Source organism: Thalassophryne amazonica, chromosome 2 (assembly GCF_902500255.1).
Source record: "Thalassophryne amazonica chromosome 2, fThaAma1.1, whole genome shotgun sequence".
NCBI lineage: Eukaryota > Metazoa > Chordata > Actinopteri > Batrachoidiformes > Batrachoididae > Thalassophryne > Thalassophryne amazonica.
This window is the reverse complement of record NC_047104.1, coordinates 50,249,705-50,393,883: the sequence shown is the minus strand read 5'-3', so window position 1 is coordinate 50,393,883 and position 144,179 is coordinate 50,249,705. Positions and strand designations below refer to the sequence as shown.

Sequence of the window (144,179 nt, the reverse complement as noted above, 5' to 3'; positions counted from 1 at the left end):
CTAGACTCAACTTGCTCTCTACTCTCACTACAGATCACAATGTCATCTGCAAACATCATGGTCCATGGGGACTCCTGTCTGATCTCATCCGTCAACCTGTCCATCACCACTGCAAACAAGAAAGGACTCAGAGCTGATCCTTGGTGTAATCCCACCTCCACCTTGAATGAGTCTGTCATTCCGACTGCGCATCTCACCGCTGTCACACTATTCTTGTACATGTCCTGCACTACCCTAACATACTTTTCTGCCACTCCAGACTTCCTCATACAATACGACAACTCTTCTCTTGGCACCCTATCATAAGCTTTTTCTAAGTAAACAAACACACAATGTAACTCTTTCTGTCCTTCTCTGTACTTCTTCAGCAGTATTCTCAGAGCATACATTGCATCTGTAGTGCTCTTTCTCAGCATGAAACCATATTGCTGTTCACAGATCTTCACCTGGTTTCTAAGCCTAGCTTCTACTACTTTCCCATAACTTCATGCTGTGGCTGATCAGCTTTATGGCTCTGTAGTTACTGCAACTCTGCACATCACCCTTGTTCTTGAAAATAGGAACCAGCACACTTCGTCTCCACTCCTCAGGCGTCCTCTCACTTTCCAAGATTTTATTAAACAACCTGGTTAGAAACTCTACTGCCATCTCTCCTAGACATGTCCATGCCTCCACTGGAATGTCATCTGGACCAGCTGCCTTTCCACTCTTCATCCTCTTATAGCAGCCCTCACTTCTTCCTTGCTAATCTCTTGTACTTCCTGATTTACTCTCACCACATCATCCAGCCTTTTCTCTCGCTCATTTTCTTTATTCATCAGTTCTTCAAAATATTCCCTCCACCTTCTCAGCACACACTCTTCACTTGTCAGCACATTACCATGTGCATCTTTTACCACCCTAACCTGCTGCACATCCTTTCCAGCTCTGACCCTTTGGCTGGCCAATCGGTACAAGTCCTTTTCTCCTTCCTTACTATTCAACTTCTTGTACAGCACGCAATATGCCTTTTCCTTTGCTTTTGCTACTTCTCTTTTCGCCTTACGTCGTATCTCCTTGTACTCCTGTCTACTTTCTTCATCTCTCCGACTATCCAAAACTTTTTCGCCAGCCTCTTTCTCCTTATGCTTTCCTGGACCTCTTCATTCCACCACCAAGTCTCCTTGTCTTCCTTCCACTGTCCAGATGTCATACCCAGTACTGTCCTAGCTGTCTCCCTCACCACATCTGCAGTACTTTTCCAGTTGTCCAAAACTGCTTCCCCTCCAACCAGTGCTTCTCTCACCTGCTCGCTAAATTTCACACAACAGTCTTCCTCCTTCAGCTTCCACCATCTGATCCTTTGTTGAGCTCGCACTCTCTTCTTCTTCTTTACCTCTAAAGTCATCCGTCAAACAACCATCCTATGCTGTCTAGTGACACTCTCTCCTGCCACCACCTTACAGTCTCTGATTTCTTTTAGCTTGCATCTCCTATAAAGAATGTAGTCCACCTGGGTGCACCTTCCTCCACTCTTATATGTTACCCTGTGCTCCTCCCTTTTCTTAAAGTAGGTATTTACCACAGCCATTTCCATCCTTTTTGCAAAATCAACTACCATCTGTCCTTCCCCATTCCTATCCTTGATACCATATCTACCCATTACTTTCTCATCACCTCTGTTCCCTTCACCAACATGCCCATTGAAGTCCGCTCCTATCACCACTCTTTCATGCTTGGGCACCCTCTCCACCACCTCATCTAATACACTCCAGAAATAATCTTTCTCCTTCATCTCACAACCTACCTGTGGGGCATATGCACTGATGATATTCATCATCACCCCTTCAATTTCCAACTTCACACTCATCACCCTGTCAGACACTCGCTTAACCTCCAACACACTTTTAACATTCTCTTCCTTTAAAATGATCCCAACACCATTTCTCTTCCTGTCCTCACCATGGTACAACAACTTGTACCCACTGCCGATACTCCTGCTCTTACTTCCCTTCCACTTGGTCTCTTGCAAACACAATATGTCTACCTTTCTCCTCTCCATCATATCAGCCAGCTCTCTCCCTTTACCAGTCATACTACCAACATTCAAAGTCCCCACTCTCATTTCCACCCTTCTAATTTTCTTCTTCTCCCACTGTTTGTGGCAACATTTTCCTCCTCTTCTTCGTCGTCTTTGCCCAGCAGTAGCCCAATTTCCACCGGCACCCTGTTGGGCAACAGCTGTGTGTGCGATTCCCCTACTTAAATGCAACTAAACAAAATTATGGTTGTGCCACTGAAAATTCTTTTTATGCCTTAAATCTTAAAAAGGTCAGTAGCCCTATACTTTTAACATTTTAAAACACTCCTTTTTCTTCATAGTATGATTAGAATAAGAGTTGATTTTGAGACACTGGACTAACCTCACTGTTCATGAGAACAAAGTTGTAGAGGTTATAAATATTTAAGTTTTGGGGCTCAACAAGAACACATGAAGACAGCTGCGTTATCTCTATTGAGAATCTCAATAATTACCAAGCACAGAAGAGGGAGAACAGGATTACAGGACAATACATGCCACAGCACAGTTTAAAAAAAATGTCCCAGGTGTCCACGACTCACAGATGGCAGACTCAATGTTTCATCAATTAACTGACCTGGGGTGCCAAGTGTTGGCCAGTGAGAAAGAAGCCTCCAATTACACAGACGCTCAAATGTTGCTAGATGCTGGTGATACCCTTGTTCACACCTGAGTTAAATTCTGTGCCTCAAAGCTCTGTTTAACACTGCAGTACATATGCCAGGCCCGTGTGTGGCACTGTAACATCCCTAGAAAAAAACAGAAGGCGACGAAACCATGCGCATAAGTCGTGTAAGAGCTAATCAATGTAGCACCAGAAGCTGCAGCTTTCCAATGCGACACAAAGAGTAAAATAAAGTATTTTAAGAGAAAGAGGTTCCACGCTGATCATAAGAAACAGACTTACTGCGCATTTAAAGCGAAGCCGTGTGTTTGTGTATTTTGAAAAAACACACCGTTTCGTCCAATGGCTGCTCTCCGCTCTATGTGCACTTTAAGTCAATCAAGTTTATTCAACAACCACCTTTATTCGGATTTGATCAGAGTTTGCATTGAGAGGGTGCAGAGCGGTTTTATCAATGTGGCTTTTCTGGAAAAGCTGCACTCCAGAGCCCAGTTTTTCACAGGCTGCGCTCATGTTAACGTGCAGCCTGACTGAGGATTACACCGACCCCCTGCGCTTACAGTCTGGGAAAGACCCAAAACTTGTAAAGACGTGAAAAACTAAATAATTACCCAGGAAAATAGAAAGGTATACCATAAATATGACAATCTGCGCAATGGCGCAGCGACATTGTGCCAATGCTTAGGGAGAGCCCTGGTCTATTGATGTTGTTTAAAACGCAAAAGTATTTTTATTCAATTACTCAATTAATCGATTAAATAATTGTTAGAATACTCAGTTTCAAAAATATTCTACAGCTTCAGCCCTAACTGGAAGCGTTTCTTGGCAATGGCATTTGCAAGGTCACTATGGCCTTGAAAATTGTTGACTAATGTAAGACGGCTAAGCTACAGGTTTAGCCGTCTATGTGAAATGTCTGCCACAGTTACAGGTGCAGCAAGTGGTGAAGTTTCTCTGCCTCGTTCGGACTTACTTTTGGACTTGGACATTTTGCAGGTGGTCAAAAAACGGTAAATACGAAAAATAAAAATAAAACTGGGATTCCAAACAAAACAATGCGAGGTGTGCAAGGTAACAAAAATTAAGTAGTGCAGGGGAGCAGAGACAATTTCGTGTTTACTGTCTAAATGCCTTATTGGAAGCCCTCAAGCCCTGGCACTACTGATGTGGTTGTTTAAAAGCACAAAAATACTTTTCATCCGATTGGGGTTCATCTTGAATGTACCCAATAATGTGTACAAGTAGGAAAACCAGAGGAAAGACTCCCTCCTTGTTTGATTGTGGAGACAATGAAGGAACTCTCGTTTCAGAAGGCTGGCTTCATTTTATGGGAGTAGCGCCTTGTGGAAAGAGGAAACACTTTGCTGTCATGAGGTAAGTTGCTTGCATAGACAAATAAAGTTGGTCTCGGGCTGAGGGAAAGGGGAAATCACTTTTGGTTTTACACCCATCCAAACAATTCAAGGACAAGCTATCGTTTCACCGGCAAGAGAACACTACATCACATTATATATTCAATATATGTCAGTTTCACAGAATTCTGTGTCTTCAATTTTACCTTAACATTGTTATGTCAACACTTTTTATTATACCAATACATAAAGCACTACTGGTACAGTGTGAGCAATCATAACTGAGACAATGACATAATACAGACAAGACAACAAGCAGCTCTTATCTCACAATGTGTGATAGCTGTGGTTGAATTACCCAGCATCAGTAGCCGTTACAGCAAAGCACCATTTCTTTTGACACACTGAGGGCCATTTTATAAAGTAATATAGCTGTAAAATAATGGCAAAACCAACAAAACCACAACACAATACATACGTTTGTGTACTTAATAGAACTGCATGATGAACCAAATTCTCATCATGACGATACTTATGAGCATGCATGAAGACATCGCAAATGACTGTCTAAACCTCTAAGAATTTAAAAAATAATAATAATTATTATTTTTATTTTCACACACCGTGAAGGAAGGTCTTTCGAGATGTACAATTTGACCCATAATTGCTTGACCTGAATGTCTTTACAATGAGTGGAGTGTGAAGCCAGTTGAAGGAGTTGAAGCATAAAGGTGCCCTGACACTTGCATGACTTTGATCTCGAGCCCGACCGATATATCGGCCGGCCAATATAAGCCCTTTTCAAAGTACTCACTATCGGCCGAAATTTTGCCGATAGAACGCCGATAATTTCTCATAAACAGAACAGTTACTGAAATAATGTTTGTGTCTGCAATGTAAAATGTCCTTGCACCGTTTGTCCAGTAGATGGAGCTCTGACTCCATTCAACTGAGAGCTGCTTACACTTACTGCTTAATGTGTTCATCACTGGCCCCCGTAGTTCCCCGTCACACAGCACTGATCGGCTGACAAAAGCATACAAGTAAGTTTATAAGGATGTTGTTTGTAATAACTTTGCAATTACATTCACCCCACATTTCTCCCGTTTCAGTTCAACTCTGTTTCATTAACTCAGTTTATGTAGTAATGTGTCAAATGTGCTTCATTGCGTCGGTCACGCTTCTTATTAAGCCCGCGTTATGTAGACCTTATTTCTAGCATGAAAAACTTTCATTTACTGCTAAGAGGTTGAACCATTCAGCTGATCGGCTGATTTATCGGCTATCGACAAATCAGCCGATTTATCGATTATCGGCATTTTTTCCATCCAAATATTGTTATCGGCATCAGCCTCAAAAAATCCATATCGGTCGGGCTCTACTTTGATCTGTGCACTTGCACGCACTCTGCTGCGCAGGAGAGTAAATTCTTCTCAAACTTATTGTAAACCATTGTAAACTGTGCACGGTTTCGTGCAAGTGCACAAAGAAAATTTTGAAATGTTCAAAATTAACTGCGTGAACTTCACGTGAACATTACACAAACAATTAAAAAACATTTGCGTCAGCGCACCACAACACAGCATAGCTCATTTGACGATAACGAGATGTTAAATCTATCATAAACATACTTTAACAGATACTTATAAGAAGGAATGAACATGCAACTGTTTTACTAAGTCATTACAATATAAACATTACATTACCTTTTAGATGGTTCCATTGTGTTCTCCACCTCATTAAGTGCATGAGAGCGAGAAGGACAAAAAAGCAGCAGATGAAACGGTCCTCTGCGATTCCGGAAGCAATTATAGGCATTTTCAACAGCCAACTGTGAGAGAAAATGATAAATCTCCGCTACAAAATAATTATTTTATATACACAGCATCCAGCGCACAAAACGCAGCATCTGGTTGAACAAAGCACGGCATCCAGCTGGGAATACAGCAGGTGGGATCATCACAACAAAGTGTGTGCAAGTGCGTGGATCAAAGTCGTGCAAGTGTCAGGGCGCCCCCAGAAAAAAAAGAAAAAAAAAAAATCACAGTCTTAAGCTGTGCTGTCACTTGCATGACTTTGATGCACACACGTCGTCTTGACGATCCCACCCGCTGTGTTCCCAGCTGGATGCCGTGCTTTGTTCCACCGCCTGCCACGTACTCTTGCTGGATGCCACGTATATAAAATAATTATTTTGTAGCGGATTAATCATTTTCTCTGCAATATGTCTGTTGAAAATGGCTCTAATTGCTTCCTGAATCACAGAGGACTGCTCCAGCAGCGCCGCTCGCACGTGCTGAATGAGCTGAAGAAAGCATTTGGAGTCCTCTAAAAAAGTAAAAGTATGTTCTTTCCTTCTTGTCTGTAGCTGTTAAAGTATGTTTATGATAGATTATCATCTTGTTATAATCGTTCAGACAAGCTGCGCTCTGTTCACTTCTTTATTCCACTCATCTTGTTATAATCATTGAGACAAGCTGCGCTCTGTTCACTTCTTTATTCCACTTGACAAGCCACATGTCGTGTTGGTGAGCAGATTTTTTCAGATTTCCGAGGTTTCTCCCACAATAACCGTTTACCACAGATATGCCAAATTTACATGTTTCATAGCCAGTATAGCTGGTATTAAGGAGTCAAGAAATAGAAAGGCTTCTTTGAGTGTAATGGTATGCTTCAGTGTCTCAAACATGGATGCTCGCAATAGTCAATCTAATATCTTCCATAGTTTGAGCATACATAAACTTCACAGTTTAGTGTCAATGTCTGTTGTTTGACTATAGTCCAAGTCTGGGTGTCCATGACAACTGCCACAGAAAATTTCAGGCCTTTAAGTCCATTATTTGCTGAGATATTCTACCTTGAACATGGCTCCAGAAATGACGGCCATAATTTTTGCCTAAAAAAACGGCAGACCCCATGCACACTAAATTGGCCATATCTCAGAAACTACTTGGCCTACAGGCCTCAAACTTCAGATTTGTTGTTCTGAATAGTCTGGGAACATGTGATTAAAATTTAAAGAAAATCTGAGACAAAGTGCGTGAGGCCCCTCAAATATTCTTTGAATTAACATGGAATGACCCTACTGTGCATTTAAAGTGAAGCAGTGTGTTTGTCTGTTTAAAAAAAAAAAAAAAAAAAAAAAACATTGTTTCGTCCACTGCCTGCTCTCTGCTCTGCGAGGGGAGTGGCTATTCATGTGGGGGCCGGTGGCTGCCTCTCTCTGCCCGATGTGAGGGGCTCAGCACTGGCCTTACACATCTCCGTCCCCGGCCACACTGACAGTCTCGAAGAAGTCCACTCTTCCTTCTGTGTTTTGCTCAGACTCGAACTGAGTGTTTTACTTTTTAATTTTCGCTTTTTTGGGCAACACACAATGCTTCACAAACACGGTAACTCAAATAAAATAATAATAATAATAATAAAACAAACTGACTGCGAGGCTTGCATGTTCAACCTCCAGCTGAAATGCATTAGCTGAATCATAGAGAAAGAGTGATAAAAAAAAAAAGAAAATCATGCAGGGACCCAGTTCACCAACCTTAAAATAAAAAAAAAAAAATAATAATAATAATAATAATAATAATTAAAATGGTTACATTTTACAAGTTGGGGAAAACAAAAAGAAAAAGCCACATCCCATCGCCATTTCAGCAAAATGGCCTGACTTTGGCTGAGCTCCTGAAACCAGGAAAGATCCAAAACTTGCAAAGATGTGAAAAAATAAATGATTACCCAGGAAAACAGAATGGGATACACAAAAGTTGACAATCTCCATGATGATGCAGTGACACTGTGCCATTGCTTAGGGACAGCCCTAGACTGTTGATGTTGTTAAAAACGGAAAAATACTTTTTATCCAATTACTCGCCAGAATAATTGATAAGAATACTCCATTACTAAAATAATGGATAGCTGCAACCCTAAAGGAGAGCATGTAAAAGACCAATTTTGAAGACATAACACAAAGTTAAAAGTTGTATCACGGTGACTTGTAAGTTGCGGAAGAAATTTTTTTTTTTTAAGTTATCCACATGAGTTGCAGCAGCAGGTGTATATAATTAAAGCGGCCACCACACTCTGTATGCAGAATAGTAGCTTGTGCGCAAAAGAGTGATTTTGCAGAAATAAACGGACGAACACAAAGTTAAAAGTGGGATCACGGTGTGAAAATGACTGTTTAAAGCCAGGGAAACAATAAAACCAGCAAGCCACGGATGGAAAGGAAGCCAGTGAGCAGAAGCACAGAGGCAGCTCTCCAGGAATGTAGAACACCAGCGTGCGCAAAAGGCGATTTTGCAGAAATAAACGGACGAACAAAAAGTTAAAAGTGGGATCATGATGTGTGTGTTTAAAGCCGCAGAAGAAATAAAGCCAGCGAGGAGCACAGAGGCGGCTGTCCAGGAATCCTTTGTTCGGTTCGAGCTGGTCTGGTGCATTACAGGTGGACAGCAGCCTGGCGCACAGCGCAAAACCGCGGGACTGCACTGGAGTGTCTATTTTTGGACTGCATTTAAAAAATGTGACATCTTTAAAGGGGAACATTACACAGTGAGAAATGCAATATTTTCCTATAAGAAACTTACCAAAAAGCTGATATTTCACACTTTTTACACTAGTCCCGCAAGTACATACCTTTATCGGACATTTGAACTTCGTACTCTCCCAAGCCACACCGGGCCGCCATCTTTGTAGAATATCCGGGTACTTCCAATTCGGCACTGACATCATTGACGAAAGACTGTACATACGCGCCAACGTTTACTGTTGGAATCACAATTTTGTACATGGCCCATGTCAAACAAGAGTTACTTCAGTACATTAATTGAAGTCTCCGTTGTGCTGCGCCTGACGCTGGGCGTGTGAAGGCCAATTAACGAGTGAAGCTTGAATTCAAGGTCTGTTTTCGCGCGTGCCAAAAGCAGCATCAGCCTGCAGTTTCCGCATCTCCACCAAAGAATGTTGTTCAGGCGCCAAGTTTCTGTCTCAACATCTTTGCCATCCCAGACTTCAATCCAGTCGTCCATGCTCCTGGCTGGAAAAGATTCCAGATCTACCGGAGGAGACTCGTTTATAGCGGCTGCAGTGGTGCCCCCCTCCCACTTCGGTAAAGTTAGAAAGATATTCACAGATTCGAAGTTCTCAGCTCAATAGATCTTAAGAGAAACGTTGTAGAAAAACAAACAACACTAGAAGGTAGACAATGAGCTATAACCTTATTTTTATCCATATGAGCCGTCCTCTGAACTGAAAAACTAACACTGATATGAACAAGCAGGCGGCAGAAAAACGGAAGCTTAGGGACCGTCTACAAAATGCAAACACAAAAAAAATGACACCAGGAAATTATTGAATAAATCAGTGTAATAAGGAGTGACATCACCAAATTCACTGCACACATCAGTGGTGTTCTGCTTATTATACTACAGAGCTCAGTTTGGGAAAATGTCATTGTGAAAACTTTGGAGATTTTTTTTTTTTAATTTATAGATCAATGTTATAAGGTAAGATGTAATCAAAGTCACTGCACACAACAGTGGGGTCCTGCTGGTTGTACAGCACTCGGTTTGGAAAAAGGTAATTAAAAAAAATTTATGTACTTTATTTATAAATTTTCATTTTACAAGAAACAGAACACAACACACACACATATCCTTCTGCTCCCCCACCCACAAAGCCCTCCCACCCCAAAACAAGACAAATAAACTGAATTAATTTTTTATACTATCAATGTTATAAGGTGTGGTGACACCAAATTCACTGTACACATCAGTGGTCCTCTGCTGGTCATACTACAGCACTAAGTTTGGAAAAAGTAATTTTCTGCAGCCGTTTCATCCTGCAGAAACCAGAGAGAAGCTCCAGTACCAATGGGCCTCATGGCCTACAGAGGAAAAAACCAAACAGTATAAAAAATAATGAATGTTTATGAGTTCAATGGTACATTCCAGCTAAGGCTCTGCAGTCTGACCTAAAATTCATATCGCCGTATAAATTGAATGCCTTCATGGTGGGTGTGTGTGTGTGTAATATATATATATCACGATTTAAACTTAAGTGTAAAAATTATAATGCAAGTGTTTCTGAATGAGTCCCTTAGCAAAGGTAAATTGATCAAAATAAATAATAAAAATGACAAACAGATGTCATTTTGAAGATATTTATTGTGCAGATCTCAAAACTAGAGGTACAATTTGCCAGAAAGCACATCTAATACGAGCCTAGATTTGATGATTTGGTGAAAGAATTAAATTTATTTATTGTTGGGTCAGTGGCTGAAGTTTCACCTCTTGAACACTAGATGACACACCCACTCTGAATACATGAAGCGCTTTCAGGACGATCAGTGGTGCTTTTTTATAGCCTTATTTTTATAGACTTAAGGAGAAAAGACAGCACTCTCTCCCTGCCTGTCTCTCTCTCTCTCTCTCACTGTCTACTTCTCTCCCTCTCTGTCCATCTCTCTCCCTCTCTCCCGCCGTCTCTCTCACTTTCTCTCTCCCTCCGTCACTCTCTCAATTTCTCTCTCGCTGATTTTGTGCTGCACAAACTTTGAACTTTTGGGAAATACGAAGTCTTTCAACTGTAAAATAAATGTATCATCGACACTCACGCGCAGGATGTTAATGGAGACTTTTTCCCTTCCAGCGGACGGAATCTCTGTTCGCTGTCCTCCTCGGCTTTCCCAACAGAGCTGGCTTTTCATAGCGTTTTACAGCCTTGGGACAGTGAACCGGCTAACTTCTTAGCACACATATTCAGCAACAATTCAGTTAATTTTTTGGAAAATCCGTGCTCGACGAACAGACCATTTGAATCCGAGAGCTGGGCAGAAATTTGCCGCTAACCGCAGCTAGAACACTGCGGAAGAGAGCTGTCTCAAACAGCCCGGCGTCAGAAAACCTCCCCTCCTCCCACTCGGTAGCAAACAACAGTAGTTGAACAAATTCACAGAGGCTCTTCTCCAGCATCGGAAAATGTCGCGGGCTGGATTGGTATTTTCCGATACGTGAATTACGTCGGTATCAGAACCTGATACAGACCCGGGATCGGATCGGTCTCAGCCCTACCTCCCCCCGCAGCAAACTGGTTCACACACACACACACACACAGCCGCTTCACAGAGGAGTTTTCCTGGATCGAAAAACTCCACAGGCGTTATTGCAATGAGTCCAAATCTCTACCGCTGGCCAAAATTATACTGTGTAATGGTTAAACCGGCTTCATTCATTATTTGTTTTATATAACGGCTAAAATGGATTCTTGTCATTTGATATTTTATTAATTTCTAAACAACAGAAAAGGGACTTACATTTTGGTGTTCGTCACTGGTGCTTAACAGTCCAACACTAACTATAAATAGGAGTCCAAACATAATTCTGATGATGTTGTCCGTGATGTCGTGCACTGACTTTGTGTACTTCCAAAAAAAAAAAAAAAAAAAGTGTGTCGGCCTACTTCCTCACTGCAGGGAAAATTCACGTCAGAAATTTGTCTACCTTTTCATCCTAACTTCATCCTCTTAACAGGTCTTCATACCTCTAGACAGCTTATGGCATAATGGATTTGTTTTTGTGTGTGTGTTAGAATTAGTACAGTCAAATAGCTCCTTCAAATCACCATCCGTCAGCAAAACAAACTCTGCCATGTTTAGCTAAACCCCACCCCACTAGTGCGTGCATGGGCGAGGTTTGCAGTGTGCAATGGTACAAAACATATGGAACTAAATTGCATGGTAAATGGAGCAAATAACCCACGTCATGTGACATACAAAGCAAAAATCAAATGACAAGGATCAACTCAGCCGCTATATAATAAAGGATATGAATAACTGTCTCCTTACATTTTACGAGGTCTGTCCATAAAGTAATGGTCCTTTTTATTTTTTTCAAAAACTATATGGATTTCATTCATATGTTTTTACGTCAGACATGCTTGAACCCTCGTGCACATGCGTGAGTTTTTCCACACCTGTCGGTGACGTCATTCGCCTGTGAGCACGCCTTAGGAAGGAGTGGTCCCGCCCCGTCGTCGGATTTTCATTGTCTGGAAATGGCGTAATGAAAAGGACTTTTTTTCCATCAGAATTTTTTCAGAAGCTGTTAGAGACTGGCACCTGGAAACCATTCGAAAAATTTATCTGGCTTTTGGTGAAAATTTTACGGGCTTCACAGAGAATAAGGTCTGTTAGTACACCTTTAAGGACCCCTTTAAGGACGCTCGGTGCGCCGCGCTCCGAGCTGCGACGACGCGGCACAAGCCACCGGACCATTTCTAAACAGATGGCTCGGCACAATTTCACTGATACCTACTGGACTGGTAAGCATTGAAAGCCGAGATAGTCATGTCCAAACTTGTCCTCTGACACGCCGAAACGGAGGTGTTCCTTTGTCTCGCTTCCAAAGCGAATCGTTTGTGAAGCGAAGCCTCCGCGCGGCTTTCCATGACAAAATCTCTTGTTAAAAGTGAAATCTGCCGGAAAATGGCTGATGTCCAGCTCTTGTGATAACCAGAGAAAGAGCACACAACAGTCTCGTATCCACAGAGCCATCAACTTAGAAATGGTCCGGTGGCTTGTGCCGCGTCGTCGCAGCTCGGAGCACCGAGCGTCCTTAAAGGGGTCCTTAAAGGTGTACTAACAGACCTTATTCTCTGTGAAGCCCGTAGAATTGTCACCAAAAGCCAGATAAATTTTTCGAATGGTTTCCAGGTGCCAGTCTCTAACAGCTTCTGAAAAAATTCTGATGGAAAAAAAGTCCTTTTCATTACGCCATTTCCAGACAATGAAAATCCGACAAGGGGGCGGGACCACTCCTTCCCAAGGCGTGCTCACAGGCGAATGACGTCACCGACAGACGTGGAAAAACTCATGCATGCGCACGAGGGTTCAAGCATGTCTGACGTAAAAACATATGAATGAAATCCATATAGTTTTTGAAAAAAATAAAAAGGACCGTTACTTTATGGACAGACCTCGTATGTTTGCATTCATTTGTGGTGATATTCTGAACAAGAAATTGAGGAGTGTCAATAATTCTGACCATAACTGCATGTACTTACTGTCATGCTATACATGTGTTGGCATTGTGAACTACTACAGTAGACACCCAGAGTCATGTGCAATTAAGACTCAGAGGTTCAGGTTCTGGTATTAACAGAAGTAATCACTAAGGAATGTCCTTGTGCAAACAGAAAGCTTCCACATTACTATAAATGAGGATCTACTAAACACTGAGCTCCACACTCCAGGGTGTTGCCTGTCTACACATGTCAAATAGAGAGTGTGGAGGGGGGGGGGGGGGGGGGGGGGGGGGCAGGCTCTGTCTGAAAAGGTCTTGAAAACAGAGCCCCACCCACTGAAATACTTATCTACACTTATCATGAGTCTGAAATTACCATGAGAGTTGAATGAATATGAAGTAATCAAAAGTTAATAAGTGTCCTGTGCATTTATGGTACCTTGAGGCATAACACTGCTGCTTTATGTTAAAGTAATGAGTCCAGCATGAATAACAAATGCAGGTGCTGCCTGTCTCACGACCACCACAGAACACGCCATGTCAGGTCAGGGAACATGCACTGGTGCCACATGTCACTGCACCACACTATGAAACTGCCCTGGAACTGAACTGCAACCACCCAGGCAGACCACCATTCCATACTCAGCCAAGTAATATGTGGGTATTCCCTTAACCTGGCTACCAGTCAGCTGGTGTTTTGGACCTGCCCCAAACTTTGTGGATATTGGCATTCCATTTTTGAGGCCTTTACCAGTATCTGCGGAAAAACTGTGTAACCCTGTCCTCGGATTGCTTTGTTTGGGGTAGTATCCCTGAAAACTATTTTGAACAGAAACCATGAAAAAATTATTGCTTTTTGTTCTTTATTGGCTCATAGATTAATTTCGTTCAAATGGAAGGATGCGTGCCCTCCAACATTCGCTCATTGGATGAAAGATGTAATGGCACTTACTTATACAAATACATTTGGAAAAGATAAGCTATACACTTAAAGGTTCCCCTGGGAAATTCCATGATCAATGGCTGCCTGTTATTTTTTAATTTGACAGCATGTCAAAATCTGAACTAAACTGCTCAATTCTGTATTTTGTATGCAAATCCTTATATTACGATTTTGTACCAGACGGAAATATGGTATGTTTCTTGAACCGGTATAGCACAGGGCGGGATTTCTTTTTTCTTTGTACAGTTTTGTTTGTGTTTGTTATTTTCAAAATTTGCAAAAAACAATAAAAAGGCATTGATAAAAAAAATTAATTTCATTTCATTAATTTACTTAAGCTTAATTTAACAGTTATACCTGACAGAGAAAATGATAAGTCAGTTTAATGAACAACCAATTCAACTCCTCTTAAAATAATTTTTTTTTTTTTTTTTTTGGCAGACTTTGGTGGCATAACTTAACTGGTAGCTGCTTCTTAAAGAAAGAAAAGGAGTCCATTTAACTGGCATTGGCATATTTGGATTAATTTTAAAGATGACAAAAAAGATGATCAAAAAACTTAAAACATATTGCCATATTAGGCCTGAAAGAACTTTCTGTTGGAAGTATTTTAGACATAGGATGAGCAGGTTAGGGGAATTGGAAACTTTATCATTGTCCAGGTCTCCTTTGTAAAAGAGATCTTGAACTCAATGGGACAAACCTGGTTAAATAAAGATTAAAGTGTAGGTGACGTAATGCCATGTTTTCAAGAATATTTAAGACTAAAATTAAACAACAGTTTGAAGTTTATCATTTCCTGGTGCACAGTTCTTGAAAAGATAAATATTCAAATTTTGTGCGCCACTAAAAACCAGGTGTGCAACATTGGACAAGAAGGAGGAGGAAGTGGCGTCAGCTCCGGAACCATTATCTTAATTATCCCATTACTTTATACTGCCTTCAGACTGGACTAAAAAAAAAAAAGCTCCACACTAGAAAAAAAAAAAATCGTCTGAAAACAGCTCGACCTGTGGTGGACCTGAGAGGATTTAGTACTGCTATAATGGACTGATGCAGAAGGTGGCAGCAATGCAACAATAAGGATGCCGACTGCCATTAAACGCGACAGAAGAAAAGAGTGTATGTTTGGCTTATGTCACAAGAGCGTGTTTTGAGGTCAGAGCACATTACTGCATTCACAAAATGCCTCAAGAAACCCCATAAAGTGCATAAAAGTACTTACTTTACTCATTTGTTGTCACTCTGGGTAAATAGCCGGACTAATCTCGTTTCCTCATCGGAGCGTTCGCGAGACAAAAACAATTTTTTTTGGTCATGGCAAGCAGTCAGAGCTATCTCTGACCACCAGCTACCTCTGGCACAATGTGAACTGAATAACAAATAATTTATAGATTCTTAACAATACCCATCCCTACTAGCAATCATTGATCTAAATTAAATACTTTTGCGAACGTGACATTAACATTACCTGTTGGGTCCGCTTGGCAGGCTCGATGTAAACAGTGGATGTTTTCAGCTCAGGTGCTGTAGCATGGAAGACGTGCTGTTATGGAAAGCTAATTCCGTTTTGCAGTACACGCACTGTCCTGTGTTTTGCTTTCGGTTTAATTGATAATGGTCCCAGACTTTTGACAGTTTGATGTTTTCTCCGTGGGTTATTTTGTGTTCCCTGCCGCTCACCGTTTTCATCTCCATCCGTCTCCATTTTGCATTCCACGCTTCACATACTCTTTACGGGGCACTGTGCATGTATCGTGCACATAGTCATGAGTTAAACGAAGCCTCAAGGCAGAGAATTTTGTCACAAAGCATTTTAATAATCTATCGTTTCAGACCTTTATATCTATCTATCTATCTATATCTATATATATCTCTATATATATATATATATATATATATATATATATATACACACACACACACACACACTAGCTGAGTTACTCGTTTTACGCGCGGGTAATAGAGATTAATTTTAGCCATGTCATTATATATTTCATGTCACTTTAGTTAAGGTGTAGGAAGTTGCATGTCAATGTTGGCATCATTAATTTTCATTGAGCAATTTGTGACATTCATGAGACTCAAATAAATGATGTTAAAAGGTGATAGCATGTGATATCACAGCCATGCTCTGGCATGCCATACACAGTAGGTACATTTTCAATTGAAAAAACGCATGCGGCGCACGCCAGCCCGTTTCGGTTGTAATAAAAGTGCACCCTAGCTAGCTGCTACTACGTAGTGAGTAAAATGAAATGCTTGCTACCTGAACTAGGTACTACGCAAACTGCAAAAATAAGTGCTCCAGTGAGTGGGTTGTGATTTAATATATAAAGCTGACTGTGTGTGAGTGTGTGTTCGCTATGCAAAGATACAATAATTAAGCAACTGACACCAAACTTGATATGGTGGCTGGGGGCACCAACTGGGAGGTCACTGGGACTGTTAGGTTGAAAGCATACGTCCACACACACACGGTCAGCCTTATATATTAGATCACGAGCCTTATACATTAGATCACTGGAGCCCTTATTTTCAATGGCCACCGGGTACTCAGGTCAAGTAGCAAGCATCACACTTTACTTACTACGCAGTAGCGGCTGGCAAGGGTGCACTTTAATTACTATCCAAACGGGCCAGACCACGCTGTGTGTCAGTTAAAGTGTGCATTTTTTCAATTAAAATGTACCTGCTGTGTACAACATGCCAGAGCATTGCAGTGATATGACATGCTGACATCTTTTATCATCATTCACTTGAGTCTCATGAATTCATGAATGTCACAAATTTCTCAATGAAAATTAATGATTATAACATAAACATAATGCAACTTACACCTTAACTAAAGTGACATGAAATATACAATGACATGGCTAAAATTCTTCTCTATTACCCATGCATAGAACAGGTAACGCAGCTAGTGTAATATATAAGGCTGATCGTGTGTGTGTGTGTGTGTGTGTGTGCATGTGTGTTCGTGCATGTACACTTTCAATTCAACCTAAGGGCCCCAGTAAACCCCCCCTTGGTGCCCCCAGTCACCATAGCAAGTTTGGTGTGGCCCAGTCACATGGCACACGACGATTCCTGAACGAAGGGAAAAAGTAAAAAATGTTACAATTCGTTGAGAAAAGATGGACGAAAGAGCTTTTATCACCGAACAGTCTGCGAAGCAAGAGCGCAAAAGGGACGAAAGAGGAACTTAACAAAACCGAAGCTCACGATCTCAATGAAACGCACCTGGAGCCATTGCTGGAGCAGAGTGTGTCTGCTCCAGCACTCAGCGCTGGAACGGAGCTCATAGCACCTGAGTCCTGGAGAAACTGCAAACAGAATCTGTGGAGATGTCGATGGACCACCTGCTGTGGTTCCTTGTCCAGAACAAAAGAGGGATCATCTCCATCATCATCAGAATCCACACTGCCTGTCGACACGATGCGTGCTCCGCCGTGCTCCAATTAAAAAAAAAAAAAATGTTCCATGGTCACTGCTGTATCACAGTATTATGTTCTAAGACATACGAGGTCTGTTAGAAAAGTATCGGACCTTTTTATTTTTTGCAAAAACCATATGGATTTGAATCACGTGTGATTGCATCAGCCAAGCTTGAACCTTCGTGCGCATGCGTGAGTTTTTTCACGCCCGTCGGTTGCGTCATTTGCCTGTGAGCAGGCTTTGAGTGAGCACTGGTCCACCCCTCTCGTCTGATTTTTATTGCGAATAAATGTCTGAACGATTTGGAGCTTTGCTGCATCAATTTTTTCCAGAAACTGTGAGAGACCTCCAGGTGGACACCATTCGGAAAATTCAGATGGCTTTCAGGGACCATTTTATGGGGATTACACAGATTAAGGAGTGCTCCAGCCGGTTTAAAGACCGCCCACAGCATCTGAGAGCACGGCGCACTCTGAGCGCCGATCGACAGGCTGACACCCCGCTGAAACAACCAGATCATTTCCAACGTGAAAGCTTTGCTGATCCGGGATGTCGTCTGACTTCCACAAAAAAGGCATAAGGCGTGGACATCAGCACTTTTTCAGCACATTTCACTGTTACAGGAGTTTTTTTCATGGAAAAAGAAGCAGACGGATGCGCCACCGTGCCGCTCGTGGCGCGGGACAAAACCACCTCCGTGTTGGTCTCACAGGACGGCTTTGAGATGGATTTCAGACGGCTGTCGGTGACTTTTTAGTCATGTGACTATCCGAGAAATTGTGCATGAGCTGGTCATGCCCCAACATGTCCTGTGAGGCTTCATCACGGCGTTGCTTTGCACCATGCGGCTCCGCCGCGACGCGCGGAATTCCTCCACTCCTCTTTCCATGACAAAAACTCCAGTAACAGTGGAATGTGCCATTCATTTCTAAACCGGACGCTGTGTTTTATCCGGGACGTCCTCTGACTAGCACAGAAATTTCGGAAGATGTGGACATCAGCACTTTTTCGGCACATTGAGACAGACATGCGGAGGAATTCCGCGCGTCGCGGCGGAGCCGCATGGCGCAAAGAATAAATATAAATATAAGTGTAAAGATGACTGAATATATCAGAGCAGTAAATGAATCAGTGCGTGTGAATGCGCGCATTGACTCGTGCGGTTATTTCCACCAGCTGATCACTGATCCACAACGTGAATTCTTCTTTCCAGAACAGCTCTTTATATCATCATTTTGATTCATCTGCCTGTTGCCACATGTACAGAAGGACTGGATTATCATTCCTACACTCATATTGTTATATTTAATACAAAATAAGCGCACGCAGGAGCTCCTGCTGCCGCTGCATTCAAGTACCGTCGGAAATTACACAACTTTTTTGTTGTTTCAAATTCAACAGTTGCTTGTGGCAAAATAATTAATTATATCCACACAAAAGATTAATTGTGGCCTATGTAATGTGCCTGAGCCCATTGAAGCTGCCGCCCCCCACACAGATAAAAAAATGCAAGCAAGCAGGCTGAGTTTGCCCTGTAATTTCCGACGGTACATGAACGCAGCAGCAGCCTCAGCGCTCACAAACCGGCTTCTGCGCTGTGTGAAAACATTCAGCTGCTCCAACGAAGTCAAATTAAACAATAATGTTACAAAAACTACACAAATGATTAAAAAACGTCAAGAACGACAGCAAAACGAAACACAGACGAACTGAGGTTTTCGTTGCCCTTCATTCAAATTTTTCAACAGTTTAAAAATCCTGACAAAGCGCCCGCTGCAGGAACGAAGCTGCGCAAAGGTTAAACGATGTCAACGACAGTCCAGATTTCTTGTTTCGTCAGGGCTTCGTCACCCTTCGTTAAGAGTCGTGTGACTGGGCCATTAGATAAATATGTACCTTTGAGCCAACATTACAAATGTAATCTCCACCGCACGGCGAGCACGGGACAACCAGCATCTGTAGCTAATTTCTCTGATTCTGGAAGTGATGAGACAATGGTTTCATCAGTCAAGTTCTGACAGGAAATGCATCATCGGCTACAAAATGATTATTTTATATGACGTGGCATCAAGCAGGGTGCGTTGGCACAACGAATTGTGCAGCAGTGCGAGGATTAAGTATGTGCAAGTGTCAAAATGTCTTTCGAAATGAAGGTACGGATTTGAAAATAGCGAAACAGGTGTCAGTGTCACAGGACATCCGTAGGTGATGGACAAGTTGGCAAAGGAATCAAAAACCCTCTCAGCAAATAAATCAAACATTTCAAAGCTTTATTGTACCAGAGGGGAAAAAGTTGTGTCAAAAAGTGAAGGGGAAAATAAATGATTGTTCTTAATTGGCACTAAAAGAGAGACAGCCACAAATCTCAAATGACATCTAAACTGATACAAAATCTTAGTGTTCAACATTACAGAACTGCCAGGGACTGAGAGATTTTGATGAGCAAAGATGAAGCAATGCCAAAATTGCAGATGCCTACGAAAAAATATTGATGTATTAACTGTTTCCTCTGTGTACGTTTTATAAATCATTTATTATTCTTCTGCAAGAGGTTATTTCTTTTGTGTAGTCATTTACTGTTCATCATATCACAAAACTCTTTTTTTTCTCTTTGAAAATAAAATTTGATATAAACTTCACAATATGATTATCACAGTTGACATGTGGATACTGTAATTTGTGGAGCAATAGACAAAGTTGCCATATGCCCGTTTTTTTTTGTTTGTTTGTTTGTTTTTTTGCCAATCACATCACAAACACAAGAACCTTGTGACACCTTCAGAGTTGTCAGAGGTGTCTTGGTGGTTTTCCTCAATAACCTGCTTTGTTTACTATCACTCTGTTTTTAAGCAAGCCTGCTGTAAACAAAAGTGTCATACATTACCACACTGCTTGTATTTATTACAAACTGATTTCATGAACTCCAAAAAAATTCAGCGACTTGAAATATTCTTGTATGCATCCCCTCGACTTATCCTTAAAAAAAAAAGTTATGATTTGTATGTCCTCTACTCTAGCAGAGGCGGGAAATGATGTGCCACAAGGGAAGAGACAGTTTAGGTTTTCCTTGCTGTCGAGCCTCTGAAAGTAAGTTTTTTGGCTCCACAGTACATGGAGAATGGGAACGGGTGGTCTCGAAATGGGATCCTTCTGTTTCGGAAGCAAGCCCAGATCACATGGCCACTATGCAAGCTCTTGCTGCCCATCACCTAAGAAGATGATTTTGCAGATTGTCAGGACTTTTAGTGGAGAGGAGGAGCTCTTCAGTGAAACCACATGCTGTGGTGAACAGTAAGGAAAACCTGCATTGCCCTGGCCCTTCATGGCATACTGTTGCTCATGCTGCTGTACTCAAAGGTATGCATACTTGTACTGACTTTTGCTGCACTGAGTTTGGGGCAAAGCTCCAGACTACGACCAAATGATTATGTGTTGCAACCATTTTTTGAGACAGAGCAAGTACTTTTTACAACCACTCGCACAGGAGTGACCTGTAAATTTGCTTACTTTTTCCAACTTTTTCAACTCAAGGTTCGATTTCAATGACACCCCCTTCACAAATGCAATGAAAAGAAAACGGAAGTGCAGTTTACAAATTCACGCGGGATGCATGGCATTTTGAGTGCAACGTGTCATGATGAGCAGCATGCGGAGGTTAAGCATCAGTCACATTAACTACAAGCAACAGCAAGTGACAGAGGCAAAAGTTATGTAAAGAGAATGCCCAACACCTCACTACTAGCTTATTTTAAAAACAAAAGTTATTTTAACACATGTAAATGTAATATTGAATATTAATTGTGATCACTCTCACTCACTCATCTTCAACCACTTATCCAGGATCGGGTGGCGGAGATAATAATAACTTTGGTGGTTCAGTTAAATCTCACTTCTCACTTCAATAATAACTGTAAATAAGGAATAACTATGTAAATACAATGCCCAACGCTTCACTACTAGCTTATTTCAAAAAGTTGTTTTTTTTCCCCCCACACATGCAGGGGTGGTGGCCAAGTGGTTAGCGCACTTGGTTTCAGTGTGGTAGGTTCCCGGTTCAAATGCCACCCCTAAAACATTTCTCCATATAATGTGGAGTTGCCCCAGGAAGGGCATCTGGTGTAAAACCTGTGCCAATTCAACATGCAGACCCACCTTGGATTGGCTGTGGCGACCCCGAGTGTAAAGAAGGGAGCAGGTGAAGGGACTTACAATTTTTTTTCACATGTAAATGTAATATCTGAATATTAATTGTGATCACAAGAAAAAATTTTTCCCACAAATGGCTGAAGAAGCTTATTTATTATCAAAACATTTATCAGTAATCCAGTTAAAGCTAGAGAAAATGTGAATACCAATTACGCTGCAAGATGATTTCAGGTATGCGTCTCGAATTTTTCTACTTGTGCTCCTAAAATTTTCAGCAAGGGGCTTCTTAAGAGAAAACACTGCCCTTGTCAGCTTGGACACAATACAATTTCAAATTGTTTGACATGCAAGTGATACTGTGAAAGGGGGAGGGGCACGCCCTGCATGTCTTCCATGTGTACTTGCTGCAAAGACAGCTGACTGGTCGTGTCTGTCATTTCCTAGCTCCTCACTGGCTGACCACACCTGCCCTAGTAAGCAGTGGGTGGAGCAGGCAGAGCCTGAAAACATGCAGACCAGGTAATATTCAGCAGCAGGGTTTGTGACTCTACAGTGCACAGCTCATGGAAGTGATTTGTGTCCAGGTTGACAGTAACACCACCACAGCAGGAGTGCTTTGGGGATTAAAGACCTTGCTCAAGAAAAACAATGATTTTTTTTTTTTTTTTTTTTTTTAAATGTGTCTCTCCAGGCTACTGGCCAACATCTCTGGAGTGAAAATCGGCAGACTGTTCTCCACCACAACTATCCATTTCCTGGTTAACCAACTCTGGAAGCCATTGTGCACCAGCTCAAGCAAAATGTAGTTTTTCAGAGTTTGTCCTGTGGTACAACACGAATCAAATTAACTTAATGCGCTTTCTTACCCCACAATTCCTTCTGAGTAGTTCCTGGTTTTCCACGGTGTTCCCGTGTAAGCTGCAAAACCTTCTGTGTGCGATCCAGCGCCAGTAAGCAGGAGGCTAGAATTGAATCCGAAAGTGCTGGCCTTGTTCTCCCTTTTCCTTTTGTTTGGGTGTCCGGCTCCATCCGACTGCCCTCTCCAAACCACAGCGACCCCGCTCCCCTGCACCCCTCCGCCGATACCGCCCCTGCTGGCGGAACGATTGTTTTGGTTGCTATCACTTTCCAGTGGTAGAAAGTCTCGTTGTTCGCTTATTTCTCCGTCCCCCATTGAGGTCGACATCCCCTGAGTCCTGGCTTCACCGACACCGGCGTTAGAGTCCAGAGACCCTTTGCCGCCGGCCAGTACGGCTCCGGACGCCCCGTTGACGATCGCTCTCGGGCTCGACACGCTTTGAGAACCGCTGGTGGTGTAACTGCTGTTAACGTGCAAGTAGCCGAGCCCTTGTGTCGTCTCCCAAATCTGTATCCACAGGTTGTTTGCGGGTCCACGTTGTTCTGGTTGAAACCAGGCGATTCTCGGATCCATCAAACGGCACAGCAGGCAAACCTGCTCCCCACCCCCCCACCCCCCGTGCAGCTAACCGGATCGCTAGCTAACGTTAGCCCGTTTACTTGTGGAGTCCAGTGAAATAACACGCTCCTTACAGGCTAATGTACTTACAGATGCCAACCGAAATCATTCGCAAGAGATACGACGTCTGCGAGCAAAGTGTTAAAAGTGTTAAGTGAAGGCAAACTTGAGGTCGAAGACTGGAGAAACGTGAAGCCGCCGCCGCCTCTCTGACCCTTTCCTCCTCCTAATCGTGGGTCCGTCAATGGCGGAGTACCCGGTGCCACTGCGCAGGCGCGGGGCGAGTGAAAGGGGCGGAGACAACTTATTACGTAACAGACGCCTGTTAACAGTTACATAATAGCGTCGGACTGATTCTTCGACAATGAAGAAGTGGACAAGAAACTGAACTTTTTTTAAGCGCAAGAACCCAGAGCTGCAATGATAAAACGATGATTAATAAACTACAATTTTGCTAATCTATTAAATATTAAAGTATTATTTAAATACAAATTCCGTGACTTCAGCTTCTTAAATGTGAATATTTTCTGGTTTATTTTGAGGTTCTTGACTATCTGGCAGTAAACTGAATTTCTTTGGGCTGACAAAACAAGATATGTGAAGGCATCATCTTGGGTTCTGGATAACAATGATCGTGATTTTTCAGCATTTATTGACATTTTATGGACCCAACAACCAACTGAGGTATTAATCAATAGATTAATAAATAATCGTTAATTGTACCTTAGTGTCTGCTTAATACACTGTGAAGGGTTAACAGGTTTTAATTCCAAGAAATCTCAGGAATTCCACTTATTGCAGTGAGATGTATTATATACAGATGCATCTAAAAAAAATTTGTTTAAATCATGAAAAAAAAATTCTGATTGTTCCAGCAAATGGAATTTATATTTAAAATTTAGTTTCTGTAATGAGTTTATAGATCTATAATCTAGACTCATTACAGAAACTAAATTAGTTATCATTTAAATTTTACAGCCTACATTCTTTCTTTCTTTATTGTTTATTTGATGAGGACAATGCACATTAATGAAGACTTTGTACATTTTCATGTCTTAGTGCAAATATGCCAGATTTAGCTAAAAGCTACTTTCCATCTGTAAGTCCTCAGACACAGAACAACAAACAATAATTACAATAAATAAAACAAAACATGAAATTATGTACAATACATCTCACCTGTATTGACAGGTTTGATTGTTTTTGAGCCATTTTTTAAGCTCATTTTTAAAAGCACTCAGGGTTGGACTGTCTCGTATCCTTGTTGGAAGGCTGTTCCAGTTTGTACAACCCTTCAAAGAGATGATGTTTTCTCCTGTGGCAGTTCATCTGAGGGGCACCTCACAGTCCCCTCTAGAAGCAGACGGAGTCCTGAGGTTAGGATCTCTATGTCTAATAAATTCCTCCAGAGGAGGTGGGGCTAGGCCATGGAGAGTTTTATAGATGAGACAAGCATGCTTAAACATTATAAAGTTGTTAAAACTTAAAAGATGGTATTTCTCCAAAATTTCACAGTAATGAGTGGAATATGGCTTTTTGGCAAACACTCTGATGGCTTTTTTATAAAGTTGCTCTAAAGGTTTTAGTACTGTCATACCAGCAAATGACTATACTGTGCAGCAATATTCAATATGAGACAGGATCATACAATGAAGGTACGATCTAGCAGCATCAGTCAGAATACAAAGCCTGATTTGTTTAAAGTTTTGAAGGTTAAATTTTACAGTGTTGACAACTTTTTCCACATGTTTTTTGAAGGAAAGATTAGAGTCCAAGATGATTCCAAGGTTCTTGAAAAGGGATACCGTTTCAAGTACCTCTCCACCTATTGACACTTTGAAACTGTTCTCTACTGGTCTTTTTGAAAATGTCATACAAACTGTTTTAGTTGTGTTAAGCATCAGGGAATTGTCATCAAGCCAGTCTTGTACCTTGTTTAAGATATTGGTAAGTTTGTAAGATATATCAGTTGTAGGACCATAGGTGTAAATGACTGCATCGTTTGCATAAATTTGAGTATTGAGATCACAGCATACCTCTGGAAGGTCATTTATGTATAATGAAAATAATAAGGGCCCCAGGACTGACCCCTGTGGGACACCTACAGGAGAGCTACGAAAGGAGGATTTGACTCCGTCAACTGTAACACATTGCATTCTATTTAAAAGATATGACTCAAACCTGTTATGTGCCGACGCGGGTTGAGGAGCGGACCTGCGTCTGACTGAACCCAGCGCTAAATAACCAGAAAGCGGTTCCAAAAACAAAACATTTATTTCCCTTTCGTGCAATAATTGTGTACAACATAAAAGTGCGTTTGTCTGGCGGAGTGAAGGATGGCACGCTCTCCAGCGCCCCAAAGGGATCGAAGCCCAGCGCTTCTGGACTCAAGTTCACCGCCAAACACCCCCCAGGTGGACACGACAAACTGACTCTGTGAAGGATAGAAGAGGTGAGGTAAGTCAACAGCTACAACTAATATCCTTCAAAGGCACACGCTATCAGCAACACATTCAGGTCTGACTTTAAGCTTTATGTAAATGAGCAGCTTCTCACAACAGGTGGAGGATCATCAGTCCGCACGCCACGGCCGTGAGAAGCGAGCTGCACAATTCTCATCAAAGTTCAAATATACTGCGTAACAAAATACCAAATTACTATTAACACTTATTCAGACAATCAATCACCTCTGATGTGTGCTGACAGCATGTGTCCCTCACCCGTCCTCCTTCACAGGCACGATGTGTCAAACCCAGGCGCGGTCCTCAGCGTCTCACAAATGAACGTCACAAGGTCGGGTTCCCGGCAATTCTGCTTGAACCACTCATGGCTTAAATGCAGAACACCATCTAATTATCTGCTTCAGCTGAAAGTCCTTAAGTCTGCACGTGAGCATCATCCACAGGTGCTGCGAGTCATTAGGCCTGCACGTGGACATCCTCCACAAGTGCAGCCAATAATGTTGATGAGGGTGAAGGATTCTTCTGCCAGCACCTTCTCCACAGACAAAAACTAGTTTGCATACCACCTGGAGAGCAAAGAAAAGAAAACAACACAAAAACATCCAGCCAAACCCCCCAACACATAACAGTACCCCCCCCCCCCCCCCCCCCATCAACGGGAAGCCTCCCGGCGACCGAACAAACCAGACCCGAGAACAGCACCTCCCTCCGGGGTCCATGACAGCAAGCAGACGGCGTAACGCTCCCAAGGTCCACAGCAGACAGCAGGACAGGGCACCGTGGCTGGAAGGCCGGCTGGCATCAACAAAACCCCAAAAAAGTCCCACATACAACCCAACATACAAAAAAAAACACAAAACCCACCCAAAACTTCCCCAGGGGACCGTCCCATCCAACCCCGGGAAGAAAAGAAAAACTCCCAAATGCAAAAACCCAACACAGCCCCAACAACACAATACAAACACAAATTCACAAAGAAAAACAACAACCAACTCCCCCCCAAGAACGATATGCAGCCCAACCCCCCCCCCCCCCAGAAGACCTTTACCGCCAGTTCTAGGAGAGACAACCAAAACCGGAATCCCACAGAGGTCCCCAGGTTTACATGGAGGAGCAACGCCCCCCAGAGGACCGTACCATCAACCCCAGGAGGTCCCCCTCCCCACAACCCAGGAACCCCAGACCCGCCTCTAAACACCCAAACAATTTATAACCCCTTACAAAAAAACAAAAACAGCCTAAATAACTAAATATGTTTTTTTTTTTGTTTTTTTTTTGTTTTTTTGTGTCCATTATTGTGCCTGTCCAAGAACACCTGGAGATATCCTTAAGGATCCTAACAATGGAGAGTCATTACTCCACAACGCAGTGACCCAAGCTAAGGCGTCACCTCGGAGCAAATTTGTCACATATGAGACACGGCTACCATCAGAAGAGAAGGAAGCCGAATCTCTGGGTGACGGAGTTATCTGCACCGGTATCGATAGTGCCGCAGCCGGAGTGTTGTGTGGGCCGCTGAAGAGGAGGTACTGCTGGCCCACCACCACCAGAGGGCACCCTGCCTGGAGTGCGGGCTCCAGGCACCAGAGGGCGCTGCCGCCTAACAGAAGTAGCCGGGGTGACAGCTGACACTCATCACCTATGACAGCTGTCACCACTCATCTGATCAGCATCAGTATATCAGCAAGACGTCATCTCCACCTCTTTGCCGAGATATCGCTTTACCAGGAAGGTAACGTTCTCAGCTGGCTGTGAGATTTATTCGACAGTAACCTTTTGTGACTTTTTGTGTATCGTATAACAGACTCTTTTTCCAACAAGAGGTGGAGTTGGTTTTCCTGCCGTGTGAATTGCTGGGTGCATACGCGCCCACATTTAATTGTCTTTTGTTCCTCGCCAGCAGTACCAGGTCCGACACGCGGAGGCAGTGGCCACCTGGGAGTTCGGGACTTGGCGGCTCCAGTATTCCCGGGGTCTGGTGGCGGAGGAAATCGTGTGGTTCCGGTTCTACTTTAGACAGACGTCTTCTATCTTCGAGCCTGCCCACACGACACCTTTTGTAATTTGACCTTTTGTCTATTATTGCAATCTGTTGTGTTTGTTGTGCCCTTTCACAACAGTAAAGTGTTGTATTTGACTTCCTCCATTGTCCGTTCATTTGCGCCCCCTGTTGTGGGTCCGTGTACCTACACTTTCCCAACACGGAGGAGCAGAAAGCAGAACGGCGTGCGCTGCAAGCTCCGTAATGCAGGCATCTATTTGTTTATGTTATGTGTCGGACGCAGCCCGGAGAACCGACCAGCGTTTGAAGGACCCAGTATAAAATAAGCAGAGCACGGTACAAAGGATAACAGAGTTTAATGAACATAACAGTGCTGTGAAAAAATACAAACAAATAAGTGCGCGGTCTGGCGTGGCGGATTTGCGGTGTGCTCCCAGCAGCACAAAACGGTCCGGAGCCAGAACCAGTTCGGACCCAAGGACCCCGCCGACACCCTCCAGGTGGCCGCGACAAACCGAGTCTGTGAAAGAAGGAATCCTTATGTGAGTCCACACCCAACACACAGAGAGACCACTCAAAGGTGTACAAACAGCAAACACTTCCTGGCTTAATTGCAAATCAGCTTCCCACCCTGCAGGCATAGAACACCCTGTTCACAAAACTCCACTGCAGTGGAAGCTGATTTAAATGACCAACATACAGCTCAATATAATAAAGGTGTGAGGGACACCACATTTACTGACTGTATAAATGTTAGTCACAAAATCTAACGTACCTCAGGAAGTGTGCTGACGAGCGTGAGACCTCACCCCCTCCTCTTTCACAGACCATGCATCAAACCTGGACGTTCTCTGCATCCACTGATGATGAGATGGCTCTTGAGACGACGATCTCACCCATCTGGTCACAAGGTCGAGTCTCTGGCAAATACACACTGTGTACTCCAGTCTTAAATGCCACCATGTTCCAATCCATGTAGATGCACCACAGCTGTGAGTCCTGACGAGCCGCAGGTGATCAGCCTCAGGTGATCAGGGTGAGGTCCTGATAAACTCAGCTACACAGCCACTCAGTCCCAAATGCAAGCCACCTGGAAGGAAAAACAAAAGACAGAAACAAAAAGGCAGCCAGGCCCCCCCAGCCATACAACAGTTTAATTAGGTTTGCGAGATACTGTAATTGCTCCCATTTTCTCCAAGTATTCTTAAACTCTTTCGGCAAATGGAACCGCTTCTGACGCTGGGTCCATTTTAGAATGGCCGGGAACTACTGTTATGTGCCGACGCGGGTTGAGGAGCGGACCTGCGTCTGACTGAACCCAGCGCTAAATAACCAGAAAGCGGTTCCAAAAACAAAACATTTATTTCCCTTTCGTGCAATAATTGTGTACAACATAAAAATGTGTTTGTCTGGCGGAGTGAAGGACGGCGCGCTCTCCAGCGCCCCAAAGGGATCGAAGCCCGGCGCTTCTGGACTCAAGTTCACCGTCAAACACCCCTCAGGTGGACACGACAAACTGACTCTGTGAAGGATAGAAGAGGTGAGGTAAGTCAACAGCTACAACTAATATCCTTCAAAGGCACATGCTATCAGCAACACATTCAGGTCTGACTTTAAGCTTTATGTAAATGAGCAGCTTCTCACAACAGGTGGAGGATCATCAGTCCGCACGCCACGGCCATGAGAAGCGAGCTGCACAATTCTCATCAAAGTTCAAATATACTGCGTAACAAAATACCAAATTACTATTAACACTTATTCAGACAATCAATCACCTCTGATGTGTGCTGACAGCATGTGTCCCTCACCCGTCCTCCACTGCAGCAGAAGCTGATTAGACAATTAGCATAACGTGACAGCTCACTAACACAAGGTGTGAGGGACACCAAATCCACTGTCATTACTTCATAAAAGTCACCAAAACCAAATTACCTCAGGAAGTGTGCTGAAGAGCGTGAGACCTCACCCAATCCTCCTTCACAGACTGTGGCGTCAAACCTGGAGCGGTCTCACCGGAGAGGACAAACTGCGTTCACATTACTAACTGAAGTGACTTGAATCTGATCTTTTTTGTGCCTGCAAGTGTGTGTTAGCCAGATTTTTACAACAATTTTCCAGCAGCTGGAAACTCTTTTTTCAATGTCATGTACACTGACAAAATAATAATAATAATGAAATCTAAAATGAGGCCTATCTTCATAATTAACTGGTTTATTTAATGGAGAAAAATGGTACTGATGAGGCATTTAGTAGGCTGACATTGTTAAATAGGTGGCTGGTGCAATTTTGTCGACAGCAAGGCTTGAGCTTTATTGATAACTGGCCTTTGTTTTGGGGCCGCCATGGCTTGCTGATGCCAGATGGCCTCCACCCTACTGGGGAAGGTGCCGCCATCTTGTCTGCGAACATAGATAGAGCTCTACAGGGAGGGTAACATTAGGAATTTACAGCAGGCCACGGAGCAGGTGATTAGAGACCCTGCAAGGCTTATGACAAATGTGGGTGTGGAATCCATTAGTTTAGCGGGGAAATTAGTGCAGAAAATCCACTATGGTGATAGTGCAGTTTATCTGCCAGAGAGCAAAATTCAACAAGTTGAGACTGTGGCCTGCCTCCGTAGACGTGTCCATAAAAATCATAGAGGGATATGCTTTGCAAACTTAATACCCATTACTACATATGATGATGTTGAAATTGAGGATGGCGCAGTGGTTGTTCCAGCAATAGCAAAGATTTCGTGTCTGCTACTTACAACACGTGTGGAGTGGCTCAAACCTAAACCTACTTCTAGTCATCTTATGGAACCACCCCTATATCCAAACAGTTCAACTGTCAACCCCACTGAGATCCTGAGTCTGGGTCTCATTAACATAAGATCACTGTCCTCAAAATCATTGTTGATTAATTATTGATCATCACTTAGATATAATTGGGTTACGTCCGGGGTCCAGGGTCCTTTGCTAAGGGCTATCCGGTCCCTGTACGACTGCAGCAGGAGCTTGGTTCACATTGCCGGTATTAAGTCAAACCTGTTTCCAGTGCACGTTGGCCTCCGCCAGGGCTGCCCTTTGTCACCGGTTCTGTTCATTATTTTTATGGACAGAATTTCTAGGCACAGCCAGGGTGTAGAGGGGGTCTGGTTTGGGAACCACATAATCTCGTCTCTGCTGTTTGCGGACGATGTGGTTCTGTTGGCTTCATCAAATCAGGACCTTCAGCATGCACTGGGGCGGTTTGCAGCCGAGTGTGAAGCATCCGGGATGAAAATCAACACCTCCAAATCCGAGGCCATGGTTCTCGACCGGAAAAAGGTGCTTTGCCCTCTTCAGGTCGGTGGAGTGTCCTTGCCTCAAGTGGAGGAGTTTAAGTATCTCGGGGTCTTGTTCACAAGTGAGGGACGGATGGAGCGTGAGATCGATAGACGGATCGGTGCAGCATCTGCAGTGATATGGTCGCTGTATCGGACCGTCGTGGTGAAGAGAGAGCTGAGTAGGGGGGCAAAGCTCTCGATTTACCGATTGATCTACGTTCCGATCTTCACCTATGGTCATGAGATTTGGCTCATGACCGAAAGAACGAGATCGCGAGTACAAGCGGCCGAGATGAGTTTCCTCCACAGGGTGGCTGGGCGCTCCCTTAGAGATAGGGTGAGGAGCTCGGTCACTTTTGAGGAGTTCAGAGTCGAGCCACTGCGCCTCCATGTCGAAAGGGGTCAGTTGAGGTGGCTCGGGCATCTTTTCCGGATGCCCCATGGACGCCTCGCTGGAGAGGTGTTCCGGGCACGTCCCATTGGGAGGAGGCCCCGGGGAAGACCCAGGACACGCTGGAGGGACTACATCTCTCAGCTGGCTTGGGAACGCCTTGGGGTTCCCCCAGAGGAGCTGTGGGAGGTGTGTGTGGATCGGGAGGTCTGGGCTGCTTTGCTTGAGCTGCTGCCCCCGCGACTCGACTCCGGATAAAGTGAAAGAAAATGGATGGATGGGTTATGTGAAACCTGGCTTAAACCTACAGCTGTCCTCCCCTTAAATGAGGCTTGCCCACCAGCATATACATTTAGTCACGTCCCTCATGATGCAAAGCAAGGCGGGGGTGTTGCTCTTATTTATAAATCTAGGTTTAGCTTATTAGCTGTTGGGGGTCACAAATATAACTCGTTTGAGCATCTCAATCTCATCTGATATTACGCATTGCCAAGGTCAGAAGAATAAAAATCAGTCGTATTACTTTGTCACTGTATATAGGCCTCCTGGCCCATATTCTGAATTCTTAGATAAATTTGGTGCATTCATCTCTAACTTGTCAACTAGTGCAGATAACATTGTTGTGTGGGCCGCTGAAGAGGAGGTACTGCTGGCCCACCACCACAAGATGGCGCCCTGCTTGAAGTGCGGGCTTCAAGCACGAGAGGGCGTCGGCTTTGCTGGAGGTGACAGCTGTCATCAATCAACACAAGCTGTCACCCATCACCACCACTACAAAGACCGGACTGCAACTCCACCTCCTCGCCGAGAAATCAACTACCATTCAGGTAATTTCTCTGCTGACAGACACTTTGTGTGTTTAACCTGAACTTCTATTTGCAGCCGTTTTCCTGGAGTGTTTCCTTATCTGGAGGATTGGCGTTTGGTGTGACAGCGACGGCTTCGCCTCACACCCCAACTCAGATAAGTGGTTGATCAGGAGCTGCACGAGTGTGTGTGATTGGAGGTGGAGGTTTTCCCTCCTTTACTTAATACAGACTGTGGGATTACTGAGTGTGCGAACTCACACTCATCTGGACTGTCTCTGTTTTCTGCCAGCAGTACCGGGTCTGACTGCTGAAGACAGCGGCCACCTGGGGCGCAGGGCTTGGCGGCTCCGGTGTTCTTCAGCTCCGTTGGTGTTGGAAGCTGTGTGGGGATCCAGCTCTTCTCTCTCCAGGCGTCTTCTATCGTCGAGCCTGCCCACACGTCACCTGGTGTATGATTGACAGTCCACCATATTGTTATTGTCTGTACGTTGTTGTGCGATTCACAACATTAAATTGTTACTTTTTGGCTTATCCATTGTCCGTTCATTAACGCCCCCTGTTGTGGGTCCGTGTCACGACACTTTCACAACAAACATTCTGATCATTGGTGACTTTAACATTCATATAAATAAGCCTTCTGATCAAATCATTTCTGGAAATTGTGGATGCATTAGGATTTCGGCAATGCATTCGGGACTCTACGCACATTAGTGGAAATACACTGGATCTGGTTCTTGCACATGGTATTGCTGTCATGAATATTGACATCATGCCTCTTACATCAGTGGTCTCTGATCACTCACTTATTAAGTTTAGAGTTTCGCTGCCGTGTTTAATGGAACAACAACCTTATATATCACTACGCGATGCATCAACTTCTCAACTAAGACTGAACTCAAAGCTAGACTGCCTGATGTCTTAGCTTCACATTTGGCAAATACCCAATCAGTAGACAGACTTATGGATAGTTTAAACTCAGTGCTCAAAACTGCACTCGACATGATTGCGCCACCTGTGTTAAAACCGCCCTCCCCCACATCACAGTCACCTTGGTTCAGTGATTACCTGCGTGATCTCAAGCATAAGGCTAGAGGTCTAGAATGGAAATGGCGTCGTTCAAAATTAGAAGTATTCCACCTTGGTGGCATGATGCTATCTTAGACTATAAGCATGCATAACACTATGTAAAACAATTTTTGTTCCTGGCTTCTAAGTGTTATATTTCAACTGATTATGTCTAAAGTCTATGGAAAAATGACTACATTCAGCACAAACTTTGATTTTATTTTTTTTTAACGTTCTAGAAAGTTCTAAAAGTTTCTTGAAATTTCTAGATAATTCTGGAAACTTCTAGAAAATTCTGGACCGTTCTAGCAGTTCAAGAATATTCTATAAGACTACTCAGTAGAAGTAAAGGCGAATCGAGAATATTCTTGAAAACAGGCAAATTTCGAAATATCATTGTTCTGATCACAGAAGCAAAGTTTCTGTGGAATAACAGCTATTTTCTATTTATTTAAGGGATAACAGGTTAGGAAAACACACTGTGCACCCAGGAACAAAACAAAAATAAAAATTTGTTACATAGTGTAACTGGCTACCAAGCGGACCTATTACTCTGATTTGATCAACAAAAACAAGCATAACTCAAAGTTCTTGTTCGACAAGGTGGCAACACTTATTCACGGACAACCACCTGTAATTCGGTCTCCTTTTACAGCACAAGAGTTCCTGGATTACTTTCAGAAGAAACTAGAAGACATTAGGTTAAACATATCCCAGCATGCCTTAACCCAGCCACTACACCCTGCTATTGAGGTGGACGCTATTACTGAGGTATTATCTAGATTTACAGAATTTGATAGTATCTCACTAGGCATACTGACAAAACTCGTAACGTCAACAAAAAGCGCAACCTGTTTATTTGATCCTATACCAACAAAAATTTAAGGACCTGTGGTCCACTCTTGGGCCGACTGTGCTGGAAATGATTAATCTTTCTTTAACTTCTGGATCTGTTGCTAAATGTTTCAAATCTGCAGTGATTAAACCATTACTTAAGAAACCTAATCTTGACCCTAGTGTATTGAAAAACTATCTGTTGTGGTAGTCTCTTGTCTCCTCTGTCTCTTTTTCTCACATCTGTCCCCAGCTCCTATCTACTGTTATTTCTGCACTCATCTCCTTATGTCCTCACAGTTGATCCCAAAGTATCTACTCATATCTTCTTTCAGCTCTTGTCTCCTTGTTAGGTCATCACATCTTGTCTTTTCACCTTTATCTTGTCAAGTAGTAGTCTCTGCCTTTGTCTATTTCCTTCAGTTTCTAGCAATGTCTGGCTATCTGCTGCCATCTAGTGCTCCCTTTTATTATCTTCAGTTTCAGGTAATATCTGTTTACTGCCATCTGGTGTTCTCTTAAATTCTTTACACATCAGTCTCTAAGTGCACCTGCCTGAGTGTCCACCTGCAACAATTAAGGCTGGCTATATATTGTGACTCCTGTTTGGCCTTAGTTGTGGGTCCATTGCATGTATGCATTTTTTAATGTTGCTGGTGTTACTGCTGGGTCACTGGAATCCATTTCCTCTTGTGAGTACTCTGAATTCACCCTGCATTTTTTGGAAGTTCTGCTATTTCCTAAGTGCTCTCCCCCTTCAAGGAGGAGGCTGTTTTTCCCTCAGTTTTCCAGCCTCCTTGCTATTTTTGTATTTTGCATTTATCTTTTACATAAGGAGGAAGTTGATGTTGCTTTGGGACATTCTGCGTAGTATGTTAAGTTTCCCTTTTTTGATTGTGGACTTTATGCTCTCCTTTGGTGAAGAAGATATTCCTCAGAACTGTCACTGTTTTTGAATACTCCTGTGTTGAACTCACCCTTTGATGACAATTACTCCTGTGTTGAACTCACCCTTTGATACTTACTCCTGTGTTGAACTCACCTTGCACCAAAAGACTATTCTTCAGTTTTTATCTTCTGTGAATTAATAAAATGCTGTTCTTGATCTTCTGTCTTCTTGTTTGGCTGACCTGCTATTGGGGTTCAATTTAGTCTGTCCCTACGCCCAACCGTAACACTATCGGCCGATAGCAAATCTATCATTTTGCTCTAAAATTCTGGAAAAAGTGGTGTCACGGCAGCTCGTGGACTATCTTACTGAGAATAATCTCTTTGAGCCACTGCAGTCTGCTTTTAGAAAATATCATTCCACAGAGACGGCTCTCACTAAAGTGGTGAATGATCTTCTGCTTACAATGGATTCGGACACCACTACAGTTCTCGTGCTTTTAGATCTCAGTGCTGCATTTGATACCATGGATCATCATATTCTACTTGATAGGCTGGAAAATCATTTTGGGATTACTGGGAGGGCTGACGTCATACTTGACCTGTCGTTCTCACTGTGTTTTGTACAGTAACACTACCTCTAACCTTAGTGACATGAAATTTGGGGTTCCACAGGGGTCCGTCTTAGCCCCCTGCTTTTCTCCCTTTAAATAGTACCCCTTGTGCACATATTACAGCGTTTTGGGATTACCTTTCACTGCTATGCTGTTGATACTCAGTTATACATGCTGATAACTGCTGGTAATCTCGTTCACATAAAATCCTTAGAAGATTGCCTTGCATCAGTGAGAAGATGGATGTCTAAAAACATCCTACTTTTAAATTCTGAGAACACTGAAATGATGGTTCTTGGTCCAGTGAGACATTGGCATCAATTTGACCAGTTAACGCTCAGCCTAGGCTTGTGTATCATACATCACACTGACAAAGTGAGGAACCTTGGGGTAATTTTTGATCCTACATTGTCCTTTGACCTCCACATTACAAATATTATGAAGACTGCTTTCTTCCACCTCCGAAATATAGCAAAGATTTGTCCCATCCTGTCTATGGCTGATGCTGAGAACCTGATCCATGCGTTGATCTCTTCTAGATTGGACTACTGCAATGTTCTATTTTCTGGTTTACCGCAGTCTAGCATTAGGGCTCTCCAATTGGTTCAAAATGTTGCAGCCAGACTTTTGAAACAAAGCAGAAATTTCGACCACATTACACCCATTCTGACATCCCTTCACTGGCTTCCTGTCCCAGTAAGATCAGATTTTAAGGTTCTGCTACTAGTCTATAAAACTGTTCACGGACTGGCACCTCCCTACTTAGCTGATCTAATTAAACCTTATGTATCGGCTTTGCGTTCTCAGGGTGCAGGACTACTTTGTGTCCCTAGGGTGAGTAAGAAGTCTGCAGGTCATAGAGCTTTCTCTTATCGTGCCCCTGTTCTGTGGAATGATCTCCCTGCGTCAATAAAACAGTCAGTCTGTGGAGACTTTCAAGTCCAGACTTAAGACGCACTTATTTTCCCTTTCGTATGGCTAGCATACTGGTATAGTTTTGTTTTACTCTTTTAATTCATTTTATTAGTAAACGGAGCATGCTGTGGCCTCACCTTTACCTAAATTCTAGGTCTTTCAGTGACGTTTAGGGCTAGTAGCCGGCGATCACCTTAGTACAACCCCAACCAACAGCATTTCCTGTATATTCGTTTTGTGAATAGTTCTGTAAATGGTAAATGGACTGCATTTATATAGCGCTTTTCCATTATAAAGCGCTTTACAATTATGCCTCACATTCACCCCGATGTCAGGGTGCTGCCATACAAGGCGCTCACTACACACCGGGAGCAATAGGGGATTAAAGGCCTTAGTGATTTTCCAGTCAGGCGGGGATTTGAACCCATGATCTTCTGGACTCAAGCCCAACGCCTTAACCACTAGACCATCACCTCCCCTGCAGTTTCAATTCTGTGAATTGTTCTGTAATTTATGTCTGTAGCATAGCCCAAGCAGAGGGTCACCCCTTTGACTCTGGTCTGCTTGAGGTTTCTTCCTCAGAGGGAGTTTTTCCTTACCACTGTTGCTCTGGGGGTTAGTAAGGTTTGACCTTACTTGTGTGAAGCGCCTTGAGGCAACTGTGATTTGGCGCTATATAAATGAAAATAAATTGAAATAGAAAAAGAATTTTATTTGAAATCACATTTGATTTCATCGGCATGGCAATGCTAGTAACATTTCATTTTAGATTTTCTTTTGACACACAGATGAACACCAAAAATTAGAGAGAGAAAAAAAGGCAAACACTACATTATCAAATTTCTGTCAAACCTAAAGCTTTTCCAGATTAGTTAATGCTAAACATTTACACATTTATCCCAATATTTACAAACATCAAGCTAAATATTTAGCTAAAATGTTCAAATATGCACTAATAAAAGAGTTCATTGTTCCTCCCTGAAAGACAGATTATTACAGTATCTAGTGACAGACATTTAACATGCAATTCATGGCCTGTGGTCTTTTGATGTCAATTGCAATTTCAGGGGCACTTCTAAAATATTAATAATAATAAATTAATTAAAAAATGGTTGTTTGTGCTTTTTTTGGTGGAGGGGGTGCTCAGAGGGGGTCTCACCCGGGGAGTAATTCAGTGCAGAACCGCCACTGAACAGGGATGACCACAGTCTTGCGACGACTGTCACAAAGTTGGTGGAGGTTCACAGTGACTGAGGCTGGAGTCAGTGCATCAAGAGGACTACCACACATAGACATGACCAGAAATGGGCAGCAAGTGTTGCATTCCTCGTGTCAAGCCACTTCTGAACCACAGACATCACAAGTTTCTTACCTGAGCTAAGGAGAAAAAGAACTGGACCATTGCTTAGTGGTCCAAAGTTCCGTTTTCAGATGAAAGTAAATTTTGCCTTTCATTTGGAAATCAAGGCCCCAGAGTCTGGAGGAAGAGTGGAGAGGCATAGAATCCAAGTTGCTTGAAGTCTAGTGTTACGTTTTCACAGTCAGTGATTTGTGATGCCATGTCATCTGTTGGTGTTGGTCCACTGTGTTTTATCAAGTCCAAGGTTAACTCAGCAGTCTCCCAGATTTTAAGAGCACTTCATGCTTCCATCTGCTGAACTTGTGTACAGTGCTAAAACTACTAACAATAACTTGTTTGTTGACCATGAAATTACTGTACAAACAAGCTGAAGGCCGCTATCAAAGCAACCTGGGCTTCACAGGCTTATCACCTCCATGCCACAAAGCACTGATGCAGTAATTCATGCAAAAAGAGCCCCATTAGCACAGCAGATGACTGAAACAATTCTTCAAATGGTGACACAAGCACCAAATTCGGCACAAACACTCCTTAAACATTACCCATTTGAAAAACCAAGTGGTTATTTTAATTTTCAATGGGCAGCCAGGTAGGCGGCAATTGAAGAATTATACAGGGGTCACAATTTAGAAATACTTGTAAAGATTCCTCAAAAAATTATAGTTTGGACTATCTATGACTGAATTTTATGGAGTTATGGGGTAAAAACAGCAAGAATAGTGATAAAGATGAATTTCAGTTTGTACAGGAGTCAAAAGTTAAAGTTGCTCCAATTTTGCTTAAACGTGGTGTAAATTATTAGTTAAGTGAATAGGATTAATAAATGAAATAGTTTTGAGTGCATTGAATGTTTGGTCTCCAAAGTAAAGGCCAAACAATGTCGACTACCACTGGATTCTGATGTGATGACATTGTGATCTGTAGTGAGAGAGCAGGTTGAGTTTAGTCTAGAGAGGTGGAGATATGCTGTGGAGAGAAGGGGAATGAAAGTCAATAGGTGCAAGACTGAGTACATGTGTGTGAAGGAGAGAGAGTCCAGTGGAATAGTGCAGGTACAAGGAGTAGACGTGGTGAATGTACGTAGATGAGTTTAAATGCTTGGGGTCAACTGTCCAAAGTAATAGAGAGTGTGGTAGAGAGGTGAAGGAGAGAGTTCAAGGAGGGTGGAGTGGGTGGAGAAAGGTGGCAGGAGTAATTTGTGACTGAAGAATATCTGCAAGAGTAAAGAGGAAAGTTTACAAGACAGTAGTGAGACCAGATATGTTGTATGGCTTAGAGACTGTGGCACTAACAAAAAGACAGGAGGCAGAGCTGAAGATGTTGCGATTCTCTTTGAAAGTGATGAGAATGGACAGGATTAGGAATGAACATAGATGGACAGCTCAGGTGGGACGGTTTGGAGACAAAGTCAGAGGTGCGAGATTGAGATGGTTTGGACATGTGCAGAGGAGGGACCAAGGATTCTTCCAGCTCAGTCATCCAGGAACGCCCCCTTTCCATCTGGATTCGTTCCTGGATGACTGAGCAGGAAGAATTGATAACATCTATTTACGGAAAATGTGCGACCAGATTGGCAGGTAGGAAAGTTTTATCAGCATTTTTTACGTCATGTCGTCCTGAATAAGAGACTTTAGTTGCATTTTGGTGGAAAAAAACAAAACGTATGTGTTAATGTGTGCAGATCAGTTGTTTTTAGCTAGCACAGAGCAGCATTTTAAGAGGAAAAAAGCAGTAAAATGTCTTTATAAAGCTCAGTGTGTTGTGAAAGTGTAGTGACACGGACCCACAACAGGGGGCGTAAATGAACGGACAATGAAAGAGTCAAATATGAAGACTACTGTTGTGAAAAGCACAACCAAACGCAGCAGATTACAGAATGTGTACAATAGTCAATTAACAAAGGTGACGTGTGGGCAGGCTCCAGGATAGAGGACGTCTGTCCTGAGAAGAACCGGAACCACACGATTTCCTCCGCCACCGAACCTGGAGAATACTGGAGCCGCCAAGTCCCGAAAACCCCAGGTGGCCACCATCTCCGCGTGTCGGATCTGGTACTGCTGGCGAGGAGCAGAGACAATCAGATGTGGGTGTGTGAACACCCAGCAACAACAATGGTGGAACTCCACCTCCACCTCTCATTCAGAAAGCTGGCACGTGCAGTAGTATGTGTACTTATCAAAGGTTTGGAGTGAAGAAGTCAGTCCAAACCCAGCCTCCAGCTGCAAGCACTCACAAAACCTACTGCAAAAATAACACAAGCAAACACTGTCTGTGGTAGACAAAACAATGGCTGAGAACAAATTACCTCCTAAGGTAGACGATATCTCGGCAGCGAGGTGGAGATGAAGTCCGGTCTTTATGGAGTGGCAAGATGAAGTGCAGATGAGTGACAGCTGTTGTGAGATAATGAGTGACAGCTGTCACTCCCGGCTGTGTCCATGGTGACTGCGCCCTCTCGTGCCTGAAGCCCGCACTCCAGGCAGGGTGCCATCTGGTGGTGGTGGGCCAGCAGTACCTCCTCTTCAGGCGGCCCACACAACACAGTGTAGATGTGCAGCTGTCACCATGTTTCGAGAGATGACAATTGTTTTTTTCAACTTGGAGCTACTGCAGAAAAGCTTGCAGCGCTAAGTGGGCAGTTCTGCGATCCACGACCTCCGGCTTCACCATGGGCTGTTGGGATCGACCCACAATGCAAAAATAATAGTAATGCACAGTGACTTGGAGAAGTAATTTGAATCTGATTACTGATTTCAAAAGATTAATGAGTTAGATTACTCATTACTGAAAAAAGCAGCCAGATTAGAGTAACGTGTTATCAAGTTACCAGCATCACTGCCCAGGATATATAGGGAGAAGGATGAGATGAGATTTATTGTCATTGTCATTACACGAGTGCAACAACAAAATAACATTTACACTCCAATTACCTCAGACAAGATACAGCAATTTATCCACAATTATTGTTTACCGTAATAATGGCACACATCAGAATTAAAGATGAGACAGATACATTTGACATTGTTTATGTGCACTAAACTTGAAGCAGTCCGTCATCCGAATTGAGGTAAAGTGGGTGAAGGCTGCAGCAGGAGGGGCCCGTGCCGCCCATCTTGGAGAGTTGAAGGGTGCAGCAGTAAAAACCGCACTGCCTTCGAGGTGGCAGGGAGGAAGTCAGGGTGAGGGGATTGGAGAGACACAGGCGGATGGAGGGAGGGAGACATGCATCGTGTGCAGATGAGTTAAGTTTGTCAGTTTCTGTCCGTGTGTGTGTAAAGTCTGATGTTGCTAGGCAACAGCAGGCTGGAGGGGGGAGTAGATAGATAAGAAGGAGGAGACGAATTCCTTTACCAAGGCCATAGATCCTTCTGGGGGAAGAGCAGGATGCTGAGGATGGTGCCACCAGGCAGGAGGAGAAGAGGGAGGCCAAAGAGAAGCTTTATGGATGTGGTGAGGGAGGACATGGTTGGTGTGACAGAGGAAGATACAGAGGACAGGGTGAAATGGAAACGATTGATCTGATGTGCCCCGCGACCTGAACCCGGAAAAGCGGTTGAGGGTGAGTGAGTGAGTGATCTGCTGTGGCGACCCCTAACGGGAGTAGCCAAAGGAAAAAGATGATCCATTACTTATAATTACTGAATTATGCATAAAATAAATATAACTGACTGCATGCTTTTCTTATATGCATAAACCCATCCTGGATCATCATCATCAGATTCACTGCCAAAAATTCTGCAATGTACACACATATTTATATATCTACTTTGTAGATGAAATACTGCATACATGGTACATTTCTCTGGTACTAGCCTACGTTAGAAGCCTGAGTGCTACTGCAGTGTCGTCAGCACAGGTGTAGGCAATGAATGAAGAAAAACAAAACATGACATACATTAAATAATGTTAATTAAAATGATTTCATCAATCATGCAAATGTGGCTGGGCAGGGGGTGCAGAGTTGTGGCTTTGATGCTTCAACGTGATCCAAGGTCAGTCATGTGTCCAGTGGAAAGGTAACAGATGTCTTCCTGTTAGAAATCACAATGTGATTTTTTAAAAATAATTTATTTGTATGTTTCTGCTGCAAATAAGTATTTGAACACCTGCCAACCAGCAAGAATTCTGGCTCACAGACGTGTTAATTTTTCTTTAAGAAGCCCTCTTATTCTGCACTCTTTACCTGTATTAATTGCACCTGTTTGAACTTGTTACCTGTATAAAAGACACCTGTTCACACAATCGCACTCCAACCTGTCCACCATAACCAAGACCAAAGCGCTGTCTAAGGACACCAGGGACAAAACTGTAGACCTGCACAAGGCTGGGATGGACTACAGGACAACAGGCAAGCAGCTTGGTAGAAGACAACTAGTATGATTATTTATTACAAAGTGGAAGAAACAAAAGACTGTCAAGCTCCCTTGGTCTGGGATTCCATGCAAGATCTCACTTTGTGGGGTAAGGATGATTCTGAGAAAGCTCAGAACTACACAGGAGGACCTGGGCAATGAGCTGAAGAGAGCTGGGACCACAGTCACAAAGATTACATTAGTAACACATGATGCTGTCATGGTTTAAAATCCTGCAGGGCAACAAGGTCCCTCTGCTCAAGCCAGCACATGTCCAGGCCTGTTTGAAGTTCACCAGTGACCATCTGGATGATTCAGAGGACACATGGGAGATCATGTGGTCAGATGAGACCAGAATAGAGCTTTTTAGAATCAACTCCACTTACCATGTTTAGAGGATGAGAACAACCCCAAGAAAACCATCCCAACCGTGAAGCATGGGGGTGGAAACATCATACTCTGGAGGTGCTCTTCTGCAAAGGGGACAGGACGACTGCACCGTATTGAAGGGAGGATGGATGGGGTCATGCATTGTGAGATTTTGGCAAACAACCTCCTTCCCTCAGTAAGAGCATTGAAGATGGGTCATGGCTGGGTCTTCCAGCATGACAATGACCCCAAACACACAGCCAGGACAACTAAGGAGGGGCTCCGTAAGAAGCATTTCAAGGTCCTGGAGTTGCCTGGCCAGTCTCCAGACCTGAACTCAATAGAAAATCTTTGGAGGGAGCTGAAACTCCAAACCTGAACGATTTGGAGATCTGTATGGAGGAGTGGACCAAAATCACCGCTGCAGTGTGTGAAAACCTGGTGAAAAACTACAGGAAACATTTGACCTCTGTAATTGCAAACAAAGGCTACTGTACCAAATATTAACATTGATTTTCACAGGTGTTCAAATACTTATTTGCAGCAGTAACATACAAATAAATTATTAAAAAAATCATACATTTTGATTTTCGGAATTTTTTTTTTAGATTGTCTCTCACAGCGGACAGGCACCTAAGATGAAAATTTCAGACCTCCATGATTTCTAAGTGGCAGAACTTGCAAAATCGCAGGGTGTTCAAATACTTATTTTCCTCACTGTATATACGTATATATATATATATGTGTGTGTGTGCGTGCACACGCAATTTTTTTTCAAAACCAAATTATTTTGTCCTTTACATGCACCTCTTTGTACGGTGCACTACAATTGTGTCAAGTTTCACTGAATTCCAGAAACCAGTTCAGGGGAACGTCTCCTCAAACTCAGCATTGTAAGATACATCAACTACATATAAAAACAATCTCCTCCTGAAGACATTAAAGCAAAATTATTTCCTTTATGCACAAGTTCATATGGTGTGGTACCACTGTATGAAGTTTCACTGAAATCCATAAACCAGTTTAGGAATTGCACTTACAAGACTCATGGACAGACAGTGCTATTCTACTGAGACATCTCCTCCCCTCAGTAGCACATTTGTTTGCAGGGGTACACCAAGGAAAGTAACACTTGACTTTCATAAGGAAAAACAAAAAAACAACCGTATTTATCCTGATATTTGGCATTTCTAGATATAAACAATTCAAAGCAGAGACCCAAAAGCATCATCACCTATGAATCAGGCTCATAGCAGGGGACAGTATCTTGATTTATTTTTAAAATTGTTCAACTGTACAAAGCAGAATGATTGTAGAACTGGTGATTGGGGTGGCCACCAAAGATCCTATCAACAGCTACACAAGACTGCTGACTTGCAGAAAAAACAAAACAAAAAAAAAACAACAACAACTAAAACCACTATCTTATAACACAAAAATCACAGCCCCAAGTTTGTGTGGAATAACAGCTGCAAGAAAAGTAGTAGAAATGGGCAAAGGTGAGAGTTACATACTTCTAAACAGATTGTACTTTTAATACAATGTTGGCAGTGATTCCTTTAAACAGGCAAACAAAAAGAGGATTCAGTGACTAAAAATGTCACTGTATTAGACTGTAAACTTTTGCATGATATCTGCAGCATTGCAGTGTAGTAAAACAACAAATCTACAGATGTCACAACTTGGTAGATTATCACGTGTACACATTTAATCTCTTGAATGTTACAGGGCCAACAAAAGGTGAAATTATGCAAATTCAACTCATTTTTTTGTGTTAAAAAAAATGAGGGGATAAAAAACGCTCTGCAATATACTTCACATCACAAAATAAAAGTGAATCAATATTCAGAGAATGAACAACAAAAAAACCTAAGCCAAGCAAATTATATATGGTTTTATACCAACACAATAAATACTTCATGGTTTTACAACCACAATCAAGCTACTCGCATTTTCTGTGCGAATGAAGTAAACCAAAGTTTTATCTGATCACAGTGTGAAGTGCAGATAGTGCTCATTTTTTCACCACCTTCTCCAGATAACCAATAAATCTTCTCAAGTTGACTTTGATGTTGTCTAGCACACACAGCTGCTGAGGGCTGTACTTGCCCCTTCCTTCTTTACGAATCTGTGAGGAAAAAGATGCAGTCATTTAAAATGTGAAAGCACATAAAAAAAAACAGAGAAGACAAGCCTTTATTGTCATTGTAGATACATACAACAAAATTTGTCCTCTGCATTTAACCCATCCTAATTATAGTTTGACACAATCCAACCACTATGAGCAGTGTCCAGCACCCGGGGACCAACTCCAGATGTAGAGACGCTGCCTTGGTCAGTGACACAGAAAGGAGCAGAACCTAAATAAATAAGCATGTGTTCGATTGTGATACCTGCCCAGTGCTGTAGTGTAAGTACTTACTATAAATGCCATAGTATTGGACAGATATCACTGAATTTGCCAAAACTATTCTTTAAGTGTCTTTTCTTAACCTGCAATGAGCTCTGAAATACACTGGAACTTCATGCAAGTAAGTGTAAATCATGTAAAGAGATCAAAACAATATTTGTGGTATAAAACAGTGACTTTATTAATATTTACATGTGAAATGTATGCTAACAAATGGGCAGCATGGTGGCTTAGTGGTTAGCACTGTTGCCTCACAGTGAGAAGGTCATGGGTTCAATTCCCGTGGCCTTTCTGTGTGGACTTTGCATGTTCTCCCCGTGTTTGCGTCGGTTTCCTCCGGGTGGTCTGGTTTCCTCCAACATCTACAGACATGCAGGTTAGGTGGATTGGGATCTTTAAATTGTCTGTAGGTGTGTGTGTGTGTTTGTTTGTGGCCCTGCGACAGACTGGCGTCCTATCCTGGGTGTGCCCCGCCTCTATGGCTGCTGGGATAGGCTCCAGCCCCCCGCGACCCTTAAATGGACTAAGCGGTAGAAGATGAATGAATGAATGAATGTATGCTAACAAATTATTGCCCCATAATAAATTCTCAAATCACACCATGTGACTTGTGTATGGTGCACCATGTGCACCCCAATGACTACGTAATGTCAGTCAGCAGGAAAACCCTACAGGCACATACTGCATAGTATCATTAAAAAGCACACATCCTGTACACCAGCTGTACCAGAGTCTATGAAATTCACCAAAATAAAAAATACAAGTAAAATTGATGGAGACCTATTTCAGCATGCAGGCAAAATATATCTCATCATTTTTGAATGGTTTATCTATTAAAGAGCAAAAATGGAAGGAAATCAACTGTAAGGCCTGAAAGAAGTTTCTGTAAGTATTTTAGCCATAAGGTCAAGTAAAAGAGGCAAGTGTTGGCTTTTAAAATACTTGAAAGACACTGGAATCGAGAGTATTTAGCACTGCTATAACGGGATGATGCAGAAGGGGGCAGTAATGCAATAATAAGGATGCCAGCTGCCGTTATACGCCACAAAAGAAGAAGGGTCCGTTTGTTTTGTTGTTCTCCACGTGCTCATGTTTTGAGAAAAAGCAAGTTTCGTGTCAAAATGAAGCCATAAAATACACACACACATATACATATATATATATATATATATATACACACACACATACACGTCCCATTGGGAGGAGGCCCCGGGGAAGACCCAGGACACGCTGGAGGGACTACTTCTCTCGACTGGCTGGAGGGACTACTTCTCTCGACTGGCTTGGGAACGCCTTGGGGTTCCCCCGGAGGAGCTGGGGGAGGTGTGTGTGGATCGGGAGGTCTGGGTGGCTTTGCTTGAGCTGCTGCCCCCGCGACCCGACTCCGGATAAAGCGGAAGAAAATGGATGGATGGAGATTATATATATATATATATATATATATATATAAAGTTAACGGTTTTATATGACAAAATAAATGGAACATGGAAACTAATTTTGATGAAAATCTGTCTACAAATGCTGGTTTTACAGCCCTGAATTTCACTTCAGTACGTGTACAGTATAAATAACCACCACATTTAAAAATTTAAATGACTGTAAACACATTTTAATTGCATGAACAAAATTATTGGACACACACCTGATCACTGGGTGTGTGGTCGCTGACCAGTGTCAGTAGCTCAGCACTCCCCCTTACTGGTACAAGTGCCGTGGGCTTTGGGGCTCACTGTGCCTCTTACGTGCTCTTCTGGAGCCGGGCAGATTAGTCCATTTAATATTAATTTGATGACATGTTTTTTCGTCTTGCACTGTTCTTACAAGGTTTTGTTGATGAAATATGAACATAACGTGCCGAGAGCTTTACCGGGGAGCTCAACCTTGCAGACAAATTCACAGAGTCTTGCTTTTGACCAGTAAATGTCCACTTCATGCTCCAAACATGTCCATTTAAACCTTTTTTTTTTTAACACCACTATCGATGTCTAATGGCCCAGTCACACGGCACACGACGATTCCTGAACGAAGGGAAAAAGTAAAAAAACATCACAATTCGTTGAGAAAAGGTGGACGAAGGAGCTTTTATCACTGAACAGTCTGCGAAGCAAGAGCGCAAAAGGGACGAAAGAGGAACTTAACAAAACCGAAGCTCACTATCTCGACGAAACACGTCTGGAGCCACAGCTGGAGCAGTGTGTGTCTGCATCTCTGCGTTCCAGGACTCAGCGCTCATAGCGCCCGAGTCCTGGAGAAACTGCAAACAGAATCTGTGAAGATCTGTGCGCATGGTGGACCACCTGCTCTGGTTCCTCGTCCAGAACAAAAGAGGGATCATCTCCATCATTATCAGAATCCACACTGTCTGTCGACACGCTGCGCATTCCGTCTTCCTCCAATTAAAAAAAAAAGAAGAAAAAGTGTGCTGTGGTCACTGTATTATGTTCTAAGCCATATATATTTATTTATTGATTTATAACAGAAAACTGTCAAAAGGGAGAATAAATATAAATATAAGTGTAAAGATGATTGAATATATCAGAGCAGTAATTAATCAGTGCGTGTGAAGCGCGCATTGACTCATGTGCGGTTATTTCCACCAACTGATCACTGATCCACAACGTGAATTCTGTCTTCCAGAGCAGCTCTTTATATCATCATTTTGATTCATCTACCCATTGCCGCATGTACAGAAGGACTGGATTATCATTCCTACACTTATATTGTTATATTTAATACAAAATAATAAGCGCACGCAGCAGCTGCTGCTAATGCTGCATTCAAGTACCGTCGGAAATTACACAACTTTTTTGTTGTTTCAAATTCAACAGTTGCTTGTGGCAAAATAATTAATTATATCCACACAAAAGATTAATTCTGGCCTATGTAAGGTGCCTAAGCCCATTGAAGCTGCCCCCCCCACACAGATAAAAAAAAAATCCAAGCAAGCAGGCTGAGTTTACACTGTAATTCCCAATGGTACATGAAGCAGCAGCAGCCTCCGCGCTCACAAACCGGCTTCTGAGCTGTGTGAAAATGTTCAGCTGGTCCAACGAAGTCAAATTAAACAATGACGTTACAAAAACTAAACAAACGATTAAAAAATGTCAAAAACAACAGCAAAACAAGACACAGATGAACTGAGGTTTTCGTTGCCCTTCGTTCAAATTTTTCAACAGTAAAAATCCCGACGAAGCGCCAGCTGCAGGAACGAAGCTGTGGGAAGGTTAAACGATGTCAACGACAGTCAACGAAAGTCCAGATTTCTTGTTTTGTCAGGGCCTCGTCATCCTTCGTTAAGTGCCGTGTAACTGGGCCTTAACGCGGTCTTCATCCTCTCTTTCGGTTGGCCATGTTACAGATGCAGCTCGACAGCACAAACTTGCAAAAAATCAAAATGTCCACGTCCGGGTACTTTCAGTGACTTTAGATACAACCCCAATTCCAATAAAGTTGGGACATTGTGTAAAATGTAAATAAAAACAGAATACGATTTGCAAATCCTCTTCAACTTATATTCAACTGAATACACCACAAAGACAAGATATTTAATGTTCAAACTGCTAAACTTTGTTTTTGTGCAAATATTTGTTCATTTTGAAATGGATGCCTGCAACACGTTTCAAAAAAGCTGGGACAGTGGTATGTTTACCACTGTGTTACATCACCTTTCCTTCTAACGACACTCAATAAGTGTTTGGGAACTGAGGACACTAATTGTTGAAGCTTTGTAGGTGGAATTCTTGCTTGATGTACAACTTCAGTTGTTCAACAGTCTGGGGTCTCTGTTGTCGTATTTTGCGCTTCATAAAGCGCCACACATTTTCAATGGGCGACAGGTCTGGACTGCAGGCAGGCCAGTCTAGTTCCCGCACTCTTTTACTACAAAGCCACGCTGTTGTAACACATGCAGAATGTGGCTTGGCATTGTCCTGCTGAAATAAGCAGGGACGTCCCTGAAAAAGACGTTGCTTGGATGGCAGCATGTGTTGCTCCAAAACCTGGATGTACCTTTCAGCATTGATGGTGCCATCATAGATGTGTAAGTTGCCCATGCCATGGGCACTAACACACCCCCATACCATAACAGATGCTGGCTTTTGAACTTCGCGCTAGTAACAATCTGGATGGTCTTTTTCCTCTTTAGTCTGGATGACACAACGTCCATGATTTACAAAAACAATTTGAAATGTGGACTCATCAGACCACAGCACACTTTTCCACTTTGTGTCTGTCCATTTCAAATGAGCTCCGGCCCAGAGAAGGCAGCGGCGTTTCTGGATGTTGTTGATGTATGGCTTTCGCGTTGCACGGTAGAGTTTTAACTTGCACTTGTAGATGTAGTGACGAACTGTGTTAACTGACAATGGTTTTCTGAAGTGTTCCTGAGCCCACGCGGTAACATCCTTTACATAGTGATGTCGGTTTTTAATGCATCGATCGAAGGTCACGGGCATCCAATGTTGGTTTTTGGCCTTGCCGCTTACGTGTATAAAGTTCTCCAGATTCTCTGAATCTTCTGATTATATCATGGACTGTAGATGATGGAATCCCTAAATTCCTTGCAATTGAACGTTGAGAAACATTGTTCTTAAACTGTTGGACTATTTTTTCACACAGTTGTTCACAAAGTGGTGATCCTCGCCCCATCTTTGCTTGTGAATGGCTGAGCCTTTTGGGGATGCTCCTTTTATACCCAATTATGACACTCACCTGTTTCCAATTAGGTGTTCTTTGAGCATTCATCAACTTTCCCAGTCTTTTGTTGCCCCATCCCTGTTGTGGTTTGCCCCTGGTCTGCTGGCCTCTGTCTTTTTATATTTTCAGGTGAAGCTGAGGTGGAGCTGCTGGTGATTTGGCTGGGTGCTTTTCGCTGTGTGTACGTCAGAGCTCTGCTGCCAGAGGGCACGTGGGCCCCGCCCCATCTGTCAAGACGGCACATGGAATTGACAGAGCGGCATCTCACAGCTGAACTGGATCATCACTGAGTGGGTGTTCACAGCTGACACTCATCACCACTCCAGATTTAACCCCAAACCTGTCATGGATTCGGAGGCAGAATCTTTCCTCACACCACCTGAAGAACCTCCGCATTTCTCCTGGTCGGAACCGGGTTGCCATAGGTTCCCAGCTGTGCCAAGCCATCGCACCCAGCCGGTAACTCAAGCTTCTGTTTTTCTCATGGTGTATTTTATTAGGCTTTCTGTTGCCACGTTGGAGCGAATGTCACTTTTCTGTTTTCCTGATGCGAGCCTCTGAGCTCCTTGACTTTTTTCCCTGCTGAGTTTTTTGGACTTAAGTCTCCGCTCTTGTTGCAACTCCACGTCTGTGGGCTCCCATGTCCACAACAGTAACTGTGTTTTTTTTTTTTTCCGCTGGCGCTTTCAGGCGCAGTCTGTAACCCACTGTGTTTTATCCCTCTCCAGTTTCCAGACTCTATGTTACATGTCGTGTTTTTCCTGCCGTGTCACTCCAAGTTCCTAATTATCAACCGTTTCTTTTTCTGCAGTGTGAGCTTCGGCTCTTAATTCATACTTAAGTCATGTAAAACGATTCATACGGTTTTTCCACGTCACGCTTTTGTTTCTGGCTTTAACATGGACATATTCTGTCGTGTGCGTAATCACACGCAGCTGTTAATTATCAGTCCATTCATCTCCGCGATGCGTAGTGTTCAGCAGATATGCTGCTCTGAGTTCATTCCTCTTTATGGAGTTCTGTGAACATCAATGTGTAATCAGTAGTTTGGGTTGGCGCTGTTTCGGTACAGTGTGCAGTAATTTTGTGATTCCACGGGTTGAACCGTTCAGTTACAGTATGATGTAATCTGCTGACAGGCGGGAGTGATCAACACGCAGCCGCTAAGTTCTGAGTTAATGTAACTGTGGTTCTTTGAGTGCAGTTTCCCAGAGAATGTGAGCTGCCAAATTGCTGCATGCATTTAAGCCTGGAACTTGGAGCTGTGATCTGTCTCTGTCAGTCTGCTACATGTGCCCACCTTTAGGGTGTGTCATGTCAAACTAAGATCATGAATGAACAAAGACTGTGATATGAACTGGACTCCTGAATAAACTGCATTTTTTGTCTAAACTCCAACCTGGAATGAACTGAGACTCGCTTCTGAACTAACCACATGAATGAAGTGAACCTCTGAACTACGGTCCATCCTCCTTTGTTTCTCCACTGCGCAGTCCCTTGTTTGGTTCAATAAACTTTTGGTTAACTCCTCCTGTGTCTGCCTAACTGCTCCTGCTCTTGGGTCTAACTCACAACCAGGTCCCAGACCGTAACAGTCCTAACTTTTTGAAATGTGTTGCAGGCATCCATTTCAAAATGAGCAAATATTTGCACAAAAACAATAAAGTTTATCAGTTTGAACACTAAATATCTTGTCTTTGTGGTGTATTCAACTGAATATAGGTTGGAGATGATTTTCACATCATTGTATTCTGTTTTATTTCAATTTTACACAACGTCCCAACTTGATTGGAATTGGGGTTGTATTACAGAGATTCTGATTTGCTGAAAGTTCGCTGTTGTAGAAAAGTAACCAATGACATCTGACATTTCAGCAATGCGGCTCCGTGCACGAGGAAAGGTTTAACCTCCTCTCACCCCCCCACCACACACACAATTTTTCTCAGATTTACATTAATCTCAGAAATCCAGAAAAAGTCAGAAATCCACGGATCCACGGACAATTCTCATCCCTGAAAACATTGTCAGTTTTCCCCAGTATCATGCATAAGAGTTCTTCAAAACCAGAGGTGTCAAATCCAGCTTCAGAAAGTAAAAACCCTCCCATGTGTTGCTTCTACCTGAACACCTAAAACAGGTGATAATAATTAGCTCATCCACCTGCCTGAAGAGCTGAACTAATTACAATCATCTGGTTTATTGGGAAGATGGAACAAATATGTGGCTGGACTTTTACTTTCTGAAGCTGGATTCGACACCTCTGTTTAAAACCAAAAGTACATTCAAAACTGGATTTATGTGATTGGGAAGGCAGATTATTTTTGGCCATCAACAAACTAAAATGCAAATAAAATACCATTTCAGTTGTGGGAATGAGGAGTCTGTATCAAATGTAAACATTTAGAGCAGTGGTCTCCAAACTATTCCAGAAAGGGCCGAGAGGGTGCAGGTTTTGTTTGCAGCCACTGACTTCAGCAGGTAATTTCACTGATTAACATCCCTTTCAACAGGTGGGATGAGTTCATCAGTGAAATCACCTGCTGAAGTCAGCGGCTGCAAACAAAACCTGCACCCTCTCGGCCCTTTCTGGAATAGTTTGGAGACCACTGCTTTAGAGCATTGGCAGATTTCGTAAGGCTTCATTAAATTATTTTCCAGTACCTTGGCTTTAAAGACGGGTTGAAGTGCCTTCAGTGCAGGTAGCAACTGGATAGTTTTAGCAGCAATCTCTGCCTCATATCCATCCGCAAAAACGTCAAACAATGCATCAAGGGCTTCACCATTTACAACTAAATTAGCATCTTGTGTAGCGACTTGAAGTAAGGCATTTCCAATCATCTGTGAAAGCAGAAACATTTTTTTTTAGAGGCATTACAAATGTTGTAGAAGAAGAGAAGAATGACACACGACACCTGAAGAATTTCCGCAGTCTGTTTTTCTTTGGCTAAAGTGCTGCCAGTGATGCCCAGAATGGCTACAGCGTTGACCCTCACGCTGGTGATGTCACAACGGGTTGCGGTCTCACTCAGGCTCATCAGTTGCTGGGGGCTCATACACTAACAAAACAACCAAGCACAAAAACAAAGAGTTGTCTCAAGGAAACACTGGAGACCAGTTTTAATGTGAAGTGGCAGAGGGTTTTAAAGTCTGATTACAATGTCAAGTCTGTGTGCTGCTTCTATTTGTTCAGCAGTGAAAATAAAATCAAACAACATAAATGTTAGTCCCATTCTACAACAAATACCTTAGTCTTTCAGCTGCTCCCGTTAGGGGTCGTCACAGCAGATCAATCATTTCTATCTCATCCTGTCCTCTGTAACTTCTTCTGTCACACCAACCACCTGCATGTCCTCCCTCAGCACATCCATAAACCTCCTCTTTGACCTCCCTCTTCTCCTGCCTGGTGGCTTCATTCTCAGCATCCTTCTCCCTATATACCCTGGGTCCCTCCTCTGCACATGTCCAAACCATCTCAATCTCGCCTCTCTGACTTTGTCTCCAAACTGTCTCACCTGAGCTGTCTTTCTGATATGTTCATTCCTAATCCTGTCCATTCTTGTCACCCCAAAAGAGAATCGCAACATCTTCAACTCCGCCTCCTGTCTTTTTGTTAGTGCCACCGTCTCTAAGCCGTACAACATTAGCTGGTTTCACTACTGTCTTGTAAACTTTCCTCTTCATTCTTGCTGATATTCTTCGGTCACAAATCACTCCTGCCACCTTTCTCTACCCACTCCACCCTGCCCGCACTCTCTTCTTCACCTCTCTACCACAATCTCCATTACTTTGAACAGTTGACCCCAAGTATTTAAACTCATCTACTTTCACCACTTCTGCTCCTTGTAACCACACTATTCCACTGCGCTCCCTCTCATTCACACATGTACTCAGTCTTGCTCCTAATGACTTTCATTCCCCTTCTCTCCAGAACATATCTCCACCTCTCCAGGCTAGACTCAACCAGCTCTCCTCTCAGTACAGATGGACACTCCTGTCAGATCTCCTCTGTCAACCTGTCCATCACCACTGCAAACAAGAAATTACTCAGACCTGATCCTTGGTGTAATCCCACCTGCACCTTATATGAGTCTGTCATTCCAACTGTGCATCTCACCTCTGTCACACTGTCCTTGTACATGTCCTGCACTACTCTCACATACTTCTCTGCCACTCCAGACTTCCTGACACAATATCACAACTCTTCTCAAAAGCTTTCTCTGAATCCACAAATGCACAATGTAACTCCTTCTGAACTTCTGTATACTTCTCCATCAGTTGTCTCAGAGAAAACATTGCATCTGTAGTGACCTTCTCGATACTTTTCTATCAATATTAACAAGAGTAAACATTACTTATGTAGTGCTCTTTCTTGGCATAAAACCATATTGCTGCTCACAGATCTTCACCTGTTTTCTAAACTTAGCTTCTACTACCCTTTCCAATAACTTCATGCTGTGGCTGATCAACCTTATGCCGCTGTAGTTACTGCAGTTCTGCACATCATCCTTGTTCTTAAAAATAGGAACTGACACAAATCATCTCCACTCCTCAGGCTTCCTCTCACTTCCAAGATTTTATAAATCTATTATCTGGAACAATCTAGAAACTCCACTACCATCTCACCTTGACGTTTCCATGTCTCCACTGGAATGTCATCTGGGCCAACTGCCTTTCTACACTTCATCCTTACTAATCCCTTGCACTTCCTGATTTACTCTCTCTACATCATCCAGCCTTTTCTCACATTTTGTTCATTCATCAGCTCCTCCTTTTCAACACACTCTCCTCACTTGTCAGTATATTACCATCCACAGCTTTTATCACACTAACCTGGTGCACATCCTTTCCAGCTTTGTCCCTTTGTCTGGCCATAGCTTTTGCCACTTTTAGCTTTTGTACATGTGATTTCTTTGTTTTTTTTTTTTATATAAATTTGCAAAAAAAAAAAAAAAAAAAAATTAATTTGCAAAAACCCTTAAAAAACTTTTTTCACATTGTCATTATGGGGTACTGTGTGTAGAATTTTGAGCAGCAAAGACATCCAGTCAGAGACTTAGCTCAACAGTTATCATCCAAGTTCCACAACCACAAGCAAAGGGCCGTGGGGTACGATGTACCTGTGGGATATTATTTGATGCAATCATCTGTAAGAGAGAACGGATGGCGCTGATGACAGCTTCTAAGAATTCCTCATCTTTGGGCATCTCTGAAAACAAAAAGAACCAAACTGTATTACATCCTGCCATTATGAACAATGATTTAATATGGTTGTTTGGTCGCAACACTTCTGATTATGCATGTTGTGTCAATGTTGTGTTGTGCTTTTAGTTCATCTTGTTAGCAAATGGTCACCTCACTGAGCACAGAGTCTGGCCTGCTTGATGGTTCTTTGGGGAATTATGCCTTAATATCACTGTTGCCAGTGTGCTTGCTCATGGGGTGGGTCATGTCTTTACGTTACTTATGTATTGTTCCTTGATGTAACTTATGAGTTGGCACTGTATAAATAAACTGAGTTGACTCTTGAAGGTGTATACAATGGTTCCTTGTTGTTGCTTCTTAAGGTCATGTGAACTACAATGACCAGCCAAATCTGTTCAATTGCTTGTTAACACAAACAGCTAATCAGCCAATCACATGGCAGCAACTCGATGCATTTAGGCATCCAGATGTGGTAAAGATGACTTACTGAAGTTTGATCCGAGCATCAGAATGGGGAAGAAAGGAGATTTAAGTGCCTTTGAACATAGGATGTTATTAGTGCCAAACAGGCTGGTCTAACTATTTCAGAAACTGCTGATCTTCACACACATCCATCTCTAGGGGTTACAGAGAATGGGCCGAAAAAGAGAAGACATCCAGTGAGCGACTGTTGTGTGGACGAAAATGCCTTGATGTTTAGAGCATGGGTTAAAGCAATAAATTTTCATCTGACTGAAATTTTTTCCTGGCAAATATCAATGCCAGCAATTCCTCAATAAATACAATAAACACATTATACAGTATACAAATATATTCTAAATAGCCTCTAAGGAGAGCCAGACAAAGCATAAGAAGAATGCAAAACTTGAACATAAAGGTACATAAAAGGGTGGTGAGGGGCGGGGTGTAGTCTTGATTCCGTGGGTTCTGGGGGTGACCCCCGCCAGAAGATTTTTTAAAGACCAAGTCAAATTTTGTGTATTGTGGTGAATTTTAACAGGTATGAAGCCCTCTGAAACAAATAAAACTCACTTCAGTCTGTGAAGTAAAAACACAGTATTGATTATGGGGGGTCTAAGGGATCTCCCCCAGAAATGTTTTAAAAAAGCAAGTCAAATTTTGTATATTCTGGTGAATTTTAATGGGTATGAAGCCCTCTGAAACAAAGAAAACTCACTTCAAACTATGGGGGTCTGGGGTATCTCCCACAGAAATTTTTTAAAAGAGCAAGTCAAATTTTGTACATTCTGGTGAATTTTAATGAGTATGAAGCCCTCTGAAAGAAATAAAAGTCACTTCAAAATGTGAAGTAAAAACACACTATTGATTACACGATGTAACAAATTTTTATTTTTGTTTTGTTCCTGGGTATGCAGTGTGTTTTCCTAACCTGTTATGCCTTAAATAAACAGAAAATAGCTGTTATTCCACAGAAACTGTGGAAACTGTGATCAGGACAATGATATTTTGAAATTTGTCTGTTTTCAAGAATATTCTCGATTCGCCTTCACTACTACCGAGTAGTCTTCTAGAATATTCTTTAACTGCTAGAACTGTCCAGAATTATCTAAAAATTTCAAGAAACTTTTAGAACTTTCTAGAACGTAAAAAAAAAAAAAAAAAAAAAAATCAAAGTTTGTGCTGAATGTAGTCATTTTTCCATAGACTTTAGACATAAGCAGTTGAAATATAACTGTTGTGTGTTGGGGGGCGTGGCTGGATGTTTTGGTGTTCTTTTCTTTTCTTTGCTCTCCAGGTGGCATGAGGGCTGATTTGTCTGTGAAGAAGGTGCTGGCTGAAGAGTCTTCACCCTCATCAACATCATGGAAAGCACCTGTGCTTGGTGCTCACGTGCAACCTGGACGACTTGCAGCTGAAGCAGATAATTGGATGGCGTTCTGCATTTAAGTCATGTGTGATTCAAGCAGAACTGCTGGGAACTCGACCTTGTGACGTTCGTTTGTGAGACGCTGAGGACCGCGCCTGGGTTTTGACACATCGAGCCCGTGAAGCAGGGAGGGGTGAGGACACATGCTGTCAGCACACACGAAAGGTAATTAAGTGTTTAAGTACTTGTTGATAGTAACTTGGTGTTTTGTTACACAGTGTACTGGAATTGTAAAGAGAATTGCGTAGTTTGCTTCTCACTGCTGTGGCGTGAAGGATAAGTGATCCTCCACTTGTTGTGAGAGGCTGCTCATTTGCATAAAGTAAAAGAAAGGACACTGACCTGAGTGTGTTGCTGGCAGCGTGTGTTTATTGGAAGATATAGTTGTATCTGTTGATTTACCTCACCGTCTCTTTGCTTCACAGAGAATCAGTTTGTCGTGTCCACCTGGGGGGTGTTTGGCGGTGGTAGGAAGTCCAGGAGCGCCGGCTTTAATCCTTGCGGGCGCTGGAGAGCGAGCCACGAATCACTCCACCAGAGGACGTTGTTTTTTTATGTTTTACACTTTTAAACACAGGTGTATAATAAATAGTTTTTGTTTGGAACCGTTTTCTGGTTATTTTTAGCGCTGGGTCCTGTCTGACGCAGGTTCGCTCCTCAATCCGCGTCGACACATAACAATAACACTTAGAAGCCAGGAACAAAAACTGTGTTACATAGTGTTATGGGAGGTCTGGGAGTGCTCCCCCAGAAATTTTTAAAAGAGCAAGTCAAATTTTGTATATTCTAGTGAATTTTAATGGGTATGAAGTCCTCTGAAACAAAGAACACTCACTTCAAACTGTCAAGTAAGAATTCTTCGTCTTCTGTAGTATTTTGATCTGTTCTAATCCGGTGAATGCACCAATGCTGTGTTGTTTGCTGTACAGTCAATAAAATACAAAATTAGGGCCTAAAGCAACTGACACCGTTGTTCTGCTGTGCACAAAGTAACACTGTCACCAGTTTTGAAAACGCATGCGCACTGAGAAACTCAAAACTGGCTTATTCACATTTAATCAGTAAAATGCTCTCACTCCGAAAACAAACTAGGGCTGCAACTAATGATTATTTTAGTACTCAATTAATCTTTTTTGTTGTTGTTTGTTTGTTTTTTACTTACATGTGAGTTTTGACATTATTTCTTGAAGTGAGTTATTAAAAGGACTTTGCCACGCAACATCAACGTTTGAGCTTGTAATAAAGTTATGATGTTATATCCTCATCAAAAACATACCTGGAGTAATGTTTTTATTTTGCACATACATACATCACCGACACCACAGAGATTTCCATCAGGTTTCACCCAATTATGAGCATTTTTAGATGCCTACAGCAACTACTGTATCTCAACCACTGACAACATATTACAGAAAGTGTCCACAAAAGTATTTTAAAGGCCTGACTAAAGTGTAATATGTTATCTTTAATAAGTTATTTTCATGAAAAAAGACACAAATGTGCAGTTTACTGCATTTTATTTTTTTCTTGTGTAAAAACACAGCTTAGATGTGGTTTGACCGAAACAAATTGTCATTAAACTTAAATAAAACTGGGATGAAGTGGAGGTGTAAGAGTCACTAGGTGTTCACAGGAAAGTTATTTATTTCTGTATTTATTTATGTTCATTGTTAGTTGGTTTTACCTTTTCTGTTGTGTTTTGTTTTATCAGGTTCTTTTAGTCTGTTTCTCTAAAAGTGTATTTCAGCAGTATTAGTTATTACTTTTGTTGTTGTTGCTATTATTATTATTAATAACGAAATAAAAAAAATTACAATTCGTAATACATTTGACTCTTTTACGACAACAAACGCTAAGCCATTAATTATTTATTATACAGAAAACAAATGAGATGCGAACAGCTTAATGCTAACTTTAACACTGAAAACGCCATAGACACGCTAACACGTTAGCATCGGTCCTGTTTTTAAGTTAGAAAATACATCTATCAACTGTTTCAGAAGACCATAACAGGTCGGTTTAATATTAAAAAGGTAAATATTACTCACAGACATATGCTCTTTAGGGTTTTAGCGGGGGAAGATAAAGCTAAATAATACAACAAACCATTGAAGCAGTGAGACGGATCAATGCTTCATTGGTTCAAAGCAAAGCCACGCCCCGCTCTACTTGGGGAATATCTGCCAATGTTCTAACGAAGACACGGACGAGAAGGACCGTGGCTCATGACAAGCAGTAAACAGAGCGGAGAGGAAGGAAAATTCACACAGTCCCTTCCTCCGCAGTCCACGCAGACATTGCTGCTGCTTTGATTAGTGCAGAATGGAATGTTGCTTTGACAGTGAGACTATCATATTTCGGCCCCAAAACACGCATGACACCACTTGCGCACGCGTATGTGTGGTTAAATTTTCCAAATGACAGAAATCTGTTGTGGTGATGGAGAACTTTAACCCATGGTTTAGAGGTCAGAGGACAGACTGCTTGTGCTGCTGCAGCGCTCTGATCGCTTCCTCTGTCTTTTATGATGGAATAACGCTGAATTTATGTGGAAATGATTGTTGTACAAAAGCTTCAGATATCTGTTGCTGAGATCGATGATGATTGGAGTGCAGTTTTAAGCAGAAACAAGGTGATAATCAGCGAAACGCTGGTGATGCTCAGAAATGATGCATGTGCAGTGAAGGCAGGGCAGACCGATTTTTAGCGGGGACCGTTCAGTTGGCAACAGTGGTTTGGTCAAAAATAATATACTTGCGTGTCACTCCATCACCATGAAAACTCCAAGAGGGCACAAGGAGACTTTAGTGCAGCAAGTAACTGAAACAATCCTGCAAATGGTGATAGAAGTAACAAATGTAGGACAAATACTCCTTAGGCATTACTCTTTTGGGAAAAAAAATGACTGGCCATTTGAATTTTCAATAGACAGCCAGGTAGGTGTCAATTGAAGACTTACACAGGGGTCACAATTAAAAGCTGTTCCAATCATACTGAAAACTACACCACATTATTTGTCTGAGCATAAAGATTCCAAAAAGGTATAGTTTGGACTGTCTGTGACTGAATGTTATAGAGTTATGGGGTAAAAACAGCAAAAATGGTGACAAAGGTCAATTTCTAGTCAAAATGAGCAAAAAGCAGAATATGTGTGTATGCACTTCTCTCAGTAGTTTTGATAACATAGGATAAGTAGTTGCAGCACATAACAGAATATTTAGAGGAATCGTGCAAATAGTGATAGAAGCACCAAATTCAGCACAAATACACCAACATTACTCTTGAAAAAATGATTGGCCATTTGATACAAGAATCTCTCAATAAATAGAGAAATGTTGATTGATTGCATCATTACTACCAGCGACTTTGTTTTCTGGCACTTCAGATGTCATGATTGCTCTGGAAACACAAGATCCTTTGTTGTACTTTAGTTCTGCGAAGTCCTCCCTAAACTGGCTGCCATTACTTTGATGGTAAACTGCTGCTTTAACCAGCTGAAATGTGCATATGTAAAATTATGAATACAGTGCATGTATAGTTGAAAAGACAATACGAGCGTGTGACCTATAGGCTACAGGACAGTATAGGAACAAACGTGGAACCTTCTGTGCTGAAAACGAGCGTGGACAGGTGCTGTGCTGCACCCTGAAGAGCTTCTGCTCCTCCCAGAGACTCAGAGTCCATAGTGGAGAGGATACTGTGGAGACACGTCAGTGCTCGGGACTGCACCCGCTGCATCCTAAAGGAAACACAGATTCTGTCAGGTGCAGTAGGATGTTTACATCTCTAAGTATTATTAATCAATTTAAGTCAGGTCTGGGAACATGCACTTTTGCTGTGCATCCCCTTATCAGCCATACAAACCGCCCTGGGTCCTGGATGGCAAACGCACAGGCAGACAACTGATGCATCCCCAATTTTTGAAAATAACCATCTATCTGCTGCAGCCTGATGAAGTGTGAGCATCCCCTTGGCCTTGTCAAGCCACTGGGGTCCTCAACACTCAGGGACTTATACACTGGGTCACTCGCAGCAAAACACTTCAATTTGACAAAATGTCACTGTTCATTTCCCCTCAAAATGTAAGCGATGTTTCTAATCCAAGTTTTTTCATGTCACTCATCTGACACAAATTCCTACCAGGGGTCACCAAGGATCCACTGAAGAGATCTGGTACCTGGTATCTGGTAAATCACTTATGTCAGCTGCAAAACAAGGTATTTCTATTTTCAATAAACATCACAGGTGTAAACATACACCCAAAGCTGGCAATGTGGAACAATGCCAATGAGAGTTAAGAGGATTACTTTTTTATGAGGCTCTTCCAGGAAGGATTCTGAAGGCACAGATCCATAGCTTCCTTTCCCGGTAGCCGAGTCTTTTTGAGAACCTTGAATAAGAAAGAAAAAAAAAATCCATTACAGCCATCTTCATACTTTTTAGGAATACTTCAAATCAAAGTGTACATGTATGTATTTTGAATTACTTAGTGTGGGCAACCAGCTGGGTTACAGCGCTTTAACACAATACCAATAAGTCTGCCTTTACAGACAAGCATTCCAAAGTAAGTCAAGTTTCTGAAAATCCATAGAATGAAAATCGATCATACTCATACTGAGGATTACTTGTAAATATTATGTGACAGAGTTCAGTAAATCCAGAAATTATTTACGGCACTTCACCATTTCCACATTTAGTTATATTACAGCTTTATTCCAAAATGGATGAAATTCATATTTTCCTCAAAATTCTACTCACAACACCCCATAATGACAACATGAAATAAGATTTTTGAAATTTTTGTAAATTTATTAAAATAAAAAACTAAGAAATCACGTGTCCATAAGTATTCACAGCTTTTGCCATGAAGCTCAAAATTGAGCTCAGGTGCATCCTGTTCCCACTGATCATCCTTGAGATGTTTCTACAGTTTAACTGGAGTCCACCTGGGGTAAATTCAGTTGATTCGACATGATTTGGAAAGGCACACACCCGTCTACATATAAGGTCCCACAGTTGAAAGTGCATGTCAGAGCACAAACCAAGCATGAAGTCAAAGGAATTGTCTGTAGCCATCCAAGACAGGGTTGTCTCGAGGTACAATTCTGGGGAAGGGTACAGGAACATTCTTGCTGCTTTGAAGGTCCCAATGAGCACAGTTGCCTCCATCATCTGTAAATGAAAGAAGTTTGAATCCACCAAGACTCTTCCCAGAGCTGGCCAACCATCTAAACTGAGCGATCACGAGAGAAGGGCCTTAATCAGGGAGGTGACCAAGAATCCAATGGCCACTCTGTCAGAGCTTCAGCATTCCTCTTTGGAGAGACAAGAACCTTCCAGAAGGTCAACCATCTCTGCTGCAATCCACCAATCAGGCCTGTATGGTAGAGTGGGCCAGACGAAGCCACTCCTTCATAAACGCACATGGCAGTCAGCAATTGTACAGAGACATCCTTGATGAAAACCTGCTCCAGAGCGCTCTTGACCTCAGACTGGGGCGATGGTTCATCTTTCAGCAGGACAATGACTTTAAGCACATGGCCAAGTTATCAAAGAAGTGACTTCAGGACAACTCTGTGAATGTCCTTGAGTGGCCCAGCCAGAGCCCAGACCTGAATCCAATTGAGCATGTCTGGAGAGATCAGAAAATGGCTGTGCACCGACGCTTCCCATCCAACCTGATGGAGCTTGACAGATGTGGAGAATGTTGGACCAAGTTTGTGGCATCATATTCAAGAAGACTTGAGGCAGTAATTGTAAAGTATTGAGCAAAGGGCTATAAATACCTATGTACATGTGATTTCTTAAGTTTTTCTTTTTTATATCTAAAATTACAAAAATAAAATAAAACTTTTTTCATGTTGTCATTATGGGGTGCTGTGAGTAGAATTTTAAGAAGAAAATGAATTTATGCCATTTTGGAATAAGGCTGTAACATAAAATGTGGAAAAAGGGAAGTGCTGTGAATACTTTCTTGATGCACCATAAGGGTAGTAACCATCTGTCATTTGCCTTTTCTGGGATGCTGTGGTTGATTAAGGCACTGTGAATCTCAGCTGATAAACACAATGGACTCATAAGACTGGACACTCCATCACAAAGGCCATCAGGACTCATTTCGCTTTCATCACTGCTGGACGTCGCCTCCCACTCGTCATCAGATGGGTCTTAATAAGCACAGAAACAGAACTAATCAGGACAGTGAGCTCCAAAAAGAGTTTGCTAAATAAATCACAACAAGAAAACACACATCTCTATGGACTCCACTGAATGCTTTATGTATATGATTTTTTTTAATAGACCACAACAGACCAGGGCTCTCCCCGAACAATGAAGGTGCACAATCATACCAGAATATTAGTGCCAACATACTCACAGTAAAAATTTGGGTGTTTCTTTCCAGTTTTCTCCTTCATCAAAATTCACCAGTTTCAAAGCTTCATGGTGACAATTTTCCTCGATGGTACAGTTTGGTGAAATCTGACAGATTGTCTACATCTCCTGATATCTACAAAATGTGAGACTTACACTGCATTGATCAATTTTCCTCTGATGCAATTTTCCTCTATATCCCCCTGGAATAGCCAGAGTACTGCCAAGAAAATAATGGTTAATTTATTATTTTTGTTTAATTTCATCTGATGTGTGGAGTGCCTTGTCCACGTGGAACTGAACTTTCCCGATACAATCTTTTTCTTTGTCATTTTCAAAAAGTGTTCCATTCAAGAAATATCTCCGTTCTCACAGATCCAGTGAAACCACTTGAAAATGGTGTAGTACATATGCCAGGCCTATACGTGGCGCTGTAATGCATCCTCAAAAAATGGACAAAGACAAAACTATTCATTGTAGTAACAGAAGCTAGAACTTTACAAAGCGACACAGAGTAACTAAAGACTTATTCTGACCTATTGCGTGGATTCATTATCACAGCTGTAAACTGTTATCCACATGACGCCCTTGTTCTGGAAGATGGCATCATGACATCATCCAATCAGAATAGTTCTCCACAGTAAGATGCAAATCTGGCATTTTTAGATTTACAGTGCACCTGGAAAGTATTCACAGTGCTTCACATTTTCCACATTTCGTTGTATTACAGTCTTATTCTAAAATGAAGTAAATTCATTTTTTCCCCTCAAAATTCAACAAACAACATCCCCAAATTTTGCAAATTTATTAAAACAAACAAACAAACAAAAAACAAAACCCTTAAGAAATCATGTACGTAAATATTCACACCTTTTGCTCAATACTTTGTTGATGCATCTTTGGCAGCAATTACAGCCTCAAGTCTTCTTGAATATGATGCCACAAGCTTGGTGCACCTATCTTTGGGCAGTTTTGCCCATTCCTCTTTGCAGCACATCTCAAGCTCCACCTCTCAAAAAAAACCAAAAAAAAACAACAGCTGTATTTGAAGTAGCACTTGGGACGAAAAAGGGCATGGTCATTTTTTTTTAAAAGGGTGTGGTCATTTTCAGGCTCTTCGTCCTGGGTAGAGATTTTGACACATATCCCAAGTTGTTCATTGGGGTCATATGGGTCTAAAGGTTGAGTTATCCTCTTCTAAATGATGTACATACATGTCTCACATAGGTCCTTGACTAACTCCTTTCATTTCTTGGCTGTGGGCTTAGGGTCATTGTCCTGCTGAAAGATGAACCGTCGCCCCAGTCTGAGATCAAGAGTGCTTTGGAGCAGGTTTTCATCCAGGATGTCTCTGTACATTGCTGCATTCATCTTTCCCTCAATCCTGACTAGTCTCCCAGTTCCTGCTGCTGAAAAACATCCCCACAGCATGATGCTGCCACCACCATGCTTCACTGTAGGGATGGTGCCTGGTTTCCTCCAAACATGAAGCCTGGCATTCACACCAAATAGTTATATTGTTCTTTCATCAGACCAGAGAACTTTGTTTCTCATGCTCTGAGAGTCCTTCTGGTGGTGCCTTCTGGGAAACACCAGTTGGGCTGCCATGTGCCTTTTACTAAGGCGTGGCCTCCTTCTGGCCACTCTACCATACAGGCCTGATCGGTGGATTGCTGAAGAGATGGTTGTCCTTCTGGAAGGTTCTCCTCTCTCCACAGACGAATGCTGGAGCCCTGACAGAATGACCACTGGATTCTTGGTTACCTCCCTGACTAAGGCCCTCCTCTCCTGATTGCTCAGTTTAGATGGACGGCCAGCTCTAGGACGAGTCCTGGTGGATCTGAACTGCTTCCATTTACAGATGATGCAGATCACTGTGCTCATTGGGACCTTCAAAGCAACAGAATCGTTTCTGTACCCTTCACCTTGTTTTGGGCATCGAGACAATCCTGTCTCGGAGGTCTGCAGATAATTCCTTTGGCTTCATGCTTGATTTGTGTACTGACATGCACTGTCAATTGCATGTAGACAGGTGTGTGCCTTTCCAAATCATGTCCAATGTGATTAGATGTGATTTCTTTGTAATTGATTTTTAATAAATTTGAAAAAAAAAATTTTTTCCATGTCATTATGGGGTGTTGTGAGAAACGTGGAAAAAGTGATGCGCTGGGAGTACTTTCCGGATGTACGGTATGTAATTGAATAAATATTTCACTTGCAAAAGAAAATAAACATTCATAAACAGAACTGATTGTTTTACACAAAATGAGTGTAATCATATTTGACCTGTGACCTGTTTTTTCACATGTGAACGTGATGTTCAATGATGTCACATTCAACAACTTCACGATGACGTTGTTGTACTGTAGAGAGTTTATTCTGTTTCAAGTTGCGAAACTGGATTGGTTTTTGCAGCCCAAATATCCTCAAGTGAAATTGCAAAGAAGTGAAATCTGAGTCCTACTTGAGGAATAGCAGTGAGGACGCCCAAACTGGTGACCTGTCACTCCTGGTAATTAACCCTCGAAGAACACAGGCCCTGGACAGCGACTGAATCATTGATGCTTTTGCTCTCAACCACAATAATAGGCGCAATGTTCTGTTATGAATACATCAATGGTAAGTGAAAGATTTTCTCCTCTGCCTGGCGTTGGCATTTTTCCCTTACATCCCTGTCACACCATGATGATGTAGCCAGTGTATGATGACTTATGAAAAATTTGCCGAATACACTGTATACATTGAATAACTTATGCAGCTGTGATGAGATTTAGCCAGGATATGCCAACAGCCCCATTTGCACCAAGCGCTCCGTGTTGGTACTGCACGGTTCGGTCCGGGTTGGAACAGTTAAGTCTGGCTTGGTTTGCATTTCCACTATTAGCAGAACCATTTTGTGTAGTAGGTGGAGTATGTAGATATTGACAAGCACGTCATAGAGAGGCTGTACACTTTTGCACGGTCTTTCTCCTCTACACGGAGGCCAATGAGAGCAATTGTAATTTTATTTTTGTCTTGGTGGATCATGGAATTTATTTTCATTGCATGCAGACTGCTGAAGAATCAACTGATGTCTGTGATAAATGCTGACATGAATGAATTCAGCTGTGACTCTTTCAACTTTTAAAATAAGTTAATTGTCTTGATGTGGAACAAAGAGCCGGAGGTCTCTGGTTCAGGATGAGAAACGCACCTGGAGCAGACAAACACGGAGGGACTTATTGAAATTTTATGTGGATGTGATTTTGTCAGGCTGTGATGAAGATGACTGAAATGAACAGGTAAGATTAAAACTTTATATTTACTCCGTGTGTGAATGGTTTTAATATTTGAAACAGTCTGACCTGTTCATTATCCTTGGGGGAGGGGGGCAGCACAGAGGAAAGTGGGCTAAACCTATGCTTACCACCAAGGAATTGAGCAGATTGAAGCACAATGTGAGAATGCTTCAGCTACTGTGACCATCAAGAAAATGCCAAAACCGACATCAAACTTTGTAAGGTACTGTGACTGTAGTAAGCTCTTACTTTTAAAAGATCATTAGCATGCTGGTACAGGATTAGTGTGTATAATTTACATTCTTCCACATTTTTACACTGAAGCCTATTCTACATATACGTATTTCTGTTTATTCTCACCATGATCATGAGAAAAGAGGAATGGCTCAGTACTTGCTGATAAGTTTCAGCAGGTTGGTGCAATTTATTTGAATTATTGCACGACTGATACATTCTTGTAGGGATCTCGCACCCTCCCTAGAGGTACAGCCCCTTCATACTCTAAATTTGTGGGGGAGAGCCCTTTAGAGTAATGTGTCACAGAAAATAATGTTGATGAAGATGCTTGGGGTCAGCACTGCTGTCTACGCCAGCAACCCTTACCGTCGGAGCAGCACATGTTAACGAGGATCTCTAGTGACGTCTGCTGGGCTGTCAGCAAAGCTGTTGCCTCCTTCAGCTCCTGCTTGCCCCCCTGGACAAAAAGAACCAGCCATGTGATTCAACACCCAACCAAAACAATGAGCGCTTTCACTTATCACTGAGACATCAGCTGCAAGCCACAAAAAAGATCAAGTCTTTTTATAAATTAACACACGCTCATTTGAAACTTTAAGACAGTGGTGTAAGTTAAAACTGCTTTCACAATGTCTGCAATCTGAGGAAGCTTCAGGTTTAAACAGCAGGGGAAGTGGAAAACTAAAGGAGAAAAGCAGGCTTGGGTTCAGAATTGGCATAGAGTCAACTCCTTAAATAGACAAATATTATTCATGACCAATGTTCTTGAGCAAGGAACATAATCCCAAAATTGCACCTCCAAGATGTGCAGTTGAGATTTTTGCATGGCAACACCCTAAAGTCAGTGTGCGTGAGAATGAGTGAATGTGAGGTATCATTTTAAAGCATCAGCATCACATCATGAGCTATATAAACAAGTCTATTTGCCATAAAAAAGGTGTGTGTGTGTAAGACAGGCACGCATGCACAGTAATTACAACATAAAAACAAAGGCTACATAAAGACAATTCCACTGTCTGTGCACAATGAGGCATTTTGCAGCATCACCACAAATGCCTCCCACTATCATGAGACTCTGAGTGAGCCTCTGTGTCACTCTGAGGTCTGTCAGCTGGTGGAATTCAGCGCCTGTTAACGGTCTCATCCTTGCTGACTGCCTCTAATCTGTTCCCCTGACAGCTCCTCTCCTCAATCAGTTTGCCTTGTCCTCAGATGACGTCTTAATTATTACCTGGCACCTCCAAAATAAAACGCATGCTGCCCCCCTTGCTAAAACACCAATAACTGTTGAACATGCAATATTTTTATAGCGCTAAGCAGAACCACATTTTTTTTTGCTCACACTGCTGATCAACAAGAAAATTTTTTTCAGCTATTTTTCTGTCATAGGTACTTTCCCCCCATTTAAACACTTACGTAGACTGGAGATGAGTAGCACTGGAATGTAATGCATTACAATCCAATAACAAGAAGGATTTCACTTTACAGATACTTTACAGATTGTAATTAGTACAATATATCCAGGTGTGTCATCATACCTGTGGAGTGAACATTGCCAGTATTGTGCAAAATGTTTTGGTTCATTTACAATAAGACACCCCGAAGAAAACCATCTTTCACCAGACAAAGCAGTGCAAATGTCCTTCCCGGGTGTACAAGGTACACAGCTGTAATTTTCACACCCAGCACCTAGGACATGTAAACAGTGAGTAGAACTGCGTGTACTTATGCTGTGCATTGCAGACCTTCGTCTATAGATCTCCAAGCTAGGGCCCAGGGCTGGTAACTGATGTCCAGATGGAGCACAGTTTAAAACTGACAGATAATCAGTTTGAAGGTTTTAAAGGTTTCAAATGAGGCAAGCAAGACATCTGATTATATGTCTCCTGGGTGCCACGTTAGGGATGTTTAGACAGATGAGAAAGTGCAGACCCAGAACATGCAATCATGACCCCAAGACCTGACAGAGGTAGCTGGACTCTTTGTACTGCTGTCACCTCAACCCTTTCCCACATAACTAGAGTAAAATGAGTGAAGGGGCTATTATTATGCCAGTAATTATCTGTTAAATATTCATAGACACCGTAAAGTCATCCATTTGTACAAGGTACACCTTGTACATTTTTAAGCATTCTCTGCTTGTTTTATGCATTATTTACATATTTTACAGGAACATGTGAAAGATAAAGCCTCAGCACCACCTGCAACAACTTCAACAATTAGAAGTGCTTGATGTATGAAACAACTTACAGGCAAGAGGTCAGAGACGTCCTTATCAACCTTCAAAACTTTACTGTTTTTGTTCTTAACAGACTTCTCTTCATCCATTTCCTCTGCAGGTAAATCTCCAATAGCCTGGTCTTCCATGTCTGTCACTGTTGGTGGATTACTCAGACGAATGTCTTCAGCTTGCTTGAGTTCGGGGATTAGCACATCTGCATCTATATCCAAGCACTTTGCTAAGGTCACCACCACAGCATTCATTGTCTGTGCCTGGCGAGCAGCAGGAAGACTAGGCTTTGTGTTCCACAGTGTCCCTGGATGACATGGTAGGCAGACATAAAAGATATACAGCTTTAATCCCTGAATTACTTTTAACAGGAATTTTGAGATGCAAGCGTCATGAGAAAATAACAGGTTTCTCTGCTGCAATAGTTCAACAAGATACATCTGAATGGTGGTGTATCTGTAAAGCTTAACGTTTGGGTTCATAGGTTTACTGCAGAGCGGGTTTGACCTTAAAAAAGGGAGGCTCTGTATTTTAACATCTTGGCAATGCCTGACTCTGCTCAACTCTCAGCCAACCCATAAATGGGTAGAGGTGGAGAGTAGGTAAGACCGGGAGTGGAGTTAGCCTATTTTTAGGGGTGCTCAAGCACCCCTAAATATATTTTAAGCACCCCTAAAAAAAAATATATATATATATATATATATATATATATATATATTTTAAGCACCCCTAAAAAAAAAAAAAAAAAATAATATATATATATATATATATGCTTCTATACTACTATTTTTTTTAAACAACCTATTTCCAGCATTATGCCAAAATATGTATTAGAAGAACAGAGTAATTTGATCATCTCCCCTTCTTGGGCAAATGGTTCAATCCACGAAGTGCGCCTACATTCATCTCTCTCTCCGTCCGCAACTGCGTCTGCTCTGGCATGTGTTTGTGTTGCGTGGTGCTGCTGCGGGTGGCGCTCATTTAGCAGAGGCGCTGTCCTGTGAGCGCTGGTGGTAACCTCGCCCAGCTGCGCTGTCAAGTGATTGCCAGGTGACTGTCACATTTGCGAGGTATTTATTCACAGTTTATGTCTCTGGATGTGAAGAGCAAGTGCAACTTTCTGAAAAGTGCTTATTTTACTCACCTGGCTACCTAACGTTAAACACAGTATATTGCTCTACAAATTAGTGCCCGCTGTGCGTGGTCAAATTAAGATTGATTCAGTGTTGTCTTTTTTTTTTTCAACTAAATCCTCGTCAGCTACTAAATGGTGCTCGCCCTTCAATCTGTGTAGCTTCCATTAACAAATCACTCTCCTACATCAAATACCATGTACACAGATCTGACCTTAAATGCTTAGTTAAGGTCCTTAACTAAGCATTTCATAATTAAGACAGTAAACTTTACCACAAAGTTTAATGCACAGCATGATAAAGTGAATAATTTAATTCCTGCTAAAAGGCATAATCATAAACTCATTTGTATTTTATTTGTTGGCAGTAAGTGGCAAACCACGCCGCAGTGCAGTGATGGATATCAGAGCATTTTTTTCAAAAGCAAAAAAAGCTCAGGTGAGGTTTTGTGCACTCTATAGACCTTATGTGATAGTACAACCCCTGGCAATAATTATGAATCACCGGCCTCGGCAGGATGTTCATATCAGTTTTTAATTTGTTAGAAAAAAAGCGATCACAGACAGGACAACAAAACTAAAGTAATTTCAAATGGCAACTTTCTGGCTTTAAGGAAACACTATAAGAAATCAAGAAAAAAAAAATTGTGGCAGTCAGTAACGTTTACTTTTTTAGACCAAGCAGAGGGAAAAAAAGTAGGACCTCACTCAATTCTGAGGAATAAATTTTGGAATCATCCTGGAAAATTTTCATCCCAGATCTGCTGCGTTAGTCTGCATCTAAAAGGTAGTGATCACACCTTGGAGAGCTGTTGCAACCAGTGGACTGACATGATCATGGCTCCAACATGAGATAGGTCATTGAAACAAAGGAGAGGATTATCAAACTCTTAAAAAAGAGGGTAAATCATCACGCAATGTTGCAAGAGATGTTGGTTGTTCACAGTCGCTGTGTCTAAAACTCTGTGACCAAATACAAACAACATGGGAAGGTTGTTAAAGGCAAACATACTGGTAGACCAAGGAAGACATCAAAGCGTCAAGAGACAGAAACTTAAAGCAATATGTCTCAAAATCGAAATGCACAACAAAAACAATGAGGATCGAATGGGAGGAAACTGGAGTCAACGTCTGTGACCGAACTGTAAGAACCGCCTAAGAATGGGATTTACATACAGAAAAGCTAAACAAAAGCCACCATTAACACCTAAACAGAAAAAACAAGGTTACAATGGGCCTAAGGAAAAGCAATCGTGGACTGTGGATGACTGGATGAAAGTCATATTCAGTGATGAATCTCAAATCTGCATTGGGCAAGGTGATGATGCTGGAAATTTTGTTTGGTGCTGTTCCATGAGATTTATAAAGATGACTGCCTGAATAGAACATGTAAATTTCCACAGTCATTGATGATATGGGGGCTGCATTGTCAGGTAAGGCACTGGGAGATGGCTGTCATTACATCATCATAAATGCCACAAGTTTACGTTGATATTTTGGACACTTTTCTTATCCCATCAACTGAAAGGATGTTTGGGGATGATGAAATCATTTTTCAAGGTGATAATGCATCTTGCCATAGAGCAAAAACTGTGAAAACATTCCTTGCAAAAAGACACATAGGGTCAATGTCATGGCCTGCAAACAGTCAGGATCTTAATCCAATTGAAAATCTTTGGTGGAAGTTGAAGAAAATGGTCCTTGACAAGGCTCCAACCTGCAAAGCTGATCTGGCAACAGCAATCAGAGAAAGGTGGAGCCAGATTGATGAAGAGTACTGTTTGTCAATCATTAAGTCCATGCCTCAGAGACTGCAAGCTGTTATAAAAGCCAGAGGTGGTGCAACAAAATACTAGTGATGTGTTGTAGCGTTCTTTTGTTTTTCATGATTCCATAATTTATTCCTCAGAATTGAGTGAGTCCATATTTTTTCCCTCTGCTTGGTCTAAAAAAGTAACCGTTACTGACTGCCACAATTTTTTTTTTCCTGATTTCTTATAGTGTGTCTTAAAGCCTGAAGGTTGCCATTTGAAATGACTTTAGTTTTGTGTCATGTCTGTGATCTGCTTTTTTCTACAAAAATTAAACAACATGAATGAACTCCTCCAGGGCCATGATTCCATAATTTCGGCCAGGGTTGTAGATATAGACATTGAGAATAGCAAAGATGAAAGTGCAGCTAAGGGTAAATTGAATATGTGTATCAGACTGTGGGAGGTGTCGTACTGTGTTACTGGTGTTTTGGTATGAATTCTGACTTTTAAGTCACACATTTTTATTTTCTTACTTTTAAGGACTTCTATGATCTTGTGTCCTTTCTATGCTTTGCTGTTAATTCAATAAATAATTCATATTCATATATTTCTTATCCTGAACCCATTTATGTGCAGTGTACCATCTGTGTTCGCCATCCAGCCTTTATAGTGTAGTGCTGCTGTAGCTGTGTGCTAAACCAGGTCCTCGTGCATATGGCACTAACCTCACTGATCATAACATTGCAACTACTGTATTTTATGACTTACAACGTGGATGTGTGTGCTGCCAGAAAACCGAGACAATCAATCAGTTTGTAGGAATAAATAAATAGCCAAAACTAAACACAATCGAAGTAATTGCCTAAAACTGTCTAAATGTAAGTGAAAAGTGATACCAGGGTGAGTGTTCTGTACTAAGTACTATGACATAATAATCTGTTAAGAGTAATAAAAAAAATCTTCAATAACTATAGGCTCATAAGACAATATAAAACAAGGATATAGATCTTTACTCAGCCTCTGATATTTCAGACCTCTCCAAAGTTGCAATTACTATTGCCCTCACCACATTATGAGATTAATTATTTGTTATATAAACTGTACCAGAATGCAGGAATTTTATGTATGGGCCGTATCCATTGCTAATATATGTTTTTTTTTTTTTTTTTTAATCATTCTGACAATGAATGCAGCTTTTACAAGCAAACGTTTTCACTCTGAAATCATGGGAAATTGTATTTCTGACATCTAGATTTAAAAATTTAAAGAATGGTGCTAAGCACACCCTAAAACTGGAAGTCTAAAATCGCCTCTGGGGTAAGACTGGGCATCACCTTGGTGGGATGAATGAAGCCAAACACACCCCCTATCTCAAAGTTACCACTACCCAAGGCTAACAAGAGAGGTCAACCTGAATTTGACGGACGAATTAAGTGCATTCTTTTTTTTTGCAGACGGATTAATGGTCCTTATAGTGGGTGGCTTGGGTGTGGGTATTAAAATCTGTGACCTCCATATTGCCTTTATAACCATGGTAGAGTCACTGTAGCTAATGTCACCAAGCTATCAATTCTTACTAATTAGTGCTAAAGGTCACAAACATACTAATTAAATAATATTAATGTTTCACTCATGTAAATTCTGGAGCAAAGATTCATAATGCTCTGTCAGTGCACTTAAACTGCATACACACTGTATAACTCTCAGATATTAACTTTATGGCTAAAAATAGGTTAGTTATACTCACTGTACAGCTGTCACACACCAAGGAAACTTGCTACAGAGACCAAATTCTGTTTGTTTGGGGTTTTTTTTGGGGGGGGGGGGGGGGGGGGGCACTATACCAGCCTGTATGCACATTTATTTCTGCAATAAAGTTGGTAAAGTTGGAGATATTAACAAAGGGTTCTATGGGGATTGATTCTTTTTTGGAGCCAGCTTCAAGTGGCCAGTCAAGGAACCGCAGGGTTTGGCACCTTTGCTTAATTTTTCAGCACCTGAGGTTGCCGCTTGGGTGCTACATATTTGATCAAGAGCAATCCGGGATTTCTTACGTCCGCCAATCCGAATCACCTCCAAAATTCAGTGGAGTCTTCCATGCCCTAATATCTATCTGTGGCGAAGTTTTGGTGACTCTGTGAAGTAGCTTTGATGTAATCTTTAAAAGTCTATATAAAGTGAAATCTTGACCCAGAAACCGGATCTGGATCACCTCCAATATTCAGTGGAGTCTTTCATGCCGTAATTTCTATCTGTGGTGAAAATGGTCAAAATCTGTGAAGTACTTCTGACATAATCCTGCTACCAGACAAATAAATAAATAAATAAATACAGATGATTTTATTATGTCTTTCGGGGATGAAACAAGGAGAATGAGGAAAACATGACAAGTGAGAGATTTCACCTGCAGCCAGTATCCTAAGGAGAGTTGGATCCATGCCTGGCTTAGATGACACCAGCACATTCTCCAGGGCTCCAAGTACAGCAGTGTTCATGCTACACATCAGCTCCGGATTGTCTTCAGTCACGGTGTGCAAACAGTGGGCTGCGTAAAACATGACAGCTTAAATGTTCCTTCACCTCCTTGGAAAACCAAACTAGAAGTTAGACCTGAATGATGTCTTTGTCCTTTTGAAATAACGTGACAAATATTTAGATCTTTGAAAGGACTTTTGTAGAACTGTCTCAGGCCATACACTAGCACAAAGTCCTAAAACAGCTTGTACTTGGCCTTTTAAATTTAACCTTTGAATTCAGTGTAAACAGTAATCCAGTTTCATCATTTAAAATTGTTTAAACTCTGTTTAACCCTCTGAAACCAAAGCAGTGGCTGGGTGTTTTTTTTTTTTTTTTAATTTAACACCGAACACATTTTTACTCACTGTGGGCTCATATTTCACTCCACCTACAAATTCTACACCTCTATGTAAAATGCATATTCATGGCTAGAAGTAGAAAGAACTCAAAAATGTAATTTGTGCAGTTCATCACAGTTAAAACATCATAAATCAAAGAAATTATTTTTGAAATTTCTAACTAAGAATGGTCATATCTGGTGCAAGTTTACACACAAAATTCATTGAAATGCAAATTAAAATATGGTCAATTTTCACTGTAATACAAACACAAATTATACAGTGAAAACAAAGAAAAATCTACACTAGTTGTTGAAACTAAGTGTTAGTTGATCTGGAGTTGTTCTATATACCGAGTCAATAATGACTGTTGTATTACTTGAAGCCCAAAGAAAAATAAGGGAATGTGGTAAAAATGAGCTAAGCAAATAAATACACTTTAAAGTGTAGATGACACGATATGTAAAAATTTTTTTTTTTTTTTGAGTATTTAAGACAAAAATTAAATAACAGTATGAAATTCATCCTTTCCTGGTGCACAGTTACTGAAGACATAAATATTCGGATTTTGAACTGCATGCCACAAAAAACAAACGAAAAACAAAACAAACAAACAAACAAAAAAAAAAAACAGGAACTTCCAGGTAAGTCCCGACATTGGAGAAGAAGGAGGAAGTGACATCAGCACAAGAACTATTATCTTAATATCCCATTAGTTTCTGGATTTTTACAGGCTACTGACAGCCTCGTTTCACCGAGTGGTTCGGGGCGATGCTGCACGGTGTTATAGGTGTCACAACGGTTCATTGTGGCTGGCAAGACCCTTTTGATTGGCAGGTGGAACACTTATATTGACCAGCGCACGTGCACGGTGTCTGCGGCTTCTCCAATCCACACAGAGGCAAAACAGTATTTTCACATTATTGTATTGTGTGGATCATGTGATAATTTCATCGCATGGCAGGCTGAGACGTTATGAGCAGATGAGGGGCTGTGGAATCTTTCATCTTGCGTACAAAAGCAGCCCATGGTGCAAGGAGAGGAGGATCCGTTCACAGCAGAGACACGATCCATCAGCTGCAGATGCAATCAACGGATTACACCTGTATCTGACCATGCCAGTCCCGGATCCGTGCAGCAGAGATTCAAACCAGCAGCCGCAGATGCAATTAATGGTTTACACCTGTGCCGGTGCTGTAACCTAGCACCAAACTGCTGGTGTGACAAAGGGACTTTTCTTCAGCTAGGACAAGAAATTAAATTATTTTCAGACGTCGTTTTCCAAATGTGGATATATTTTCATCTCTCTGAAATGGACAGGTAAGACTTTATATTTACCCTTGTGTGAATGGTTTTAATATTTAATAAGTTATGCTACTAACATACAGTACACTACCTATATTCAAGAAGGAAACAATTATTTATTTTAAAATTATCTTATATTCTCAGTCCCTCGTGTCATTTTTCAGATTTGAAATGTATGTACCTGTTTCGAAGAAAAAAAAAAAACACTTCCTCATCACTTTTTTCTGATGTTGCAGATAATAAAACAATTTTTTTAAATCAGTTGATTACAACCAAAGAACTGGCCAAAAAACAAACAAAACAAAATCATCTCCACCCACTTTATTTATTTTAAAATCACCATTTTGTGTTCTGAACTCTGCCAATATCATCACTGTTGTCAGACTGAAGGTTTTCCTCCAAGGTTTAGCCTCTCTCACTGTCATCTAATAAGGTTCAAAAACACAAGGCTGTGTCCCCCACAGCTTCTTCAGAATCGCCTTCAGACTTAAAAAAAAAAAGCTCCACACTAGAAAAAAAGCGTCTGAAAACAGCTTGACTTCCGCCGTGTTTGCAACTGATTTGGGCTTGAATCAGCAGGTCCTGTTCTCCCGATGACATAGCAACAATATGGCTGTGGCTGAGGGCTGAAATACAGCGGAGGCTTCAGACAGCTGCACACTTAGACTTTTACTGCTCAGGACTTTTTAAAATATCAACATTTCACCATTTTTAGTGATTATTGTGCATTTTTGGTGTCACCTACACCTTAAACCCCTTCATACAAGTTCACCTCAAAACTGTAATAAAAGCAAATAATTCTTACATCTGAAAGGTCAGAACCAGTTAAATAGTTGTCAATTTTATTGCTATGGTTGACTAGTCAATTAATTAATTTAGTCTTGATAGCTTTCTCTTTCTGTCCACCAGTAGGAGTATTTACCATGTACACATCCTAACAAAAAGACAATACTGCTCAGTTTATGCAAAGCTTGCACGTTTGGGAACATGTACCTGTGGGAAATTTTTCGGACTTCTGTATTTTGATTTATTTTATGATGTTTTTAGTCAAAGACTTTACAAACAAGAAGGTTTAGGTAACAGGACGCATAACAGTGATAATGAAATGTAATTTGTTTTAAGCATACATATTGGAAATATATGATTAATAACGCATAAACGTGTTTGATGGACTTCACTTATCCCTACCAGCGGATATGGCCAGATCCATGTTGTGTGTGTATCTCTCCAGACACTGGACAACCAAATCCAGAAGCCCAGCTTTGTTGAAGATGGATAATGCCTGGCTGCTGCATTCACTGGCATGACAACACGGAGAGGAACATTCAGCAGATGTGGACAGAGCGAACTAAAGGACTACAAAATAAGGTAAATTCTCAATCAAATTTTTGAAATATGAAAACATTTCTAAATATCAAATAATGTGCAAGAGCTTGAGTAGAAAGTGCCTAATAGATAGATAGATAGATACTTTATTGATCCCAGAGGGAAATTCAAGGCATCCAGCAGCTTACACATTAGACAAGAATAGGAGACCAATAGGAGACCTGCAACCGTGAGAATAACTTGGACAACCAGTAAATGCAAAATATGCGATTACAGTGCATCCAGAAAGTATTCACAGCACTTCACTTATTCGACATGTTATGTTACAGCCTCATTCCAAAATGGAGTGAATTAATTTCCCCCCCGCACAATTCCACTCACAACACCCCATAATGACAACATGAAAAAAAGGGTTTTTTGTGTGCGTGAAATTTTCGCAAATTAAAAAAAACCAAAACTAAACAAAACAACAACAACAAAAAAAACAAAACTACGGAATCACATGCACATAAGAGTTCGCACCCTTTGCTCAATACTTTGTTGATGCACCTTTGGCAGTCTCAAGACTTTTGAATATGAAGAAGCTTGGCCACAAGCTTGGTGCACCTATCTTTGGGCAATTTTGCCCATTCCTCTTTGCAGGACCTCTTAACCTCCATCAGGTCAGATGGGGAGCGTTGGTGCACAGCCATTTTCAGATCTCTCCAGAGATGTTCAATCGGATGAAGGTCTGGGCTCTGGCTGGACCACACAAGGACATTCACAGGGTTGTCCTGAAGCCACTCCTTTGATATCTTGGCTGTGTGATTACGAACAGACTGTATGAAAATGAACAGATGTCCCAGTTTGAGGTCAAGAGCGCTCTGGAGCAGGTTTTCATCCAGGATGTCTCTGTACATTGTTGCATTCATCTTTCCCTCAATCATGACTAGTCTCCCAGTTCCTGCTGCTGAAAAACATCCCCACAGCATGATGGTGCTACAACCATGCTTCATTATAGAGATGGTGCCTGGTTTCCTCCAAACATGACACCTGGCATTCACACCAAAAAGTTCAATCTTTGTCTCATCAGACCAGAGAATTTTGTTTCTCATGGTCTGAGAGTATTTCAGGTGCTTTTTACTAAGGACTGGCTTCCTTCTGGCCACTCTATCATATAGGCCTGATTAGTGGATTGCAGCAGAGATGGTTGACCTTCTGGAAGGTTCTCGTCTCTCCAAAGAGGAATGCTGAAGCTCTGACAGAGTGGCCATTGGATTCTAGGTCACCTCCCTGACTAAGGCCCTTCTCTCTATATCTCTCAGTTTAGACGGTTGGCCAGCTCTGGGAAGAGTCTTGGTGGATTCGAACTTCTTTCATTTATAGATGATGGAGGCAACTGTGCTCATTGGGACCTTCAAAGCAGCAAGAATGTTCCTGTACCCTTCCCCAGAATTGTACCTCGAGACAACCCTGTCTTGGAGGACTACAGACAATTCCGTTGACTTCATGCTTGGTTTGTGCTCTGACGTACGTGCACTGTCAATTGTGGGACTTTATATGAAGACAGGTGTGTGTCTTTCCAAATCATGTCCAATCAACTGAATTTACCCCAGGTGGACTCCAATTAAGCTGTAGAATGGCAAAGGTTGTGAATACTTATGTACAAGGTGATTTCTTAGTTTATTTTTAATAAATTTGTAAAAATCTCAAGAAACAAAACAAAACAAAACAAAAAACCTTTTTTTCACATCATCATCATGGAGTATTATGTATAGAACTTTGAGGAAAAAAAAAAGAATTTCATCCATTTTGGAATAAGGCTGTAACATAATAAAATGTGGAAAAGTTAAGTACTGAATACCTTTATTGATGCACTGTATACAAGATCTGTTCTTACCACAGATTCCACAGCAAGTTCAGAGCCTCATTTGCGACGTTCTCGACTCCACTTTTCTGTTCGCTGCTCTCAAATCCAGCACAGCACTTTTTTTTTGTTGGGGGGGGAGAGATAAAATAACGATTATATTCTAAGTAACAACAAAAAAACAAAAACAAAGGGTGTAAGCTGTTAAGGTTTAAGCAAAGTCTGATGGAACCCAAAATGCAAGGCAGAAACCAGAGGAGGATGGTAACTGAAAAACACAAGTGATTTATTTCTCCCAACCCATAGTGAAAACACAGTCCAAAACAACAGTAAAAATCCACAAACAAAATACAAACAAAACTCCTGGGGATGCACAAACAAGAGACTAACAGCAGAGTGCAGGTGGCAGCACACAAGAAGATAACTAACATAAAAGAAAATACTAACTCACTGAGAAATAATTTAACACAGGGTAACAATGGAGCATGGATAAGGGCAAAAACCAAACACCAAATACTCAAAGCCAGGCAACACTAAAAAATGAGAGTGAATGAATCCGCAAGAAGTGGGGAAGAAGTGAGGGCTTAAACAGCAAACTGTTAACTCAGCACAGTTGTGTAACTAAGGAGGCAGGAACAACAGGTGCATGTGGAAATCAGCGGAATGAGGAAGTGCACGAGGAACTGACTGAGCAAAATGGAGGACTGGTGTGTGACAGGGTCAAAGGTCATGTTGCAAACAGGAAGTTGGTAAAAAATTCAAAGTGTATGGAAGGTGAGGAAAGGAAAAAACAAGTGAATTACAAGAAAAGATGTCAAACCCTAAAGATGCAAAACAGAAATCCAAGTACCCAAAACCCATGGACTTAGAAAGGAGTAGACAAACAAATACATAAAAGAGGTGATCAAAAAATACAAAAACTAAATGACCACAAGGACGTACATTCACCAAAAACCAGAGAAAAACTCAAACCAGTGAGGGAGTGCAAAAGAAAAATACAACAGGACAGAGAGATCAGCACACAAAACCATTTTGCAAAAACTAACCATAACACTTAAAGGGGCACTAATGGGGGCAAACCACAACAGTAAACAGCTATAAATGGGAATTTTTTTGGAAGGGGGCATTTGTTGCTGGAGAAAATAAACAGATTGCTCAAGGCCACAACCATTCATAATGCATTTCAATTTATTTATCTTAATTTATAGTACTGGCTACAGTTCAACACTAATCATACATTTAGGTCGTATGGCACACAGAGCTGGTTGCATTTGCAGAGGAGAATCAACCTGGCAATGGCAGATAGCTAACATTCACATTTGAGTATTTCTTAAGCAGAATTTCTGAAAGCTGTCTGTTCACACATACCACAGGTCTAGTCCTTAAAATGGATGTAATCGCTGCTCCTCTGCAGCCTACATTGTGCACCGTGCACTGTGCAACCATTTTTGTTGTGAAAATAAATAAAGAAACAATTCAATGTCTCATGGGACTATTTGGGATGCGAAGGCTATATTTGTTGTAGACTTTGTTTTCAATGGAAAGACGGCCGCATTAAAAGAAGCCTTAGACATGAGACAGCCTATTAATGCGATGTGACCAAGCTGGCCATGATGTATGTAGCCAAGGAATACACCCTTAGAAAGGTGCAGCCACTTCACTGAGACACAGCCTACCTAACTACCGTGGGTGAAACAAACGGAACCTTTTCTGGGTGCACCCCGCCTCACGCCATATGACTGCTGGGATAGACTCCAGCCCCCTGTGACCCTTAAATGGTGGAAGCAGGTATAGAAGAGGGATGGATGGATGGAGTCAGCCCCAAGTGGCACCTCATGGAACTGCAGGTTTTGGCACTTCTGCAATGCCTCTAATTTTAACTCTCGTCAATATATAGCGGACCGCCATGCAGGACATTCCGTGCCAGTCCTCGAAAGATTGCTCCCCAGAAAAACTTTCATTGACTGCTGGTTCGCTTTTTTTAGTGTTTGGAGGGCACCCAGAACCAGTGTAATAACAAATGAACACCCAGCAGTAGCTGAAGCCCGATCCCCATGCGTACATCAGACATACTTCCAGGTCATATGCTCGTTTCACATTGGGGCAGCTTTGTTGTGATTTGGCACTATATAAATGAAATAAACTGAAAATGAATTGAAAAAGTGAAAAACAGAGAAAACAAAAAAACAAACTGAAAGCTACACCATCGTCTCTCGCAGACAGACGGATGCCAGGAGTCCAACCGCTTGCTGCCAGACAAAGAAAGCTTTTGAATCATGACGGTAACTGCAGATACTGTTGTCGATGAAGACAGCATTCTCAACAACGTAGAAGCAGAGAATAAGGAATTAGTCAGGGAAATTTTCAAGACTGAAGACTCTGATGATTATTTCCTGGGTTTCAAGTCAGGTGACCTCTAAGACGACAAACTCGAAGATGCAAACTGGACAAGTACCATTCAGGACCTGAAGATTCCGCAGTTCAGGGGGGAAGGGGCAAAGATAAATGTGACAACAGAAGATGCCTGGACTTCTTCAACCTGTTTTTCACCGACAATATGATCAATCTCCTGTTCGTGGAAACTAACAGGTGTGCCCAGGATTTTTTGCATTCGGATAAAGGGAGAAACCTGAAGCCGAATTCACAATTCGGAAAATGGTGTCCTGTGTCCACTGACAAAATTTCTGGCGCTTATTATTGCAATGGGCCTGGTGCAGCACCAACATCTACACTATTATTGGTCGACAGATGAATTACTAGAGACTCCATTCTTCCGAACAGTGATAAGCAGGAAAAGACTCCTGTTGATACTGTCGTACAACAGCCAGTATGTACCATGGGGACAGGACGGCCATGATCCTATTTTCAAACTTCGACCGGTGTACGAGATATTCAAACAGAAATCCATGTCTGTCTGCCCACCTGGTGAATATCTGGCTCTGGATGAGGGTATGATTGCCTGTAGGGGTAACCTGTCATTCAGCGTCTCCATGCTGCAAAAGCCAGACAAAGTCGGAGTGAAGCTGTTTATGCTGTGTGATTCCTCCAACGGCTATTGTACACAGTTCAAGATATACCAGGGCATTCCGGCTTCAGTGAATGCAAGGCTGTATGACCTTGTGATAAGACTGATGGGTCTGTATCTCGACAAAGGTCACAAACTGTTCATTGACAATTACTATACATCACCAATTCTTTTCCAGAATCTGCCTAATTCATCCCTGTGGAACTGCAAATCTACGAAAAAGATCAAAGTGAGGGACAGTCAGAAAACCAAGAAACCTCAGCGGTCATGTGTTGTGTGTTCCACAACAACTGGAAAGACAAAAAGAGCTGGAAATGGACAAACAACCCACCAATCCAGTTATGAATGTGTTCCATGTAATGTTGGACTGTGCATTGATCCATGCTTTAGGTTATTCCACACAACCACGGAATATAAACTATACTACCAGAGGCTCATGAAGAGGAAGCTGCTGGAGAGGACACCGATTGATCCAGCTGTCGGTTTAGATCTGATTCCAAACCCCCAAGGGCCCTTTTCAGGGCCACCATTCACAGAAGAATTGCAATGTCCTTTCACATTCGATAAATGTGCTGGGGCACTGTCCCCCTGAAAATTTTTAAATTTATAACCCTCTGAAACACTACTGCCTGTATTTTGAGGGCCAAATTTTGTGAAGTAAAGCCATACAGCCTCGCTTGAAAGCCAAAAGAAACAAGGCACCAGGCCACAACACAGAAGAGTGCAGAAATAGCCATCATTATTAACACTGTCAAATGTCAATATAATACCAGTATTAATATGTTGCATAACTAGACAACCAGGTAACAGCTCAAAAAACACTTCAAATAATAACCCAAATCGATATTGGATCGACTCAAAATAATCGATTCTGAATGTTGAGAATCAGAATCAATTCTTGAAATATGAATCAATGTCCAGCCCCAATTGTTTACTGGTTTGCTAAAATTGCTCAGCTCTCCAAAAATATTAGTCTTCTCAACTTTGTGTTTTCACAGTGTTCATCCTTGACACAAAATACACAAGCATATGAAACAGCAAATGTCAGCTCGCCCCGGTTTCTGCATGATTGAAGCCATACACACACACACAGAGGCCACGTGGCTATTATAATATAGATTTTGTGAAGTGTACAAATAACTCTTTTTGCTCACTTAAAAAACAAAAAAACCAAAAGAAAAATAATGCAGCCAGCATTAACAGCTGCTGATGAAGAAGAACTGAAGTGAGGGATGCAGCCAAAAGTCAAAAGTCTCACCTCTCTCAGCAGCACTGACAGGGGAGTCATGATGTCGTGTTTCACCATGTCCTCACACACCTCCTGACCTCCACATGCACTCAGATTCCTGTCAAAGGGGTTTGGAGGTACAAAGCCAGATGCAAAATCATCATTTAGTCAAAAATGATTCGCTATCAAACACTGCCATGTGACTCTGCGTTTGCCTACAGCATGACCGTCAATTTAACATAAAAGAACATTTATTCAGTTGTATATATATATATATATATATATATATATACACACACAGTAGTGTTCAGAATAATAGTAGTGCTATGTGACTAAAAAGATTAATCTAGGTTTTGAGTATATTTCTTATTGTTACATGGGAAACAAGGTACTAGTAGATTCAGTAGATTCTCAAATCCAACAAGACCAAGCATTCATCATATGCACACTCTTAAGGCTATGAAATTGGGCTATTAGTAAAAAAAAAAGTAGAAAAGGGGGTGTTCACAATAATAGTAGTGTGGCATTCAGTGAGTTCGTCAGTTTTGTGGAACAAACAGGTGTGAATCAGGTGTCCCCTATTTAAGGATGAAGCCAGCACCTGTTGAACATGCTTTTCTCTTTGAAAGCCTGAGGAAAATGGGACGTTCAAGACATTGTTCAGAAGAACAGCGTAGTTTGATTAAAAAGTTGATTGAAGAGGGGAAAACTTATACGCAGGTGCAAAAAATTATAGGCTGTTCATCTACAATGATCTCCAATGCTTTAAAATGGACGAAAAAACCAGAGACGTGTGGAAGAAAACGGAAAACAACCATCAAAATGGATAGAAGAATAACCAGAATGGCAAAGGCTCAACCATTGATCAGCTCCAGGATGATCAAATACAGTCTGGAGTTACCTGTAAGTGCTGTGACAGTTAAAAGACACCTGTGTGACGTTAATTTATTTGCAAGAATCCCCCGCAAAGTCCCTCTGTTAAATAAAAGATGTGCGGAAGAGGTTACAATTTGCCAAAGAACATATCAACTGACCTAAAGAGAAATGGAGGAATATTTTGTGGACTGATGAGAGTAAAATTGTTCTTTTTGGGTCCAAGGGCCACAGACAGTTTTTGAGATGACCCCCAAACTCTGAATTCAAGCCACAGCTCACAGTAAAGACAGTGAAGCATGGTGGTGCAAGCATCATGATATGGGCATGTTTCTCCTACTATGGTGTTGGGCCTATATATCGCATACCAGGTATCATGGATCAGTTTGGATATGTCAGAATACTTGAAGAGGTCATGTTGCCTTATGCTGAAGAGGACATGCCCTTGAAATGGGTGTTTCAACAAGACAATGACCCCAAACACACTAGTAAATGAGCAAAATCTTGGTTCCAAACCAACAAAATTAATGACTTGCAGATGTGAAGAAATCATGGAAAAACTGTGGTTATACAACTAAATACTAGTTTAGTGATTCACAGGATTGCTAAAAAAGCAGTTTGAACATAATAGTTTGAGTTTGTAGCGTCAACAGCAGATGCTAATATTATTGTGAACACCCCCTTTCTACTTTTTTTTTTTTTTTACCAATAGCACAATTTCATAGCCTTAAGAATGTGCATATCATGAATGCTTGGTCTTGTTGGATTTGTGAGAATCTACTGAATCTAGTGGTACCTTGTTTCCCATGTAACAATAAGAAATATACTCAAAACCTGGATTAATCTTTTTAGTCACATAGCACTACTATTATTCTGAACACTACTATATTAGAGCGCCCTAATTGAAAGAGTGGTGACATGATGAGTCGATCACATGACTCCTGGTGCCATCTTGGGTTTAAAATAGCATTCGCTGTTAATCTGTCTGCATGTAAATCCAGCTATTTTATTTATTTATTTGCTGAAAATGCCAGGTTGTTGTGCATTTGGAGGCACAAATAGACACAACAAGGGCTTCAAGATGTACAGATTCCCTTCAGATCTGAACAGAAGAAAAATTTGGGAAAATAATGTCAGCCATGTGAGATGAAAGCCAACATCATCGTCAAAGTTTTGAGAGGTAAATTTATTGTTCAGTCCCATGTACAGTAAAACTCACCTCAACCGTCATCGTATAAACCAGATATTCGCAGTCAAAGGACAAAAAAGTTTTTGTATCATTTTCTACGTAATAAACACTGTATGTAACGGATTTTGTACAACGGATTTTCGCTCACGTCGGATAAAATGTCCCGTCCGATCGCAATGTATTTAAATTAAAAACCCCTAGCAGTCTGGATGTGCAGAGGTACAAATTAAAGATCAGAGCTCTGACACTTGCCGATTTGAGTAAAGTGGGATCAGAGTCATTTCTGTGATTAAAAGAATGATCGTTTGTTTTTCAAACTGTGTTCAGACTGGGACCTGAAGCCTGATGTGCACCTGCTAATAAATCAGACACAAACGGCTGTGACTTGATAAATTTCTGCTTTGACTCCTTCGTCTGCCATTATATTATAACAGTTTTTACGGTGCACACGGTGATTAAAAATGGATCAGAAAAGTCTGCAACTTTACAGCACTAAGTTGTAAATGAGGAAACTGTACAGTTTACCTTTGATTTGGAGGTGATGATGGCAGAAAGAAAAGCTTGAGGGTCAAATTAGTCCAGAATAAAGCATAATCCAGACACGGAGAATTTTAAAACTGTCACACACATCATTGCATGACACGGAGTTACAGAGCTGCAGCTGCATAAATCAGGCTTTAAATGAATTAAAGAAATCATCATAAATTGTAAATTTATGTAAATTTGATAGCCTAACTATTTTTATATTTATTTTGATAGCACCTGTACCTGGATGTGTTGCCATATGTGGTTAAATTCTTTTAAAAAAATGTTGAAACCATTAAAGGTTCATTCAGCAGTTGGGCCCAAAATGGCACCATGTTCTGTGTTGACACCACTCTCTCAATTAAGGCACACTAACGTTTACTGTAGTGCAGCGCCCCCTGTAGAGGTAATATGGTCAGTGCTTCAATGATAAATTTAAGAGGATTTTAAACAAAGGCATTTGGATAAAAGCAGTTCGGAGCAACATTAAAAATAAAATTAAAAAAAACGAAAAAAAAAAAAAAAAACCCTGCAAAACCGAATCTTCCAACATGAAAAAAACTAACAATTAAATAATGTGCTCTTCTTAGATAGATTAGATCTAACTTTATTAATCTCTTGGGAAAACTCTTCAAAGATTTTTTTTAAGATGTCTTACTCTTATTATATTTTGTCATCATGGAACAAATACTTAGGAGGTTACGGTTTCATTAGTTTGATGATTGTTAAGGTGCCTTGACACTTGCACAAATTTGATTTGTTCACCGGTATACGATCTGCCGTTCCAGAGAGTAAACTCATTGTAAACTGTGCACAGCTTCGTACAAGTGCACAAAGAAAATTTTAAAATGTTCAAAATCTCTGTCATGCAGTACTTATGTGAACTTCACGTGAACACTGCGCCAACAATTACAAAAACACTGCGTGAGTGATTGCGTCAGCGCACCGCATCACGGCGTAGCTCATCTGAATGATTATAACATGATGTTAAATCAATCATAAACATACTTTTACAGCTGCTCTTAAGAAGAAATAAACATGCAACAGTTTTACCAAGGCATTACAATATAAACATTACAAATAATTATGTTTTTAGATGGTTCCAGATGTATTCTCCACATCATGAAGCACAGGAAAGAGAAAGAAAGAAAAGTTGCAGATGAAACGGTCCTCTGTGATTCTGGAAGCGATTAGAGGTGTTGTCAACAGCCAAACTCTAAGAGAAAATGATTAATCCGTTACAAAATAACAATTTTATATACGCAGCACCCAGCGCACAAAGCGCAGCATCCAGCTGAGAACACAGTGGGTGATATTATCACGACAAAGTGTGGTGTGGAGCCAAAACGTGAGCAAGTGTTAAGGTACCTTTAGTCTGCCTGCTGACAGGGTTACACAAAAATGATTAAGACGACCCTCATGAATCTTGGCGGTGGGGAGGAGCACAGACATTAAAATCTGTGGTGGATTGGATCAAGGTGCAGATTTAACATTTTTTAAGCTTTCCATGAAATTCACAGGTAATATTACACTGACCTTCATACAAAATAAAAAACACTTATACTGAACATATCAAAGAATGTGTCAGATTTACTGCAGATGTGGATAAAAGTTCAGTTCCAGTGGAACAACATGGGGTGATCTTAATTCAATCAGTGTGCAGTAACCAATAAGGCCAGAAAACACACGTCAAGTAAGAACTGACAGTTGGCCTTGGTGGACCTCTGCGTTCTCCAAGTTGTCCTACAAAAAAACATTAAATCGAGTCTTCCATGTGCCTTCTGGGGAAAAAAAATGAAGATGTCCTTTAACCAGAACACCATACTAAATAGGCTGTATCTACTAGTATAACACCAGTGTCGTCTTTGCATGTGACAGTTCCTGGCAATCCAGCTTCATCACTGCACTGTGAGCTCACCTGAGTGCTCCTGCGGCGGTCTCCCTGACAGACAGCTTGCTGTCCAGTAGCATAGGCCCAAGTCGCTTCACCGCATCCCTCTGGAGGAAGCTGGGGATGACCTGCCGCTGCTGCACCACCCGAGAAACGTTAGCACATGCAAACTCTCGTGCATCTGCACTGGGACTCTGCAACTTTTGAAGCAGTCGTATAAAAATAAGTACCCCCAGTAGCTCCAGACAATCTAAACAACTTTCAGAAAATGAGGGTCAACACAAAATGACATAAGAGAAGATAAAACATATGACAAACAAAAGGTCACTGATAATTCTGAAGGGTGAATGCTCAGTGAACACCCCAATTGGGTTTTTGAATGGTGAACGTAAATTTGGGACCTCAATCCTTCACTCTAGAAAAACAAACAAACAAAAAAAACAAAACATTTCCAACTTATGTATTTAAGATATAAGCTACTGGGGAAATATACTCAAGAAATATACTCAAAACCTGGATATATATATTTTATTGGCAAGCCCCATTTGAACTAATTTTGGGTGGTTTTAGATGCACTGAAAGCAAGAATAATAATAAAAAAAAATTATACTGATGATGTCATATTTGTAAGACCAAAGTTCTTTTTTGCATGTTTCTGTCAAAGTCTAAGTTAATAAAATAACACTGAAATGTTAAAAACACATTCATATTTAATGGACATAGCATTTACTCTCTTCTTCAAAAATGTTATTTTTAATCCAGTGAAGCAGGCAGTTTTCCTGTCATCCTGACAGTTTTGTTTGTTTTTTTTCAACATTTTTGAGTGGGAATGCATTACTTTTTCTTTTTAAACAATATAACACCTAATTGTCTTGTTTGAACAATAGCTGAAGTTGGACCGATTTGTCAAATCTACTCTTTTAAATAAAAAAACTTTCAGAATCAGTTTTCCACTTTCGTCTTTCACTGACACTGTACGCCTCCTCCTCCTCCGCCCCCCCCTCGCTGATCACACCATCTGCTGTTTTTCAAACTCAGGCTTTTTGGAATACGAAACCTTTCAACTGTAAAATAAACTGTAAATTTCTGAATATATCATCACATACAGAGACACAGAAGGACCTCTGGATTAATGTTGGCTTTTTATGGCGGGTTTATTTTCTTCAGCTCAGAGCAGAGATGCTGTTTTCAGCTGCTGCTCTTCACAGCTCTGTGGATACAGAACGCGCTGACAAAAAATGAGAAATATATTTATTACTTTAATTATTGGTTTAAAATGGCAAAACTATGACTCTATAAGCTTGAAATACAATCGAATCTGTACATTTTCAGTAACATTTCAGTTCCTTTTTCAGAAATTCTGTGCTGGGTGGCACAGCCAATTTGAACCTGAGAGCCAGGTCGAAATTTGCAGTATGGGGCAGGGCCGCCTGGTGCCGCCCACCGTGACTAGAACTCTGGACAGTTGATTTCAGAATGCAGACACCAACTCATATAACTGGCAGTGTCTAGGTTTGTTAGTCAAAGGCCATAACTCTAGTAAAATGAGCCCACTTCGAAAAATATGATAAATGAATATTACCAACCTATAACGACTTGTGCCAGGTGTCATGGAATTCCTCCAAAATATGCGAGAGGAGTTGATTTCAGAATGCAGGCACCCACCAAGTGGCAACCTGAGCCCACTATAAATGAGGTCAATGCAGAGGTGCAGTACCTTAACTGTCTGAACAAGGCTGGCTTCAAAACACAGCACTTCCCTGTGCGGTACGTGCACAATCAGGTGTTACCATTTTAAATAATGCAATGTTACCAACCTATATCTCATAAAATAATGCCATTACGGACATTAGAAGCTATTGCTAAGGACCCTTGGGCATACCTTTATCTGTGCCCTGCTTTTTTACAGTTTAAATGCATAAAAAAATCAAAAAAATGGTGAATATATGGTGAAAAAAAATGCAATTTTTTGCATGTTACCTCATTTCATGTGAAATTTGCTCATTATATAATAAAGCTGATATTTATCCTCTCGAACCTTTCAAAGAACTACACAAATCAGTGACATTCCCAGTATTTCTCTGGTCATGACACAAGATACGGAATGAAAATATCTTCACTTGGAGCCAAGCAGTAGTCATTTGAGTAAAATAATAGGTTTGTAACCAGAATCCAAATTTGTCAATTCATCTGAGAAAACACTATGTTCTAAACATAAATCCTTTGATTTCATAATTCCTGTTTATTAGATTTGACACCTAAATGGATTCCCTACAAAACAGTGCTAGTAATGTGTTTCAGTTTTATTTGCTGGAACCTCTGGGAAATTCACATAATCAGGGATGTGGATGTCCCCCAAAATATTGTAGTCTCCGTAGTAGCATACTGACAGAGAGGCAACACTAGGTGCAGGAATGATACTAATATATTTCACTAGAGTGTCTTTGTCTCAACCATGATCTAGAAATTGGAAGTGATATATATATATATATATATATATATATATATATATATATATTTCTAAAAAATCTAAATGGTATTTTCTCATGAAATTCTGCATGAAGATCCCTTTGGATGTTGTTATCATTGTGAAACAAACTATTAAGCATTATACTGAATTTCATTTTTCGCCAAAAGTGAAACACTAGTGGTACACCTGATTGTGCAATTACCGTGTGAGACTCCATTTTAAAATGTACAAATTTAGAGCAGAAATAAACATGTTTACAGCTTGGCACAAAAAATGGGGGGTGACTTTTCTTCCCCTTGCATCTTACTTTAAGATATTTTAAGCCATAAACCTCTATATAATTGGGGTGTGGTCGCTTTGAGTGACAGCTGTTAAGTGAAGTGTCTCTGTGCCTCGTCTTTAGCTCGGAATCTGCTTGATTCGGCTGGTCGGGGAGACTGTCCGCTTTTTTGGAGTATTTTATGTCAATTACCTGGAATAATCTGGCTTGTTGTGTGGTGAAAAGTCTTAATGGATTAGATGCCTCTGTTGCAGCATTCACGCTGAATGACACTCTCACCGGATTTAATGTTGTTTGCTAACTGCATTAGTACTTTTAGCAGTTGTCAGTAGCTTCACTCATTAGATCCAATCAGTGTACGATTGAAAATACAAGGCTCATAACTTTTAATGTCCACAACAAAGTAAACCGTTATGAGAACCACCGCAGAGTCCCCAGGAATATGATTTAATAAACACCCAAACCCAGGTTAGGTGGATCGGACTCTCTGAGAGGGGCGTGTTCAGTAATTTTGTCACATGTACAGCCACGCATGCACGCTCCACCCCTTTATGCATTAATACGTTCGTCATTTAGCTGCTGTGACCATGGCACAGTACAGAACTTAGCCCAGACACTGACTTCATTTTGGCTCTTCCTGGTCTCAACAGGAAAAACAACAGGCGACATCACGCAGCCTCAGTCCATTATATATACACAGTGTGTGACACACACTCATGAAAATGACTGAGTCTAGATTTGTTAATCAATGGCCATAACTCTGGTAAAATGGCCCCACCTCGAACAATATGATAATATGCGTATTACCAACCTATAATTACCAACCTTGGGCGGCACGGCGGCTTAGCGGTAGTGCACCAGACTGTGGCTGCACACTGCTCCTAGTGGTTGGATTGTGTCTAACTGTAATTAGGATGGGTTAAATGCAGAGTACAAATTTCATCGTATGTGCATGTACAATGACAATAAAGGCTCTATCCAACTGTAACGACGACTTGTACCAAGTTTCACGTAATTTCTCCTAAAATTGTGACAGAAGTTGATTTCAGAACGCTTATACCCTTTTTAGGACAGACATGCACAGACAGATGGATGTAAATCATCACGACAATCTCCCTTCAGCCAGCGGGGGATAAAAACCAAGTAATGGATCAAAGTTTTGGCAAAATGACTGTCCATTGCAACACCATTTTTTTTTTTTATCATTTTAATGACATCTGTAAAAATTAAAAAATTCTTTCTCCTTCTCAAAGTTGTCTCTAGAACAATATTCAAGCATCTCTTTTGTCAAAAATATGATACCACTAACACATGAGAAACTTTAATAATATTTATGAATATTTACAAATGTTAAGTTTGACAAGCAGGAGCGATACGAATAGGTCTATATTTGTTTTATGTGCCAACAAAACTGGCTTTGAAAGAATGATTTATCAATAAAAGTGTACTTTCTAAGAACAAAGGCATTTCGGTACACTGATTCAGACTTTTGAACTGATTTATAAAATATATACATTTCTGATATCCACAAAACAGCTTTCATTTGCTATATTACAGTTGTGTCTACTGTAATTTTCAGTTTTGTGTCCTCAGAGGCAGCATGGTGGCTTAGCAGTTAGCCTCACAGGAAGCAGGTCATGGGTTCTCTTTCCTTTTGGGGTCTTTCTATGTAGTTTGCATGTTCTCCTTGTGTTTGCATGGGTTCCCTCCAGGTGCGCTGGCTTCTTCCCATATCCAAAGGCATGCAGGTTAGGTTGACTGGAACTTTAAATTTTTCCATAGTTTTGCGTGCGGGTATGAATGTCTTTGTCTATATATATATGGCCCTGTGGTAGATTGCCGTTCGGTCCAGGGTGTAACATGCTCACGTCCTATGCCTGCTGGGATCGGCTCCAGCTCCCCACCCAAATGACAACTAAATGGAGTAAGTAGGTATAGAAAATGGATGGAGTCCTCAGGGGCCACATTTTGGGATGTTCATGCTTTCACCCATATGCACAAAATCATTATTTTAATGACAACTTTAACAGTTCATTCTAATTTCAATTTAACTGCCATTAAGATAAAACAAACTAATTAATAAAAGCAAAGCATAATTTCTCTGCTTTAGGGAAGCAACAATGACTGAATCAATGTTAATATATCAAAATTTACTTTTTTGGAATAATCAAGTCAACTTTTATGTGAGTGGTTCTTAATCTAAGTTTGACTGATTTCATATTTACCCACTGTGAGGATTTGTTGTTTTCTCCATTTATTTTCAGTTGATCCATCAAAATAAGACTCTCCCACCAGTTTGTATTCACTCTGCTCCAGGTTTAGGCCAGGCTGATGAGATTAGTTTTATATAAGGAGGTGAAGTCATGTAATATTTATTTTGATCAAAGAGCACAGGGTAAGAAAGCTTGATATAACCAAGCGATGACACACAGCCGTCACTCCTCAGAAGAAATTAATAATTTCCAGGGTCCGTATTCACAGGGCTTCTCAGAGTCCTCTCAGAGAGCTCCCAACGAATTACCCAGCAGGTGTCTGAGAGCAACTCTGAGCAAGAAGTGGACATTAGTGCACTTAGTTTCAGTGTGGAAGGGTTCTGGTTCAAACCCCACCCCTGCCATATTTCTCCATGTAATGTGAAGTTGCGCCAGGAACGTCATCCGATGTAAAATTTGTGCCAATTCTACATGCAGATCCACTTTGAATTTGCTGTGGCGACCCTAAGTGAAAACAAGGAGCCACGAAAGACATACTTTACGATATAAAGTTGTGCCCAAATGTTTACAATATACCCTGGCAGAATTTTTGGTGTTTTTTGGCCATTTTTCAGAGAATATGAATGATAACACACGCACTTTTTAAAATCACAATGACAGACACTAACCAAATGACCCTGACCAAACGTTTGCATACACGTGTCCTTAATACCTTCACACCGTGTATTGCTCCCTTTAACATCAATGACAGTTTGGAGGCTTTTGTGGTAGTTGTGGACGAGGCTCTCTGATTGTAAGTCTGCCACTGCATGTGTCTTGGAACTGAAAAAAATGCAGCAACATCAAAAGCTTTGCCTGCAGAAGGCAAACTGAAGTCACGTGATCACAACTTCAGCCGGTAATAGGCGGCGCCTGAGAATAGCCATTCGGTTAAAAAAAACAAACAAAAAAACAACCGTTTTCCCCCACCCACACTAAAGTTAAGCCTTACATTTTGTATTCATAAACACACAGAATAAGAAAATGAGAATGAAGTCGTCCCCTACTTTTTCCAGTAACTCTTCAGCTGGACAGTCTTCCTCTGCGGGTCCTTCCTCGTCTTCGTCCACTTCTTTCACAGCCTTTACCGGCAGCCCAACCGCGTTAAACTGCGGCCGCTTGAATTTAGTGGTTTTACTTTTACCCATTTCAAACGCATGTAACGTTATTTCTTCACTTTTAATGAGACGTTCCGCTCAAAGCTCAAATTCTTACACGAGAACCGGAGGCCATGTGGAAAATTTTACGCTGCCGTAAAGTGCTGCCACCTAACAAAAAACACTCAGACTGTCGTAAAACAAACTGCAAGCGCAGACACACGGCAAAATCTAACTATCATAAAAGCAAAGGTCTTTATTTAAAAATTAGCATAAAATAGTACCTGGTTCTGCGTGAATTCTGTGTGATACAGTATTCAAGGCCATAAAAAGGCACAAATACTTTGCATATAACTTAAAACATTAAACAGTGACTTAAGGGAGTTGCTCCTGCAGAGATCAAGAACTAGAATGGCTGAAACCTCAATGAATACATGTGGTTTCACCCATGTCGCAGCAGTACACAAGTGAAATATTCTGGAATTGGATCTAAAGCCATGTCAGAATTCTACTATGGTCTGTGCAATGCTGCTGCAAATGTGCAAAACCATGGTTTAAAAAGGAGTATTGTTCAAATTTCTAAACTTTTGATGCATTTGAGGAAACTTAAATCTGACCCATAATCTTTTACTATTTAAGAGTAAACGATCTGCATTGTTGCTTGGCATCTGAGTTTTGCCAACATCCAAGGTGCCCTTCAAAAAATGGCAGTCAGTTACTGGAATGCAAAGCCCCGTTTGTCCACATTTGTGAACTGCATGAGACAAACTGCGGTGGCACCTTGTAGACAGCATTCCTACACCAAAGTCCAACAGACCCCTTTAATTTAAACCCCATCCACTGTAATGTAAATGGCAGATTTCCTGTAGAGGAATGGCTTGCCACTTCTTCAACAAGACACACTGGATTTGAACAGTACTCAGTATCAGGATACGAATACGAACACGGCAATCCAGAATATCCCATGTGTTCTTTGGGCCAGCCGTGCATCCTCCGTGTCATGGAACCTCCTCCTTAACCTGCTGATAGTCAACTCATGAACATTTAAACATCTGTTTCTGTGTAGGCTCTCAGTTGTCCAGGTGGTTTCCATAGCAGAGAAGTTTGAATCTTCGACTGGACTGGGTTGCTTGACGTGAGGACGTTTCGCTTCAAATCACAGAAGCTTCCTCAGCTAAAATTCTTGCTCTGGTAGTCTGACTTCTGTCTTGACTCTTGTAGAGAATAAAAAACCAGAAGCCAACAAAAGCTGGAGTTTTTAACCTAACCAGACCCCTCCTACCAAGAGGCCGACTGCTATAGGCTAGTGACTAAACAACAGCTCTAATTAGCACCTATTGTGCTCTAGTTAGCACTCTCCTAATGGTGGGATGGAAGCCTCCCCTGATGGCGTGAATGACTCATTACCATGAACAAAAGACTGAAACTGCTTTGACCTGAGTACCACTCAGGTCAAAGCAGTTTCAGCTTTTGTTGGCTTCTGGTTTATTCTTCTCTACAAGAGTCAAGACAGAAGTCAGACTACCAGAGCAAGAATTTTAGCTGAGGAAGCTTCTGTGATTTGAAGCGAAACGTCCTCACGTCAAGCAACCCAGTCCAGTCGAAGATTCAAACTTCTCTACAATTTAAACATCTGGTAATGTTCTGCATTGTCAAGCCAGCACCCAGCATGCCAATGGTGTGTTCATGCAGTTTCAGTGAGGCATAGCAAACTGCCTGCCATTTATAATCTTTATCTTCGTGGTAGACTCTAAAAATTAGTAGTGCTGTATTTATTTATGTTTATGAATGCATTTCTCAGCCTTCTGAAGTCAAAGCAAATAGCCATCTTGTAATTAAACAATATTAAATAACTTGTCACATAAGAAGTAAACCTGTTTATTATAAGTACTTTACCTGTTAGGTCACAAGTCGAACGGGTTTGAAAGGAGTCATCATTTACACGGCTTCTCTTCCATAATCTGTTGGTGTCAGTGTCAACCATGTCTCGCAGAGCAAACAATAGTCCAAATATGGACTTCTGTGACATATGTCACAGCAATCTAAATGAGCAGTTTCAGGCTTAGATTTGGTTTCAAAGAGCTACACAAAAGCTCCAAATAAAATTTAAAATAACGGCAACAAATTTATTCCATTAGTTGGGTTTATGTGTGAACAGGTAAATAATACATACACACACACACATATATAAAATAATCACGTATCACTAACAAAAAGATTAGGGCATAAGACATCCAAGGATATGAAAACACACACGTCTGTGTGTGTGTGTGTGTGTATATGTGTATATATATATATGTATATATATATATATATATATATATATATGTATATATATATATATACACATACATACATACATACATACATATATATATATATATATATACACACACATACACACACACCATATACTGTGTATGTCTTCCAATTATTTTATTTACAAAGAGGCTCGTATGCTGTGACAAACAAATGAGTCCATTGACACTCAAAACATTTATTCAGTAAATACATTTTAAAAAGAGATAAAATACATGCTCAGCATCAGAAAAAAAGTGTGTGATCTCACAAAGTATAAAAAGAAAATATCAAAACATATGTGCACAGGTCAGCAGTGCTGATGGGGATGTCAGCACAGTCACACTGTTAAAAGCTTCATGGTTTAATTTCTTCCCTCTTTCAGATGTATTTTCATCACGATGACAAAAACCATGTCAGTGCTGATCAACAAAAATGGTTGTTATTGGATGTTTGGTCGTGGCTTAAGAATAAGCTTCCCAGTCTGTATTTAGACAGAGATAAGAAGAGCAGTAAAACGTATGTACAAACACAAAACATCAGTACAGATTAATAAAAGTGAAAGAATGAACTCACGTCGTCACAGGACATGTTGTATTCTGCTAAAACCGTCCGACAGCGAGCAGCGATACTGAAGGGAAAGATGTTAAAGAAAAAATATTATATATACATACACAAACACACACATTTAGATGTAGTTCAGCTTGACCACATCCTTCTGCAGAATGCTGCTGAAATAACTATAAAATCAGTGCATAAATGTGCAAATCATGAAAGAATTACTACACATAATAGAGTTGTCATTATAAATTGAGGTTGGATGTGTCATTGCTGGAGAATAGCAGTTTGTCAAACTCTGGCAGAAAACTACTTTGTGTAAAGCAAAGGAGACACAGAAGGATACATTGAAGGTGCCACCACTCGTTTATGTATACCAGCGAAGAACAGAGCTATTAGTGTAATACAGCTGATGGTGAAGAATGGATGATTCCACAGTGATGAAAAAAACGGCACCTGTACAAGGAGGGGGGGTTCAATACACATGGACATGATAAATCAGACAAACAAATACAAAATATACTTTTTTTTTAGTCTAAAGAGTTTAACACAAGCAGTGGCATCATGTTAAACATAACTGGCAACAGCAAAATATGGACTTGAAATAAAAAGGGGGGGGTGTACATAGGAATAAAGCAAGCAACAATGTAAATAAGTCAACATTTGTCTTTGAACATTAGCTTTATTACAAACACAAACGTCTTGTGTGCACCATCAATTTGGGCTTCTCTTTTGTGTGTGTATGCTTTTTCCCCGGTCTGCTGCTACTGGGATCAGCGCAGAGAACGGTGCATGTTTTAAAAGTACATAGTATTACTGTTAAATACACAGTAAGCCTATTTTAGATGACCAACAATGTGGGGGTGGGGTTACAATTACATTGCTTACGCAGTGTCCACATGTTCCCTACAGCTACCAAATGAGCTCCAGATATAAAATCGGGAAGCAAATGACATCCGAGGCCACAAAAAAGGGGCAGAGCTTGCAGGGGCGTGCTGTGGGAACATTTTTCAGCCCGGGAGTTTCATATCCAACCGGCCCACAAACCGCCAGCGCACTGAGATAAGAGTTCTGCTGTGGCATTTAAATCCAGCATTTATGTGCTGACTGCTTGTGAAAATTGGGTGGCTTATAATATAAAGTAAAAGTTAAGGGCTTACACTGTGCGAGTTTTGGCCCCTTTTCATGCGATTTTTCACTCGTTCGAGAATTTTTTTGGATCGCGCCGAGTTTCAGCTTAATCGTGCGTCCTGCATCGTGCAGTCTACATGGAGTAACGAGCTGCGTGTAACATCTCACGACCACCTCCCGATCGGGAATCATATGGTCGGATGGAAATTAAACCTGTTTGATATTTTTGTCGGCTGTCGTGACTCGCGAGGGTTCCGCGCTGTTGAATCAGCGCTACAAGCGTCTACGCGCTGATTACGTCGCGCACTGTCCATGTGCAAACACCGGAGACATATGCGCATATGCGCGCGCGCACACACACACACACACACACACACACACACACACACACACACACACACACACACACACACACAGCAGACAACAGGATTTACGACAGATGAGCACAGCTGTATGACTCCGTATGAAATATAGTTTATTTATACAACAGTGTAAGTAGCAACACCTGTTATGAATGTTTTTCTTTTTTTACCGTCCTCTCGTGAATCACGCTGCTGTGTGTGCGCTCAGTCTCCCCCACCTGATTCCACACACTGTGCGCGCTGATAGGCATGAACTTTAATATGATATTAGGTTATTGCGAGGGAACGGAATAAAAAAAAAAACAAGACTTTACATGAGATCATCGTTTGCTCTCTCCGGTGTTTGCACATGGACACTAGTGCGCGAGGTAATCAACGCGTAGACGCTTGCAGCGCTGAATCAACAGCGTGGAAAAAAAGAAGAAGAAAAAAAAGCTTCTGTTACGTTTTGCTTTTGGAAACACGAGCCCGACGTGAGGTTTTTCAACGTACAACGTGAGCAGTCAGATCGCATCAGAGCATCGGGCCGTACAGTGTGAGAACATGAACGTGCACTCTGAACTTTTAAACTCTGCGGTTTTGTCGGACAGTTTGAGCTGGAGCCAAGTACGACTGAAAATATCGTCAGTGAGGTCTGTAAATAGCTGGAAGAGGTGGTACTGTACTACAAATGTTGCATCAACAGGCATATAGCCTGTTATGCCAGGCCCTATTTACCATTTCCCTCTTCGCTCTGTCTTCTTGAAAAAATATCTGTGAGCTTTGCACACTTGGCAGCATGCTCCTCCAAAGCTTTATTTTTCTTAATCTATCTTTTTCAGCTCCACCTGACTTTTTTCTGTCCATCTTTTCACTCACGGGCCACTCCTCCTATACGTACTTGCTAGTAGTGCAGAGGGCTTGATTGGACTGAACTAACTGTAATGAATGCATAGGGGTGTTAAACGTGTAATGGTATGTCCCTACCTTAGGCTTTGGAAAAGATAACAGCGTTGCAAAAGAAGCAGTCTTAAGTTATTTTCGTGACTGTAAAACATTCATAACACTTAATGTCTTCTCTTTAAGATACAGCAGCCCAAGTGTCTTGCTGTGTAGCCTAACAGTTAGTGGTGGTCATACAACCCCTGGCAATAATTATGGAATCACCGGCCTCGGAGGATGTTCATTCAGTTGTTTCGTTTTGTAGAAAAAAAGCAGATCACAGACATGACACAAAACTAAAGTCATTTCAAAAGGCAACTTTCTGGCTTTAAGAAACACTATACGAAATCAGGAAAAATAATTGTGGCAGTCAGTAACGGTTACTTTTTTAGATCAAGCAGAGGGAAAAAAAAATGGACTCACTCAATTCTGAGGAAAAAAGTATGGAATTACCCTGTAAATTTTCATCCCCAAAACTAACACCTGCATCAAATCAGATCTGCTCATTAGTCTGCATCTAAAAAGGAATGATCACACCTTGGAGAGCTGTTGCACCAAGTGGACTGACATGAATCATGGCTCCAACACGAGAGACGTCAATTGAAACAAAGGAGAGGATTATCAAACTCTTAAAAGAGGGTAACTCATCACGCAATGTTGCAAAAGATGTTGGTTGTTCACAGTCAGCTGTGTCTAAACTCTGGACCAAATACAAACATGGGAAGGTTGTTAAAGGCAAACATACTGGTAGACCAAGGAAGACATCAAAGCGTCAAGACAGAAAACTTAAAGCAATATGTCTCAAAAATCCAAAATGCATAACAAAACAAATGAGTAACGAATGGGAGGAAACTGGAGTCAACGTCTATGACCGAACTGTAAGAAACCGCCTAAAGGAAATGGGATTTACATACAGAAAAGCTAAACGAAAGTCATCATTAACACCTAAAACAGAAAAAAAACAAGGTTACAGTGGGCTAAGGAAAAGCAATCATGGACTGTGGATGACTGGATGAAAGTCATATTCAGTGATGAATCTCGAATCTGCATTGGGCAAGGTGATGATGCTAGACCTTTTGTTTGGTGCCGTTCCAATGAGATTTATAAAGATGACTGCCTGAAGAGAACATGTAAATTTCCACAGTCATTGATGATATTGGGCTGCATGTCAGGTAAAGGCACTGGGGAGGTGGCTGTCATTACATTGTCAATAAATGCACAAGTCTACGTTGATATTTTGGACACTTTTCTTATCCCATCAATTGAAAGGATGTTTGGGGATGATGAAATCATTTTTTTCAAGATGATAATGCATCTTGCCATAGAGCAAAAACTGTGAAAACATTCCTTGCAAAAAGACACATAGGGTCAATGTCATGGCCTGCAAACAGTCAGGATCTTAATCCAATTGAAAATCTTTGGTGAAAGATGAAGAAAATGGTCCATGACAAGGCTCCAACTTGCAAAGCTGATCTGGCAACAGCAATCAGAGAAAGTTGGAGCCAGATTGATGAAGAGTACTGTTTGTCACTCATTAAGTCTATGCCTCAGAGACTGCAAGCTGTTATAAAAGCCAGAGGTGGTGCAACAAAATACTAGTGATGTGTTGCAGTGTTCTTTTGTTTTTCATGATTCCATAATTTTTTCCTCAGAATTGAGTGATTCCATATTTTTCCCTCTGCTTGGTCTAAAAAAGTAACCGTTACTGCCACAATTTTTTTCCTGATTTCTTATAGTGTTTCTTAAAGCCAGAAAGTTGCCATTTGAAATGACTTTAGTTTTGTGTCATGTCTGTGATCTGCTTTTTTTCTATAAAATTAAACAACTGAATGAACATCCTCCGAGGCCGGTGATTACATAATTTTTGCCAGGGGTTGTATATGTATGCAGATATTAACACCCCTTCACAACGGCCCCAGGTTGGACCAGCCCACCGGGAAAACTCCCGACTCTCCAGATTACCCAGCACGCGGTAGGCTGAAGGTGGCAGGTACCTCCGCGCCAGTGTTGCCACAGTTACTTTGAAAAAGTAACCCAATTACTGATTACTCCTTGAACTTAATTGACTGATTACACAATTTTAAAAGTAAAAAAAGTTAGATTACTAGTTTATTAGTTACTTCCAGCAGCTGACGACAACAACCCCACCGCCTCAACATTAAAATGATGACCAGTTTTGCCAATACTCACTTTATAGTCACCCTTACTTGACTTCAAAGGAACATAAATACTTTTTTTTTTTTTTTAAATAAAAAATAAATAAATAAATAAAGACACCTTTCTTGACCCTATTTAACTGTTAACAGCATTGGAACAGTAAAATGTACAATTTTTAACGTACATTGTTTATAAATGTAAGTATTAAATTCTTTCTAAACATTTTAGTTGTTGAAATTACTACTACTATTAGTAGTAGTAGTAGAAGTAGTATGAAAAAAAGGTGTTCAAAAGTGGACCTGTAATCTAGGGGTGTTGTGGGGGGTGCCGTACCCCTCCTCACGCCTCCTTTCTGTCCGTATTCGCCCCTGGATTGCCATCTCAGGAAGAATGGATAACGTGTATTTATGGAGAAAGCACGACCAGATTGACGGGTAAAGTTTTATGATAGTGTTTTATGTCATGTTGTCCTCAGAAAGAGACTTTAGGTGCATTTGGGTGGGTGGTGGTGGGGCGTTAGTATTTGTTGTTAACATGTTGCGGATCAGCTGTTTTTAGCAAGGACACTCACAGAGGGCACAGAGCCTTTAAAAAAAGTGCAAAAGTGTCTTTATGAAGCTCAGTGCAGGTGTACATCTGTCACAGCACTTTGAGAGACAACTTTTTTCTTCCCCAACTCAGAGCTGCTGCACAAAACCACAGATGAAAAGTTCACAGCATGACACGCTAAGTGGGCTGTTCAGCAAAATCCAACCTCCCCCTGCCCATGGCCAGGTTATAATTCTTTGTCAATTTTAACAGTTTAAACGACGGGTACATTTTGCCTGTGCAAACGTGCACTTGTATTGTTCTTCACAAAAACAGTTTCCCCATCTAAAATAAATAAATTAATTTATTTAAAAAAAGAGAGAGAAACATGAACATGTACATTTTTGAGCCTCAGGGAGTGAACATTACATTTTTTTTTTTTTTTTTTTTTTTTTTTTTTTTTTTTTTTTTTTTTTAAGTGTTACACTCAGAGAATCAATTAGGCCTTTTCTTCTTAACATATACAACCCATTTTTCCCCAACAGGCTAGGAACCGGTCTCGTCTTTGATTAACATACGCAGTCACCTCCTCCATCCTGTAAATACCTAGGGTTATATCGCACCATCCTGACAAGGTGGGAATATCTGTTGATAACCACTTCTTTGTTACAGATTTTTTTTTTTTACCCACTACCAGCAAGATATTTAGTAAATTTATGACTTTTTTCTCCAGTCTTGTGGTAAGCATACAAAATATATACACTGGGGCCAAAAAGTATATAGTCAGCCCCTGATTGTGCAAGTTCTCCTACTTAGGAAGATGAGAGAGGTCTGCAATTTTCATTGTAGGTACACTTCAATTATGAGACAAAATGAGAGAAAAAAAAAATCCAGAAAATCACATTGTAGGATTTTTAAAGAATTTATTTATAAATTATGGTGGGTAATAAGTATTTGGTCACCCACAAACAAGCAAGATGTCTGGCTCTCACAGACCTGTAACTTCATTAAGAAGCTCTTCTGTCCTCCACCTGTTACCTGTATTAATGGCATCTGTTGGAACTTATCTGTATAAAAAGACACCTATCCACAGCCTCAAACAGTCAGACTCCAAACTCAACCATGGCCAAGACCAAAGAGCTGTCGAAGGACACCCGGAAGAAAATTGTAGACCTGCACCAGGCTGGGAAGAGTGAATCTACAATAGTCAAGCAGGTTGGTGTGAATAAATCAACTGTGGGAGCAATTGTAAGAAAATGGAAGACATACAAGACCATAGATAATCTCCCTCGATCTGGGGCTCCACGCAAGATGTCATATATATATATATAGCTTTATTTCTTCCGCAGCTTACAAGTCACCATGATACAACTTTTAACTTTGTGTTATGTCTTCAAAATTGCTCTTTTGTGCACTCTCTACCTGTGTTACCACACAGCTCCTGCTCTTAGATGCTCCACTGGAGTTACCTTCCATGGCTTTAAACACACATCCACTTTCACGCAGTCACCCACATTTTAACTTTGTGTTTGTCCAATATTGACTGAAATATCACTCTTTTGTGAGCTGGCATTCTGCCTAAATGCTCGTTTGAAGCGTGATGAGTCACTGCCTCAGTGCGCACACACAGAACGGAGCTCATGTGATCCATTAATTCCAGAAGTGATTAGAGGTATTTTCGGCATCCAAGGTTTGACAGAAAATGATTAATGCACTACAAAATAATTATTTTATATAGAGTCCAGCGCACAGAGCCGGTATAACTGTGTGTGCAAGAGCCGCTCCAAAAATAGCCTCTCAGGTCTTGCCTCAGTGCGCACACATAGCGGAGCTCATGTGAGCCATTAACAAGATATTAAATTAATATACTTTTACATACAACAGACATCAACATACAGACATACTTTTACAGCAAGGAACTGTTTTATCAAGCTATTAAAAAAAAACATTAAAAATAATTACCTTAAGCTGTTCAAAATACATCCCACATGGAGCAGGAAAGAGAGGAAAAAAGTGTCCGGATGACACAGTCCTCTGTGATGCGAGAAGTGATTAGAAGTGTTTTCAACATCCAAGGTTTGGCAGAAAATGATTAATCCACTACAAAATATATAGAGTCCAGCGCACAGAGCAGGTGCAATTGTGTGCTCAAGAGGAGGAGCCGCTCCAAAAATAGCCAGAGCAATGTGCAATGTTTGCAAGGCCGTAGTACCGAGATGCGGAAGCTATGTTGTGACCTACAATACAGCGAACATAAACATTTGAAAAAGAACCACATAAGAGCATGAAGATTTTTTTTTTTTTAAAACCAGGACCAGAAAGACAAAATGAATCGTGAGGAAGCGTGCAACGATTTACCTAGAATGACTGCAAATATGAGTAAATTAAGTACTTCTATTTATTTTTTTGGTGGTTTGTTGTGACATTTTGGAAATGCGCTCTGTCCTAAACACGGTACAAAGGGATTGCAATGTAGTCGGGGCGGTTGTGCCATCTGGTGTTTAAGAGATGAAACTTCAGGCACTGACTCAATGGCCCCGTTTTTGCATGTACATAAGGGCAATTCCATGTTGTAGAAGCTCACAGGCCAAAACATTTTTTTTTTTTTTTTTTTTTTTTTTTTTAGAAACTGGGGAGAATAGTGTTTGAAATTGTAAGAGCAAATATTCACTTCTGCAGAAAGAAATTTCAGTTACAATGATGTGGTGAAGGTTAGCTATACCATGTCAAAGTAGGTTTATTTCTTTTACTCCCATCAAAATGTGAACGATTTGGGCTCATTTTCTATCTATTACATAAACTGATTTTTCATCCTCTGCATAAGCATATCATTGTTTTGTGTTAATAAGAACACTGCACACCTCAGTTGAAGTGAGAAACTGGTTGCCAGCACTGCACCCGCTTTAGCGCAGAAATCATACAAATACCAAAATAACCTATTATTAAGCCATCAAATTATAGAATATGACATTTGCCAGTCAAAGTACATTGTTTTATCAACAGAAATTTGTTTTTTGCAACTTTAAATATACAGTGACATACTGTAACGTCAGTCACCCATAATTATGTAATCATGCAGTTTATGCCTATGATTTGTAACATGGCAAGGAGCAGCAGAATGACAGTTGCTTGCAACCTTATATCCTAGAATAGTTTGAAGACAAAGTTGCAATAAAGTTTATGAATTTTCTTAATGCCTTTTTTTGTAACATCAGTCATGCCCATAGTATTTAGTACCACCAACTGCTTCCTCTCTGAATCATCAGTCACTGTGGAATTGCCCATAAACATGTATACAATTATTCATATTCATTTCATTCTTTTACATTTGCACATTTTAGCACTTTAAAGAACTAATTTCTTAAAGAGAGAGGGTGATAAAGAGAAAGTGCACTGTCTTTTCTCGATAGTATGCTTTTTCCCCAAGACCTGTCATTTCTCAATCAATCAAAATTTGTTTGATTTGATTTTTTTCCACAAGTCTAGCTTAAATATATAGATTTTTTTCTGATAAAACATAAAAAAATATGCATTTCCTACCCTAGTTTTTCTGTTTCTGATAATTAATAAATCAATAAAATGAAAAATTATCAAGAATGCATCCGATTGGTCAGAAATTTTATGATGTGTGCATGTGGGGACACAGACCGATTCAAGTTTCACAAAGAGCATCTGTGTCTGGTTAGACCTTACCAGCTGTTTATACGCTGGTCTAAAAGTAGAGTCTGACTCACTCACTTACAAACGTAGCCACTGACATGACGGCGACCCACAACTCCTCACTTTTCCCGTTGAGAATGGGTTTGAAACCAAAAAACTTGTTGAAAGACACTGTAGTCCCAACGTTATTCGAGTTCAGTGATTGTACAAATGTGGGACGAGCCACAGTCAACGTGAGCCCCGGAGATCATAGCCACCTGTCGCTGTGAGCGCAGAGGCAACCGAGAACCGAGAAGTCTTAGCAGGAGGTGAGTTTCAACAGTAGACCATTTATCAGTCTAGCTGAGGACATGATATGAATTCAAATATAAAGTCTTATCTTACCTGTTTGTTTCAGTCTGATTCATCATCACAGCCTGACAACAACTTATCCACATAAGCATCCTGATTTTGGACGACATCTGAAAATAGTTCCTTGTCGTGGCTGAAGAAACAGTGTTTTAAAAGAAGTCCCTCTGTGTTTTCAGCCTGAACCAGAGAATGCAGGCGTTTTGTTCCACAACAAGAAATATGAACCTATTTTAGATGTTGAAAGTAGGGGTCCACCGAGCCACAATTTTTTTTTACTTCAGATCTGAACCTGATACCTAAATTTGGATATCTACCGATACTTTTCCGATCCAATACCAGAGCTGTGCTTGCTTTAATAGTATTATTATCATCATTATTGTTGATTTTATCTGAAGATTTTCTTAAAAACGGAGACCTTGTAAGTTTAGCTACAATTTACTAGAAGGTGTATCTAAGATGAAAGCCTAGACTTGATGTTTTGATGAAAGAATTAAGTACTTTTATTTTTTTAACAGACAGCCTTATTTTTATAGACTTAAAGCGAAAACACAGCGCTCTCTGTGTCTGTCTCCCTCTCTCTCTCTCTCTCTCAAACTTTGAACTTTTTGTAAACATGAAGCCTTTCAACTGTAAAATAATGTATCATCAGCGAGGCTTGCGCGCAGGATTTTATTGGAGACTTTTTTCCTTTTCAGTGCACAGAATCTGTTTAGCTTCTCTTCCTCGGCTGCACACAGAGTTGGTGTTTCACAGCATTGGGACAGTGAATCGGCTAACTTTTCAGCACACATTTACAGCAAAATTCAGTTCATTTTTTTGGAATAACCATGCTCGATGAACAGACAATTTGAACAACAGAGCCGGGCAGAAATTTGCCGCTGCCCTCAGCTTCAAACACTGCGGAAGAGAGCTCTCTCAAACAGCTCGGCTTCAAAAACCTCCCCCTCCCTCAGCAGAAAACAAAGCATAGAGCAAGCAACAGCAGCTGACTGGTTACACAATGGCTCTTCTCTGGTATCGGAACATGTTGCGGGTTGGATCGGTATTTTCCGATACATGAATTACGTCAGTATCGGAAGCTGATCCCGATACCGGATCAGTCGCAACCTTAGTTGAAAGAGTCACAGTGCCCCTGTGACAGACTGGCATCCTGTCCTGGGTGTACCCCACCTCGCCCTCTATGACTGCTGGGTAGGCTCCAACCCCCCCGCGATCCTTAATTGGACTAAACGATTGAAGATGAGTGTGTGTTTTTTTTTTTTGTTAAACAAGAAGTCCCTTTTAATCCTTTCACCAAAACATCAAATCTAGCCTTGCATCTTAAATGTACCTTCTGGCAACTTGTAGCTGGACTTTCAGGTCATCTTTTGAAGAAAATCCTTCTCTATACCACTTCATCATGAAGCCGTATAAGTGGGGATACAAAATATCCTCATATAAAATACACAATAATGATGATAATAATAATATTGAAGCAAACAGAGATCTGGAATCGGAATAGTATTGGTATCTGCAGATATTCAAATTCAGGGATCGGATCAGAAGTGAAAAATTGTGGATCGGTGCATCCCTACGCCAAACAGTGTCAGCAAACAAAATGTAAAAGTACCTGAGCCATTGATTCGAGTTTAAACAAACAGTCTGCCTTCTTTGTACATTTTAGTTATATAAAATGGAGTTAAATAATCATATTTATGTCCAGAAAAGATGTTCCATTTAAACCATTAACCACATAGTGAGACATGTTTATTTTTTTATTTTTTTTGCAGGGGGGGGGGGCACATACCTTTTGTGTGTCAGGGTCTATCAGCCAGTTCCAAGCTCCAGTCGCTGTACAGACAGACACCACTATCAAAATCACTGAAAAGCAACACAAGAACAAGAGTTCAGTAAAATGCTGTCTACCAAAAAACTTTATGGCTTTATATGCGACTGAGGTTTGAATGAATGCATGAATGAATTTTATTTACTCGGCACACAGATGAACAATGTGATTCCAAGTTTTGGATTGGTGGGTGAGCGGAACAAGTAATGAGAATATGATGCCTTCGTTGATTTTAGAGTGTGTGTTCTTTTGAATTGCAGCATTTGTCTGTGCACACAGCCAACAGCCATTCACCTATGTGTCTTAAGACAGCTACAACTCCTGGCAAAAATTATGGAATCACCGGCCTCGGAGGATGTTCATTCAGTTGTTTAATTTTGTAGAAAAAAAGCAGATCACAGACATGACACAAAACTAAAGTCATTTCAAATGGCAACTTTCTGGCTTTAAGAAACACTATAAGAAATCAAGAAAAAAAACGTCAGTAACGGTTACTTTTTTAGACCAAGCAGAGGGAAAAAAAAAAAAAATATGGACTTACTCAATTCTGAGGAATAAATTATGGAATCACCCTGTAAATTTTCATCCCCAAAACTAACACACTCCTTAATGATGTGTTCATAATGCATCAAAGTAAAACAACAGGACATTGCAGTAGAAAAACACATGCACACATTTTACTTGCAGGAATGGAGGAGGATCTTGGAGTAGCCCAACAGGGTGTTGTCGTATTTAACACAGACACCAAGTGTGGGTTTAAGCCCTCATGCATGAACTGGCAAAGAAGATGTGGTCAGGATTCCTTCCAGCGGGTATGCCTTTTTACTTTCTTTCGGCTGCTCCTGTTTGGGGGTCTCACTAGCACAACCACTATGATTTTTTTCTGAACGCTTAATTGTAGAGGGTGCACTGCTGTACCCGATGATGGGTGACAGTGTCATAATACATGTCTGTCAAAGCGCAATAAGCAGTCATACACCTCATGATGAAATACGACAGATTGTATCGCAAAAAAGCATGTTCGATACAAATCTATCTCACCAGCACAAAGGATCTTTGCACAGTTACAACATATGTGCAGAGATGCAGCTCGTGCTTCTCTACATATCTGCTGCAATACAAATTCCTATCACACATTATCTGTCAAAATTTTGGACACACTTTCCCATTCATGAGAGAGATCCAAACAGTAACCAGATCCAAGGGCAGATTAAAGCACAGGTTTGCCTGGGCTGAAGATCAGTGGCCCAAAGTCACACGGGGGCCCCACATTAATGTCCACCAAAATATTTTGGAAAACATAACAGGAACACAATATAACAAAAAACCATCACCAGCAACTACAACCTATCACAGAGATTGTATTAAAAACCCCTTTAGGGCCCTGTCACACCTTGACTATTTAGCCAGCGTATGCCAACATATGAAAAATATGCCGAATACACAGGATACGTCAATTAAGTTATGCAGCTGTCACACCATGACAATTTAGCCAGTATATGCTGACAGCCCCGTTTCCACCGAGCGGTCTGGGTCGGTACTGCACGATATGGTACGGGTTGAAACAGTTAAGTCTGGCTTGGTTTGCATTTCCAAAGCTGGCAGAACCCTTTTCTTTGCCAGGTGGAACACGTAAGTATTCGTTAAGCACGTCACCGAGCATGCGTACCCTGTCGTGCGGCATCTCCACACATGGAGGCCAAACAGAGTAATTTAATATTTTTTTTTAAATTTTACTGAATTTAATTTTTGTCTTGGTGGATCATGAGATTTATTTTCATTGCGTGCAGAATGCTGAAGAATCAACTGATGTCTGTGATAAACGCTGACATGAACGAATGAGGCACTGTGACTCTACTTTTAAATGAAGTTTAATTGTCTTGTTGTGGCACAAAGCACCTGCGTTCTCTGGTTCAGGCTGACAAACCAGAGTGTTTAAAGGGTCCCTGCCATGCCATGAAGTTTTTACATATTCTTGAAGAATAAAAAAAGCTTTTTCCACATGTCTGTTTTTTTACCATAAAATTACAATGAACAAGGATTTAGACGTTTCGTTACCCATCTGAGAATTTGTATTTACCGCCTCCGAGTTGACTTACTTTTTCGCTGCAATGGATGTGACGTCATGCGAGTAAATGTGTCGAAGCACCGCTGTTTACCAATACGGCAGTCACAGACAGCGAAGGCATAGTGAGCTATTATAGCGAAGATTTAAGTGATATATTGATTGTTTCTGAAGAAGATGAGGAAGTTTCTGATGAAGGGATTGACGGTGAAAATAATGAGCGGCTCCAAACCGTGTTCCAGCCGAACACGACAGAAAGAGGATGTGAAGCGCAGCTGTCAGCTGACAACAACAACAACGCTGTGGAGGAGGATATAAGCTGCTTACAAAACAGAATGGTTTGTTCACTCAACACCTTTTCTTATAAATGATCATTTATTCCTGGCATGGTGTGTTTGTGTATGAAAAAATTATTTCAGCAGCACAGCATGCTTAAATTCAGGAGTTTGTTCTAAAATCACTGAAAATAAAGTTTCTGTACATTCTGTATATATTTAATACTTTATAAGTCAGTTTCTTGTGATTGCTAATTCTTCACATTTTATTCAAAGCAAATTATTGCAAATCTTTATCTGAAAAGCTGTAGACCAACATGGGATGGGGGGGAAAAAAAGATTACTAAATAAAAGAAAATTTTACTTCTATATCTGTTGTCAAACTTTATCAGGCATAATATTGTAGAAAAATGTTAATGCTAAATGGAGACTTTCCTGTATAAAATACACATACAGAACATCTGTAATCATAAATTGTATCACAGCTAATCTACTTTGAATGAACATAAGTCTGAACAAAAAACAGGCTATTCAGTTTACATACATATGCATATTTGGAAAACACAAAAATGTCAATGTTCTGTTTTTTTCCCCCCAGGTGCTCATGTGAACACAGTCAGCCGATGCCACTGTCTCGCTGTTGCAGGGAAATTTCTGCAGTAAAAAATTAATTCCTGGTAAACAGCTTTCAACAAAACCTTTCCACAAGTAAAGCGCAGCGCAAAGGTTCCAGTATCAAGCCCTGTTAAATTTTATTCAACCTTCATATTTTTTTGCCAGAAAAATTAAATTAAATTAAAAATTAACTTGTTTTTTTAAGAGAATTAATGTTAAAGAATCTCTTACTTTTGTACAATATATATTTTTTTCTATCTCTTTCTATGAACTGTTCAGTTAATGTATCTTTTGAAATAAAGTTTTGAAAACAAAAACATTGTGGGAGAGGCAAAAAACTGAGTAAAACCACCTTTAAATTATTTAGAACCACAAATAAATTTGATTCTTAGTTTGATTATTTATTTTGCCATTAAAATTGGCCATCACCTACTCAAAATAAAATAACTTCTCAAGGCCAAGTCTGGGAACTATTTAATCATAGCGCAGCAAACGAGATCAGTAAACTGATTGTGTCCAAGTGAGGGGGGACTGTAGATATCACTCAGCTCACTGCTTTACAGGCTGCTGCAGCAGAGAAGGGGAAGATCTGCTGCCGCTCAGTGACAGAGACTTTCACTTTCAGTCACCAAACATCAGAAAAGTCTCCAGTAACACCAGGAAAAGTAGCTAGATTTGTCGCTAGCCGATTTTGAGAAATAAGTCGTTGAGAGGGTTTGCCAAGTCGCCAGATTTGGCAAGAAAGTTGCCAACACTGAATGCAAACACACGCAACGCAAACTCATCCATGCACAGCCCTGTACCGAACTGAACATGCCGTACCAAAACGGGAAAAATAAATATATGTATCGTTACACCATTAGTGGTTAGTATTCTTGATTTATTGTGTTTTTGTAGCTCAACTGGTTTAGTCAGTTTAGATAAGTCTCCTGTTGCTATTACCATGAGTGACTTAGGTTTCATGTTGGTACCATAAGTGAAATGCTTAGTGGTTTTAATGTCTTCAGCTACTGTCTGTCTGTCAAATTAAAACCACCTGCTTACAGCAGCTGTGCATACATGCGTGTGTGTTGCTAACTACTTTCTGGACTGAAGTCATCTTTACATTAAAAGCGTGAGTGTGGTGAGTGATTGTAAGTTCAATTTAAGTACATAATATAATTGAACATATGTTCAAAATACATGGCTGACACAAGAAAGTGAACACACTTATTTCCATTGTGGTCCATTTAAAAAATCAAAAGACAAAATAGAAGTAGAACTAAAATAAAAATAGTGTATATCAGGGGTCTCAAACTCAAATTACCAGAGGGCCGCTGAGCATCCAATGTTACAAGAGGGCTGCTTCAGGTACTGCATTAAAAAAAGGAAAAACATTCAACCGTTCGAACAATTGTCCTTCGCAACATGAACTATTTTACATTCATATTTTACTTTGTTTTTTTTGTCTAATGCTTGCTCCCAGACACTTGAGAACACTTTTTCTCAGACAGCTTAACCACATTTGCTCTGAGGGAGGTGGCCGTTGAAACCATCAGTATGGCTTTAAAGTGGTCATCACTGAGTCTGGATCTATACTTTGATTTATTAAAGTTCATGGTGGAGAATAGTTTTTCACAGAGATATGTGCTTCCAAAAAGACACATGGTCCTCTTGAATATCCTGGAAAGCTCTGGGAAAGATGGGGGTATTTCTCTCAGAAATTTTCCAAGCATTTCTGCTTTTCCATTGGTCTTTCTGAAATTGGCTTTGAGTTGAGAACTGCACTGCAGGTCAATGAGCTCCATTTGTAGCACACGAGGAGCATTCTGCACATCAAAGGAGAAGGGGTCCGCAAACATTTGAAATGCGGCACTGTGTGTCTTGAAGTCTGCAAACCGCTGGTCAAATTCCTGCTGTAACTTCTCAATGGCAGCAACATATTTTTCACCACTGAATGCTTTGCCCTCCTCCACAAGAGAGCTGCATGCTGGGAAGTTGTAGAGTTTTTTTTCTCAGAGATCTGGGTTTTCCATAACATCAGTTTTGTCATGAAAGGTCTGACATTTTCAAAAGCTGCAGTGATGAGCTGGCCTGGGCCCTGCAACTTCAAGGTGAGTGTGTTCAGTTCCTCTGTGATGTCAACCAGGAAAGCTAGGTCCAGCAGCCACTTGGGATCATTGAGCTCAGGAAGGTCCAGCCTGCCCTCCTCCATGAACATCTTCACTTCTGTTCTCAGCTCAAAAAACCTTTTCAAGACATTACCCCTGCTGAGCCACTGTACCTCTGTGAAGTACAGAACATCTCCATATGACGCATCAATTTCCTCTAAAAAGGCACGGAACTAGCGGTGCTATAAGGCTCTGGATCTGATGAAATTGATGCATTTCAGGACAACAGAGATCACACTGTAAAACTTTAAACACCTGTTGCACAGCGCCTGCTGGTGGATAATGCAGTGCAGAGCAATTGCACAATCTGCACCTTCCTCCTCCAATTTTTTTTGAACAAGCACTACAAGTCCGTTTTTCCTCCCTATCACTGATGGTGCGGCATCTGTCGTTATTCCTACGAGAGACTTCCAGGAGAGGCCAGCCTGCTCAATTGTGTCACACAGCAGCTGAAATACATCCTTAGCTGTGGTACGACTGCATCGGGTTCACACTGAGCAGCTCTTCTGTTAGTTCGAACTGGTCATTAATACCACGGACATAAATGGCGAGCTGAGCTGTGTCATTAATGTCCGTGCTCTCATCCAGAGCCACAGAGTACGCGCTGAAACCTTTGCCTCTGTCACGTAACTGTTCATGAATGTCATTTGAAAGCTCAGTGAGCCGCTCTGCCACTGTGTTGGCTGACTGACTGATGTTGCTGAATTTGCTCTTTTTTTCTGGATAGACGATATCTGCAACTTTCAGCATGCAGTCTTTTAGAAACTGACCTTCAGTGAACGGCTTTCCCGCTTTGGTGATCATCTCACTCACGACGTAACTTGCTTCAAGTGCCGCATCGGCTTCCTTTCTCGCTCTCTGAAATAAATTTTGTTGCGATGATAGCTCTTTCTTTAACTGTGCAGCTCCTTGTCCACTCTACTCCCTTGAATTTTGCATTGTGCTCCGCATGTTTAGTTAAAAAATGCCATTTGAGATTATATTCCTTCAGAACGGCAACTTTCTGCTTGCAGATAAGGCAGGTGGCGTTCCCATTAAACTCCACAAAGAAATAATCGTTTTCCCACTTCTCCTGAAACACTCTGTGCTTGACATCAACTTTTCTTTTAGGCTTTGAAAGAGACATTTTGATTTATGTTGTGAAGGAGCTGGCAATGTGCCGAATGTTTTTTTGTTTTTGTTTTTTTTGGGGGGGGGGGGGGGGGGGGGGCTTGTTTGGGTTCACATGCTCCGTTCAGGGTCACCTTGGAAATTGGAAATTTCTCAGTCCCGACAGCGGACCGGATTTCACTATAAATTGATATCAAGTGGTGGGCCGGATGAAATGATCTCGCGGGCCGATTTGGCCCGTGGGCCATGAGTTTGAGACCCCGGGTGTATATGATAACAAGAACCTAAAGAATTTATAAATACATTAAGACAGTAAATTAACATTAAAAAATACGCAATTAACAGGAAATAAAAGGGTTGAGTTCTTCCTCTCGAGTGTTTAGACCTTAGACCTCTATTGGCCATCACCTATTCAAAATAAAATAACTTCTCAAGGCCAAGTCTGGAGACTATTTAATCATAGCGCAGCAAACGAGATCAGTAAACTGATTGTGTCTATCTAAAAACATTCTGGACTCGCATGCCATTCCAACTCACAATACAAACTTTGCACATTTTATTACCACCCTTGAAAAATGTCAGCTATCTATTTTATAAACACTATCCAATCTAGAAGCAGTGGATCCCCATGAGCAAAGGGCTAGTTTATGATATATTACCATTATAACAGTGGCATAAAACTGCATTAAAATGATGACATTATCGTTTATCATGAAATTTTCTGAGGCAATATGTCATCCAGTAACATTTGCTATCTTCAAAGGTCTCATTGCAGCAAGTGGTTATTTGAGTTTCTGTTGCCTTTCTATCTGTTCGAACCAGTTTGGCCATTCTTCTGACTTCTACCTTTAACAAAGCATTTTCATGCAGAGCATGCCACTCACTTAATGTTTTTTATGCGCCGCGAGGCGGGGCATATAGCATCCGGGTTGTCCGTCCGTCTGTAGAAGAATTTTTAGGTCCATATTTGAACTGTGATGAACTATCAAGTGTCCTGATCCGAACTGTATGTCCTCTGGTTGAACTAGCAGGTGTTCAACCCAAAAAAAGGGCTTTATTAGTCATTCAGTCTGTCAGGGGCTTTCCAAGGCCTTTTAGGTGCTTTCCCGCAGGCCACGTGCCGGGGCCTCAGGCCAGCTGCACGTGTGGCTGAGGCCACGTGCGGAGGGGGCCTCAGGCCAGCTGCACCTGTGGCTGAAGGTCTTTTAAAAAAATCAGTTGTAAATCCTTCACGTTTTAATGGGAGCGTTTATCACATTGAAATAATGGCCTAACACCTGCTTAGGGTTCACTAGAGGACGCTTCCAATAGAAAACCATGTCTTGGGAATGAAATAAATAAAAAAGTTGAAGGAGGCGCGATGCCCGCGGGTCTCCAATAAATAGACGAGCGCGGTTGTCATATTCAGTCTCTCTAGAGGACTCAGTTTGTCTAAGCTTTGTGTCGAAGGCTTAAATAAACTTAAAAACTCTGTGCATTTTATCTTGCTTAAGGCTGAATTATTCTAAAGTGTTGTGTCACTTTCTAGCATATCACTTGCAATTAGTTTGTGTTATCTAAAAGACGACATCCTGGGAAGACTAAAGACGAGCCGCGACACGTCCTTCCATCATTTCTTCTATCCGGCCGCAATTTGTTCGCCGCAAAGTAGCCCGGCACCTATTGCTCGCAGAAACTTCATACTTGGTGGGTGTACATGCCTTGGAGGAGTACTTCACATGGGTTCGAAGGCCGATGACCTTGTATATCCCAGTTTACATCAAACACATAAGGCTTCAACCAAATACCCACCCCATACAAGTAAATATTACTGCACTTTGCATGGAAAATAATACTGTGCGCGGGGCATATCGTGATGAATGTCTCTAGTTTCATACCATTCTCTGTAGACCACTAAGATGTTGTGAGTGAAAATCCCAAATGATCAGCAGTGTATGAAATATGCAAAACAGCCCTTCTGAAACAACAACTATGCCATGTTCAATGTCACTTAAATCACCTTTCTGCTATGTGACTGGATGATATGCACTTTAATTCAGTGTTCTGCCTTAGCCACAATGCAACATGGTGTAGCACTATGGTGCACGTACACAAAAATCATGGGAAGAGTTCCAGTTAGCTGCTGATTTCTCCACGCTAAAGTAGGGCTGAAACGATTAGTCGAATAACTCAAATAATTTGATTACAAAAAAATGTTCAAGGCAAATTCTGTGCCTTGAAGCGTCGTTTAACATTGTAGTACGTATGCCAAGCCTGTGTGTGGTGCTGTAACGTACCCTGAAAAAAACAGAAGACTAGAGCATGACCATAAACCGTGTAAAGGCTAATCCAAAAGCTACTGCTTTTCAACGCGACAGACAGAATAAAATAAAGCCTTTTAAGAGAAAGAGGGTCCACGCCGATCATCTGAAACAGACTGACTGTGCATTTAAAGCGAAGCGGTGTGTTTGTCTATTTTTAAAAAACACACGAGCCGCTCTACGTGGGGAGTGACTCATCTGGCGGCCGGCTGCTGTCTCTCTCTACCCGGTATGAGGGGCTCTCAGCACTCCACTCACACCAGGCGAGTCACAGCTCCGTCCCCGGCTACACTGACAAACAGTTTCTGAAAGATCCACCCAGCAAAAGTCCACTCTTTTTTCTGTGTTTTGCTCAGACTCGCAGTGAGTGTATCGCGTTTTAATTTTCGCTTTTTTGGGCAACACACAAGACTTTACAAACACTGTAACTTCAATAAAATAATAATAATAATAATAAAAACTGATTGCGAGGTTTGCACGGTCAACCTCCAGCTGAAATGCATCTACTGTATTGCAGAGAAAGAGGGATTTTTAAAAAATGAAAGGACCCAGTCCACCAACCTTAAAAAAAAAAAAACAACTCAAAATGGTTAAATTTTACAAAGTGGGGAAAAAACAAAACAGAAACCACATCCCATCTCCATTTCAGCAAAATGTCAACACTGGCACAGCGACATTGCGCCATTGCTTAGGGAGAGCCCTGGGCTATTGATGTTTAAAAACTATAAAAGTATTTTTTATCCGATTAATCACCAGAATAATCGACAGAAATCAATTAAAAATAATCTACTAAAATAATCGCAGCCCTACTCTAAAGTAGTTGATCCTTTGAGTATTCCAGCAAAAATTCATTGAATAAAACTCACTGACATTGGAAGTTTGTCATGTATATAGTCCTCTAGCATTTAGCAATCTTATGCCGCGTTCACACCGGGCGCGATCAGATGCCACAAATTCACGGGGGTCACGTGACGGTGTGTCACTCTGCTTTCGCTGCGAAAATTCGCCCCAGTGCGTCAAACAGGAGGAGCTTCCATTCCGCTCGCCAGCTCCGGTTGTCAGTCCAGTTAACATGACGGACCTTGATCACACGGAGTGAGTTGTTGTGGAAAGCTGACAAAAGTCATGAGACGTTCCCAGTTCGGGGAGTATCATTATTTGATGCAGGAGCTGCGTCTGGATGACGGCCGCTTTCAGCAGTCGTCCTGCCTCTGCAGGACCCAGTTTGAGGACCTCCTGTCCCGTTCACGCATGTAAACAGTAAAAAAAAAAAAAAAACTCTGCTGCTTGCTGTGGGGCTGCTCCTCGCTCTTCCCCAAAAAAACTCTGTCATAACTGTGTTGATGAACCAGTCACCATTTGCTTTATTATACATCTGTGTAGTTAATAAATGAAATAGTCTTCAGGGACGATTCGCTCGTGCGCACGTAAAAAAGAAAAGAAAAACAGGACAGGACATGTTCACATCCAACTCAGTCAAACTCCAGACATCTCCACGTCACTATATATTCAGTCTGGTCATTGATTGGTCATTGCGGTGCGACAAGACAAAACAGTTCAGATTTTTCAACCTGGGGAGGAAGGCAACGCGATGTGACGCAATATCGCGCCACAAACGTACCAATCGCTCAAAATCGCTTCACTCGCGTCGCTTCATTCACACCCATTGTGTCGCGTTGCGTGGCTTGGTGCCAAAATGCGTCCATCCATAGGGATTACATGGCAACCTGTCGCTGCTGTCACTCGCGTCGCGCCCGGTGTGAACGCGGCATTACTGTAATCATATTCATGAAAGAATTTGTAATCTTAGCATTGAAAATGTGGCTCTATGTATATCAGTAGAAAGTAACCACAAATCACAACACTCCCAACAACTTTGCATGCATGACTTAATGCAGCACCACACTGCATTATGGATAACAACAAAACAGCTGCTAAAGGCATACCTAGTGGGAGTTGTTTAACACCCGGGCGGAGTATGGAGGTTTTAGTGGAAATTATCTTAAAGCTCAATATGTTATATTAACCCTAACCCTCACTGCAAAGCAGCTTTAGAGGCAATTTGTAACCCTTAAATGACATAACTTGCTTAATATGGTTTCTGCTGAAACCCCCATACTCCACCGGGCCCTTAATTTTTCCTCATCTAATGAATGATGTAGCCAGTGATCAGTCTGGTTTTGACAGTTTCCACAATGTTACTTACTTCGCCACCTGCCTGTCGCAGGTTGCAAACAGGAGACATACTCTGTTAGTCTTCTCTCAAATGCTTTCAGGTCTGGAAACAAAGATCAGAAAACAAATATACATATAAATTCGTATCATTACTCTCGAACGCAACAGTTAATTTTATGCCTTAAAGATCCGTAAGTGGCTTGGGGCAGCCAAGTATCCAATAGCTAGCGTCTCACACCAAATACACCCACAATTTACTAAATACCTCTAGAAATGTTAATGTTATAAAAAAATACATATGAACATTGATGCTATGTAGCTAGCAAAGATGCAATCGACGGATACAACACAGACAAGCCAGTTTTCTTACCGTTACACATAACCTCATGCTAATGTCGAATTATCTTGATGACTATGGCTACAATATTAAAACAGTCAACTTCGATTTAAGGTTGATAGTATTTATCTCTTTCATCATTTTTTACCTTCGGCCTGTTCCAAAGAATTCATGTCTGACGGACACCAGCAACCTATTGATGACGTATCTGCGACAACAACTTATCCACTGAAAGACAAGCGGCACGGACCAATTAGCTGCGTCTGTTCTGCTAAATATTGACGTGATTTGTTGAAATAAAGTTCAAAGGCGGTGCAGCACGTCAAAGTCCCGCCCCATGTTCATGTTTTGAAACACAGAACACTTATAGAATTGAAAACTGTTTGCAAGTTCAGTTAAAATGATATAAAACCGTAGGCGTAGACCATGAAAACATGACAAAAAGCGAACGTACAGAATTTGACTATTCTTGCATCGAGCTTCCCAATTTTAGCAGCACAAATCAACGCAAGCAACATTTTTGTTTAATTTGTAAAATGTTTGGGAGCTAGCTGACCTTTGATGACCTAATTTAGCTTTTATTAATTTCTTTAAAATAAAAGAAGTACAAACGAAAATGATTGTAGTACAAATGTTTGAGAGCATTTTTTGTTATATTTGAAGGGCCAACTTCACACAGGTGTGGGGGTGCTGCTAATGAAAGTAGAAAAAGCACCAAAATCAAAGGATGATGTCAAAGAAATAATTGTAAACTACAGTCGTACTCAGCACAGAGTAATCTTCCGTCACTCAACGGACCCTTCAGTCATATGAACCCAAATCCAAGACTTTGACATTTGTATTAGCCCTATGTATAAAATAAATAAAGATCTCATCCTGTCCCTGGATCTGGATCAGTACTTAAATATAAAATGGCTTGTCTCATGGCCTGTGCTGCACCCCTTCACCATGTTTCATAAAAATTGCCTCAAATGTTTTTCAGTAACTGTGTGGGGAACTGATGTGGACGGAAACTAACCTCTTTTGCAAAGGAAATAATGATCCTGGATGTTTTTTTTTTTTAATGAGACAAACAAAAAGTGATAAACCTAATAGAGGATTAAACACAACAGCAAAAACAACGGTGCTGGATGTGCATGCCTGAAAATGTCTGTTCACAAGAAGGTGGCGCTATCACACCAGTTATCTTAGTCTGATTTACTGTAGTTGTTTCAATGCAGTGAACATTGTTGTCCTGAATTCGTAGTCAGTGGTAAATGTGCGTGAAATTATTATTTTTCTACAAAATTTTACACTTTTGTATATGTTGTACAACGATCTCTTAGAGATGAACATTTTACCTTCATTACTTCATGATCTTCTTCATGAAGAAAAAAAAAATCTGACCTTGATCATTTTATTTACTATACTGAGCACATGGATACATTTTTCCTATAAAACAAATGAATTGTGCACTGTCATTAGTGTTTATATCATTGATGCAAGCAGAAAAAACAAACAAACAAACAAACCATGTACTCAAAACATTAGCATTTAAAAATTCGTTCTAACATTTCTTTAATGTTTAATAGCATGGTAAGTATAAAAGGTCCACAGCTGATTTGAGAAGTGTTTCAACTGGTGACTTCTTCAGTGATACAATGTTAAAAAAAAATCGGATCCCATTTTCAAAATAAAACACCAAAATAAAGTTGAAAAATGCAGATTTTTTTGTATAATTCCTAACAATTATACAAATTATACAGTTTCAAAATTACACGAAAGGCATGACACCTACGCTGCAGGCTCTACACATCACAATATAAATGCAAATATACATATGTCGCTAATGGTTTTTGACTGTATGACTTCATCATATGAGTTTTGTGTGACTTTATTATAAAGTATTTTAATACCAGTCAATATACCTTGTACTTGTACGACGAGAGGGTGGGCCACTCCTCACTCAAAGACTGCCCACAGGCGAATGACGTAACCGACAGGCGTGAAAAAACTCTCGCATGCCCACGAGGGTTCAAGCATGTCTGATGTAATCACACGTGATTCAAATCCATATGGTTTTTGAAAAAAATAATAAGGTCGGATACTTTTCTAATAGACCTCGTACACACACGCACTGTAAAGCATTTGAGATCATTTTAGCTGAGCAGCTTATTTTCTGCACTTCTTTATATGTTTTTCCCTCTCCATTCAACTTTTTAATCAAAGTATGCTGTTCTTCTGAACAATGTCTGGAACAACCCATTTTACTCAGAATTTCAGAGAGAAATGCACTACAACCTGCGTGAACATTTGCTGCCTTTGTCCTTAAATAAGGGCCACCTGTCCCCCCCACAGAAACAAATATGCAGACGTTAATATTTATTTTTCTTCACTTTCTGTAAGGTAATAACTAATGTGATAAATTTTTGTTTATGTTTTGATTTGGAATAGAATGTGCACTGTTCCCAATGCATTTGCATGTGTGGAAATAAAAGGCAAATAAAAGCTTTTTCTTTCTTTAACAGAAGGGTACCAACAATTTTGTCCACGTGTATATATATTTCCACCAAATCCATCCAGCTGTTTTTGATTTGTTCTCTCCTCCACACACATATGCACACATCTACTTGTTTCAAAATCTATCTTCTGTTGTGAGCTGAAATTCATAGGTGGCAACAAAAGGGAAATAAACTGTCATATGTTGGTATTCAGTCAGCTTTATTGTGATTATGCTACATTACAACTCACAACTTACAATTACCAATGACTTTCTTCATAAATTTATCAGAAATGTAGCTTGATTTTTATACATTTTAAAAAATATACAGTCATTCAGTAAAACCGGCAAACATTTGCATTTCATTTACAATTGTCTTATGCAATCACATGATTGACATCATTATCTATCATACATTGTAAAACATAAAGTGAACTGATTTTACTTTGTCTTTGTAGCATACTGGTTAGCCGCTGAACAGTTTCTCAGAAGAAACAATTGGCTACCTATGTTGTTTTTTTTTAAATCTACAGGCTTCTTGCATCAGTTTTACAAACTGTCCCCAAGGTTTCAATTGTAAAACTTGCACTTTGCAAAATTCTCCAATTGCAGCCACAAAAGCCTATAAATTCTTTGGGGTTTTCCTCACTTGTCTCCTTCCACAGTCACTTTGTATGAGAATTGCCTCCTCCAGACAGATTTTCCATAAAGTACAATACCGTATGTATTTCTTAAAGGCTGATTAAGTCTAATTAAGTCCAATATTCAGTGACTTGGGAATGTTCATGTATCCATCCCCTGACTTGTCTGAAGAAAACTGCCTTTAAAACTGTTATACCAAAGGGGACCATATGCAACCCATCATCTTGGCTTTGATATTTTTATTTAATTTATAACAACGTTAAGGACAATAATTTTAGACATGTTAATATTGAGAAGCCCACATTACATTTTGTATTTGAAATGGCATAAACAAATTAAAAAGTAAAATCCCAAGGAGCTGAATGCTTTTTCAAGGCACTATACCTCAAACATAAACCAAAAATTCTGTCACACAATGTACATTATATTTTAACCAATACCACTGTTTTATTGTATTTATTTAACCAGGTTAGTCCCATTGAGCTCAAGACCTTTTTTGCAAGTGAGACCTGCACAATTATAATGCTTCCAATTCACCTAAACTGCATGTCTTTAAATGTGGGAGGAAGCCGGAAAGGCCACAGGTGGGAATCAAATCCATAACCTTCTTGCTGTGAGGCAACAGTGCTAACCACTAACTCACCATATTCTTCACCATGCTGCTCACACTGCTTACATCAATGAAGATGCACATCCTATGCACAGACATAATTCTGCACTGTAAGTGTGCTATTAGCGAGACCACTAAAACATACTTCATTAATCTAATCTTACTGCCTGTGAAGATATGGAAAATGTGTTTTTTCAGACATCAATGACATTACCTTGAAGGCAAAGGAGCTGATCATTAAATTTGGGAAGTCCAGGCCAAGACCGCGTGCAGTTCTGATTGAAGGAGCTGAGGTGGAGGTGTGGATTCCTACAAGTACCTCGGGCTGTGGCTGGACAGCAAACTGGACTGGACAACCCACACCAACCACCTGCACAGGAAGGGACAGAGCAGGCTGTACTTTCTGAGGAGGCGGCTGTTGTATAACATCTGCAGGAAACTCCTGTGGATGTTCTACCATAGTAGAAGTAGTAGTACCATAGTAGTCCACAGTAGTCAGCAACCTCTTTTACACCATGGTGTGCTGGGGCAGGGGGCAGCACATCCAAGAAGGACACATTCAGGCTGGACAAACCAATCAGGTGGGCTGGCTCTGTGGTTGGCATGAAGCTGGACTCTCTGGTGATGGTGGCAGAGACTACGGGACAAACTGCTGGACATTATGGATGATGCTAGTCACCCTCTGCACACCATCATCAGCAACCAGAGGAGCCTCCAACCACAGACTGCTCCTTCCAAAGTGCAGGACCAACAGAGGCTGAGAAAAAGAGGAGCAGTTGTAGCCAGTAAGCCAGTAGTTCTGGTATTTATATTTGTAGGATTTATTTTTTGCAAATTATTACTTACTTCTATGTTTGATACTCTGTGTGCTTCTTGCCTTGTGTGCTACTGTACAATGGTGCTGAAACCTAAATTTCCCTGAGGGAGTCTTCCCAAGGGATTAACAAAGTTCTATCTAATCTCATATCAGAAAGTTTTCTTTTTGTCATAATGATGTGACTTGTACCACATAATGGGAAATAACCAGGTGATCAGTATGATCTTCTGATTACCTCTCAAGCTTTATTGCTGTTCATGATTTCTTGGAAAATGTGATTTGCCAGATCTGCACCAAAACTCAATCATCTCGAGACATTTACTCAAGGAATGTTCCAACCAGGTTTGGAAAAAAACAGCACCAGTTTCTGTTATTTTGTACAAAGACAAATACAAATGAGTGATTAAAATATCATGTTGTACTATCAGGATGCAGACAAAGGAATGAAAGAATTTCTTCAAACATGAATATGTCCTCAGGTCAGATTTGGGAACATGCGTTGGTGCCATGCGTTGCTTCATCCACCACAGTACGAAGCCATTTGGGTTGTGTATGGTGACCATCCGGGCAGACAAGTGGCCTATCACCACCACTTGAAAGTAACTACTTATCTACTGCAGCCAGATGAAACATGGGCATCCCCTTGGTCTTTTCCAGCTGCCGGGTTGTTTGATCTGGCAGAAAGAAAGCCATTCCAGTAGGACCCACCACACACAGATACACTTCTCATGGCTGAGTCCAGAAAGTCAGTGATTCATTGCATGGTGCAGCTGCTGCCAAATTTGCATTTTTTTTACTCTTTTTTTAAGATCAGACATGACTGAATTAATCTTTTGGTTACGCATAACAGCCATAATGTAAAATGCATTGATGAGGACAGGGCAAATCCATCAATCATTTCTGGGAGTCTAGAAATGCAGATTAGATTGCTAATAATGGTCATGTCAAAATGCATGAGAAGCAAATGACATTGCGTCAGGAAAATCTTATATTTTTAGGCAACACATTAATAGAAGCTTAATTAGTAGGACACTTAATGATACTTTGATTCTGAGCAATCAGGAACTAATTCCAGTTTAATCCCACTTCTCAATCCCCATCCCTATTCATAAATGAGCACTGATCATTTGAGATTTTCACAGAGTGTAAATTACTCTGTTGTTCATAGGCTGGAACTTGTTTGGCAACTTTACATTGAATTTCTCACTCAAAATTTGCTCTATTTCTTCATCTGGTATTTCCTTCATGTCGTACGTATCAACACCTTCCTCAGGGTTGTAGGTGACCTCACTGTAAATCCAGCCTACGAGGGCGTGGAATCCTTTGGGCATTTGTAAGGAGCAGATAGACTTATTTGTGAAAAGTGAATCAGATCCCGTCTGAAGTTCTTCATTTATTTCAAAGAAGTGATCCACCTTACGGGGCAGCAAAGAGAAGCAGTAAATTTGCTTTGTCAGCTTCTTTTCCAGCAGACTTGATGAGGCAAACTCTGGATTGAGAATCTTGGGTTTTCTCCCCGTCTTCTCCAGCACCCACACGTCCCCGGTGTCTATTAGACGGAAGACACCCCCTGCCTGAGGTTGATCCTTTCCAGAGACTAACTCTAAGGGCTCCCGTAGTTGATAAGACACCCCGAAGCCGACATCTGCTAAGTATTTCTTCCCTTCAATAACGACCATGTTGATGAGGTGAGATTCTGCGGTATCAAAGTCATTGAGGGAACTGCTGAAAATTCGGGATCCCAAAGTAGTCATGTTGTACCCGAGTTCTTTCAGCACCCAGGCAAACAGGAAGTTATTCTCGAAGCACCAGCCTCCACGCCGGCTCCTCACCAGCTTGTCAAAAATCACCTCAAGGTCGATGATGAGCTTCTCACCGCAGTGAATGCTGAGGTTTTCAAAAGGAATCGCCAAGACGTGATGTCTGTGGATCGAAGACAGTGTTGGAAGATCCAGTTTATCGTGTGGATCACAGAACCCAACTCGTTCCAAGTACTCCTCCAAATTCATCTCAGCTGCAAATGAAAATAAAACAAATTAAACCCATTAAAGCCTTTAGTCACAACTTAATTCACTGATAAAGAACACTTTTAACTGTATCCATATTGGATATGCAAATTCTATCAGGAAATCCTTTGTGTACTTTGTTGTCTTAAACCATAAGCAACGTTTGTCCCAGCAAAGGAGGGGTTGTGGAGAAAAGGTTTAGGTTTTGGAAAACAGAAAGTGAAATTAAGACGTCAACCGCCAGCAGATCCAGACATTAATTAATCCACACAAAAGTTGGAAAATGTGGATTAGATGAACGTTCTCTTACCGTTACTTGGTTATACTTCCTCTATAATGACGTGTCAGCTTTGAACCAAGCCGATCGACTGTTTGTTAACGATTAAGTATGATCACTAGAGTTAGCGCGGCTAAACCTTATAACTTTATCCCCCCCTGCAGGCAAACTTTGATCGCATCAGATAAAGTTAACCTGGTAGTGCTGTTCCTTGACTGGCCGCTTGAGGCTGGCTCCAGAACCAGAACACATTCCGTGTGTAGTAGTAGGCTAGTAATAACAACAACAACAACAATAATAATAATATAATTTTATTTTATTTTACTGTAACTTTTCTTTGTATTTAACTTCTTACTTTTGAGACTTTTTAGTTTAACGTGTAACACTGGAAAAAAAGCTCTATTTAAAACATTGAATATACAAACCAAGAGAATTTCTAAGAATGTTTGGACGTTTCAAATTATAATGAGAAACTATTAAGTAAAACTGCAAATAAAGTTTTACTTAAAGTTGCCGATATATAGAAGAAAAAATCCGATGGAAACATTCAAAATAAAATGCCATATTGAAAAACGACAGACGTATTCACATAGTGTATTTTTTTATATTTTATTTTTACATCTTTGGAAGGATCTCAAATCACTCTTGGATATACAACATAATTTAAAATAATTCAGTTACTGCTCCTGTTTGGGTCTGAGTCATCCAATCACAGAGCGAGTTTAAAACTTTTTTTTTGCGTAAGTGACGTCATAAAACAACGTATCCCTCCGCTTACGGAAGTGCGCAGCGCCATAGCAACACCTGCAGGTAGTGCTAAAGTGCTTCAGGTCGGTGAACGTTCTATTATTTTACGATGTTTTCAAGAGGTTTTTCCTGCTAGTCTCGGGCTTTCTAATGTTGCAGAATGAATGCTTTACGTTAACGCGTGTCCACAGCTCATCGTATTGCAACCTGGTCTCACGGCAAGTCATTATTTAGCAGCACGAAATATACATTAATCTATTGATTCGTGATATTGTGAAGAAAAGTGCCTCATTTTCGTCACGGCAGCACGAAAAAAACGTGAGACTGGGCTGCGTATTGTTTTAGTCTGTCTTTTTCAAGAAGTTGTAGTCTATGTAATGTACATACTTGAGACTGGAAAGGATTTTTAAAGGTTAAAATACGTAAGACGTATTGAGTCAGTTCTACTAGGATAGGAATAAACTGCTAATTAATGCCAACATTTACGTTATTGCCATTTCTGTTATTGCCAACATTTTAATAATAATAATAATAATAATAATAATGCTCTGACATCTTGCTTTTATCAATTTCACAGATTCACTCTCTAGCAATGGAAAATGTGTCTTCAGAAACTTTTTTGATAACTGGGGGAAGTGGGTATTTTGGTTTTCGGTAAGTATTAGTCTCACGTTTTTAATGGGTCGTCGCTTTGCCTCTGTTGCTAATGTGACCGTAGCTTAAACTGTGTTGTGTGTGTTTGGAAATTGGCACCATTTGGGGGTAACCTATATATCCTGTGCAGTCATCTGTGCTAATACTGCCATATTGGTTGGCAAAAGAGAATCTCAATCCACTCGTTCAGTGCAGAAGTTGGCCTATCGCTATAAGAATGTAAATCACAAGCACAAGTCTGCTCCTAGATATGTACATTGAAACCTTAAGCCACTTTCTTGTATGAACTCTGGACAGTGTATCAGGTCTGAACAAAATGGAATTGCCCTTTCATACATGTAGCACACAACAGGAGATACAGTGAGGAAAATAATTATTTGAACACCCTGCGATTTTGCAAGTTCTCCCACTTAGAAATCATGGAGGGGTGTGAAATTTTCATCTTAGGTGCATGTCCACTGTGAGAGACATAATCTAAAAAAAAAAAAAAAAATCCGGAAATCACAATGTATTATTTTTTTAAATTATTTATTTGCATGTTACTGCTGCAAATAAGTATTTCAACACCTGTGAAAATCAGTGTTAATATTTGGTACAGTAGCCTTTGTTTGCAATTAAAGAGGTCAAACGTTTCCTGTAGTTTCTCACCAGGTTTGCACACACTGCAGCAGGGATTTTGGTCCATTCCTCCACACAGATCTTCTCTAGATCAGCCAGGTTACTGGGCTGTCACTGAGAAACACAGAGTTTGAGCTCCCTCCAAAGATTTTCTATTGGATTTAGGTCTGGAGACTGGCTAGGCCACTCCAGAACCTTGATATGCTTCTTACAGAGCCACTCCTTGGTTATCCTCGCTGTGTGCTTAGAGTCATTGTCATGTTGGAAGACCCATCCACGACCCATCTTCAATGCTCTAACTGAGGGAAGGAGGTTGTTCCCCAGAATCTCGCAATACATGGTCCCGGTCATCCTCTCCTTAATACAGTGCAGTCGTCCTGTCCCATGTGCAGAAAAACACCCCCAAAGCATGATGCTTCCACCCCCATGCTTCACAGTAGGGATGGTGTTTTTGTGATAGTACTCAGCATTTTTCTTCCTCCAAACACGGCGAGTGGAATTAAGACCAGAAAGTTCTATTTTGGTCTCATCTGACCACATAACTTTCTCCCATGACTCCTCTGGATCATCCAAATGGTCATGGGCAAACTTAAGACGGGCTCGGATGTGTGCTGATTTAAGCAGGGGAACCTTCCGTGCCATGCATGATTTTAACCCATGACGTCTTAGTGTATTACCCACAGTAACCTTGGAAACAGTGGTGCCAGCTCTCTTCAGGTCATTGACCAGCTTCTCTCATGCAGTTCTGGGCTGATTCCTCCCCTTTCTTAGGATCATCGATACACCACGAGGTGGGATCTTTCATGGAGCCCCAGTCCGAGGGAGATTGACAGTCATGTTTAGCTTCTTTCATTTTCTAATAATTGCTCCAACAGTTGATCTTTTTTCACCAAGCTGCTTGGCAATTGCCCCGTAGCCCTTTCCATCCATGTGGAGGTCTACAATTTTGTCTCTGGTGTCTTTGGACAGCTCTTTGGTCTTAGCCATGTTAGTAGATGGAGTCTTACTGATTGTGTGGGGTGGACAGGTGTCTTTATGCAGCTAACGACCTCAAATAGGTGCTTCTAATTTGGAATAAGTGGAGTGGAGGTGAAATTTTTAGAGGCGGGCGAACAGGTCTTTGAGGGCCAGAATTTTTGCTGATTGGCAGGTATTCAAACACTTATTTGCAGCAGTAACATGCAAATAAATTATTTTAAAAAATCATACATTGTGATTTCCGGATTTTTTTTTTTTTTTTTTAGATTATGTCTCTCACAGTGGCCATGCACCTAAGATGAAAATTTCAGACCCCTCCATGATTTCTAAGTGGGAGAAATTGCAAAATCGCAGGGTGTTCAAATACTTATTTTCCTCACTGTAGGTCTTGTCAGACACATTTGGAAATACTCTGGATTTGGTGAGGGGTGGAATCTGGGTAGAACGTGCAGGAGGGAAGATGTTATGCAGAAACCACTCATAAACTCGAATAAGTCAGCGGAGCTCAAAAGTTAATATTATTGATTACCTCTTTTAAAAAAAAGTTTACAGGGTATCCCAAAAAAGTCCCACAAAATCACTTTACTCCAATTCTCCAAAGGCTAATCTAAATTTTGCTCCCCCCAGACATCAAGATATATGTGAGGAATTTCTTCTGACGTAGATTAAGACTGATCAGATGAGGATGCCGCTTGCAATTGAGCAAACAGGGAAACTGATGGAATTCTACTTTGAGACGAATCCATAGTGCAAACCCAAAGACAATATCAGTGTAATTTTGCAGTTATAAAAACTCCAGACAGAAAGACAATATGGAGGATTGTAAAGAAGTTTCAAACTGATAGAACAGTTCACAATGTTAACAAAGAGAGATAAGGCCAAATCAAAGGAACGGTGCACATATGTGGTGTGTGTTATGTGTCGGACGCAGCTCGGAGAACCGACCAGCGTTTGAAGGACCCAGTATGAAATAAGCAGAGCACGGTACAAAGGCTAACTGAATTTAATACATAACAGTGATCATAATAATAACAACAACAGGTGCGGTCTGGCGTGGTGCGCTCCCAGCAGCGCTAATGGTCCGGAGCCAGAAGCTGTTTCGGACCCAAGGACCCCGCCGACACCCCCCAGGTGGCCGCAACAACCGAGTCTGTGAAAGAAGGAACCATTATGTGAGTCCACACTCTACACACAGAACACTTAAAGGTGTACAAACAGCAAACACTTCCTGGCTTGATTACTGATCAGCTTCCAACCTGCAGGCATGGAACATCCCGTTCACAAATCACCACCGCAGTGGAAGCTGATACATGACTAACATACAGCTCAATACAATAAGGTGTGAGGGACACCACATTTACTGACTGTATAACTGTTAGTCACAAAATCCAACGTACCTCAGGAAGTGTGCTGACGAGCGTGAGACCTCACCCTCTCCTCTTTCACAGACCGTGCATCAAACCTGGACATTCTCAGCGTCCGCTGCTGATGAGATGGCTCCCAAGACGACGATCTCACCCGTCTGGTCACAAGGTCGAGTCTCTGGCAAATGCACACTGTGCACTTCAGTCTTAAATGCCAACATACTCCAATCCCTCCAGATGCACCTCAGCTGTGAGTCCTGACGAGTCGCAGGTGATCAGGGTGAAGTCCTAACAGCCTCAGCAACACAGCCACTCAGTCCCAAATGCATGCCACCTGGGAGGAAACACAAAAGGCAAACAAACCAGCAGCCAGGCCCCCCCAGCCATACAACAGTACCCCACCCTCACGGGAAGCCTCCCGGCGACCACACACACCTGGCCCAGGAGAAACACCCCCCTCCAGGGACCATGGCTGGAAACCACGTCCGCGTTAGTCCTCCAACAGACTGGTTGAACTGGCTGCATCTTTGCCTTTGTTTCTGACAGTCTTAGCACAGGTGTGGCCAGGAGTTCCTACACCTGTGCGGTCAGCCTTTAACCAAACGTGTGATTAGTCAAAAACAAAACAACCAAAACATCCCCCCCCCCCCTCCCCAGGGGACCGTCCCATCAAACCCCAGGGAAGGGGAGAAAGGAAAAACAACCCAAACCTACAAACAAAAATACTAAAACACCCCCCCCCCCCCCCCCCCCCAGAGGACCGTTCCATCAAACCCCAGGGAAGGGGAGAAAAGAAAAACAACCCACATGTAAACACACAAACAAAAATGCCAAAAGACCCCCCTCCTCCTCCCCCAAACGACACGCAGGGACCAACACCCCCCAGAGGGCCACCCGCCAGCTCCAGGAGTAATAACCACGGCCGAGGTCCCTCTGGGATCCACCGTCACCCACGGGGACTACCAGCGCCCCCCAGAGGACCACTCGTCAACCCCAGGAGACGCCTCCCCACACGACCAATGGACCCAGCCCCGGCCGCCCACGGCTAGATGGACCCAACGCCCTTTCCCCCCCAGAGGACACCACAGTCAAACCCTGAGGGCGGAAACTGGGGGAGGAAAAAACAAAACAAAAACCCCAACCCCCCCCCCCCCCCCTCCCGGGTGCAGGGGCCACCTGGGAAACGCCCAGTACAACCTAACTGCACCCCTCCAGCAATGCCGACACTACGGCACCCCCGGCTGGAGTCAGAGGAGAAGAGAGGGCATAAAAAACAAAAAGAAAAAAAAACAACCCAAATACCACCCCATCACCCCCCAGGGGACCGTTCCATCTAACCCCGGGGAGGGGGGAAACAAAAAGAAACAAAAGAAAAAAAAACAGACCAACACACAGTTGTTTGGGTCCCCGTCTTTCTTTCTTTTTTTTTTTTTTTTTTTTTGTGTAACAAAGGCCGCAGGATCACACCCCCAGACAAACAGTGGACAACAAAAAACAAAAACCCACTCAAAAAACACCCACACAAAATGAACCAACACAAAACAAATCAGTGAGTTATACCGTCAAGCTCAACCACATGGAACACACCTGTTCCTACTCAAGAGCTTGACGGTACCGTGATTCAGTCACCACAAGGGGGAACCAGAGTGCTAAAAAATGAAAAACCCCCTTTGGTGACAAAAAACAAACGAGCTGCACCTTCGTGCGCAGCTGTGTGCAACACAACCAAAATGTGCTCAACTAAATAACGCCGGAGCTGAAACAACAGACGCAGTAGTTACCTTTTATCCGGGGAAACGGGGCTACGACTGTAGCACAGGAAGCCCAGCGACCCGTGCTAACAGAGCTCCGCCGTGCGCGTGAACCCATTACAAACGCACTCTTGCAGCTCCCGTTTAAGCCTCTTATCCGGTCGGAGTGTGACGCGAAGCTGTCGCCAGTCACACTCCACCACGACCCACGGATAAGGCACAAACACAGGACACGGCTGCAAGAGAGCACAAATTAGTATCCAGTAATGGGTTCTCAAACACGCACCTTCCGGGCAGAGAGCCCCGCAACTGATCCGGATAACTACTGAACGTCTGCTGCCGCCTTCCCGGCGCGTTACCGTCTCTGCTACCGCTGGGTCCGTGATGTTTGGCCAGAGACTACTGTTATGTGTCGGACGCAGCTCGGAGAACCGACCAGCGTTTGAAGGACCCAGTATGAAATAAGCAGAGCACGGTACAAAGGCTAACTGAATTTAATACATAACAGTGATCATAATAATAACAACAACAGGTGCGGTCTGGCGTGGTGCGCTCCCAGCAGCGCTAATGGTCCGGAGCCAGAAGCTGTTTCGGACCCAAGGACCCCGCCGACACCCCCCAGGTGGCCGCAACAACCGAGTCTGTGAAAGAAGGAACCATTATGTGAGTCCACACTCTACACACAGAACACTTAAAGGTGTACAAACAGCAAACACTTCCTGGCTTGATTACTGATCAGCTTCCAACCTGCAGGCATGGAACATCCCGTTCACAAATCACCACCGCAGTGGAAGCTGATACATGACTAACATACAGCTCAATACAATAAGGTGTGAGGGACACCACATTTACTGACTGTATAACTGTTAGTCACAAAATCCAACGTACCTCAGGAAGTGTGCTGACGAGCGTGAGACCTCACCCTCTCCTCTTTCACAGACCGTGCATCAAACCTGGACATTCTCAGCGTCCGCTGCTGATGAGATGGCTCCCAAGACGACGATCTCACCCGTCTGGTCACAAGGTCGAGTCTCTGGCAAATGCACACTGTGCACTTCAGTCTTAAATGCCAACATACTCCAATCCCTCCAGATGCACCTCAGCTGTGAGTCCTGACGAGTCGCAGGTGATCAGGGTGAAGTCCTAACAGCCTCAGCAACACAGCCACTCAGTCCCAAATGCATGCCACCTGGGAGGAAACACAAAAGGCAAACAAACCAGCAGCCAGGCCCCCCCAGCCATACAACAGTGTGTCCATAAAGTAACGGCCCTTTTTATTTTTTTTTTAAAACTATATGGATTTCATTCATATGTTTTTGAGTCAGACATGCTTGAACCCTCGTGCGCATGCGTGAGTTTTTCCAGGCCTGTCAGTGACGTCATTCGCCTGTGAGCACGCCTTGTGGAAGGAGTGGTCCTGCCCCCTCATCGGATTTTCATTGTCTGGAAATGGCGGAATGAAAAGGACTTTTTTTCCATCTGAATTTTTTCAGAAGCTGTTAGAGACTGGCACCTGGAAACCATTCGAAAAAGTTATCTGGCTTTTGGTGAAAATTTTACAGGCTTCACAGAGAATAAGGACTTTAACTACAGCTTTAAGGACCCCTTTAAGGACGGTAGGTGTGCCGCGCTCCGAGCTGCGACATCGCGGCACAAACCACTGGATCATTTCTAAACGGATGGCTCTGTGGATACGAGACCTTCGTGTGCTCTTTCTCTGGTTATCACAAGAGCTGGACATCAGCCATTTTCCGGCAGATTTCACTTTTAACAAGAGATTTTGTGGAGAGATAGACATGTCCAAACTTGTCCTCTAACGCTCCCAAACGGAGGTGTTCCTTTGTGTCGCTTCATCAGCGAATCGGTCGTGATGCGCGAAGCCTCTGCACGGCTTTCCATGACAAAATCTCTTGTTAAAAGTGAAATCTGCCGGAAAATGGCTGATGTCCAGCTCTTGTGATAACCAGAGAAAGAACACACGACGGTCTCGTATCCACAGAGCCATCAGCTTAGAAATGATCCAGTGGTTTGTGCCGCGACGTCGCAGCTCGGAGCGCGGCGCACTGACCGTCCTTAAAGGGGTCCTTAAAGCTGTAGTTAAAGTCCTTATTCTCTGTGAAGCCCGTAAAATTTTCACCAAAAGCCAGATAACTTTTTCGAATGGATTCCAGGTGCCAGTCTCTAACAGCTTCTGAAAAAATTCAGATGGAAAAAAAGTCCTTTTCATTCCGCCATTTCCAGACAATGAAAATCCGACGAGGGGGCGGGACCACTCCTTCCACAAGGCGTGCTCACAGGCGAACGACGTCACCGACAGGCCTGGAAAAACTCACGCATGCGCACGAGGGTTCAAGCATGTCTGACGTAAAAACATATGAATGAAATCCATATAGTTTAAAAAAAAATAAAAAGGACCGTTACTTTATGGACACACCACGTATTGAGCACATCTTGTGAATGCCAAAATTCTTACAAACGCATATCAACATATCTCAGAGATAAAATTCTCTGAGATATGCTTCAGGATGACATATCACAGATATCAGTATCCAAAGGTGTATAGATTTGCCATGGCTTTATTTTGTGGCACTTTGTGTGTGTGTGTGTGTGTGTGGGTGTGGGTGTGGGTGAGGTGGGGGTGGGGAGACACCCTTTTATCAAGCTGTAGAGATTTGCTTTGAGTTTGAGTTTAAGGAAGATAGTTTTAGAAATTTTTATACAGAGAAGCCTGATTTACTTTTTGTATTTGAAATGGCATAAACAAATTCAAATGTGTGAAATAACAAGGAGCTCAATACTTTTGGAGGGCACTGTAAATAACCACTGCTTAATGTTTGCCCCTATAGCCTAGCATGCTCGCTGCATAAAAAAGGATCCAAAGTCGTGCTGTTTGACATCATCCCTCCAAGAGAAGAGCTGCCAGAGGACATCACATTTATCCAGGGAGATATATGTGAATATGCACAGGTTGCAAAGGCCATTACTGGTGCGGATTGTGTGTTTCACATCGCCTCCTATGGCATGTCAGGCCAGGAACAGCTGAACCAGCATCTAATTGAGGCAGTGAATGTTCAGGGCACACAGAATGTCCTCAAGGCCTGTGTGGAGCAAGGAGTCTCCAGAATGGTGTACACCAGCACCTTCAATGTTCTTTTTGGAGGCCAAGTGATAGAGAATGGTGATGAAAGCCTTCCCTATCTCCCTCTCCATCTTCACCCTGACCACTACTCCAGAACCAAGTCCATGGCTGAAATGGCAGTGATGAAAGCCAATGGCACTGCATTGAAGGATGATTCAGGGGTGCTGAGAACTTGTGCATTGCGTCCAGCAGGTATCTACGGTCCCGGAGAGCAGAGGCACCTGCCCAGGATAGTTAGCTACATTGAGAAGGGAATATTCAGGTTTGTTTATGGAACTCCTGGAAGCCTGGTGGAGTTTGTCCATGTGGAAAACCTTGTGTTTGCACATGAACTAGCTGCTAAGGCTCTGACACTCGAGAAGCAGCACCGCTCTGCTGGCCAGACATACTTCATCTCAGATGGAAGGCCTGTCAATAATTTTGAATTCTTCAGACCTCTGGTAGAAGGCTTGGGTTATCCTTTCCCCAAGTTACGCCTGCCTATCTCCCTCATTTACTGTTTTGCGTACCTCACAGAAGTGATTTATCACCTCATCGGCCCCTTCTATAACTTTCAGCCACTACTGACGTGTACAGAGGTGTACAAAACAGGTGTGACTCATTACATCAGCATAGAAAGAGCTAAGACTGAACTTGGCTATGAGCCCCAGAAGTACAGCCTGGATGAGGTTGTACAGTGGTTCAGAAGTAGAGGCCACGGTAAAAAACCTCACCGGTTCTTCAGCCGATTGCTACTAAACATCCTGGTTGTTGGTGCGTTTATTGCTGTGGTCTTCTCTTACCTTCCAGTTGTTGGCAGCTAATGGGAAAAAAGAGAATGATTTTAAAACTTGTTATTTTGATGCCCTGATGTGAATTTATGTATAATAAAATTTTTAAATGTTGGCTTGTATAGTCTTAAATGCCCTTCAAATGGTTTGTATTAACAGGTGCATTTACCGATACAGTAATATTTTTCCACTATTGAAAAGATAAATGATTTCTGGGAATTATTGGATTCCCTAATTGAACTGTACCAATACTTATACATTACAATGTTAAATTGGTTGATGCACTTGTCTGTTAACAGGCCTTATTAAAGAACATACACATTGTGCTGTGCATTAACACATGCAGTTATGCTTTAGCAATGAGTGTTAGTATATCAGAGGTCACAAAAATGGACATAGAGAGGACTTGTGACCTTGCCAAAAAGATGTGTCAGCATCGATTAATAGTCTCTGGTCCCCTCCCCTCCTGGGGTAATGATCAGGCGTTTAGCAGGCTGACATAGTTAAATAGGTGGCTGGTGCAGTTTTGTAGACAACAAGACTTTAGTTTTACTGATACTGGCCTTTGTTTTGGGGCTGCCGTGGCTTGCTGATGCCAGATGGCCTTCACCCTACTGGGGAAGGCGCCGCCAACACAGATAGAACTCTACAGGGAGGGTAACATTAGGACTTTACAGCATGCCACGGAGCAGGTCATTAGAGACCCTGCAAGGCTTATGACAAATGTGCGTGTGGAATCCATTACTTTAGCGGGGAAATTAGTGCAGAAAATCCACTATGGTGATAGTGCAGTTTATGTGCCAGGGAGGGAAATTCAACAAGTTGAGACTCTGGGCTGTTTCCGTAGACGTGTCTATAAAAATCAGAGAGGGATATGCTTTGCAAACTTAATACCCATTACTACATTGGATGAGGTTGAAATTGAGGATGGCCCGTTGGCTGTTCCAGCAATATCGAATATTTTGTGTCTGCTACCAACAGCCTGCGTGGACTGTCTCAAACCTAAACCTACTTCCAGGCATCTTGTATATGCTACTCTGGAACCATCCCAAAATCCAAACAGTCCAACTGTCAACCCCACTGAGGTCCTTAGTCTGGGTCTCATTGGCATAAGATCACTGTCCTCAAAATCATTGTTGATTAATCATCTACTTATGGATCATCACTTAGATATGATATGAGTGTATCTTAAGTCCAGATTTAAGATGTACTTATTTTCCCTTTTGTATGGCTGGCATACTGGTATAGTACGGTACTATGCTTCTTATCGCTTTAACTCATCTTGTTAGCAATGGAACAGGTCTCGCCTCACTTAATTATGTTACTATGCTTTTTGCTCTTTTAAATTCATTTTATTAGGAAATAGAGCGTGCCGTGGCCTCAACTTTATCTAAATTCTGGGTCTTTCAGTGAAGCTTAGGGCTATAGTGGCCGGCGATCACCTTAGTATTTCTTCTGTTTTTCTTGTTGCTTAATGCTGACAAATGATACTTCATTTGTTGTCTTTCTGATGCCTTATTCTGTTTTTTTCTCTCTGTTTGAGGTGTGGCTCCATCAAGAGATGGGTCTGTTTCTGTAACCCTCCTATCCTGTGCAAAGCAACAACATTAAAATTGCCTCTCAGGGATAAATAAAGTGATTTGATTGATTGACATTTCCTGTACAGTGGTTCCTCGTTTATTGCGGGAGTTACGTTCTAAAAATAACCCGCAATAGGCGAAATCCACAAAGTAGTCAGTGTTATTTTTTTACAATTATTATAGATGTTTTAAGGCTGTAAAACCCCTCACTACACACTTTATACACTTTCTCAAACATGCATTAACATTTTCTCATGTTTCTCTCCTGTGTAAACACTCTCTTTTTTCTTCTGGGCGAGAAGATTATAAACAGACACACACAGAACACAATGCACGTGCTCTCCCTTCGCTCACTGCCTCCAGGGGTAAGGATGCGGGACCTGCAAATAATCCAAGTCATGGCCACGGAGCTCTGCGGCTGCGGTTACCAAGACCATGCAGCGGGCTCTGCAGATTTTCCCGTCAGAAGTCTATCCTTGCGGGCTGTCGGAGCGCTCCGCATCAAAACAGCGAGCGTAGTCTCTGGACCTGTTGCCAGAATTGTCCGCAGCTCCACACAGCAGACGGGGGTGGTGTGAGTGGCCCGCTGTGGCGTTTACCGAGCCCGCAGACTCAGTAAGCGCATCGGAGGCAGTGAGAGCAATCGCGGTGATGCCGACCGGTGCCGCAACCAGCCCGCCTGATGAGGACGCAGAACACAATGTGCTGTTTAAAAAAAAAAAGCATGCAAATTGCACTAAAAAAAATCTGCGAAACTGCGAGGCCGCGAAAGGTGAACCGTGTTATAGCAAGGGACCACTGTATATTCGTTTTGTGAATTGTTTTGTAAATTGTGTCGGCAGTATGGCCCAAGCAGAGGGTCTCTCTTTTGAGTCTGGTCTGCTTGAGGTTTCTTCGTCAAATCATCAGAAGGATTTTTTCCTTACCGCTGTCGTCTGTGTGCTTGCTCAAAAAAGCATATCTGGTCATAGTGACCACAGCTAATACTCATGGTTAGCGTTTGGTGTTCATTGTGGTCAACACGCAAGGTTAGGGATTGACACTGACTGCTTGTTAATATTACCATCACCACATATCCTAACACTGACTACCGTCAGCATTTTCTTCAATACAGCTTCAGTGTAACAATGTCTGATATAATCTGTGGTACAGTTTACATCCTGAAATCTGGTAATTCCCTGAAAACATTGTTTTTTGTTTGTTTTTGGTAATGATATCTTGGAATGATGTCATATGCTCCCACTTTTCCAAAACATTATGCTTTTTGAAGAAATATTATGGATACGACCATTACTTGCTATCAAATATAAGTCTATATTTTGAAATCCTGTTTTGTAGAACTAAAAAAAGTGCACTTCTGTCAACTTGAATAATAAATCTCTACACAGCACTTGTGGTTAAATTATTTGATTCTTGATGCACTATATTTCAGGATCCTTCATTAAATGGAAACCCAGTTAGTCCGGAACGCATCTGTTAACAAGAGGAAAATTTATTCCTATGAAATGTTACAGTTGAGACCAATGAAGTGTAGTAAACACATTTGAAGGTGTATATAATTTTCTAATACCCGTGGCAATTAAATTATATCTCTATGTGCTTAAGCCTGAAGAGCTGTTCCCCAAAGTTAAACACTTGATAGGAGAAAATACTCCATTTACGAGGTCTGTTAGAAAAGTATCTGACCTTATTATTTTTTTCAAAAACCATATGGATTTGAATCACGTGTGACTACATCAGACATGCTTGAACTCCCGTGGGCATGCGAGAGTTTTTTCACGCCTGTCGGTTACGTCATTCGCCTGTGGGCAGTCTTTGAGTGAGGAGTGGCCCACCCTCTCGTCGATTTTTTTCATTGTTTAGGAATGGCTCAGAGACTGCTGCTTTGTTTGATAAAAATTTTTTCTAAAACTGTAAGGCACAACTGAGTGGACACCATTCGATAAATTCAGCTGGTTTTCGGTGAAAATTTTAACGGCTGATGAGAGATTTTGGTGTGTAAGTGTCGCTTTAAGGACCGCCCACGGTGCCTGACGGCGATCTGCGCTTCGAGGCGGCAGCGTCTCGCCGTTTCAAGTTGAAAACTTCCACATTTCAGGCTCTGTTGACCCAGTAAGTCGTCAGAGAACAGAGAAGTTTCAGAAGAGGTCGGCATGAGGAGTTTATGCGGACATTCCACTGTTAAAGGAGATTTTGTAATGAAAGAACATGCGGGCAGATTCGCATGTTGGGCCGGACCCAACCGCGGGGGGTCGCGACAGGAAAAACACCTCCATTGGAAACCTTAACGGACAAGTTGGAACATGCCCAGCTGTTAAACAATTTCTCAGATACACACTTGTTGAAAGCCATCAAAAGCCGCCTGAATTTGACAAATGGTTTTCAACTCGGAGGTGTTTTTCCTGTCGCGGCGCAGACGGATTTGCTTCGTCGTCACGGAACCGACTCGACGAATTTGCCCGCACATTCTTTCATTACAAAATCTCCTTTAACTGTGGAATGTCCGCATAAACTCCTCATGCCGACTTCTTCTGAAACTTCTCTGTTCTCTGATGACGTCCTGGGTGAACAGAGCCTTAAATTAGGAAGTTTTCAGCTCGAAACAGCCAGAGGGACGCCACCTCCGACCGCGCCGCGCCGATCCGCTTTGTGAGCTGTCCTTAAAGCAAAAGAAACTCCACAACCTCTCATCAGCTGTTAAACTTTTCACCGAAAACCAGCAGAATTTCTCGAATAGTGTCCACTCAGATATCCCTCACAGGTCCTGAAAAAATTTTGATAAAGCAACGCGCGCTGTCTCCAGCAGCGTCTCAGACAAAGGATTTCAGCTGAGAGGGCTGGACCAGTGCTCACTCAAAGCCTGCCCACAGGCGGATGACGTCACCGACGCGTGAAAAAACTCACGCATGCGCACGAGGGTTCAAGCATGTCTGGTGTAATTGCACGTGATTCAAATCCATATAGTTTTTTTTTTATTTTTTTTTTTTATAAAACCACTGTTTTCTAATACACCTCGTCCAGAGCTGTTATTTGAGACCCATGGACTTAAACTCAATTTACTCAAGCCCCACCACTCAGGTTCTGTCGTCTCGGGGGGCTACTTGAACAATTACACAATATGGTAGCCCTGATTATGTCACCGTCCCCTTGCATGCAACTTCCTTTTCATCATCTTCAAAGAAGAGCAGAGGCAAACATGGCACAAAGTGAAAATTGTTTTGAGTTATTGATTGCTGAGGACAAAACTGTAAAATTGTATGCAATGTAAAGTGATAAATTCATCCTTATTTGATAGCCAAAGCAGAAACAAACTTAAATGCAGGAAAATGACCAGATATTGGCAACTTATAAATCAGCTCATGCATTCACCAATCCTCTGCACATCATTGAGGACACGAAGACTTACAAGGGTTTGTACTGGATCTGCTGTGGTACCCCTGAGCAATGTAACCAGCTGAAAGGAAAAAATGAAATAGTGCATGCAGCAGGTTATTCTAATATGCAATACAAATCTTGTTATTTCCCCTCATTTTCATTTTTGTTTTTGTGGTTGTTTTTACATGAATGAATCAGTATCCCTGCACCTCATTTATTATACAGTTGTATGTAAAGGTTTGGGCACCCCTGATAATTTTCATGATTTTCCTTTGGATCAGAAATTTCAGTTAAATATATCATATAGCAGATGAACACACTGATATTTGAGAAGTGAAATGAAGTTTCTAGTATTTACAGAAAATGTGCAATAATTATTTAAACAAAATTAGGCAGGTGCATAAATTTGGGCACCCTTGTCATTTTATTGATTTGAATACATTTAGCACTAATTATTGGAACACAAAATTGGTTTGGTAAGCTCACTGACCCTTGACTTCCTTACACAGGTGAATGCAATCATAATAAAGGGGCATTTAAGGCGGCCATTTGCAAATGTTTCCCCTCTTTGCATCTCTTCTAATGAGTGGCAAAATGGGAGCCTCTAAACAACTCTCAAATGACCTGAAAACAAAGATTGTTCAACATCATGGATACAAAAAGCTATCTCAGATATTTCAACTGTCAGTTTTCATTGTACATAGTGTACATAGGAACATAGTGAGGAAATGGAAGACCACAGGCACAATACTAGTTAAGGCCCGAAGTGGCAGGCCAAGAAAAACCTCAGATAAGCAGAAGTGAAGGATGGTGAGAACAGTCATAGTCAACCCACAGACCTGCTCCAAAGACCTGCAACATGATCTTGATGCAGATAGTGTCTCTGTGCATGGTTCAACTATACAGCGCACTTTGCACAAAGAAATGCTGTATGATGCTGTAATGCAGACGAAGGCTTTTCTGCGTACAGGCCACAAACAGAGCCACTTAAGGTATGCTAAAGCACATTTGGACAAGTCAGCTTCATTTTGAAATACGGTGCTGTGGACTGATGAAACTAAAATTGAGTTATTTAACAAGGGGCGGTATGCATGGCTGAATAAGAACAGCATTTCAAGAAAAACGCTTGCTACCTACAATAAAATTAGGAGGTGGTTCCGTCATGCTGTGCGGTTGTGTGGCCAGTGCAGTTACTGGGAATCTTGTTAAAGTTGAGGGTCACATGGATTCCAGTCAATATCAGCAGATTCTTGAGAACAATGTTCATGAATCAGTGACAAAGCTGAAGCTGTGCCGGGGCTGGATCTTTCAGGAAGACGAACCTCAACACTGCTCAAAATCTACTAAGGCATTCATGTAGAGGAACAAGTACAACATTCTGGAATGGCCATCTCAGTCCCCAAACCTGAATATTATTGAAAATCTGTGGTGTGATTTTAAGAGGACTGCCCATGCTCAGAAACCAACAAGCCTGAGATGTTTTGTCAACAAGAATGGTCCAAAATACCTTCAACCGGAATCCAGACTCTCATTTAAAGCTACAGGAAGCGTTTCGAGGCTGTTATTTCTGCAAAAGGAGGATCTACTAAATATTGTATTTTTTCTGTTGGGGTGCCAAAATTTATGCAGCTGCATTTAGTTATGTCCACTTGCTACCTGTCTTTAGCACAAAGAGCTCTGACAAGTTTTGGATGTTGAACTCAACTTTACAACTCAACTGAACTTGTAACGTTGAGTTCAACATCAAAAACTTGTCAGAGCTCTTTATGTTAAAGAGAGGTAGCAAGTGGACATAACTAAAGGCAGCTGCAATGTTTTAGAGTGTGCACCTGCCTAATTTTGTTTAAAGAATTATTGCACACTTTCTGTAAATGGTATAAACTTCATTTCACTTCTCAAATATTACTGTGTTTGTCTGCTATGTGATATATTTAACTGAAATTGCTGATCCAAACAACCAATGATTTATAAAGGAAAATCATGGAAATCATCAGGGGTGCCCAAACATTTACACAATGCAGGATCCACATTCAGTTAACAATATGAAGTGATACTAGAAATTGTAATTTCTAGTCATTCCACATTGTCGTGAAGATTAAAGTCTTCAAGGTTTCCAGTGCTGCTGCATTCTTGAAACAAATTTTGCTGCTCTAAAGTCAATACATTTGACCTGATGATAAGAAAGATAAAAATCTAATTTTCCAACAAAGTGCATTTATTGTACGTATTTTGCTGTGGAGTGACCAAACAGCACTATCTGGATCTAAGTTGGGTACTTTAATGAGTGTTGGTATTGAAAGAATTTTAGGATGTTGAAGAGGTGTGAGATGAACTTGGTTACTGCTTGTGTTAATGGGGGTGTATACTTGTCCCATGTAAGTGCAGTTTATATTGGAAATATTGCACTAAGGAACTCACATTATTGGATGATGGGGCATCTCAGGGATCGGCTGAAGTGAGTTGGGGTGAGCTATAGGAAATCTTTTGCTTCAGTAACCTTGTCTCCAATAATGGGGCGACTGTTCACAATCCCACTCACGGATTGCCACAGACGCATGGAAGTCCAAAAACAAACTATGGGGGGACTCGGAGCAATTGACAAGAGTGACCTTCCTGGCAAGCTCAAAGTGTGGTGTTTCAAACATGGTCTACTTCCACACCTTCTTTGGCCAGTACAGGTCTACAAGATCTCTTTGTTGAGGGTTGAGGCTATCCAACAATGCATCAGCAAAAAGCAAGCCATAAAATAATAATTGATTGTAGATGGAAAAAGGCATCATTCATAGTCAGAATTATTCAAATCTTAGCTCTTTGTTGTGCTGAATCAGACTGGATTTTCAGTTTTGCAAATACCTTTTTTCCAAAGGAAGAAGTGACATTTACAAATACACATTTATTTGTATAAACCAACCAACCAGTGATGAGCAAAGGCACATTTTCCCGTAATGCCTTTTGGCATCTGTGTGTGTTAACACTCAAACCTTCAGAATTAGTGCATTATTCTAAAACTAAAAGATGTGTTATATTTTTACTTTGTAAAAATGACAAAGTTGACATGAATGTAGATAAACTTTCCAGAATTAGTTTTGTTTTTAAATCAAACTCTAAGTCATACCTGCTTTGCTTTTCATGTGTACTGCCACACGTCTGGGTCACCGTATGTTGAATGCAAACTACTTTTTACTACTTTTTTTTTTTTAGTAGCAGCTTGGCAGCCAGGCCCCTTCTGCTGGGGTAGAGTTGAACTCAACTCCTCACAGCTACTGCAAAATATGCAACAGATAGGAACCAACATGTATGATTTTAGGGTTTACAAACATTTTTGACCATTCGGCTTTATGACTTAAATAAATTTAGTGGAAGCTAATTGGTCCAGTGATGGTTTTTGAAGTTAGCAGAAAAGCTAATCTGCTAACAAAAAAGTTAGCTTTGCTAATTTGCGGTTAGCGGATTAGTGGAACGTGTCCACCACTGCTGTATGGTAGAATTAGTCACTCCTTAGTAAAATGCACATGGCAGGCACATGGTTTCGCACCGCAACTGTTTGCAACTGTTAAAAACAGCTGATCTGCAAATGCTAACGCTTGATTTTTTTTCCACCCAGTGGAAGGGAGGGGGCAGGCATGCTTCCTCCTCCACACCCCTAGATTAAAGGTCCACTTTTGAAGAGAATTTTTCATACTACTACTACTACTACTACAACCCCTGGCAAAAATTATGGAATCACCGGCCTCGGAGGATGTTCATTCAGTTGTTTAATTTT

General features: G+C 41.3%; 5 protein-coding genes across 5 annotated transcripts in view; 1 reads left to right on the top strand and 4 right to left on the bottom strand.

The window, feature by feature from the left end:
• Positions 1 to 23,311, bottom strand: part of tent4b (terminal nucleotidyltransferase 4B) — a 100,584-nt gene extending 77,273 nt beyond the window's left edge. The window contains exon 1 of the mRNA XM_034186015.1: positions 22,450 to 23,311. Within this exon, the coding sequence (XP_034041906.1) occupies positions 22,450 to 23,015 (566 nt within the window). The 5' untranslated portion in view covers positions 23,016 to 23,311. The remainder of the gene's footprint in view (positions 1 to 22,449) is intronic.
• A 20,378-nt stretch (positions 23,312 to 43,689) lies between these two features.
• heatr3 (HEAT repeat containing 3) lies at positions 43,690 to 93,965 on the bottom strand. The gene is made up of 15 exons (XM_034186006.1): positions 93,702 to 93,965; positions 87,720 to 87,892; positions 83,245 to 83,332; positions 78,995 to 79,080; positions 76,978 to 77,087; positions 74,034 to 74,174; positions 68,764 to 69,050; positions 66,880 to 66,970; positions 62,639 to 62,793; positions 60,934 to 61,016; positions 60,229 to 60,365; positions 54,654 to 54,742; positions 52,449 to 52,592; positions 52,198 to 52,374; positions 43,690 to 44,559 (listed from the first exon to the last, which is right to left on the bottom strand). The coding sequence occupies exons 1-15, from the start codon at positions 93,840 to 93,842 to the stop codon at positions 44,446 to 44,448; spliced, it is 2,016 nt and encodes a 671-aa protein (XP_034041897.1). The 5' UTR covers positions 93,843 to 93,965; the 3' UTR covers positions 43,690 to 44,445.
• A 2,302-nt stretch (positions 93,966 to 96,267) lies between these two features.
• cnep1r1 (CTD nuclear envelope phosphatase 1 regulatory subunit 1) lies at positions 96,268 to 118,863 on the bottom strand. The gene is made up of 6 exons (XM_034185996.1): positions 118,758 to 118,863; positions 118,304 to 118,375; positions 107,544 to 107,617; positions 96,994 to 97,103; positions 96,666 to 96,720; positions 96,268 to 96,573 (listed from the first exon to the last, which is right to left on the bottom strand). The coding sequence occupies exons 1-6, from the start codon at positions 118,780 to 118,782 to the stop codon at positions 96,532 to 96,534; spliced, it is 378 nt and encodes a 125-aa protein (XP_034041887.1). The 5' UTR covers positions 118,783 to 118,863; the 3' UTR covers positions 96,268 to 96,531.
• A 5,054-nt stretch (positions 118,864 to 123,917) lies between these two features.
• LOC117524213 (arylamine N-acetyltransferase, pineal gland isozyme NAT-10-like) lies at positions 123,918 to 125,560 on the bottom strand. Its single transcript, XM_034185986.1, has 2 exons — positions 125,474 to 125,560; positions 123,918 to 125,171 (listed from the first exon to the last, which is right to left on the bottom strand). The coding sequence occupies exon 2, from the start codon at positions 125,164 to 125,166 to the stop codon at positions 124,294 to 124,296; it is 873 nt and encodes a 290-aa protein (XP_034041877.1). The 5' UTR covers positions 125,167 to 125,171; positions 125,474 to 125,560; the 3' UTR covers positions 123,918 to 124,293.
• Positions 125,561 to 126,236: 676 nt separating this feature from the next.
• On the top strand, positions 126,237 to 135,859 carry sdr42e1 (short chain dehydrogenase/reductase family 42E, member 1). The gene is made up of 3 exons (XM_034185974.1): positions 126,237 to 126,270; positions 126,765 to 126,841; positions 134,399 to 135,859. Exons 2-3 carry the CDS (start codon positions 126,780 to 126,782, stop codon positions 135,492 to 135,494), a joined length of 1,158 nt encoding a protein of 385 aa, XP_034041865.1. The 5' UTR covers positions 126,237 to 126,270; positions 126,765 to 126,779; the 3' UTR covers positions 135,495 to 135,859.
• Positions 135,860 to 144,179: the final 8,320 nt, after the last annotated feature.

Excerpts from the sequence above, each read along its gene's own strand:
- heatr3 (XM_034186006.1), bottom strand. The coding sequence starts at position 93,842 with ATGGGTAAAAGTAAAACCACTAAATTCAAGCGGCCGCAGTTTAACGCG. Across the intron at positions 69,051-74,033 it reads CCTTAGGATACTGGCTGCAG|GGACACTGTGGAACACAAAG; the intron begins GTGAAATCTCTC and ends CATGTCATCCAG. Across the intron at positions 60,366-60,933 it reads TGGAAGAGCCTCATAAAAAA|GATGCAGCGGGTGCAGTCCC; the intron begins GTAATCCTCTTA and ends TGTTTCCTTTAG.
- cnep1r1 (XM_034185996.1), bottom strand. The coding sequence starts at position 118,782 with ATGAATTCTTTGGAACAGGCCGAAG. Across the intron at positions 107,618-118,303 it reads TGCGACAGGCAGGTGGCGAA|TGATTTTGATAGTGGTGTCT; the intron begins GTAAGTAACATT and ends GTTGCTTTTCAG. Across the intron at positions 96,721-96,993 it reads CGAGTGGTGGCACCTTCAAT|TATCGCTGCTCGCTGTCGGA; the intron begins GTATCCTTCTGT and ends CTTTCCCTTCAG.
- LOC117524213 (XM_034185986.1), bottom strand. The coding sequence starts at position 125,166 with ATGAATTTGGAGGAGTACTTGGAACGAGTTGGGTTCTGTGATCCACAC.
- sdr42e1 (XM_034185974.1), top strand. The coding sequence starts at position 126,780 with ATGGAAAATGTGTCTTCAGAAACTTTTTTGATAACTGGGGGAAGTGGG. Across the intron at positions 126,842-134,398 it reads AGTGGGTATTTTGGTTTTCG|CCTAGCATGCTCGCTGCATA; the intron begins GTAAGTATTAGT and ends TTGCCCCTATAG.